This window comes from Schistocerca nitens, chromosome 5, assembly GCF_023898315.1.
Source record: "Schistocerca nitens isolate TAMUIC-IGC-003100 chromosome 5, iqSchNite1.1, whole genome shotgun sequence".
In the NCBI taxonomy this organism is placed as follows: domain Eukaryota; kingdom Metazoa; phylum Arthropoda; class Insecta; order Orthoptera; family Acrididae; genus Schistocerca; species Schistocerca nitens.
This window is the reverse complement of record NC_064618.1, coordinates 31,374,305-31,518,483: the sequence shown is the minus strand read 5'-3', so window position 1 is coordinate 31,518,483 and position 144,179 is coordinate 31,374,305.

Sequence of the window (144,179 nt, the reverse complement as noted above, 5' to 3'; positions counted from 1 at the left end):
TCATCCAATTCTGCGTAAGGTACTTCATCGGACATCAAGTTAACTGAGTCTTTGATGGAGAATCCAAAAGCTCTGAATGCATCCAGTCCAAACAGGTTGGCAGTGGAACCGCTGTGTACAATGAGAAAATTAGGGTGCGCATCACACCAAGGTAAGTAGTTTGCAGGTCGACTTGGCCTCGAAGTGGAATGTTCATCTTATTTATAAGCTACCAGCCACCTGGTGGGTTCCTGGAGAGGTGGGGAGCTGAGGCGAGCATACGTTTTTGATTCCAACAGACTAACGGCAGCCCCCGTATCCACTTTTAATTTTATCGGATGATTACTAATGCTGACATCTATGTACAGTTTGTTCACTGGGTCTTGGAATTCAATGGAAGCTACCATGTTTACGTCCATCAGTTGGTCTGCCATATATTGGTTTTGCCACTTATTTGCTGCCCGACAGACTGTGCTGAGATGGCCATTTAGTGAACAGTTTGTACAGGAGGCCCACCTGTCAGGGCAGTCTTCTCCCTCATGTCATAGTTTTATTTTATTTTTTTTATGGCTGTTGAGTATAGCCTCTACCCATAGTAATTCACAGGTCTTGGTCTTCAGATATGAAGGCTGAGGAAGTAGTGATGAGGCCGGAACAGGACAGATGTTTCTTGTGAGGCTCGTGAGTGTAAACATTTTTACATGGATAGGTTGCTGGGCTTTAGCCTGGTTCCCCAGAGTGGGGGATATGTGATTTGTCTTGCGGGTTTGCACCCCAAGAAAGGTTGGCTTCACCATGCTGACAAGACCGTCCTCCCCCATGAGAGGTAAGATTAGGGAATGAAAATGAGAGAGAACCTTTGGCCTTGCAATCTATTACCATGAGGGTCAAAAAAACAAGAGTTCATCAACAGAGACTAAGAGAAAAGGAAACAGAATAAATCTGACACAAGTAAGCAGAAGTAATGTCAGACTTTGCGTGTTTGCGGTGGCAGAAGGTCAAGTGGTTCCATAATTTACCCCAAAATTCTCGAAGCACTACAACATGTCTCATAGCAAACAGCTCACTAGCAATGTTTGAAAGATACGTGTGAGAGAGAGCCTATCTACTGTGCAACACATGTCTGTGGGTGCAGGATTGACATTTATCATGGGAAGACAGGAGCTGCGTCAGACAAGTGGCACCATCAAGTGTTTGCTGTATTAAAAGGACAAGGAGTGTGTGTGTAATAATCCATGGTTTTTGGTACTGTGATAATTGTAAAAGAGACAAATGAAAGAAGATGTCCATAGACTTTTACTTACTTCATGTATGGCACTTGCCAGAGGCGAGTCATGTCAATAACTTGTGGTGGTTATTGAAGCAACCATGATATAAATGTATATTAATAGAGTCCAATGTTTGATGACTCAGTTGACTTAACAGAGTTTAAATGTTTATACAATAAATGGTAAAGTGGTTTCCTGTTGAAGTGAAAATATACCATGATTGAACTGAAAGTATTCTACGAGTACCCAATTATTTCAAAGTAGAGTCTTTTAAATTCCTATAACCGGTGATAGTCTTCAGAGAAGCAGCTTTTGGGAGATTGGCGTAGCTGATTATCCAGAGAAGAGGATTGGCTAGCCCCATCATGTAAGTCAACTGATGAGAGGGAGGTGTGAATTGTGAGTGCAATCCAGTTTCGTACCGCTTCTCGTCTCATCAAAATGTCAGAATGTGGTTGTCTTAGTATTTGACTATCTATAAAAACAATTTGACTTGATACGAATATTGTCAAATTTAATAAGTAACCCCTATAGTCTAATCCAAAACACAACAATCCATCTAATAGCTGCTAATCAACACATGTAAATATGAAACCAATCAGCAGTGGTGCTACGATTTACATGTTTATGCTGAGCCAACACATTGACACAATACCGTGGTGACTTACATTAGAAGTACATTATTTGGCCATGGTGCAATTCAACAGTGGCTAAATATACCAAACCAGAACAATACAAAATAGAATAACTGCACAATACCGTATGTAGGAGCATAATGGAATATCAGTACATAAAGTGCTGTTACATTCAGTGAACAAAAAGAGATAAAGTAATCACTGAAACAATAATTTTTGCAACATAGTGACATTTCCTAGATGGTACATTCTATTAGTCTGTTTAGACATTGAAAGTTGTGCGTGTTTACATGACCAAAGCTACATGCACATTACACCTTAGCTAAAAATAACAACTACTTGAGTTTATCAGGATGTCGGACCTAATCGCAATACAAAAATTATATATTCCTCATAACCAAATTTAAATTGTTCCACTGGAATGTTCAATCATCTAAAATACTGACTTAGATATCCAAAATATCTCTTCTATAGTACTAACAGAAAAAGTATGATTTTTATACAGAAATAAAATTTAAAACATAATGAAACTACTATTTGTACAAAGTCATAGACAAATTCCTAACTGTAGCTACACCATCTTGGACAACAACCTTTATCTGTGATTCACAAAGTCTGAGCATCTTATCTGGAGCTTGTGGACATGCATATTAGCATTTTGTATGAGACATTATTTGTTGTAGGCTGCATTTAAAATTGTATTAACAATATACACTATGTACACTATGTCACATGGAATGTAACATACAAATCCAGCTACCAAACCTCACGTAAAGTCACACATGAACAACAGAATCTTCTTACTGAATAAAAAGGAAAGACCAGTAAAATGTACTAGATATGGATCTTTTGCGAAGATTCTGTTCTTTCACTGCAGGCCCAAACTGTATCATGTGAAAACCACAACTAATCTACTAGTAGCATCAACATACAGAATGAAATTCTAGTCAACTCCTCTAACTCCTGCCAGAGATACACTAAAAGACACTGCGCAAGACTTCCGACACCGCGCAAGACTTCCGACACTGCACGTGTTCTGATACTGTATGCTAGTGTATATTACAAAGTTTACTGGCATGCCAATTACTGTTACTTAAATAGTACATTCTAAAATACACTATATCTAACTTTTATCTCACTGTCAAAATGTACAAACCCAATTACAGAAAAGTGAACAATATTTATATATAATGAGATGACTTGATTCCCATTTCTTGTGCAAGTTGTAAAGCATGTAATATTTTAACATACACAATTGACATTCAGATTACTAGAGTGATGGCACAGAGACATTTTAGCAGCTACCACAACCACTTAACAACAACCTGTTACTTACCTATGAAGTACAATTACAAGGGTAACATCTTACTGAAAGTACGATAATATACATCCCAAAAAGTTACAGAGTATGTATTAGGTACATCTGGATAAGATAATTTCAGGCACAAGCGACGAGTAACAACATCTTAAAAATATTCCCAAATTATGGTACACACAATATAAACATGAATTGTATGATAAATTATGCACAAAAAACATTCCCTACATCAGTTGTCTACAATCTCTTTAATGAATCAAACTCCAATGTCAGATGTTTAACACAAACTCATTTACAAAACAGTCACAAATTTGAAGCTCTTTTAAACACTGGACTTAATTTTAAACCTTTTCTAAATCGTTAAAGTTTGTGGGAAGCCAAAGTGTGGTCTCATTACAAAACATGGGAGGAAACTGTCATGAGACAGCATAGCTTCACCAGACTAATACACAGTTTATGTCTATAATACTTGTATAAATTGTATCAGAGATTAACACAGTAAGACCTCTTAATGAGTAAACCTTATGACACCAATTTAAATTCACTTCATATTTATATGAAATATTGAAAATAAAAGGAAGCAATTACATATAGGATACATGCAACAGGTACTGAGTGTGATGAACCAAATTAATCATTTAATGATACAGATGAAATAGTGTTTGGGGGAAAATAATGAACAGCATTTGCAGACAAAAATACCATCTGTCCTCCTGGGACATTTTTTTCCATGCTTATTATGTGCCTGCATCTGTTTATAGTGTTGAGAGCAAATTTACAATGTTTGATGATGACACCAGCATAGTAACAGAACATCTGTAAAAAACACAGTCAACAATAACATTTTATCCAAAGTCTTTAACTTGTTGACTGTTAACTCCCTTCCTGCCAAACTAAGCAACATACATTTTATGCAGTTTAGAAAAAGTCACAAAAATCCAGAGGAATACTCAGTGTCCCTCAACAACCAGGAGTCAGGAGAGCCAACAGCACCAACACTCTGGGCACTCACTCAAGACTTCAAACTACACTGAGAACATAACATGCATCAAATGGAGAAGAGATTGTTCACAGTCCTTTTCATTCCTGGTGCAAAAGCTAATAAGCGCAGTGTTAAAAAAACTATTAGAATTCTATTTGCAAAATTAAATTATATGTAGGCATCAGTTATAACAAACAGCAATTATTGCAAACATTTTAATATGGAAGAGACAGATAAAAATGGTAGTGTTAAATTTAATGAGGAGGGACACAATATTATAGCTCAGTTAATGTAGGAAAAGATTTTGGACTTGAGGATATCACAATTAATGCAACAGACAACAATGGTCTTGGCAGTTTACAATAAACAACACACAGTTTGGCACCGCAGCTAGTCAGTCATCAAACAGGGTTGGTTATTGTCAGCAATTATTTACTGTTGCAGATATTGCAAAACAAACTGAAAAATCTTGTTGAGAAAAAGAAAAATCTTATCAAGAAAGTGTAAAAATTAATCAATAAATAGAAACTTCTGGAAGAAAATGAAGGCCAACTACAGCAAGTTATTGGAATACATAGGCAATTTGCAAATGAATCTTACTAATACATTTAATCAAAACATTATTACGAACTCCAAAATAAGTGCCAAACCAGACATGAGGAATTCTAAACTAAAATTCATGAATTTAACACACAGCTTAAAGAACAATGCCAACAAACAAAAATGTTAGGTAGAGAGGTTCATGATAAAATACAGGTGCAAAATGATGAAACATTGTTAAGATTGTAGGTATTCTTGATTTTCAAAGAGTCACTTTTTAAATTAATTTGTGGTGTACATATGCACTGCAAATGGTTGGCCATTCAAGCAGATGAAATCTGTTGGAAAGTCATAGACTGAATATGTAAAGACATTTTTCTGGATGAGATTACACCACAAAATGCTGCATTAAGAAAACAGCATTGTTAACACACCTCAAATAATTGTACATAATGGAATGTGTGCATGGAATTTTCAAGATCAAAACCTAAAAAAGGTTTCCATGCCATACCCTTGACACATTGAGACTCGAACTTGGGACCTTTGCCTTTCTTATCTGCCAGGAAGTTTGATGTTACTACACACTCCACTGAAGAGTGAAAATTTCATTCTGAAAACATCCCCCAGGCTAAGCCATGTCTTCACAGTATCCTTTCCTCCAGGAGTGCTAGTTCTGAAAGGTCTGCAGGAGAGCTTCTGTGAAATTTGGAAGGTAGGAGACAAGGTACTGGCAGAACTGAAGCTGTGAGGACAGGTCATGGTTTTTGCTTTGGTAGCTCAGTCAGTAGAGCACTTGCCTGAGAAAGGCAAAGGTTCTGAGCTTGAGTCTTGGTCTGGCACACAGTTTTAATATGCCAGGAACTTTAAACTGAAGTATTTATATTAAAACTTATTTACAAATGAATATGATGTCGTTTTACTCAGTATTAGAAAATGTTTCACTTGTAAAAAACACACACACACACACACACACACACACACACACACACACACACACACACACACACACACACACACACACACACACACACACACAGAGAGAGAGAGAGAGAGAGAGAGAGAGAGAGAGAGAGAGAGAGAGAGAGAGAGAGAGTTGCTATTCATGGGTAGTTTACTCCGACAACATATAATATGAATAATGCCAGATATAATTTGCAAACAGTCTTGAATATATAGTATACACGTTTGTGCTTATGCTCTGCTCTGTTACATACAGATACAGTGCTGATGGGTCAGTACTTAACTGCTCACCCCCAACTGTCTTTCCATTAACAGTCCTGGATGACTTGTACAGTTATTCTACAGCATACACTTCAACATTTGCATGTAGGTTTTCACCCCTGTAACTGACACAGTTAATGCTCTCCCGAATACTCTTCCCATCGACCTCGTCTGGTGTCGATCCTGACTGTTTGTACCTCTCCATTAGATGCCAAACTGTAACTCCTTGATTTGTGTAAAAATAACAAGAAAATGATGCATTAATCAATAACAGAAAACAAGAATATCATAAAGGAAAACAGACCAGAATTTTGGGACTAATTATTTCATGTGCCAAATCATTTTAATCTGTGTTGATATCGTAACTTTAGTTTCTTCAAAACTGCTCTGGTTTCTCATTGTCACGATTTATGATTTATTTTAAAAAAGTTTAAACTTTGAATAAATCTGTCCAAATGCAAAATATTTGAAAGTAAGGATATCACCCTGTTCAGAAAATTTCATGCTGCAACTTCATCAACAGAGATTTTAAAAACAAGACAATCTAAAATTGGTTACCTTGAAATTATATATTAAATTTTTGTGGTTCAAAAGTTTTCAATTATGAGAAATACTTTTTCTGAAACTAAAACAGCACAGGTCTATCAAACTGACAAGGATGTCAGTTCTTAGGCTTCAATTTCAACGAGTATATTTTTGGTTACTCCTGCATAAGAGAAGACAGCTAAAAACAGGAACAGAGGTACAGAAATAAAAATTAAATGGCCATCCCCATATTGCTATAAGGGATAAAAAGTTAAACACGGTTGACAGCCCACACGTCTTTCACTAAAATGGTCGATAACTCTGGCAGCAAACCCAAGTGGGAACATAAACACTTAAAAATTGGGCATAATGTGCACAATTTCCTGACGGAATGCCCATTTTTTAACTGTCTGCAAAGTGGTGGGGAATCACCACATAACAAATGGAGATGCTTAAAATGGCAGTGCCAAATACGCAACCCAGTTGAAATGACATCCCCCCGATAGGAGGACCGGCAGGATGAGGCTTAATAATCTGGGGCTTATTCCAATGAAGGGAGGTCCAATGGTGATGCCAAAGTGACACCACCTCCTGACAGACAGCAACACACAGATCATCGGAGGGAATATAGGAACTAGTGGGCTGAGGTACGAGGACTGCAGCCTCGGCAGCAGATTCATTTACTGCCACCAGTGTACACGACGGTACTATCACGAAGTCTTGTGTGAATGTTGTGAAACTGAAGGTGATAGATTAAGGCTGGAGTAGTGTCCTTAGGAAATAAATGAAGGTCACGGTGAACATGGACCACCACATGAGCCATGGTGGTGAAGGGTTTACAAAGACTGGGGAAGTTGCAGGTTGCTTGAAGTTAAACTGCCAGAGCAAGAGCCAAAAACAAAGTCGAGGAGGTAACAGAGAAAAGGGATCGAAGAAGGTGATCGAAGAAGGCACAGAATGCGTGGCCACATATGGCAGACAAATGGCAAACACATTTTCTAGTGCTTCAAGAATTTGTGCATAATTTCTAGAATCACTCAGCCCTCTACCATTTAGAACACACAATATTTTAAATATAAGTGTGAGAGAGCCCATTTACTGCACAACACCTGTCTGTGTGTGCAGGTTTGAAGTGTGAAGTATTAAGTATTAAGAAGACCATAGACAAAGCGGTCGAACGGTGCCGACGACTGTTTGCTGGTCGCACAGAGGAAGTTGTAATGAAAGAGCGTGACAGACTCGAGAAACTTCTGTATTATTCCGTGATATTTTATAACTTTGATTATTGTAGTAGGAAAAGAAGAACAGTTGAGATGTTAATTGTTGTTCGTTTTGGACACGGAAAGGATAAGACGAATATTCCGACTCGTATTGAGAGAGGACGAGGTTATCGAACCGACCTTACCTTACACGTAAATCTACTTTGTTTCTAACCTTTGGAGATGTGAAGAGATTTACTTGATAGTATTTGTTTATGTGGAGACTGAAATTTGTAAAAGTTTGATGTTCAAGTGCAAGTCGTCGAGTGAAGCAAAAGAAACTGCGTACGTCTGCTTGTTTTTATGAGCAGAAAGAGTTCTGAGAAATTCCTGTTCCTAGCAAATATACTTCAGAGAAGGAGAGAAAGGAGTTTTCAGCAGCCAGCTAACCAGCAAGGAAAGTTAGCTGACAATCTCGAGTAAGTGGTATTGTTAAAGAAGTGGGAGTTTACACAAATACTTCACCACTTTAAGTTGTCCAAAGCATTAGAATTTGCTGAGGGGAAAATCACAATGGAAGGACAGCAGTTGTGTAAAAATTAGTCAAAAAATACAAAAATTCTGGAAAAAATGAAAGCCAACTACTGTAAGTTATTGGAGGCCACAGGTAATTTGCAAGTGAATCTTACTAATACATTTTATCAAAAGCATTATAAACTCCAAAATAAGTGCCACACCAGACATAAGGAATTCAAAGTGAAATTCATGAATTTAACACACAGCTTAATGCAGAGTGAGAGCAAAAAGAATGTTAGCTAGAAAGATTAGTGATAAAATTTTGGTGCAAAATGATGAAGTCAAGAATACCTCGAGTGTTAAAGAGTCACTTTTTAAAATAATTGGTGGTGTACATACGCAGTGCAATGAGTTGGACACTCATTCCATCTATGACAGTCCAGAAGATTTCATCTGACTAAGTAAACAGCTTCTGCTGAACAAGATTACCCCACAAAATGCCGAATTTGATGATAACATTGTTAACACAACTCAAATGATTGTAGATAATGGAATGAGTGCACAGAATTTTCGAGATCTTGAACCTAAACAAGGTTTCCATGCCAGGCTCTTAATCAAACAGTCCCAACACATATTTCTGAGACACTAAACAGAACAGGATAAAATAAGATACTTGCATTAACTACATTAAATGTGAAGCATGTCTCAGATATTTGTGTATCCAAAAGATTTCCAAAAATGAAGAAGTTGAAGCCACATCCTCAAATTTTGGTCTGGGGAAAAACAATGGATACAAAATAAAATATTCTATCCAAAGCCAGAGATGGAGTGCAAAACCTATCCCCAGTATAGGTCAGAAGTCATGGCTGTAATCTGAGAAGTTTTGATTCGGTAATCTATATTAAGGTTTGGAAATGACGAGCTCTGAAACTAAAGCTGGAAGTGGGTGAGAAGTCACAATAAACATTATCAGTTGTAAACATTTTACTGATATGAAAGGAGATTTATATGGAGAGGAAGGAGAGAAAGCATAAAGAAATTTCGATGCCTTTTGTATACATGGAAATATGCAGTATTATTATGAGTGCATTAGTGAATTCAGTACTAAATCAGAAAAATCTACTTTCACTACTGAATAACCCAGTTGCATTTTCTGTATTTCCTGTTGGTGGTGTGCATCAAATCAAAGTAAACCCATTAGAGTTCAGGCACTATTAAATTTTAGAATTCAAGAAGGTGAATATAGGAAGAGTGTATTAATAGCTGGATTTCATAACATCAGTTTAGTTCTTTGATTGTGAAGAGCTTTGTCAATGCATCTTAGCTGAATAGTGGAGAGAAGAGGAAATAGTAAATATTTGTGTGAGAAGGTCATTGGGGTGCTACGTTTGTCAATATGAGGTTGATTTGTTTTCAATGAAAGGAGGAAATGCAATGTTAAATAGCTCTGAGGAAGATGCTGGGCTCCAGGAGAAAGAGCATCTTCATCATTATGAGACTAGAATTCAAAACAAGATTCAAGCATTAGTGGTCATGCCCAAAACTAAACCAGAATAACTGGTAGAAGTATTAAGATGTTACACCAATCTATTTTCAAAAACACCTCTTGTGATCATTGGATGCATTCGTAAAGATGAAGTGAAGAATCATCAGCCATTCTGTAGGAATACTTTTGGCCAAGAGGGAAGCAGTTAATAAAGCAAGTAAGAGGATACTGGAAAATCAGATAGCTGAACACTCAAATTATGAATGTCACAATTCAGTTCACAATGTAACAAAAAGGAATGGCAGCATGTGTTAAGTTATCATCACGTGCTGCAAAATTATGCAGGTCAATGCACAAAGTGACAAGCTGGAATATTAGGTGTCTTTAACAAAAGTTTAAAGGAGTGAAGTACTTTAGAAGTCTTGACCTGACAAGTAGTTACTGGCAGCTATTGTCAGATGAAGGGAGGATGAAGTACACACCCTTTCTACATAACAGAAGATATTACCAGGTTAATAACAGAAGATGCTACCAGTTTAAAAGAATGACTTTCTGGCTGTCACTATCATCAGTGGCCTTTATGAGAGAACTTGATGAAGTTTACAGAGAAGAAATACTGACCCACACAACACTTATAGATGATATTGTCATTAGCACTCCCTTGGGAGAGAAAATTTAGAAACTATATGCCAAACAATAGATGTGTTCAGGAGAGCTGTGTTCACAATCAACCTCAATAAATCAGAATTTGCCACATCACTTATTCCAGGGTCATGTAATTTCCTCATGTGGAATTGAATCCGATACAATGAAAATGGATGCAGTGAGAAATTATACAGCAACAAAGTGCTGTGAACAAGTGAAGTCTTTTCACAGTTTGACAAACTCCAGGACATAAAGAATGATAGAAATTGCACCATCTTCACTTGTGCTTCTGAAATTTTTAAATACGGGAACTGTCAGGAAATAGAACGAAGAACATCAAAAAGCATTTGAATGCATTAAAAACCAACTGTGTGAGGTGACAGCACTTCATCATCCTGACTTAAGCAAAAATTTCTACCTTGGTAATGATTCCAATAATTTATCCCTTGTGCAGATATGTATCAGCTAATGGAGGTTAGTGGACTCATCAATCACTGTACTGTTGCATTCATGAGTCAGTCCTTCATTCAGTAGGAGAGAAAGTACACAGTTACAGAAAAGGTTGCCCCTTCCATGTGAAGGTTTCACTTTTACTTACAGGGAAGACTTACTATCATTGTCACAGATCATAAGACACTTTCATTCTTACAAAATTATCAAATAAAACATGACAAACAAACCCATTGGGCATTAGTACTTCAAAAGTAAGATTTTGAAATTCAGTATGTACCACTACAGCAAAATATCATACAAGGAGTTTCTTTAAGATTATCAGAGGGAGAAAAAGCAACTGAAGTTGTGTATCTCAGGCCAAAGCACATGAAACTTCTCTTTGGATAATATCAGATGGGAACAGGGGGTGGTTGAAATTCTGAAGATAATTGAAGAAAAATGATTTCAATACTGAAGTATATGGTGCTTTAAATGGGGACACTGTCTTCCCATTGTACAAACAACCCAATTTGTTGAGACTGATAAAGAACATGAGTATGAGGAGCTTCCTTGAGATGGCTGAACATTCTATGTTAACTGCATTGATGATCATCTCCTCTCTTCCCCCCCCCCCCCCCCCCACCCCTTTTCCTACATAGCTTTACCACTTTACCACTCTCCTGGGAAGTGCGGTATCCTAATTAATGAACATGAAAGATATGAACTTTAGGTCTCCCTTTCCTTCTCATACTTTGAAACCTAGAAAAATTACCAGTGTTTTATTCCCACCTGAATGATATTGACTTGTTCCACTGGTTTGACCAGGTCATTGACAATACCTCAGTTATTTACCATACTGTTTTTATTTTTATGTTCATGTAATAAGAAATTCATGGATTAACATTTATAAGAAAAATAACTGAACAAAATAGATACCTGCAAGTGAAAGAAAAGATGGTCTGTTGTGTAGGGGGTCACCATATCAGTTCATGCAAAATATATATTTTTAAGATACTAACATAAAGCTACATTTTATAACTGAAAAGAAATTATGTTCGATTACTACTGTTCAAATATGTATATTCTACACATCTGGAACATTAGAATATAATTCTATTCATTTCTTTAAATCATGGTGAGGAATGCAGAATCTCTTGACTAAGGATGTCAGTCAGGTGAGATAGTTGAGTAGGGAAGAGGTAGAGCATGTATCATCATCTTCCTTGGTCAGGTAAGGTATTAACAAGCAGATGATGGGCCCCAGGGGTCTCTGCACTATAGTGGCCAGCAGCAGCAGATAGGAGAGGCTGCTAGTGGTTCATGACCTACAATTCTGGAAAGCTGGTGAAATACAGCTTACTTGTACCAACGGTATGAGAGGCCACAACAGGTTACATATGTAACATGGAAATATGTAGTGGGGAAGGGGAAAGGCTAGATGAAACCACTTTTATGTACTAGCACCACATTTAGATATATACAGTGTGGCATTTAAATGTGTTTGTCAGAATATTTGACAAAATACACATCGGATTAAAAAATAAGTGGTAATAAATGTTGTACACCTCGAAGAGGGACGTACATTAACATAACGCTCCACCCCCGTGCACCATCCCCAGGGGAGAATGGGGGGGGGGGGGGACTTTGAAATGAAAGATGGATGTCTCTATTAAGATTTCTGATTTGGCTTCTCCATAAAAAAATGTACCATTTGTATGACACATTTCTTTCATCTCATGATAGATGGTGCTGTTATAGGCAAATATGGAAATGAGGTGACAATTGTTGCAAAATGAAGCGATCTCAAACAAATAAACATCTGATTAAGACAATCGATGTACTTTTTTGATATTTTTGATAATGCTATTGTGTGACACCTCCCACAATCAAATGAAGCACAGACTGTGATCGTGCGCTGAGTCTACAATAAGGCTATGCATCTTAATTCAATGATTTGGACTGCACACATCTCGTTGAAATTGTTGCACCATGTTAATGATTGCAGAGAGGGTCGATATCATTGCCACACATTTTCAGACCCAGAGAAATGTTGTTGAGGCTTGTCAAAGGTATGCTACTCTGTCCCGTCATAGGAATGTTCCATCTGCAATGATGTCTCACAATATTGTGTATCTTTTACTGAAACACGAAGTGTTACACCTAGAGAAAGAGCCCCGTCATGGCCTGTGAGAAATGAAAATAACACAGTGAATGTTTCTCCTGCAGTTGCTGCATTAGTTCTCAGTAAATTGCTTGAGGTTCAGGAATTTTGCAACAAACTGTTCTACTCCTACTGCATGTGCACAAATGGCATCCATTTCATTTATCACTGCATTGAGAACTGCATGGTGATGAATTTCACAACCACCTGTATTTCTGCAACTGGGTACGGGAACAACTGGCAGTCAATGATAAGTATCTGCAAAATGAAATTTTCTCAGGTGAATCAAATTTTATGTATCATGGTCAAGTGAACAGACATAATACGCATTATTGGTCAGTGGAGAACCCCCATCGAGTGAAGCAAATCGAACATTGACGCCCCTGGAGTGTCAACATTTGGTGCGGTATTTTTGGTATGCAGGTAGTTGGTCCTTACTTCACAGAAGGTGATCTGACTGCCAAATGTACAGCAACATTATGGGTAAGGTTTTACCCATACTAATGGATGATGTTCCACACCAAACAACACTGGATACATAGTTTCAACATGGCGGATGTCCAGAGCATTATTTATGACTACCTAGACAAGTTTTGAATGGAAACTATTCAAGTCATTGTATTGGACGTTCACTCAATTTGACCTCTGCCAATCTTTTCCTCTGGGGATGCCTAAAAGACGGAGTTTACAAAGATGTGCTAATAATCCCCAAGGTATGTGGCAGCAAATTCACAATCAATGTCCAAACATTAGCCCAGAGACAATAATACATATCAGATTGTCATTCAAGACACAGAGTTGCAATGTGCATTAGAAACAATGGACAATATTTCTAACATTTTCTGCACTGAAACACTTGTGAGAGGCAAGGATAATCAAAGTAATCGAGCACCTGGGATAGCAGAGGCAAGGGGAATCACAGTAACCAAGCATCTTGAAGGGAACACATTACTACTACGTCCACATCGTCATATCTAGGTAACACCAAATGTAGTCTAAGAATGCATTGTGGGAGGGCAGACAGTGTCATATGATAACATTTTCTCAAATATCAAATAATATACTTTGATTTTCCTAAAGAGATGTGTATTTTTGCAAGATATGTAACTTTTACACATAACATTTCTTTCACTTTGATGGATGGCACTATAATTGTGTACATGAAAATGGCCTGACTATTGTTGCTAAATGATAATATCTTTTCACAGAAAATTCAAATCTGCCATACAAAATTGGGGTTCCTATTTGAGATTGCAAAGTCACCACCCTTCCCACGCCTGGGGGTTGTGCACGAGGGCCGATTTTTGTATTAACGGATGCTCCTCTTCGAGGTGAACAATGTTTATTACCAGTTGTTTTTAATCTGATGTGTATTTTACAAAGTATTCTGATAAACTGTTTTAAATGCCTCACTCTGTATATTGGGACAACTACTATAACAATGTCTGTCAGGAGAACTACAATTACAGTGTGACAATTAAGATAACCTGATTGCACCTAAGACTGGGTTCTGTGGGGCAGTGAGGACCTCCACGACTTCCATCTGAGTTTTCAACTGTGTTAAAATATCCCAAGAAAGGGAAAGTGTGTACTGCCAGAAGGGTGATGTGGTTTTACAGAGATGGAAGGGTAGCTGGGTGTTGCAAATTGTTCGTACTGTACATCCACCTATGATGAAGAGGGTAGAAAGCAAGAGAGGTGTTGTGAAAAAGCCTGACTACATCCTACAGTACAATACGTAAGTGAAGACTGTTGACAGAACAGACCAGTGTTTGTCGTACTAATCAGTCCTGAGAAAGACAGTTCTATACACTGAATAGGGCACATCAGCTCAACCAGAGGTTTACCTACTTGCTCCATATGACAAACAGTGTAAATTAAAAAGGTGCAAAGTTGATGAGATGTAAACTGGTTTATGGGTAGATGCAAAAACACAACAGCTAACTGAAAAAAATACTGTTAGACAGAGTGGTCCATTGATCGTGACTGGGCCAAATATCTCACAAAATAAGTGTCAAACAAAAAAACTACAAAGAACAAAACTTGTCTATCTTGAAGGGGGAAACCAGATGGCACTATCACAAAGCAAATACCACCTGCACTGGCGGAATGTTACGTGATACCACATACTTATACGTTTGTGACTATTACAGCCCCATCTATCACAAAGCCAAAAAAGTCCAATTAAAACGTTCGTGTAGTACATAAAGAAATATGAATATGTAATAAAAAATGGGTGTTCCTATTTTTAAAAAACGCAGTTGACACCCATTTGACCGATGACAGTGCCATCTAGCAGGCCAATCATAGCGCCATCTGGTTTCTCCCTTCAAGCAAGACGAGTTTCGTTCTTTCTAGTTTTTTCGTTTGATGCTTATTTCATGAGATATTTGGCCTGTTCACTAACAATGGACCACCCTGTATATAGACAAATAACTGTACCAAAAGGAGATTAGAGGAGCTGGAACACAGCTACATTGTGTGGGATACGTGCAAGTCAGGCAACACATGATTATTTCCTTCTGACCTGGATGTTTCAAATGTTTCAGAAAGCTGGTATGAGTACACACCCGTGCACTTGGGCAGGACAGTTCAATTACTCACTGGCTCCTCACACTCTATAGGTCACAAGCACAAGGCTGATGTGCTGGTCTTCACAAGGCATTTTTAGAAGGCATCTGGGCCTCTTGGTTACAAGTGTCGCACCTACTGCTGTATGTTCCTGTTCACAACTGATGCGAGCTCATCTAAAACACATAATGCTCAGAAATTTCAAATAAACTCATTATGGTAAGTCTTATCAATTTCTTTGATACACAGTTCAAAATGAAGCCTACTTTCTGAAACACCATGCCATCTGAAGAACTGATTAACAAAGTTCTGGCTTCAGCTATACAGAGTAAATAACTGAGTCTTACTCAGTTTTGAAATTTACCAGTCACACCCTTTGATTGCCAGAGACTGAGCTCCCCAAGCTCACAAATGCATAATAATAACAACAACAACAACAACAACAATAACAACAATAACAACAATAACAACAATAACAATAACAATAACCCCCGTGGAGGCCCGGGAAAAGAATAGGCCTCCGGTATGTTCTGCCAGTCGTAAAAGGCGACGAAAAGAACAAACCGCTAATAGAGCTAACCCCCCTTTTAGTGTGATTAGTTGGTTCAGGACAGAACTAAAGAAGCCTCGGACAAGCGCCGTCATGGTCGGGGACGACGCTTGAACCCTATGCCCGCCCACAATGGTAACGACACTGCTAGCCAACTGGAAGATGATTTAAATCCAAATAGCAGTGTTTTGCAGGATATGCTTCCTGCAACCACCCTAGAAGGAAAACAAAGACAGAGGATGAGATGGTCAGATGAAGTTAATCGACACCTCATGTTCTGTTATTACCAAGCAACAAACCTAGGAACCAACACAACTGGATACATATCAAGGGTATACACAACATTTATTACCAGATACCCAGAATTAAAATTTTTAACAGAACAACGACTAGCTGATCAGATCCATGTAATAATCAAAAATAACAGGATACCCCAGTCAGAATTAGAAAACATCAAACAACAAGTACAACAAATACCGGAACAAAATAATGTGCAATCAGAAGAAGAAGAAAATACAGTAATGGACTCAAACATACCAGAGAAAACAAACAAAGAACAACACGCATCAATTAAGATTTCGTTTTCCTCTGATTGTTTAAGACAGCCACCAGAACAAGCACAAATAGAACACGAAGTGACACACATGTTAGATATAGAAGAGAAATTTCAGCTGGCATATATAGAATACAAAGACACAAATACAGACATTAGACCATTCTTGCATAGACCACCAAATAACCCACAAGTCGAAACAACAATAACAACTATCAACACAATCATACACAACAAAATAAATGAAAATACAACTATGTAAGAGTTACAACTACTGGTTTATATAGGAGCACTCACTACACTAAATATACACCCTAGGCAGAGATCAGAACCAACCAACACACAGAAGAAACCCACAAAACCAGCATGGCAACACAGGTTACAGATCAGAATAGAAAAACTGAGAAAAGACATCGGACAGCTAACACAATTTATAAGAAATGAAATGTCAGAAAAAAAACTAAAAAGGTTAGGTAAAATCTCACAACAAGAAGCGATAGAGCAATTAGATGAAAAGAAGCAGAAATTACAAGCATTGGCCAAACGACTTAGAAGATACAAAAAAAGTGAAAATAGAAGGAAACAAAACCAAACATTCAACACAAACCAAAAGAAATTTTACCAGACAATAGATAACACACACATTAAAGTAGGCAATCCACCAAACATAATAGACATGGAACACTTCTGGAGCAACATATGGTCAAACCCAGTACAACATAACAGGCATGCACGGTGGGTACAAGCAGAAACAGACACATACAAGATGATACCACAAATGCCTGAAGTGATAATTTTGCAACATGAAGTCACCCAAGCAATTAATTCTACTCACAATTGGAAAGCCCCTGGAAAAGATAAAATAGCAAATTTCTGGCTAAAGAAGTTCACCTCAACACATTCACATCTAACTAAATTATTTAACAGATACATTGTAGACCCATACACATTCCCTGATACACTTACACATGGAATAACTTATCTGAAACCTAAAGATCAAGCAGACATAGCAAACCCAGCTAAATATCACCCCATAACATGCCTACCAACAATCTACAAAATATTAACTTCAGTCATTACACAGAAATTAATGACACATACAACACAGAACAAAATTATAAATGAAGAACAAAAAGGCTGTTGCAAAGGAGCACGAGGATGTAAAGAGCAACTGATAATAGATGCAGAGGTGATACATCAAGCTAAAACTAAACAAAGGTCGCTACACTATGCATACATTGATTACCACAAAACTTTTGATAGTGTACCCCACTCATGGTTACTACAAATATTGGAAATATACAAAGTAGATCCTAAATTGATACAGTTCCTAAACACAGTTATGAAAAACTGGAAAACCACACTTAATATCCAAACAAACTCTAATAATATCACATCACAGCCAATACAGATTAAGCGTGGAATATACCAAGGAGACTCAGTAAGTCCTTTCTGGTTCTGCCTTGATCTGAATCCACTATCGGACATGCTAAATAATACAAATTATGGATACAATATTACTGGAACATACCCACACAAAATCACACATTTGCTATACATGGATGATCTAAAACTACTGGCAGCAACCAATCAACAACTCAACCAATTACTAAAGATAACAGAAGTATTCAGCAATGATATAAGTATGGCTTTTGGAACAGACAAATGTAAGAAAAATAGCATAGTCAAGGGAAAACACACTAAACAAGAAGATTACATATTGGATAACAGCGACTGCATAGAAGCGATGGAAAAAACAGATGCCTATAAATATCTAGGATACAGGCAAAAAATAGGAATAGATAATACAAATATTAAAGAAGAACTAAAAGAAAAATATAGACAAAGACTAACAAAAATACTGAAAACAGAATTGACAGCAAGAAACAAGACAAAAGCTATAAATACTTATGCCATACCAATATTGACCTACTCATTTGGAGTAGTGAAATGGAGTAACACAGACCTAGAAGCACTCAATACACTTACACGATCACAATGCCACAAATATAGAATACATCACATACATTCAGCAACAGAAAGATTCACATTAAGCAGAAAGGAAGGAGGAAGGGGATTTATCGACATAAAAAACCTACATTATGGACAGGTAGACAATTTAAGAAAATTCTTTCTAGAACGAGCAGAAACTAGCAAAATACACAAGGCAATCACTCATATAAATACATCGGCTACACCACTGCAATTTCATAACCACTTCTACAACCCTTTAGATCACATAACATCAACAAATACGAAGATAGTAAATCGGAAGGGGAAGGCACTACATGGCAAGCACCCGTATCATCTAACACAGCCACACATCGATCAAGACGCATCCAACACATGGCTAAGAAAAGGCAATATATACAGTGAGACAGAAGGATTCATGATTGCAATACAGGATCAAACAATAAACACCAGGTATTTCAGCAAGCATATTATTAAAGATCCCAATACCACAACAGATAAATGCAGACTTTGTAAACAACAAATAGAAACAGTAGATCACATCACACGCGGATGTACAATACTAGCAAATACAGAATACCCCAGAAGACATGACAATGTCGCAAAAATAATACATCAACAGCTTGCCTTACAACATAAACTTATAAAGCAACACGTTCCTACATACAAATATGCACCACAAAATGTACTGGAGAATGATGAATACAAATTATACTGGAACAGAACCATTATAACAGATAAAACAACGCCACATAACAAACCTGACATCATACTCACCAATAAAAAGAAGAAATTAACACAACTAATCGAAATATCCATACCCAATACAACAAATATACAAAAGAAAACAGGAGAAAAAATTGAAAAATACATTCAACTGGCTGAGGAAGTCAAAGACATGTGGCATCAGGATAAAGTTGACATCATACTAATTATACTATCAACTACAGGAGTCATACCACACAATATCCACCAATACATCAATGCAATACAGCTACATCCAAACATATATATACAATTACAGAAATCCGTAATTATTGATACATGTTCAATTACCCGAAAGTTCCTAAATGCAATATAACATGTACCGTACAGCAAGAAGGAAGTGACGCTTGATAAAGGTCCGCGTCACTCCATTCTTAACCAGACTTAACGTCTGAGAAAGTAAAGATAATAATAATAATAATAATAATAATAATAATAATAATAATAATAACAACAACAACAGTAAGTTCAGAAGGAGCAGCCAAACCCAAGAGATATTTCTGCCACAGAGAAGTGTAAAGATCATGGATGTTAAACATTACATTCATGGAAGAAGGAAATAATCATATGAGTTACAGTCCCTCAGAGCAGTGTCAAAGCAAGTGTTGACTGCTGCAAGAGATAGGGTGTAGGAGAGCAGATTTTGTACATCTCAAAGATATAAGGGGATTGTTGTTAGAATGAAATGACAGACACCAAGCCTTTGTGGTTCACCATCTGATTACAACAAAAATAAAGTCATTCTGTAGTAAAAAAATCAAGTTTTTTTGTCTTGTGTTTCTTAATGATGGATGTTCCATTTCGCTCTTTAGTGAAACCACATGTAGTGGCCATGAGAGAGAGGGAACCTTGCCAATCCAACCACAAAAAATAATGAAAGTTAAGAAAACAATTGTGCAGAGGAGAAAAGTTTGAACGCAGATTAGGCTGGACTACATGTGGTAATGGCATTAGTTAGCAGCAAATTCTCTGATAGTTGTACTTCTTACCATACACATAATTTTAAGGGCATATAATTTAAGTGAACACCAAGAATCACCGAAATTCAATGCAAAAGTAGAGTTAGGAGTAAATGGTTTATCTGGGTTGTTTTTGTGGTCTTCAGTCAGAAAACTGGTTTGATGCAGCTCTCCTTAACAAGTTTTGAAAATTGTGTTTTGAGAGATGTCAGAACTGATTGGCTGAGATTTCTCTCCCCTTCTAGATTATGAAAGGAGCTAGGATCCTTTGACAGGAGTACAGGTGAGGTCTGTTTATGATCAGAACATGATATTCTATCTCCTAATGTTTTGTAAATAATAGATTTCAGCTACTGGTCATCCTTTGGAATATAGCTGAATGACTTGTAAATAATAGATTTCAGCTATCAATCAAAATAACAGTCACTCCGTGCAACAGCCTCTGAATGGAGGGTAACCATATGAATCTCTTAATGTCTTCGAAACAACTCGGCACAATATATGTAAAGTTAAGATGCAGCAAAACTATAACTGGTTGATATCTTGAAATATCAGCCTCATGGAGAAGGGAGCCAGAGAAACTAGTGTCACTAAAAAAATATGACATAGAATACTGCAAAGAGCATTTGTTTTGCTTCTCAAGGCTTTCATTAAAGAATGTGACAAAGCAGTTTTGGCACTGGCCATTCTACTTTGTCTTTTACACTCCTAGCTACAATCTGTACTAGTTTTCCGCCCTTGCTATTATTCTTCCCAACACTTTTGTTAATAGAATACATTAATTGAGCACACATTACATGAATTTACAAACTAATGTTAATTAATTTCTCCTGTGAAACCAATTTATTTAGATTATGCAATTCACCATTCTGAACGTTTTTTATTAATTAGTTTTGGTGGAAATGATGTATTTCAAAGTTTGCAGTCTAGAAGGCATCCATAAAAAATCTAGTGAGCCAATAAACAGATTCAGTAAAGTAGATTATCTCTAAACTGTAGACCAATTTTTGCTCATTTCCAAGACATGTTTATTTTAGCTCAAACCTAATTCATTCAGGAGATATAATTGATATAATATTTCAACTAGCCTGAATTTTCGGGTTTATTGTGACGAAATCACCACAAATTTCTAGAATATGTTAACATACTACTGATGGGCTAAATTTTCTGAACCCAAAGACACCCATAACAAATATATAATTGCCATAATTAGTAATTGTATAATTTTTAATATCCGGATTTTAATAAAATAAGTGTCAGGAATTCGCATTGTGTAAGCATAAATTGGTTCTGTATATTTTTATAGCTGCTGCTCATATAGGTAATTTTATAAGAAAAGTCTGTCATTATTACATCTATTTAAAAAGGAATAATCTGACCTCGGGAAATTTCAAATAATAATCAAATAACCAAAATCACATAATATTCTAGCATGTATCTATATAATGATGGAATGTGGGCAATTCCATAATTACACATTTCATTTTTTCTTGTAGTTAAGTCTCAGTCAGTATGTAACTAGCTCCAGCATTTCAGTACTCTCTACTATGTATGCTCTAGTGTTGTCACTTGCTCATATCGTCAAATAATCCCGAGATTATCACTAAGTCTAGTAGTCACTGAATTAGACTTGACAGGGTAACATTCATAAAATGTGATAAATAAATCTAATGTAAATGTGGCTACTTATAAGGATAATGTGTACTTCTGTGGCCTTACTCAAAATTCTCAATAGCTTTTTGCATTTACAAATGTTACACCAAAAGATGTAGAAGATATTATATTGTCTCTGAAAAATAAAAATTCTACAGGATTTGATGGTATGCCAACTAAAGTAATTAAAATGGTGTTTAAAATAATATCACATCCTCTGACAGAAATAATTATTCAATCGTTTGAGCGAGGATGATTTCCAGAGTAACTGAAGTATGCAGAAGTAAGACCAGTACACAAAAACAGGTCTGTTATTCCCCATTTCTTCTTTTGAGCCTTTCTTATCCTGTCAGTTTTGTCTAAGTTACTTGAAAAGCTTGTGGCAACGCAGTACTAAATTTTGTCTCAAAATTTAATATCATTGTTAAAAATCAAATTGGGTTCCAAAAAGGAAAATGTACCTTTGATGCAATAAACACATTTGTTGAAAGAATTAGCTCCTCATTGGATAACAGCATCAAAGTTGCACGTATCTTCTGTGACCTGGGCAAAGCATTTGATTCAGTGAACCACTCAATACTGCTCTATAGATTAGAGAGATATGGGATCAGTGGGAGTGCCTTGCAGTGGCTGACCTCATATTTGATGAACAGGAAGCAAAGAGTTATAATAACATCTAACTCTGCAATTCACTCATCAAAATGGGAAACTATTTCACTAGGTGTTCCCCAGGGCTCGTTATTGGGACCAATTCTCTTACTGTTTTATATAAATGATATACTTGAACATCAATGCAAAGTCAGCCCTATTTGCAGATGACACTTCAGTGCTGATTGAAAAACATACCTCTGCAGAAATCGCTAACTGTGTTGAAAACAATTTCATTCCTTGGAGGCCTAGTTTCTGCTCAACTAAATGGTCCAAAACTAAATGTTACAAAAACACAACTCGCACAGTTCAAAACAAAACAATCTAAACCAAGTGAGATCTGTGTTCTACATAAAAATGAGATGGTAGAACCAGCAAACACAGTGAGATTCTTAGGACTAAACTTAGAAAAAAACTTAAGCTGGTAGACACACTCAGAATATTTAGTTAACAAACTAAATAGCCTTTCTTTTGCAATGGGAATATTACATGATGCAATAGACATGTACAGCTGAAAAATAGTGTACTATAGTTGTGCCATATCTGATGACAGTTTTGAAGTAATTTTTTGGCGTAATTCAAGTCATATGTTACAGATATTAAACCTTCAAAAACGAATCATTTGGAAGATGTGTGCCACACATCCAAGAACCTCAAGTCATCTATTGTTTAAAAAACTAAATATATTATCAGTCCCATCACTATACATTTGTGAAATTCTTATATTCCTGTACAGTAAACAAAATTTTATGCTCCCTCCACACCGATTAAAGCTATTTTCCATGATTCCCCAATAAATTAGTATGAAATTATATAATAAATTAAAGGGCTGTGATATTCTCCACTAAGATTTCATGTAATTTTTTCTTTAGATGACCAATTTCCATGCTCATAATGTTGTTATGCAGTGGAGAAGTTTATGAATGATAGGTGATAATTTAAACAGGGCAACTAAAATCTCTGTAAATAAAACTCTTTTTGTACAAAAATGTAAAAGTTTTGTACTGCTAGAAAATTGTTTGTTAATATTTTTATGTCTGTAAACTAAATCCATAAAATTATATATTGGCATGTCTCCAGTACAACAGAACACATGATCTGAATAGTGTATGTAATGAGATGAAATACATCAAAACTATTATTATTATTATTCCAGTCTGCCCCCGGTAGCTGAGTGGTCAGCGTGACAGACTGTCAATCCAAAGGGCCCGGGTTTGATTCCCGGCAGGGTCGGAGATTTTCTCCGCTCAGGGACTGGGTGTTGTGTTGTCCTAATCATCATCATTCATCCCCATTGATGCGCAGGTCGCCGAAGTGGCGTCAAATCGAAAGACCGGCACCAGGCGAACGGTCTACCCGACGGGAGGTGGCAATTAATTCCCGACTCTCAACCTATTGGCAGAATATAAAAAAAAGTTATCTGTCAAATGTGAGTACAAGGACACCTACATAACCATGTTTGATCTGTAATGTGGCCTGGTCCATAGTGATAGGAATCAAACTTCATAAATAAACATGCAAAATGATGATGTGTGAACATTTTAAAAGAACTACTATACTTATCTTTTCATTTATTAAAGTGAAGGACCAGTGGTGCAGCTAGTGAGAGGCAATATTAATCTACAGGTAGGTCTCTCTTGTATCCTTACAGGGGGATGAATAGGTTAACCTACATGAGAGATAAAACCACATGTCATATCTGTGCTGCTATAAAACATTTTGACACAATGCTTCCTACACTTCTGAGTCACGTGTTAAGCAGAAACAGAGGCTAACATGGAATTCAGAAGGCACTGCCCACCCTTTAATTTCAAGAACCCTACTCCCAAAACTCCAACACTTAGTGGCAAAAGTGACAAATTCCTTTGCCATGTGGGGAAACACTTCACAAATGCATTAAGGAATTTACCTGAAGCCCTGGTAGCCTTGAAGATGTCCTATATTTATTGTTGGAGGGCACTGCAGTCAGTCCACATTTCAATGTTTAATTTCTCATGATATGAGGGTTCTATAATCAGCCAGTTTGTTACAATAACTATGCAGTTATGATTCGTAGCTTATCAAGGCTGTCCAAAACTCTGCAATGTGTGCTGTACCTGTCACATATGGTATGGATGTAGAAAAATTTACAAATAAAACATTTTCTGAATCAAACAGCTAACACTGCACTTTAGTGTAACCGGATAAGCAAGGCAGTGTGGATGGCATCATTCCCATTTTCATGACTAACAGTACAGCCCTTGAAGTACGTTCTACACAAGACACTACTGAAGTTGTTAATGACATGTCTGATGTATTGAACTTCACCTTCAAAAGATAAACATTCACCATTGGGTAGTGGATTTGGAATTAATCTTACAACTCACAAGAATACTATCAAAGAGATTCTTGAATACGTTCAAATGATGCTAGTTAAGGTTGACCAATTGTTGCATCTCTGAAAAAGACCAAAGAAAGATTTGTTGCCATAATTAAACCTTTTCAAAGCCTAATTACTGTGTCTGTCATCTAAGGATTAACTTATAGATAAAATCACGATTGATTACACATCATTATCAAATCTCAAAAATATTTTTTCTTAACTCTATGCAATTTGAAATACAGATTTCACCCATGAGTATAATGAGATGCAGCCTGTTCCTACTAGACACCTCACTATTGCCAACATATTTCCTTTTCATATTTTGCTCTGCTACATCAGTTGATCAGTTGTCATATGCAAACACTATCGATGGCAGGTACCAAAGTACCACAACTTTTCTATGCTTGAGCTTCTAGTGTATTCAAATATTTTGGTCAACACTGTTTACAAGAGGCCTGCAATTAATGCTGCCATTAACATCTCGGTATGGAAATACGACAAGCAAAAAAACGGAGGTCTAGTTTCTAGCTAGAATACACAAATTGATGCAATGCAATGTTGCGTGTTGCACACATTTCAGTCGTGGTTCAATCCAGAAACTTACACAAAACTTTTCACGGTAAGGTACATGGGCTTGATGGTTATGTACATAGTCAGCCCACTTGTAAAATCAAAATGTGATGACAATCTATCCAGGTCTGACCTTGATTCTGATGTAAAAATTACAAGGCTTAGTTTAGGTCAGGTAATGGCCTTGCTACTACAGATCACCATGCACTCTGTGTATTAATATTACATTGGCCCCATTTGCAGACAGGAGATGATGTGTTTCACGACACAAATAATGGGAATCAAAGTCTCCAATGCGGTACTGAGAGAGAACCTGTCAATGATAACCTCCTTCAGGATTATTAGAGTCTTGTTTTTAAAACATGTGAATCATCTTCATTATGAATGCTGGAGCAGGCTCAGGGTTAATGGCCTACCTCACTCCCTAACTGTGTACGCACAAAATGTTTCCATGTGTGACATGAGGGGAATGTAGTGGAGACCACACTTTTCTACATGTGAGAAACACCCAGTGGAAAATGTGAAGAGTTGGTGTTTAGTGGGTTGACAAATGATAACAAATTCTCTTCTAACAGAAAAATATTGAAGGCTCAAATGAAAAAGTATCAAACACACAAATGAGACTGAGCAATATATGCCCCCTCAATACATTTACACTGATGAGCCACAACAATATGACTACTGACCCACTATCAGTACAAACCCACCCAGGTGATAGCAATGTCACCTGGTAAGGAATGACTGCTAGTCGGACACATGCACAGTGCACGTAGTATTGGTGAGTGTGCTGTCCAGAATGGGGGAGGCTTTCTCTTAGTTTGACTGAGGGCAGTTTGTTATAGCCCAGAGGCTCAGCACGAGTATTTTGGAAACTGCATGTCTTGTCAGATGTTTGAGGAGTGCTGTGGTGAGTGTATTCAACATGTGGTGAAACCATGTCCAGACATCAGGAATCGTGGACTGGGAAGACTGGTAAAACAGGACAGGTGATGTACTTTTCCCAGCATTAACTTCTGATGTTCTGCCACAGTTTAAGGGTGTCTGAAAACACAGTGCACCAAACACTACTAACGATGGGCCTCTCCAGCCGATGACTCATTCGTGTGACAATGTTAACACCGTGGCATCGGCAACTGCAACTGCAACTGAAATGGGCACATGAACATTGGCACTGGATGTTGGTTCAGCAGCAGACCATCACACAGTCTGATGAATTGTGATACCTTCTTTATTGTGCCACTGGGAGGCTGACAATTTGTCAGCTCCCAGGGAACAGTTCCTCGACACCTGTACTGAGAGACAGAGACAAGCAGGCTGCGGCTCAATTATGGTCTGGGGATTATTCAGTAGGGCATAAACAGGTCCAGTGGAGTTCACGAAAGGCACCACGATGACCGAGGAGTATCATATGCTGATTGCAGACTATATACACCCGTTCGTGATGATCATCTTTCCCGACAGCAGGGGCATTTTGCAACGAGATAATGAGCCGTGCCAAAAGGCCAGGAGTAGGATGGAGGGGTTCGAGGAACACAGTGAATAGTTCCAGTTGACGCACTGGCCCACCAACTTGTCAGATCTTAACCCAATCGAACACATCTGGGATGTGATTTAACTTAGCACCAGAGGTCATTGGCCCGCCTCCCCAGAATTTACAGGAATTAGGTGACTTGTACGAGGTGCGGCTAGAAAAAAACCGGACTGATGCTGGAAAAACATTTATTTACAGTTATTTACAATTTCATGTTATCTCCTTCAATGTACTCTCCTCCTCGGTCTCTACACCGCTCCATACGAATTTTCCACTGTTCATAGCAATGCTGCAGATCATTTTCGGTAAGTCCATACATTACTTCCGTCGCTTTTTCTTTTACTGCTTCAACAGTCTCAAATCTAGTTCCTTTCAAAGCTGACTTGACTTTAGGGAAAAGAAAAAAGTCACAGGGGGCCAAATCAGGTGAGTAGGGTGGATGATTTAAGATGGGAATGTTTTGTTTTGCCAAAAACGTCTTCACTGACAACGCACTGTGAGCTGGGGCATTGTCTTGTTGAAGGATCCATGACTTTTTTCTCCACAAATCGTTCCGTTTTCTCCGTACTCGCTCACGTAGGGTAGCCAGGACGCTAATGTAGTAATGCTGATTCACTGTTTTTTTTTTTTTTTTTTTTTTTTTTTTTGACATCGAAGGGATTGTGCACATTGATTGGGTACCAGAGGGACAATCATCATTGCCTTGAATTTCGATTTTGACATTCGTGCTTTTTTTTGTCGTGGAGAACCAGGAGTTTTCCAATGCATCGATTGGCGTTTAGTTTCGGGATCATAAGTAAAAAACCATGATTCATCGCAAGTAATAACATTTTGTAGGAAGGTGGGATCACTTTCAATGTTTTCCAGGATGTCAGAACAGATCATTCTTCGGCGTTCCTTCTGTTCAATTGTGAGACACTTTGGAACCATTTTTGAACACACTTTGTTCATGTTGAAACTTCCATGAAGAATCTGCCTAACACTTTCCTTGTCAACTCCTGTTAACTCAGACACTGCTCTGATTGAAAAAATCGGTAAACTTGTTCGACAAGATCGCCGTTTAACAATGTTGACACTCGCACTGGCAGACCATTGTCAGCAAAAACTGATGCAATCACTGGTGTCTTCGCGGCCATCTTTAAATCGTTTAAACCACTCAAACACTTGTGTTCGCGATAAACAATCATCGCCGTACACTTGTTGTAACATTACAAACGTTTCACTTGCAGATTTTCCTAGTTTGAAACAAAATTTGATGTTAACACGCTGTTCTTACTGTACACTCAACATTTTCCGACGCACAGACAAAACGTCAACTACTTAAAACAGACGCCATGGGCAGACTGAGTGCAGGAGGCAGATGAAACTCGAGCAGTAAGCGGAGCGAGAGTCACGTGACAGGCCACGCGACTTTCAGCCTTATTGCATTCGTTTTATTGTTTCACCAGTACTAGTCCGGTTTTTTTCTAGCCACACCTCGTAAGTGCAGATGTCATAGGAACTCACTCCAGCAACCTTCCAAGGCATTACTGCTTCCACACAATGATGTGTCACTGCTGTTATCTGTGCCCAAGCTGGACATACCAGCTGTTAGGTGGGTGGTCATAATGCTCTGCCAGATCAGTGTAAGTCTTCTACTAGAATTTTTATAACACTCTGGTATGGAGTTTTGTGTCGTGAAACAATATACTGGTGCAGCTACACGAAAATTCAGATACCTTCCTTGGCACCTCAGGAGGCAGAGGAAAGGAGTCCAAGCCTCAAAAACTGAGTAAAGTGTCAACTTGTGGACACCGCTGTTATTGCAGATATTACGGCCACACAATCGACCTGATTGGTACACAACATTAAGAGCTGCATAGTCTCAGATGCCTAAGCAGGAGAAAGGAGCCACCATTCTGGGGACCACACATGTTTAAATAAGAAAGTGTAAGTCATATGCAAGAGAAAATATTCAGTGTCCTGACGCTGCCTTGCCAACTAGTGTGATTATTGGTCAACAGTCTCTCATAAGTGTTGCTCATTTCCAGTCAGATGGGAGCACATTGACCTGGAGGAGGGACTTATGTTAGTCTGATGATTACACATCTTGCTGTCTATGAGGTTCTACAGAACAGGAAGTCTCACTCTTGGGACTTTTATGAGGGTTGGCTGAAAATTAATACGTCCACCTCCGTAACTCTTCAACAGTTGGCATCAATGGTATGTGGCAGATACTGGCTTGTTCCATAGCCTCTTCTCAACAGCTCCAGTTGGCAGGAAGCCTTAGCATTGAATGGTTGTCTTGTTACAGTGTAAAGTATGGAACCCTGCACAGACAGTCAGTCAATGCAATTTAAGCAACATGCTGTCATTGAATTCTTGACAGCAGAAGGTGTCACCCCAAAGGACATTCATCAGGGAAATTGCAAGTACAATCAGCACTTCACAAGAACGAGTGGGTCACATTATTGCTTTGCTTGGATATTGTAAGATCTGTGCACTATGGGTACCTCCTGATGCTGACTCCTGAAATGAAAGCGCACAGACTTGAAATTTGCCACGAAATCCTGGCACATTGTGAGAATGAAGGTGACACCTTTCTCCATTCAACTGTGACAGGAGAAGAAACATGGGTACACCATTACATTCTGGAGACGAAATGTCAGTCTATGGAATATCGACACAAAGACTCACCCCAGAAAAAGAAATTCAACACGCAGCCCTCAGCTGGAAAAATCATGGCCACAGTATTCTGGGATGCAGATGGTGTTATCCATGTCAATTTCCTTGATTGTACAACAACAAAAAATTCAGAGCATTACATCACAATGCTGCAAACTCTGAATCGATAACTAACAAAAACCCGAAAGGAAAAGGGAAATGTTTTCCTGCAGCATGAAAATGCCGAACCACACACTTCATGTGCTACCACAGCAGAACTTAAGAGACTGAATCTCATCACCGTACAGCATTCTCCATACAGTCCAAATTTAGCACCGTCTGACTTCCATCTGTTCCTAATGATATGAACGTGATGAATGAAGATGATGGATGAATGAAGATGATGGATGAAGATGAACAAGTTTTCTGAAGCCGTCATGGAAGAAGTTGACACTCTGTTTCCGCAACCACAGTCTCACAGTTCTTTCATCATTGGCAGAAATGTATCCAATTGGCTGATGGTTGTGTGGAAAAGTGAAGATTGATTTATTAAAATATTCCCATCCAAACACAGAAATAATCCTTAGAATGTGATATCTAATTACCAAACTCAATTAACAAAGGTGGAGGCATTACTTTTCATTCAACCCTCATATACTTCTGGTGTTTCTGACCAGAGGACCAACTGAAGGGCTCTATTGTGACTATTGCCAATGGGAACCGGAGACCCTCACAGTGGAAGGTAGTGGCATACAGTTGCTGTTCCATCATTATGAGGGGGTGAGCCATCTTGGCTGACCACCTCCAGATCCTCAGTCATGTCCCGCTTTAATGGTGTTTATGGTATTTGTGTACAATATGCACCCCAATTTATTGAGCAACTAACTGCATTTAATTTTTGTACTAATGAAAGTTTGCCACACGGCCAAAGGTGAAGGAAAATATTTTGTGTATAATTAGTTCCTTGCTACTGCAACCTGCCCTCCTTATCTTCTTTTCCTACTGTATGAGTGTGGAAAAATAACCAGGTTTGCAGGTTCCTTTCAAACATGCTCCATTCCAGCCAGAGTGGTGTCAGCTTGGAGTACCAATTTAACTTCTCCCAGTCTTAAAGCAGACACGGAGAGGCCACCTGCAGTGAGCAATGTTCATTTACCCTCACATAAAAGGCATGTCGTGGCAATGCTCTTCCTTCCCCCTACACTGTAAGGTTTGTGGCCCACTAACGAACAGACTGGAAGTGACACTGCTGCCTGTAATTTGGTGGATGTCTAATGCTTTTGGCAAGCTCTGCAATCTTATTAGCAAAAAGCTACAATAATAAGGCACTAGATTTAATTTTTTCAAGGTACTAGATAGAACTGATTCACATGAAGTGTAACAAATGATATGAATTAATTTGACAGTCTATCAGAGCAAATTTTGTGAGGGAATGCTAGCAGTAAACTCTGCCTTGTGCTTACCGCTCTAGTTAGGATGCCAGCCCTTGGGATGCAATTTCATTAATATTGAAGATGTTAATGTCACTATATTTACTAGGAGATGGTAGCATTTAAATTATGTGTGTATTTAATACAGATTTTATTATGAAAAGGTTAGATTGCTACTCACAGTAATGTACTGAAGACATTGAGTTACAGACAGGCACAACAAAAAGTCTCTTATAAAAGTAAGCTTTCAGCTAGAAGGTCTTCTTCTACAGCAGAAACCACTCACACACATTCACACACACACGTGACCACTGTCTCTGGCTGCTGAGGACGATGAGAGAAGCACTCTTGGTGGTAGGGGTATGGTGGAGGCTGGGTTGGGGAGGGGGAGGGATGGCAGGGTAGAGGTGGGAGACAGTAAGGTGTTACTTGTGGAAGCATGCAGGTATGTGGTGAGAAGAAGATAGGAACAGTTGTGAAATTAGCACTACTGTGCTATATTAAGAAAAGTTATTAAAAAAATCCAGAAGTACATGTATCATGTCTGAAATCAGCAACTCTGATAATAAAATTAAAACAATTTGAAATATTATTAAAAGAGAAACAGGTCAACCGAGAGCACAGGAAGACAGTATTACCATCAAATTGTTATAAATATTTTTGACTTCTGACTTTTTGTTCGTAAAGTTTTCATTCAATCATTTTCTAAATGTTGTGGATATAGTAGGATGCAGGTGTTCATTAGAATAAGCTAGGCTGTTAATGGAAGAGGCCATACCTATGCAATTTGATACAATTGAAATCTCACCCACTTCTCCCTCTGAAATTAGGAAAATAATAAACTTGCTTAAAAGCAAAAGCTCACATGGAATTGATGTTCAACAGATAAGTATTTTGCTGGAAATGCCAAGCTTTTAGTAAGATTCTCAGCCACCTGCGTAATAGCTCTCTGGAACAGGGCATTTTCCCTGATAGACTGAAATATGCTATTGTTATACCTTTGCATAAAAAGGGGGATAGATCTGATGTCTACAATTACCGTCCAATCTCCCTTCTAACAGCTTTATCCAAAATTTTTGAGAAAGTAATGTATTCAAGAGTAGCTTCACATATCTGTAAAAATGAAGTACTAACAAAATGTCAGTTTGGTTTCCAGAAAGGTTTTTCAACAGAAAATGCCATATATGCTTTCACCAATCAAATTTTGAATGATCTGAATAACCGAACACCAACCATTGGGATTTTTTGTGATCTCTCAAGGGCTTTTGATTGTGTAAATCATGAAATTCTGCTAGACAAGCTCAAGTATTGTGGCATGAGTGGGAAAATGCACAAATGGTTTAATTCGTACCTAACTGAAAGAGTGCAGAAAGTTGAAATAAGCAGTTCTCATAATATGCAAAGATCAGCACATTCCTCAAACTGGGGAACTATCAAGAATGGGGTTCCACAAGGGTCGGTATTAGGTCCTTTGTTGTTCTAAATATATATTAATGACTTGCCATTCTATATTCATGAAGAGGCAAAGTTAATTCTTGTTTCTCATGTGTGATTACTATACTTGTATCATCAGCAAAGAGAACTAACTGATGAAATTGCCAATAATGTCTTTCAGAAAATTACTAAGTGGTTCCTTGTAAATGGACTCTCACTGAGTCTTGGTGAATGCGAGAACTGACCTATGAAGTGAAATGATGTGCGTCATGGAGCTGTGGGAATGCAATAACGAGATGAATGCATTATAGTGCTCCGTGTGTTCTAGTGTAGTGCATGTAAGAGAAATGGAAGGAGATTATACAGTTCTGGAGCACATGGATAATTTGGGCTCAGATGAAGTCTCTCTGCTGAACTCTTCTCTTACCCTATATATGGCTCTAATCTCCCCACTAAGCACTGAAAATAGTTTGATTGAGTCCACAAACCTCCTATTGAAAATAATGTAGCCAGCTCAAAATATTTACTACTGCTTCCCAACACTTGTATTGTGTTCATAGAGTTTGCATCCTCAGTAACAAAATTTAGCAATTTGCTTGTGCAGCACATACCAAAAGAATTACATGAACTGTCTCTGCTGAAGTGTCTTAGTTTTCCATGAACATGCAAATGTCAACATACCAGCATCTCTTAGTGTTCACAAACACACAACAATAGTTTGTCAAGAGCATTGCATTTGATGTGATTTCTGTTCTAATATCATCTATGCAAAGACCTGTACACTCATACTTTTGCATAGTGTGTGCTAAGAGATGCAGTATTGCACTTTGACATAGCTCCAAAGCTGAACTTTGAAAAATGCACAATACACACTGTACTGTCATGTTTTTGCTGTGGTGTTTAGTGTGAAAACTGGCATAGACATCTGCATCAAACCACTCTATCCTATGCAAGCCTCTTCATCTCCAAATAACTACTGCAATTTACATCCTTCTGAATCTGCTTACTGTATTCATCTCCCTCTATGATTTTTACTCCTCACAGTTCCCTATAATACTGAATTCATTATCCCTGGATGTGTCTGAACACATCCTGTCAACCAATCTCTTCTTCCAGTGTGGTTATGCCAAAAAATTCTACCCGGTACCTCTTCATTAGTAATTTGATCTATCCACCTGATCTTCAGCATTCTTCTGCAGCACCACATTTCAAAACCTTCTATTCTCTTCTTGTCTAAAATGTTTATGAATGATTCACTTCAGTGCATAAGTACACTCCAGTCAATTACTTTCTAAAAGGACTTTGTGTAATACTTAAATCTATATTCAGTGTTAATAATTTTCTCTTCTTCAGAAATTCTTTCCTTGCCATTGTCAATCTACATTTTATATCCACTCTCCTTCAGCCATCATTAGTTATTTTGCTGCTCAAACAGCAAGTTTCATCTATCACTGTAAGGGTCTCTTTTACGAATCAAATTAAATCAGGTGATGCTGAGGAGTTAGACTATATTCCATTATCCCTGTCTTGCTTTTGTTTATGTTCATCTTATATCCTCCTTTCAAGATGCAGTCAATTCTGCTCTTCCTGTAACAGATTTACAGTTTCACTGGCAAACCTCAATCAATGTTTTTATTTCTTCTCCTTAAACTTTAGAGTATGAATTAAAGTTTTTTTTGTTTTCTTTATTGCTTACACAGTGTACAGACTGAACAGGCAACAACCCTGTCTCACTACATTCTCAACCTCAGCTACCCTTTCCTCTTTCCTATGCATCAACTGGTTTCTGCACAGCCATTTGCTACCTGTATTTTACACCTGCTAACTTCAGCATTTCAAAGAGAATATTCCAGTCAACACAGAGCAAAGTTTTGACAAAATTTACAAATGCTATAAACATAGTTCTATCTTTCCTTAACTTATCCTGTAAAGCAAGCCATATAGCCAGTATCACTTTGGATTTCAGAGAAATGTATGAATACGCAAACTGATATTCCCTGAGGTTGGTTTCTATCAGTGTGCCCACTCTTCTGTAAATAATTCCAGTTAGTATTTTGCAAACATGATTTATAAAACTGATAGTTTGGTAATTTTCACAAGTGTCAGAATCTGCTCTCTTTTGAATCGCAATTATTACATCCTTCTTGAAGTCTGAAGGTTTATCGCCTATCTCATATGTCTTGCTCACCAGATGGAATAGTTTTGTCATTGCTGACCCTCCCGAGGCTATCAGTGGTTCTGTTGGAATGTCTTCTATCCCTGGGGCCTTGTTTTGACTAAGAGCCTTTAGTCCTCTGTCAAGTTCCTTTCAAAGTATTGTACCTACCATCCGATTTCCATTTACAGCCTCTTCCATTCCTATAACGATAATTTCCAGTTTATCTCCCTTGTATGGACCCTCTATATATTCCTTCCACCTTTCAGCTTTCCCTTCTTTGCTTAGGACTGGTTCCCCATCTGAGCTCTTTATATTCATGCAGCTACTTCTTTTTTCCCCAAAGACCTCTTTAATTTTTGTGTAGGTGGTATCTATCTTTCCCTCAGTGGAATATGCTTCTATATCCTCACTTTCTCTTGTAGCCCTTGCTGTTTAACCATCTTCCACTTCTTGTCAATCTCTTTTCTTAAACATTTGTATTCCCTTTCACCTTTTGCTGCATTTTTTAATTTCCTCCTTTCATCAGTTAAATTCAGTATCTCCTCTGTTATCCATGGATCTCTACTAGGTCTGGTCTTTTTACCTATTTGATCCTCTGGGTGGCTTTGAGATTTGGAATAGTCAAGGCACCATTCATCTTCTATGTTCCTTTCCCCTGTTCTAGTCAATTGTTGCTTCCCCTAAAACTTTCAGCCACCTCTGGTTCTTTCAATTTATCCACACCCCATCATCTTAATTTTCTGTATTTCTGCAGCTTCAATTTGCAGTACATAACCTATACGTTGTTGTCAGACATATCTGCCCCTGCAAACATCTTACAATTTAAAATCTGGTTCCAAAATCTCTATATTACCATTACATAACCAATCTAAGATTAACTTCAGACTTCCTGTCACATTCATAATGGATGTGAATCCTTCACCATCTTAGCTTCATGCAGTGGCCCATTTTCATTTTTGACTTCATTCACTTCCCAAGAACTCTTCTCTGGATTTGATCTGTTATTGGGAGTTTCTTGATCTTCACATGCAAATTTGTACATGAAAGTTCTATGTTTAAGATGGTTATAAGATGACCGTGGTGTTTGATGTGCCTTTGAATCTGAAAATCATCAGTGCCGAAGACAGCTTCCGAGAACACTGAATGCTTTTTACAGCAGAACTCTGTATGTTGCATGTACTGGATGGCCTGATAGAAGGTACACTTTTTAATTGTGTCATAGTCTGATTCTCTCAGTGTCCTTCAGAACCTGTGTGTACTGTACACAGTCCATCCCTTAGTGTAATGGGTCCAAGAAAGCTTTGACTTGCTTGCTGTTCAGGGAGCCACCATGATGTTCATGTGGGTTCATGGCCACATCAGTCTGACAGGAAATGAAACTGCTCCCTAGGCTGCAGTCCTCCCACCTCACCCTGTCAGCACTTCCATTCCTTCAGATACTCTCCGTGCTGCCATCTGTTGGCGGATGGTGTCACTTTTGACTTCACCACCCATCTTCTCTTCATCTTCTCTTCACAGGAATAAGCTCCAGGTAAGTAAAACTCTCTCAATGGCTTGGACAACTTCCTCTTGGCCATCTTCACAGGAGGAGATCATTTTAGGTTGTGTATTAGGCATTGTCACTATAGTCATTGCCCTTTGTGGTGACCCCCCCCCCCCCCCCACCATCCTTTTTAGCCATCACCATTTGTGGCAATCCTCACCACTTTACACACATTGTCAACCACCTTTGACAGTTTGCCATTTCCTGTCCCAGTGCCCTTTGTCAAACCACTTACATTCCAATGTATGTCACTGTTATCAGCCATTTTAGGAAACATTGCACAGGCAGTCAATTGCGTTTCACTTTTTATCCACTGAAGCAATTTAGTGAAGGACATATAATCTGTGATTAGGGACCTCTGCTGTGTATACAGCATATTTTGTGGACCCTCCTCCTTTCCTTCTTTTGATTGGGGTTAAAAAGAAAGCTCTCTCCCTTTGCACCCTTATTTCTTGCAATGGTACTATCCCCAAAACCCAGCATGGTAGCAATTCTATTGGGTGGTGGGGAGGAGGGGAGTTCTGGTCAATGATTTACTGGCCAGGTAACTGGCCACGGGTGCCACACAGCCACAGCAACAAAGTCCCCACTGTGAATGGGTGGTACCACGACAAAAGACTCCCACATGAAGTTACTCAAACATCCTTCTGCTAGTGGTCACATGGCCCCAGCAGTCTCTTCTGAAGCTAAGACAATATGATATAGAGAAGTATCACCCTGAAATTTTTCCTTCCCTGATTACAGCACAGAAGGAACTTATGGCTCAGAGACAACACAAGAAATAAAACTTGGTTTGTTCTATGACAGGCGATGATTAATTTTTGACTACAAATCCTTTGTTATTCATTGAACATCTTGACATGCTTGGGGAAGTGGCAGTGATTTCAAAAATTAAAAGTGGCTCCTTTCTGCTTAAAACTGCCTCTCCTCAGTCACAGGCCGTGTTTGCCTGTGATAAGCTATTAACTCCACATAAAAGTCTGAATATGGTGCAGGGATTCCACCTAGATCACATTTTAGATACTGATTTAAGAGCTGTTTGCTAATTAGGAGTGATGACATGTCTTTTGGTTCCCACTGGAGACCATAGAAAAATGCACAACACAGTGGATACCGGAGCCTTCAACTTTACCTTTCATGGTTACTCATTGACTAATAAGATCACGGTGGTGGTGTACCACTGTGATGTCAGGCCATATGTCCCTACTCCCATTTGGTGCTACAAATGCATCCAATTTAGACACGTCTTCATGCTGGAGTGCCAGTCTTGTCTGTAGGGATTGTGGTTGTTTGGTTGTACCCCTCCCCCCTCCCAACCCATCTGGTTCAACTGTAGGGATCATCATTCCTCCTGTTCATCAGACTGCACAAAACACGAACAGAAAATCAGGAATACAGACCCTCACATATCAAGAGACCAAGAAGAAACATCATCTCCTACATCCTAAGTGTACAGTAATTACAAACGCTACTGCTACAACTATGTCTTCTTCTTCAGTGGCTGTGCCATCACCTTCCATGTCTCCTTTGTCTGGTCTACTAGGCTGTCTGGAGGGGGATCCTCCTCCTACTGCTGCTTCCCCCACACCCACTTCGTTAATGTCGACTCCATATCCACCAGGGACATCTTTCCCCAACCTCTACCCAGAGAAGCAATATTGTCCTCCAGCACGTCTTACCAGGAAGGTGTCCCTCGGGAGACTCCCTTCCCGGGACTCTGCTGACTTGCAACCAGATGCCAGCCAGTGGTTGAAGAAGCTACAGTTTGCAGGTCACAGGATTTCACATTTTTCCTCTGCCTCAGAATCTTGAGCAGACAAACCCTAATCTAAATTACCTAAGGAAAACATGTCATCCAAAAGAGGCAGATTCTGATGACCACTATGCTGCCAGACTCCACATGTTCTCCCTCTGTGTCTGAGGTAGTGTTCATGATGGTTAGTATGAACCAACAGCCAAATGCTCAAACACTTATTAGTGTATGCACAACGTCATGTCCTTGCCATTTTCAACCGTATCTGATGCAAGGTTGAGTTCCTGTCTCAGTGGTGAGAAAGTAAGACTGTCTCTGTTCTGTATCTGTTCTGTATCTGGTAAAAAAAAAACCCTTGATAGGGACAGCTATTGTGGAATTAGCCCACTTATGATCTTTGCAGTTTGCTGGAACATGTGGACAGACAGCTGTGTTTGTACCTTGAGTCCTGGGGCCTTTTGGCTCTGTCCAAGGTTGGTTTCCACCAAGGTCGTTCTACTACTGAAAATTTGGTATGCCTGGAGTCTGCTACTCAGTCGGCTTTTCCTGACATTAACATCTTTCAGCTGTTGTCTGACTTTCATAGAGTCTAACACACCACACGACATCACTCGAGGAGGGTATCCAGGATGTGGTGGAGTCTCTGGGGCCAACTCCCAATTTTTGTCCAGAACTTCTTGTCTTGCTGTACTTTCTAGGTTAAAGTTGGTACTTCCAACACTACTCAAGGAAAGGTGCAGTCCTGGGCTCTCACCCATCGCTTCCAGGTTTACACCTGCAATACATGTCATGCAGCTCTGTCACTATCACACTATCATATTGTCTATCCCTAAGCAGAACTCTAATCCTAAGAGGTGATACAAACCACCACATTGAGTATTTGGTTCTCAAGGTAGTCTATGATGCCCAGCTGATGTGGCTATCCCATCTTTGCCAACTTAAGCAAACTTGCTGGTCACACCATGAGGCTGCATTCACACTGCACATGGCCTGGTTGATGTATACCAGACCAGCCACAACTAGCTGGTTCAGGCAGCTGTCCTGGGTGTTCACACAGTATGCTGGACTAGAAGAACAAAAGAGAATAACATCGACATCCTGATTTTGGTGTTGTATAAGCTCTTGGTGATTTATGGTAATTACAAGTTCATCAAATGATGGGCCATAGCTTTATACAAGATTTACTTTCCTTGTAAAAAAAAGCTTACTTTTCATTTCATTTGTCTTTTTTTAGTTCTATAATGTTTCTTGGTCGGTTTTGGAATCAGATTATTCTACACATGATAGTGTAGCAGCTTCACTTCTTACTAAACCATTTACTTTTTCATAATTCATAATGGTCATTATGAAAGGACACTGTCATCCACATGCAGTTGATCTACATACTGTGTAATGAGGGAGTTTGTTATTGCATACATTATTGCAACAGAAATATAGCTAGAAGTCAAATGATTTTTATTCCAGTCTTTGGAACAGGTCGTCATCAAAGAAATTGATATTGTAATCAGTCAGTAATGACCATCTTCAGATCTGTTCTATTGTCATTACCGACTGAAACCAGTCATCGTCAAAGGAGTTGTTAGTATGAACAGTGATCCAATACTGTCAAATGATTCTTATTCCAGTCTCTGATCACAATATCAGCTATGTCACAGCTTGTGATAGCTAGAAGTTCAAAAAAAATTCCAAATGGCACTGACACACACGTCTCCATTTACAAACAGTGCAGGACATAAGTGAATTGCTATTGATAAAGGGCTGACTATGCCATAAATTGTGTTATTTTAATGTACCATGCCTAGAAACATCCAAATATGTACAAATTTATTCTTCGGCAACATCTGATTATAGTGGACAGCCATCTGCTATGGTTTTACAGTGGGCCACACCTTACATTATAAAAGGCATACAGTTATTTGTTGTCTACATCTACAATTAGGAGAATATATATTTTGTATTTGGATGTGGAAGAGAAGAACAATTTAATTTAAGATGAGACTCTACTGTGGAGTGACTGCAATAAAAACTTGCAACATTCTGCTTAATTCCTGTCTAGTTGGAGATGAGAAACAGCAGATGCTGAAAAATTTAATTACTTTTATAGATGTTTCTATATCTAAGTCTGATTAATACACAGGACATTCACTTTTGACAGTTTTGTTTTGTAGTTCTGGGAAACAGTAGTTCTACGTGTTGTTAACAATTGCATGTTTTAGATTGTAAGAGCTATCTGCATTTGAAAGTAGAGATAAAGTCAATTAGTATTTATTTTGGGAAATTGATATCTTGAACTTATTGTACTTTATATTAGAGAAATTTAACCAACAAATGATAGCTACAAACCAAAATACAATCTCCTTCATGTGCTAATACTTGTAATTGTCATTTAAATAAAATAAAACAAAATATGAAGGGGGTTTATTGCCCAATGACACCTATTGATGAAAATGGTACAGTGGCAGAGGCTGATTAACATTTTGTGTGATATTTCTGATAAGAATAGACGTGAGACATGTTATACATTTACTACAGAATCTGAAGTGTAGCTTCAAAGGCTTGCACTGGTCACCACCTCATGCCAGCAATATTAAACATTCTGTATATCAACGGTATATCATGAGCCAGCTCTTGCCATTCCTACGTGGTCTGACTGCCAGTGTGAATACCACAATGGAAAACACTGAGGCAGTGAAGGGTATTAGAATGTGTTCACACTGTGCACTGGGCCTAGTTGTGCCTGGATTTCAAACTCATTAGAGTGGTCTGCACCTGAGCTGGTGCTAGACTTCTGCAGCTCTACAAAGCTCTGATCCTGTCACTTCTTTATTATGGAATCCAGGCATACGGTTCAACAAGCCTTCAGCATTGTAGATGCTGGATGGGATGCACCAGTGTGGGTTGCGACCTGAGACATGTGCCTTCCAGATCAGCCATGTGAAGAGTGTACTCATTTAAACTGGCATCCCTACCATACAGATCAATGCTAATAACTGCTGCTCAACTATGTAATACATATCCAAACTAATGTGTCCTTTATCCTGATAGTGATATCCACCACCTACAAAAGAGGCCAAGGTCTGGAGTCATGCTGAGTCTCTGTTCTGAACTCTATCTTTCCCTACTATCATCTCTTGTCAGGGAGTAATTCCAAGTACCCCAATGGTGTGCACCCCGCAGTCAGATCTGCCTCAATCCTATGGTTGTAGAGTAGATCCTATGGTTTTTCACCACCTGTTCCTAGACATTCTTGATGCATTTCCACACATGTTTTGTATACAGTAATGGCTTAATGGCAAACTGACAAACCAGGTTTGGCTGCACACATGGATGATACAGTAAACTATGTGCCCTGGCAGTCAGATGCAGTGTATTCACTGCAGGATTGGTGGCCATTGCTTGATCTCTCAGTCACTTTCATTCCCACAGTCGCAAGTCATTCTTAATTGGCAGTGACTCCTTGATTAATCTACAGGCTTGTCACCAGTGCTATCTCCAGCACCCATTAGTTGTGACTATACAGGATGTCAGGCACGAGTTCCACCATACTGGATGCTTGGTCATCTTTGTATGAATCCCTGGACACATTGGGATCACAGGAAATGAACATGCTGATCAGTTGGGCAAGTTTCCTGCAAGGATGCTGACTTTGGAGATTCGGGTACCCAAACCAGACCTCCGATCAAGTGTACATCGACAGTTGTTCCCTTAACACAACAGTCAGATGTGTTGCAGTGTAACTATTTAGTGAAATGACAAACTATCTTCTATATCTTATCTTCTACACTTTCCTGAAACCCCTCCAAATCCACTTCAAATTTAATAATTATTGTCTTTGCTACATCACATTTTTATAAATAACTTACTATATTACTCCTGATCATGCCCCCATGCCCCCATGCCCCCATGCCTTCCTTCCTTTCTTTCTTTCTTTCTTTCACAATTCTGCTTCATGACAGGTGGCATTGTTGAACTGATTCAAATGGTCATTGTCTCTGCAACTTTCCTCTGCTGTCCACAGTACACAGTACTGTCAAATGTATGCTTATCCTCTTGCATTTAGCATTTTTGAAAGTGCAATAAGGGGAGAACAAGTTAACGAGGAGGACTGGCATATTGTAAGACGTGCCTCCTGTGAATGTCATTGTTGGCACTAAGATAATGGCAGGTAAAGTAATGGCTGGATTCAGTTTGCAAAACCCTATCTTCAGATTGCCATGGAGTATAGAATAATTTGTCACTTCACTCCAAAACCCTAGCTTCCAGTTGTCCACCATCGAGTGGATATTGCTCATTACATGAACTTCAGCATTGCTTAATAGTAAGAACAGGAATGTGCAGTATCCAAAGCTGCTCAGCCATTGTAATCAGGGCTTCTGAGAGTGAGGACTGGTCATGGAGCATGATACATAGCTGGACTATAACTGTCAATAAAATTGGGTTGCTATATTTCTAATGTAACATACATGGTGTGGCTCTGGAAGATGGCATAAGATAAAAATTGATTTTCATGGTATTGTTACACTAACCCAATTTTATTGTTATTTTAAAGAAGGTTTGACACGAAACATGACAGTTTGAGGAATATTTGAGATAAACAAAATGCGCTCATTGGGATAAAATACAGAGTTATTAAGAAATTACAACTAAACACTAACTACATCTTTATAATTGCAAACGGTTTATGCACGACAGTGTGCAGTACCCACATGTTCGAAAAAGCTGTGTGTAAAAATGCAATTTTTTTTATGTCATATCAGATTTCGTTGATCAAAAAACTAAGGGTCCTGTGTTTTGGATAGACGTCACTAGTGACGATTTGTATACCTGTCGGAAGAATTGTGATAGTTGCACTATCCTACAGTACAGGGTAAAAATGTAAACGTTGTGCACTTTCTCAAAACCAGGAGATCAAATTGGTTGGTGAAGTCACAAGGACTTAAGACTGGGGAGTATGTAAGTCCTCTCTATAACTTGATTCTGAAGATGAAGGAACCACTTTGTGGCATTCGCTTCAGAAGTGTTACAGAGATTAGACAGGCAGTAGACAGCTCCATTCGCACTATGAACAGAATAAATAATTGCCACTATTTAACATTGTGGCCAGAATGAGATTTTCATTCTGCAGCGGAGTGTGCACTGATATGAAACTTCCTGGCAGGTTAAAACTGTGTGCCCGACCGAGACTCGAACTCAGGACCTTTGCCTTTCGTGGGCAAGTGCTCTACCATCTGAGCTACCGAAGCACCACTCACGCCCAGTCCTCACAGATTTACTTCTGCCAGTATCTCGACTCCTGCATTCCAAACTTTACAGAAGCTCTCCTGCGAACCTTCTGTAAAGTTTGGAAGGTAGGAGACGAGAGACTGGCAGAAGTAAAGCTGTGAGGACCGGGCGTGAGTCGTGCTTCGGTTGCTCAGATGGTAGAGCACTTGCCCGCGAAAGGCAAAGATCCCGAGTTCAAGTCTCAGTCGGGCACACAGTTTCAATCTGCCAGGAAGTTTCATTTAACATTGTGTTATTAAACAAAACGTTTAATTTCATGCCCTCTACCATTTGAGAAAACTAGTAAGAGCTATTATGATATGATTGTAATAACACATTAAACAAGACATAATTATTTGGAATGTAGTAAAACAAAAAAGTCTTAAACTATGTCTCCAGTTTCCCACATTGGTCTGGAAAGGACACACACACACACACACACACACACACACACACATTGTGGAGCGTGCGAAGGTTAAATATGGTGACAAAGAATACTAGCACCATGATGCCTTCATGTAGTACGTGTCAGAAAGAATAATAATAAATTGGTGTGAAAAGTAGTGGTGATAACAGATTTCAGGAAATGTTTCATCTTAAGTTTTCACTGTTACATATTGGGTTCAGGTAAGATTGCCAATAATGACATAAAATATCTTGAATAAATCGGTTTCTGGTTTCACCAAGAAATTATTTCCTTTCCTCAATGCACACCTAATGTAATTCAGGATTGATAATAACTGCACTCACAATAACTTTAGATCAGGGGGAATGGTGCCCCAGTTTCCACAAAGATATTGAAATTCACTTAATAAGATTTGAGTGTCTTACCTCAACACCAGTGGTAATGTTTCGAGCTTCCAGTAATTCACTTCTCCACTCAGTTGATGCCAACAACTTTAGTTAAATAGATGGCATGATCAAACACCTGAATGATCTCACACAGAACACCGCATACCACAAATGTTTCAGCTGACAAATTTAACTTACTGAGAGATTGACATGGAAATACCAATTGATGCTCACTTGGGTACACATACCATTGCTGTTTAAACTAAGCATTCCAGTGGGTATCAGATGTGGAATATAGTGTTTCAGAATTCCCTAATATTGTGAACTGCTACTCAACTGGTGAAATTTTCTCCAATGTGCTTTTCTTAACAAGAGGATATCACTGAAGAAAATGTCAGAGCAACTTCATACGATCCTCTAATATTACTTCCCTTGCAATAACCATGTCCTCCTCACCACCACCACCACCACCACCACCACCACCACCACCACCACCACCACCACCACCACCGGGCTCGCCACTCTTTGGCGGGTTTGTGATTGGCTACCACAGGGCCCCAGCATTAAGCAGTCTGTTTCTCCCTTCTGTTCCGCATGTCCATCATCTTGCTATTCTTTGTACCCTCCCTCGCGGAACATGTCTGTGGTGTTACTGGGAATGTTCCACATTGCATGTCGCTGACATTTCGTTTTCCTTTCTTCGGTTCCCTCCTCCTCTCATTCCCCTGCTTCTGCTTTTGAGGTTAATCTTTTTCTTCTTCCTCTCTTTGTGCTCCTGACGGCTAGCACATGCATCTGACGTGTAACAGGTGACTGGGTAATGCATAATTCCAAGGCTGACAAGCAGGGTTCACACATAAACCCTGGTACAGGCCTGGCCCAGGTAGGGGTGATTGCCTGAGCTGCAACCTTCCCAAATTGCTCATAGGTCACACCTCCCGAACACCTTACAGACGGACCAGAGGTGTGATCAATCACCTAAGGTGGGTTCGCTCCCCTGTGAAGGCGACCCCCAGTTCGAAGGAGCCTGCCATTGGAGACACTGGCAATCATTCAGGATTTTCTCACAATGAGCCCGTCATCTTCACTATCAGTGCCTACAAAACCTAGACGGAATTAGGCTAATGATTCAAAGACCTTTCCAGCTGCACCATGGTACCTCTTGCTCTCTCATACTGAAGACAGTCAGCCCTTTGCCATGGTAAATCTGTTCATTATACATAAGGGTGTTTATGCAATCGTGGGCCCTGTGAAACCTGCTCTCATTTATGGAATGGCACTTTGCTTTTAGAGACTAATTTTGATTTTGAAGCACAACAATTGCTTCTGCCTTGTTTCTCCACAGCTATCCTGTTCGTGTCGAGGCCCATAGCACCAAGGGAAGAATTCAGAGTTCTATTTACACTAGGCTGCTCAATGGTCTGATGGAGGCTGAAATCAAATCGTACCTCTCTGATCAAGGTATCATAGCTGTCCATTGGATGATGAAAACGGTAGATTCCTCCTTAGTAACCACCCACACTCTTTCTCACCTTTGACACAGTGGTGCTTCTATCTAATACCAAAGCAGGCAATGAAATTATTGCAGTCCAACAGTACATAAAAACTGAAATGATGACACTGGTAGCAGAGCATAAAAACACATTAGAATGTCTTGTTGACACCCAGCCAAATGTGTAACCTGTGGTAGGGATGTGCATGAGGGTGATTGTCTGCCTCCTCCTCCCCACTATATAAACTGCAATGGTGGCCCATCCCTCTGCCTCTTTATATTGTCTGATGTATCTTGATGAGTGGGCTGTCTGGGAGATCCGGGTAAAGGAAAAAGTCTCTTACGCAGTTGCTTGCAAGTTCTCGGCTAATCACAAACCCTGCATTCTCCCATCTGGCACCTGTAGTTTGTTATTGTTACCCCTCGATCCATGAAGGACATGGCCAGGCAGACATGAGACGCGAAATTCAGCTATCAGGTTGTGAAATCGCCCAGTTTCAAGGTAGCATCCCCATCCCCCATTCAGGTGTGCATCAAGAAACTGCTCATGATGGGAGAATTAGTCTTGGTGGTGGGCATGAGGAGGAGGCTTGGGCAGGTAGGGAGAGAGGGAGAGCAGAGTACAGATGGTGGATGGTAAATTGCTATTTGTAGGAGCATACAGAAATATGGTGATGAAGGGGTAGGGCAGTTAGGTGCAGTAGGGAGTTTAGATGGTGGGGGGTATGGGGTGCAGGGAAGGAGAGAAGGCCAAATACTTTGGGTGCTCTTGAGAAATAGAAGGCTGTGTGGTGCTAGAGTAGGAACAGGGAAGCAGTTAACATGTGAAGGACAATGACCAGTGAATGAAGGTTGATTGCTGGAGGGTTATGGGAACATAGGCTTTAGTAGAGGGAGAGTTCCCACATGTAAAATTCAAAAAACTGGTGTCGGATTGGTGTTTGTCCAAACTTTCAGACCAGGACACCAGACCGTCTTCCAGACGACAGCTGTGAGGCGGCATCCTCATAACGTGCGAGCTCTGCTGTCGCCATCACAGCGCTGTGTGCTTGCTACACCTGCTGCACCAGTCTGTCTGCACTGTCCACTGATCACTGCTGTTCAACCACCACTGTCGGGTCAGAATCTCGCCAGCCTTCTTCTTGATGGCGGTGTTGTGATTGGTCACTTATGGATGCGTCAGTGACATCTCAGCAGCCAGTCTTGCCATGTCAGTGTAACCACCAGGTCTGCCTTCTTGCACTTCCTGTTTTGTGTAGCACCAATGGGCAAGCTAACCTTATCATTCTACACACTGCACACATTGTGGCAAGGATGGACATCACTGAACTGTTCACCATTGGCCTTCAGGTCAGACTAACCATTCTCCTAACTTGCAACACAGGACAGTGCATGAGCTTTGCGCCACGGTTCCCTAGGGCAGTCCTTGCACCCCAAGTTTCTTATTGATCTCAAGATTGCCTTTCAGGACAAATTTAAAAGTCTACATGGGAGCAGCAGTTTCCCTGGTCAATCTCACAATGTACACTCATCTGGGTTACCAGGCTTTGGCCATATCCTTTTGCAAGTTCGTTGTGTATGGTGACAGTTGTATTCCCCTCAGATGGTCAATTCATCACTACAGCCACAAATAAGATGGTTACATGGCCACTAATGCTGTAAGTTGTCGAAGGTCATTCCGATGGCACCATTTTTAGCCTGGATGCTTTCTCGGTGAACAGGTTCTCCATCACAGATGAAGTACAGATCATCTTTGACACTGTTCCATTCCAGGAACTTTGTGACTTTTGTGCTTCTTTCGCACAAGTTTGAGCCTGGCTTTAGGTGCACCACACATTTCTTTACATCCAGAGGCAGTGCCCTCGTCCTGTCATGCCCATCCTCTTCATCTCCTTACGGACGGAAGTTAAGCTAGAGCTTCATTGCCCTATAGATGCTGGGGGTCATATAATTAGTCAAAACCAGTGCTTTGGCCACACATCTGGTTGTAGTCCAGAAACCAAATGGTTCCCTCTGGTTTCGTGGAGATTTTACATTGGCAATCAATGCCCAAGCTCTGGTTGAAACCTACCCCATCAACAGGACATCATCTCAAAGCTTGTTGGAGGTGAATGTTTCTCTAAAATATACCTCACTGATCCTTGCTTACATATTCATGTCGATGAGGAATTGCAGTACATTGTGATCAATAAGCCTTTTGGCATATACAGTTACAAGTGTTCACCTATTGGAATCTCTTCTACTTGAGTGGTCTTCCAGAGATAGCTGGTACAGTTAACTATGTCCATTTCAGCTTGTTCCAATTACCTGGATGACTTAACACCCATAACAGTTATGCACCAAGACCACCTCCATAGCCTCCATACCCTCTTTACTACACTGGTGAGAAAATGGCCCAGGTAGTCCTGGAAAAAAACTGGTACTTTAGCCCTGAATTACACAAAGACAGGATTCAGCCCACTGGTGGTAATGTTTCTGCTGCTGATTATCTCCTGCATTCAAAAACCCTCCAGCAGTTGCAGGCTTTTTTTGGGGAAAGTGAATAATAATTCAAAGTTCCTTTTACAAGCAGTTGTGGAAGAAAGGCATTCTGTTTCACTGTCAGCATCCTGTGAGCAGGCCTTCACACAGCAACAGCATACGTTAAGTTCCACAATCTGCCTTGGACTTCTTCCTCTGTCATGCCCCCTTGTTTTGGTGTTGGATGTTCCTCACCTTGGCATTGGTGCAGTGCCATAATGATGATGGTATGGAGCAATCCATCGCCTATGTATCCAAAACACTGATGCCTGCATAACACAGTAATTGCCACATTGCTTACTAAGGCCAACTGGAGTCTTCACACCTGGGAATCCCTGTTCGCCATAGGTCGCCAGGGAGAAGTGATGACCATAAGGACTTAAAAACATTAACCTTACTGCTGCAGAATGTCCCATTCCTCACACTTCCTCTTTATCTCATCATGTCCCAGTCCCTTGGTGAACTGAGGCATGCTGCAATGCAATTTGCCATTGTTGGATGACTGCACATGGAGACGTACACTCTGCACACATATGTTTACAATGAACAGTTTGTCAAAAAGGCAGACTGTTGTCATGTTCTTTCGGATAGCAAAATAAAATATCTAGTGAATTAAGCAGAAAGGGCTTGCCCATAAGAGTAAGGTGCTGCAACATCTGAATGTGGACAACTGTTAAACTTTATGAATTTAACACATACAATTGCATCTGGGCATAGGGCACATTTCCCGGATACTGGTGTGAAACCACTGTCATACCCATACCTAAGCACCATAAGGACAAACACTTCTCTTCTAGCTACCACCGCATCTCTCTTACCAGCTGCATTTTCAAGGTGATGGAACATATGATTCATGCATGGCTGGTATGCTGGCTCGAGTCTCACAATTTACTTACGATTGCCCAGTGTGGATTTTGAGCATGACATTCTGCCATTGACCATCTCATTACTTTGTCCACCCAGGTCATGAATGGTTTTCTGCAAAAATCGTAGACTGTGACCATGTATTTAGATTTTGAGAAGGCCTAAGACAGGGCATGTGGCCATGGAAGCCCAACCTGTAAATTGTGTGGAACTGTTTCCTTCAGGAATTTTTAAGAGACAATTTTCAAGGTGAGTGTGGGTCCTGCCTTGTCTGACACCTTTATCCAGGGCAGGGTTCCATTCTGTGTGTCGTCCACTTTGCTATTGCCATTAATCCTATAATTGTCTACCTCCCACCGGACACCTCCAGCTCACTTTTTGTTGATGATTTTGCCATCTGTTGCAGTTCTCCACAGACCTGTCTCACTGAGCAGTGTCTTCAGTGATGTCTTCATCATCTTAAATCCATTAGCAATACTCCAGGGGTAAATTTTTCACTGACAAAACTGTCTGCATGAATTTCTGGCAGCACAAATGGTTTCTCCCTCCATTTTTATATCTTGAGCATCTTGTCCTTCCATTCATTGAAACTATGAAATTCCTGTTGCTCATGCTTGATAGGAAACACTCTTGGTCCTCCCATGTGTCTTACCTGGCAGCCTGCTGTGTGTAGTTCCCCAATGTCCTACAAGTCCTCTATGGTACTTCCTGGGGGTTCTGATCGAACCACCCTCCTCCATTTGTTCTGGTCCCTTGTCCATTCTAAATTCGACTATGGGTGTTTTGTTTATGCATCTGCACATCCATCTGTCTTACACCTCCTCAGCACTATCCACCACCATGGCATCCATTTGGCCTGTTGTGCTTTTACACTAGTCCAATTGTGTCTGTATGCTGAAGCTGCTGAACTACCACCATTTTTTTCTCCTCAGCAGGTATGCATTGCGTTTGTCATGTGTGGCCACCCAGCTTATGCCGCCTCCTTTGATGATATCTTTGATCGCCAGAATTTGTTGGGTCCCTATCCTGGAGTCCACTTTCGGCACTTGCTTAGTCAGCTTAACTTCACATTACCTGCAACTTTCCCAGTTGGAGTGAACCCTTCACCACCACAGGTTCATGAAGTGGCCCATGTTAGAACAAGGCTGGAGTAGTGACCTTTGGAAGCAAATGAATGCCAAGGTTATAACCTTCAGTGTTATAACCTATGCATGGAATTTCACAATAGTTCATTTGTGTACACTGATGGCTCTGTCTGACCATGATGTTGGGTGTGCATTCAATATTGGCACCCACATCTTTAGATATCAGCTTCTGGCACACTTCTCAGTATTTATAGCCGAGCTCTTTGCACTGTATCAGGCGACGGAGTACATCCAGTGATATGGGCTTTTCAATTGTTCTCTGCTCGGACAATCTCAGTGCCCTTTTTCTTTTCTTGCCTTGTTTCCCAGGCTCTTCTACAGTTCTGCTGGCAAACCATCAATTCCATATGCCTTCCTATTCTTCATCTCCTTCAGTGCCTTTGAAAGGGATTCACAGTCTTGGAAGCAGAAGTAGCAATCTTCTGGCACGTATTGCTCCTCTTTAAACTTAATTTCATTCCCCTTATACAGACATTCAATATATTCTTTCCATCTGTTCAAAGCCTCTTGTGTTTCTTCTGCTAGAGTACCATCTGCTCTTTCTATTTCCATCTTACTACTCTTTCTCTTATGTTCAAAACCTCTCTCACTAGCCAGTCTATACATTATTATATACTTCCCTCTTTCTCCAATTTCTCTATTTTGTAGCATTTCTGTGTCATCCACTTTTTCCTTGCTTCTTGAGTTTCTCTTGTTAATTCATTATTCAGTTTCCTGTACCTACTTCAGTTCCTACATTTTTCCACTTTCTCTGTTCTTCCATCTTTTTTCAACATGTCTTCTGTGATCCATTCTTTCCTGGTACTCTGCCTAAGAAGTACTAGGATTAGAGCATCCCAGAGTCCATGAGCCCTTCCCTCATTTTTTATTCCTTTGTCATTAACACTTTCATCAACACTACCTCTTTCATATTTTTCCGTCAATCTGTTTTCTAAATCTGATGCCTTTCTTACCTCTTTGAATCTTTCTATGTTTATTTTTCCTTTTGCTTTACCTCTCTAGATGTTTATCAACTTCACTTGCATTTCTCCCACTACTAGGTTGTGGTCTGAATTTATATCCGCTCCTGGATAAGCTTTGGCATTCTTCAAACAGTTCCTAAACCTTTTTGTGTGAGGATGTAGTCCAACTGATATCTTTCCCTATTCAAATTTCATAGCCATGTGTAACATCTCCTTTTGTGGCATTCAAATAATGTGTTAGACCACTACTAATGAATTTTCTTTACAGAAAATAATTGGTCATTCACCTCTAATTCCTTATTGCTAATTCAAATTCTTCCTTTACCTACCACTGCATTCCAGTCCTCCATGATGATGAAGCAGGCATTTCTATTTTCTTTATCGATGAGTTCTTGTATTTCCTCATAATATTCTTCAACTTCATCTAATGATGGGTGAAGGGTAGTTCAAAAGATTTGGTGTTAATACAGATATATATATTCCAACCAGTCATATCATCATCAGTCTTCCATCAATATATTGTACCATCATTAAATTTTTTTTCTTCACCTTTTGTCCTATCAATATTCCTATTTCGTTTTCATCACTCTTGATTTTGCCTGAGTAAAAGAGCTTATAATCTCCACTTCCAATCTCCCCATTCTCTCCCCATCTCATGAACAGATTAGATGCCCTTGTTTTCTTTCATCTCCTGTTTTGCATTCTCTAGCTTTCCTACTTTTCATATTGGGCACTGCCCTTTTAGCCATCATCTGACAAGTGCTGCTCCCCCACCACTATGTACATATTGCTTCCATGTTTTAGCCATGTCCCAATTCCTGATGGAATTTCAATTTTTGAACGATTTATGTTCCTGTTTGGGTTTGTCGATAGCCTGCACCTCATTTGCTAAAATGACTCAGATGGCAGAGTTTTACTTTTTATCCATCAAATCAATATGGTTAAGGTCTTCTGTTTCTGTATGGTGTCTTCTGTCACCCTTTCTCCATGCCCATGCTTTTAGCTGTCTTGTTCTATGTCATTTGGGATTGATGTTCAGTAGTTCAACTCCTCTGTTTTTATGTTTCATAGTTTTGACGTGAGTGCTTATGACCTTGGGTGTTTAAGCATCCTAAAACAAATCAAAACAAAACCATCATGTCTGTTCCATTCATGAGTAGCAATTGAATATTCCACAAGTGTTGATTGTAATCAGAAAACAAGAATTGCTATTCCACACATATTTCAATCTACAAATTCCAAAACTCAGTCAAGTGTTTGACATTTATCACTCTCATCACAGTAAAGGTAATTCAGGGTGAATACTGTTTTTCAGTGGGATTTGAATCAGGAGTGGCAGCAACAGTAATTGAGAAATACATTTAATTTTCTCTCTGTTCCAATATGGCACCAGTGACATGACAACTAGAAATGTATTCATTGTGAGCATCACATATCAGGTAATGCACATGTAAACACGTTCCACACACTTGTTGGTATCTGACCTTGCTTATGTATTGGATTATTGTAGAAATAAGAGTACTAACATTCACAGGAGACTTTCTTTGTATCTGCAATTTCCTGAGCCGAACCTTTGCATGCCAAGCCTCTTCGACCAAGAAATAATAGCACATCAAGTAACATGAGAGCACCAATGCAAGTTTGCTATTCCACAGATGAACAGAAAGCATTACCTCTCCACTACCAAGCACTCTTTCATGTCATTTCATATCTTTGCTTTGCCGGCCAGTCTGGAACCGCGCGACCACTACGGTCGCAGGTTCGAATCCTGCCTCAGGCATGGATGTGTGTGATGTCCTAAGGTTAGTGTTGTGACAGTGCCACGACATTTAACAGTGCCACCTTGTCAGTACACTCAAATGGCGATAGAGGCGCTCCACAAATCGGCTGAGCGCGGGAGCCCCACCTAGTTACGAATGGCTCCGGCCGCATGTCACGGCACGGCAGTCGAATGACAAATACAGAGTTGGTAGCATGTAACCAGCTATTGTTTCTACGTTTGTATATCCACGCAATATATTGCTGATTAAAGGTTATAACACTTTTTGGCGACGAGGTCAGATTTTTTTTTACTGCGTTGTGGATTTGTGTGCTTGTGTCAGGGCAGACATGGAACAGCTTATGCAAGTGCTCATTGAACAACAAAGCTGACGGCTGCTATTCAGGAGTTGTCGACGTCGCTTACTCATCGTCTGTCTTTCTCTTCTCCGCCTCCATTCCCTCCTTACGACGAGGCTGCTGAAGACTGGGAGGATTATGAGAAGTGTTTGCGGCAACACTTCTTGGCTTTCGGCGTTGTCGACACTCCTGTGTGTAAGTCATTATTTCTATCTTCGATTTCCCCACGGATCTATCAGCTGCTATCTCAGTTAGCCCCTCTGCGGGAACCTGCCTCTCTGTCCTTCCAAGAAATATGTGACTTATTGTCTAACTATTACCAAACAGAACACCCATGTCGTTGCCACCAGTGTGGCATTCTACCGGTGTCATAAACAGCCCCATCAATCTTACCGGGCTTGGGTGGCGGAACTACACGGTCTGAGTAGGAAATGTCAGTTTGTCACAGACACTCATCATGAGTCTTATGCTGATTCCATGGTTAGGGATGCTATTCTACGGCTTGCTCCTGATAAAGAAGTTCGGCAACGTGCCTTACAACTGCCAAACTCGTCGTTGTCGGAAGTTCTAAGCATCGCTCAATCTTTTGAAGTGTCTCACGCTGCTGGTGCGCAAATAGACGCGTGGTGTGATGTAGGTGCTGTACAGACAACCTCCGACACAGACAATTTGCCTGTTTCACAGGGGAACGACGATGTGGCGGCGGTTCACTCACGTCAACGATGTCGCGTTGGGCCGCCAAACTCGCAGCGAAAACAGCAACCACAGAAGCAGGGTCGTTCCGCACTTCCTTCTTGTCCATGTTGTTTCGTACAGCATGACACATGTGGCCCAACGTTTTGGACACACGGCCCTAATTCATGTAGGAAAAAAAGCCACATTGCTTCTGTGTGTCAGTCCCCTAAAGTTCCTGTCGATGAGGACGAGGCATCGGACATGGACGTTAACTGTGTGCTTTCTCAAACAAATAAGTTGTTTGTTACTGTTCGTGTTCTGGATAAAGACATTCGCATGCAAGTGGACACTGAGAATTGATGAGAGTTACTGCAGAGCCACACATGTTTGGAGTTGGGCTCCCCTCCCTTGTCTCCAGTTACGCGAAATCTGAGAACTTATAATAAACAGAAAATTCCTATCGTTGGCCAGTTTGATGCTTCCACTGCCTACCAGTCTGTTGTTAGGCCCCTCACGTTTTATGTGGTGGATCATGCGGGCACTGAAAACCTGTTCGGTTATGATGCTTTTCAGTTGTTCGGGTTCTCCATTGATGATGATGTTGTGCACCTCATATCTGAGGATATTCCATATCAACAGCTGGATGGATTGTGTTCTGAATTCTCGTCAGTGTTCTCTGCTGGTCTGGGTCGTGCCAAGGATTTTGAAGCCCACATTACTCTTAAACCTACAGCTCGCCCTAAGTTTTTCCGGGCACGCCCTATTCCAGTGGTGTTGCGTGCACCTGTCAAGGCTGAGACAGACAGGTTAACAGCTTCAGGGATTCTCCTTCCTGTTACCTCCAGCGAATGGGCATCGCCAATCGTGGTGGTTTCTAAACCAAACGGGAGTCTGCGATTGTGTGGTGATTTTAAAGCCACCGTCAACGCTCAGAGCCTCATTGACACTTATCCTCTTCCCCATCCTGAGGAGTTATTTACCAAGCTCGCTGAGGGCCAGTTCTTTTCCAAACTTGACTTATCGGAACCGTACCACCAGTTGCCGTTGGATACGTCTTCCAAGGAATTTCTCGTCATCAACACACCTTGTGGGTTGTATCAGTACCAGTGGTTACCATTTGGCGTCGCTAGTACGCCGGCCATTTTTCAGCGGTTTTTGGAACAGCTCACGGCTTCCGTTCCCAGCTGCATCAACTATCTGGATGACATTGTTGTCATGGGGGCCTCCACTGAGGAGCACCTTCGCAATTTGCGTTCACTGTTTCGGGTTCTGCATTCGGCTGGTTTGAAGTGCAATCTGGACAAGTAACAGTTCTTCCAATCCTCCATTGTGTATCTTGGTTTCCACTTGTCCCGTGAGGGTATACGTCCTCTACGTCAGCACGTTGCGGCCATTAACGCTCTACCCAGGCCGTCTACGGTCAAAGAACTTCAGGCATTTCTAGGCAAGATTGTGATAATAAGCAAATTCATTCCATCCGCGGCGTGGTAGCTCATCCTCTGCATCAGCTGTTACGCAAAAACGTTCCTTTCTGTTGGTCCGACGAGTGTGAGCAGGCTTTTGTCTGCCTGAAGGCTCATTTGCAGTCGGCACCTTGTCTTGCCACATTCCGTCCGGGTCAGCACTTGGTTCTGGCGACTGACACGTCACAGTATGGCCTAGGGGCTGTTCTCGCCCATCGGTATGAGGATGGGTCTGAACGACCCATCGCCTATGCTTCTAAGACCCTCAACAATGTGCAACGGCGTTACTCTCAAATCAAAAAGGAGGTGCTCGCTATCATTTATCCTCTAAAAAAGTTAAGCGTTTTTTTGTATGGTTCTAAGTTTCACCTCATCACCGACCACAAGCCACTGGTCTCTCTGTTCAGCCCATCGGCGTATCTTCCGGATAAGGCAGCTCACCGCCTGCAACGTTGGGCCTTATACTTGTCTCGTTTTCACTATGAGATTCACTACCGCCCCATGGCCCAGCATGCCAACGCTGACGTGTTGTCGCGTTTGCCGATGGGCCCCGACCCGGTTTTCGATCGAGATGAACTACTCTGTTTCCACACTGATGAGGAAGAACGTCGTGCGGTCGAGGTTTTTCCACTTACAGGTTCGCAGGTCGCGTCGGCTACTGCGCGGGACCCGGTCCTGCGTCAGGTGATCAGTTTTGATCAATAGGGTTGCCCGGACAGGACCAAGGGCCGGGCATCGGATCCCCTTCGCAACTACCATGCCTTGCGCCTTCTTCTGTCCATTCGTGAGGGTGTTGGGTTTCTGGCCACGGATGGCGCATCTCCACGGGTCGTGGTGCCAGCCTCTCTTCGCAAAGATGTTCTCAAACTGTTGCATGAAGGCCATTGGGGGATTTCTCGGACTAAGTCCCTGGCCTGCAGGCACATTTATTGGCCCGGTATTGATTCAGACATCGCCCACATGGTTGCTGCATGTGGTTAGTGTGCTCAACAACTGGCTGCACCTCGTACAATGCCCTCTCTGTGGCCTGATCCGGCGCAGCCATGGGAACGGGTGCACGATGACTTTGCCGGGCCCTTCCTCGGCACTTATTGGCTACTGTTGATTGACGCCTTCTCGAAGTTTCTGTTTGTTGTTCGATGTCCGTCGTCCACCACTGCAGCGGCAACGACGCTGGCTTTGTCCAAAATCTTTGCGCTAGAAGGTCTTCCATCCACAATCGTCATGGACAATGGCCCTCAGTTCTCTTTGCAGGCCTTCCGTGATGTTTGTACTGGACACGGCATTCATCATGTTACAGCACCGCCCTTCCATCCGCAATCGAATGGGGAGGTCGAGCGCCTTGTCCGCACTTTCAAAAGCCAGATGAAAAAATTCCTTAGAAATTTCAGTAGAGCGTCATCTGTGGAAAAATCCCCGAGTTCTTATCGCTTCACGCCTCTGGGTGTTCGCAGCCCTGCTGAACTCTTGCATGGCCGCCAACCGCGCACTCTACTGCACCTGCTTCACCCTGTCAGGCCTTGTGCTGTGTCCCCTAGTGCAGGAAAATACTCTGTGGGCGCAGACGTGTGGGCACGAGGGTATGGATCTCGCCCAAAATGGATTCCAGGGGTGGTCAAGGCTCTTTGCGGCCGCCGGCTTTGTGAAATAAGTACGGACGACGGCATGGTTGTTCGCCATTACGACCAGATGCGCCCACAAGTGGTGGCCACGCCGATGCCACTGCACGTTCCTTCACCTCCACCAGCCCGAGAAGCCAGTCCTGTTGCTGCTGCGATCTCCCATGCGTGTGGCTGCAGCCGACGTCGCTACCACTTCCGAGTACGTCGGAACCGGCCCCAGTCGCAACGCCGCCTTCTCCGGGACCCATCTCGCTGGAGCACATCCCCAGATCCACGACACCTATGGATGCTGCTCCAGAGTTTTCACCCATCATCTTGTCCAGGAGGCACGTTCCACGCACGAGCTTCCATCCTGGACATTTTCGACCATACTCTCGTGTTTCTCCGCGGGATCTTCTCGGGGCCTCCCAAGAGGCCATGGATGTCTCCGCACTGTCCATGTCTCCAAGGAAGTGAGTGTTTTCCCCCCTTGAAAAAAAAAGTGTTGTGACAGTGCCACGACATTTAACAGTGCAGACACATAAGTTAGCACAAACGGCGATAGAGGCGCTCCGCAACTCGGCTGAGCGCGGGAGCGCCACCTAGCTACGAACGGAGCCGGCCGCATGTCACAGCACGGCAGTCGAATGACAAATACGGAGTTGGTTGCATGTAACCAGCTATTGTTTCTACGTTTGTATATCCACACAATTTATTGGTGATTAAAGGTTATAACAGTTAGTTGGGTTTAAGTAGTTCTAAGTTCTAGGGGGCTGATGACCTCAGATGTTAAGTCCCATAGTGCTCAGAGCCATTTGAACCATACCTTCACGGTCATGATTCTTCCATTAAAAATATTTACAAATGCAAGTATTCCATTTGACGTTTGCTCTTGAATGAAAAATGCTCGTTTTGAAATTCTGATCATCCCCAATGAATGAAAAACTGAGTATTTTTTTACAGCCTATTAGGGTAGAAACTGAAATGAAATATTGGGGAAGTGAATCTAGTTTATCACAAGCTGTAGCTGATAAATTCAGCACTACCCTATGAAATATTTGCTGCTAAGATTTTCAGAGGCTCCCTTAAACATTCTGGCAGGTCCCTTAAGTCCTATGGTTCACAGAAGGGTTGTTTCAGAGTCCCCACATCTGAAGGAATGTCCAATTTGTGTGTGGTATTGTGATCTGTTGTTGAGTTAATACTATTTGACCACAGAGGCTGACAGCTGGTGTTAAAACAGAACATACATTTCTATTTCTACATAACTGAGCATAGTATGTTTTGTGGAAGGAGCTTCTAATCTTTCACTTCTTTGTGGGGGGCAAAGTCAGTGAAGGAATTATACTTCATTATTTGCTACACCTAGTAGTGAACATATACATCCAACACACTGACTTATTCTAGAGGGAACTTATGTCTGTGCCTTGTAAGTAGACTGTTCAGAAAAATTAGAAACAGTTTTGGACATGTCTGGCATTGCAGTAATAGGCTATAAAAACCAACCTTGCAAATCAACCCGTGTGTCTATTAATGAAAACCATGTGAAAATCCTGACTGTAGTTTTGGATTAGCACTCACAAATGTACAAATACTGTATCCAAAGATAATGCACATACAACAACACATCTTGTCCTCTTGATTTATGTGGGATGCCATTTCCTTTGCTCATAAAATTTTTCCCATTAAGCCTTTCTCTACAGTCTGTTCCCAGACCAATGTGTTTGTCTTTCTGCCTCATCTTCTATAGGGAGTTCAACAAGGAACTCCCTTGCCCAACCTGCCACCCACACTCATGGTCCTATGTACCACAAATTGTGGATGATCCATGCACAAGAAGAAAATGTGCTCAGGTAGCCATGAACATCAGGACTTCATTGTAACACAAAAGGTACATGATGATAATCAGCAAGTGAAACAGCTTCCTAGCGGAAGCAATGTGTAAATAGTCCTAACAGGCTGTAATGTTGTCACTAAAGAGAATCATTCTTGAAGGTGCAAGTAGAGCACTGCAAGGTGCACTGGTGATGTCCTAGATTCCAATGTTGTGTGCTGTACTCAGGGGTAAAGTTGTCACTGTAACAGCAGCAAAAAATATGAAAACTGTTATTCCCATGGAGGAGGTGGCAGTGCCTTCTAGGAGGTGCAGACCTGGAAGAAAAATACAGGAATCTGGCCAGGATGTCTTGAAGGAGGGATTGTGTGGTGTAATGACACTGGCAGGAAGGTACCAGAATGAAGGGACGAAGTGGCACAAGACAGGCACAAGATAAAACAGGTAAGAATGAGGCAAAGAATCACATAACATGAGAAAACAAAAGTGTATAATCATCTGCAACCCAAAGGAAACAAAAGAAATGTTTTTTTAAACATGGAGCAGAACCATGCAAGCTTGGTGTGGAAGCACATGAACACAGATAGTAATATGCTACGCGATGGAACACAAGACAATGACAAATTTTCAGAGACAGAAAAGTAAGGAAAAGTGCACAAGAAGATAGATGTTCCTGAATAGCCAAGAAGAATAGAGCTTCATTGCAACACACATTGTACACGGTAACATGCAGCAAATGAAACAGCTTTCCAGTGAAGGCAAGGTAGACACTGCCCTGATCCACTAAAAGATTGGCACTAATATGAGAACAATTGTTGAAGCTTACATTCCTGCACTCTGTCTTGTAACAACTGACAAACACTGCTGTAGGCACCATCAGTATAGGCTCACTTGAAATACCAATATTGTGTGCTACACTCCTAGGAATATAGTCACAGCACTCGAAAGTAGATAATTGGTGTCATGTCTGGAACTTGGTGCTCCACTCTGCAGTGACCTATAAAGGCTGACCATTTGAGGAATGCTTGAAAGTTGTCCAGTGTCACATGGCTCACAGTTGGGAACTATGCCATGGCTGTCACAGGCAAGATCATAGGCATTGAGTTTGGATTTCAAGCTTCTTAACATGGCAGCAACAGACAGCCCTCTGTTGTGTGGTATAAGGATGAGTTTAAGGCAGCAGTCAGATGCTACATCACCCACTTGCACCTCAATCCTATTGTGTCTCCTATTCCGTTATGTTGTCATAACCATCCGCTTTTCTTCCTGCCCCACCTCTACAAAGAATCCAGCTGAGAAATACCCCACCCATTTGCCACTCATTCTCCTGGCTGCATGTACTCATCTGTAAGTAAAGAAAGGAGAGTTACATTGTATGTGTTTGGTATGGCACTTTTACTGCGTGAACAGCAAAAATGTTGTATGCGATAAACATTTTTCCTATAACTTTGTGTCAGGTATTCCTGAGAAAAATTCATGATAGGTTGAAATTATGGGTGAAGCCTTTTTCTACTTGCTATGTGCTCTCTTTGCAAGAGACTGGATTAATATAGTGAGGGTATATGCCTGCAGTGAGTGAGGCTGCATATACAGTCTTATTCACAGTTTGTAACTGTGGAACTTGCCACATTGAGTTAACTCTGTAACATAAGGTTGTGTGTTTTAATAGGCAGATGACTACACGATTTAAAATTTTAAAATTTGTTCAGTAATGTTTTGAAATGTTGATGGTAAATGTTTGTTTGCCTTGAAGGTCTTCAGATAGCCAGCCTCCAACTGGAGTAAAGTTCTGGCTTTCTGGAACTTTGTTAGTAATGTTGATTCTTGTGCATCATTGAGTAGATTAGATGCTGATCATTCACTTATCAGTAGGGATTTGAAAAGACTGAAATAAATGTTTCAACACAAAATGAAAGAGAATGGAATCAATCTTATTTTATTTGGTTGTTTTACGTTTGCAGGTAAAATGTTCGTTGCATTAACACAAAATTTCTTTTTCTGTCAATCAGGACCTCTTCAAGAGGAGCTGGCCACAACAGTGGAGGAGAGGGGACGGTCAGGCAGCACCGCTTTCCCATCTTCTCTGATGGGCTCCTGCTGTCATCCTGACTACCTTACATACTCACATCTTGGACCTCCTCCATCGTGGACACTGGGGTATGTCCCAGATGAAAGCCTGTGCCAGGTGACATGACCACTGTCCTAGTCTGACAAAGGATGTGGAGGCTATGGTGAGCTACTGTTCTGTCTGTGCTAAGCATAGGCTGCTCCACTACAGTCTTTAGCCTCTGGCTGACTCCCAGTGGCCCTTGGGATTGCATTAATTTCAATTTTGCTGGCCTCTTCCTTGGCGAGATGTGACTTATTGTTGTAGATGCTTATTGAAACTACCCTACACAGTCAGCACGGTGGCCACCACCACTGCGGCCACACTCAATGCCATTCCACAGATTCTCACCATTGAAGGGCTTCCCTGCACCATCGTCGTAGACAATGGGCCCCAGTTTACATCTACAGCATGGGAACAGTTCTGCACTGCTAATCACATCAAACATCTGTGTAGCCCTCCATTTCACCCCTTCTTGAATGGCAAAGCAGAGTGGCTTATGCAACAAATGTTGAAGGCCATTGGTGCATATAACAAGGCAGCAGCTCTCACAATGTTCCCAAGCCACCTACAGGTCCACTCCTATCCATGACCACAGCGCAGCAGAACTCCTTCACAGTTGACAGATGTGTACACTCCTCCATCTCGTAGCGCTCCAAATCAAGGAACCCCAGACCTGACATACTGGATGACATCCTCCTGGTTCAGCTGCTAAGGCATGTTCGTATGGGACAAATACCTCATGGATGCCAGCTACTGTGGTGGTGACTCACGTGCAGCACCATGAAATGATTGATATCCCGAGAGGTGTGGTGTGTCGGCACATGGACCATCTTCGACCTGCCTCGAGCCTACACCTTTAACAGAGGATAATTTTGAATTGTTGTCCCTGCCCTCACACGTCCCTCCTCCTCATGAGTACTATTTGCACTCCAGGACAGTGTTAGCAGCTCCCGTAGGCATGAGTATGGAGGTTGAAACATCACCACTGCATCACTCTGCACCTCGGTCATCCACCACACTGCAATACCCCAGCCCAGTGCTTAATGTCTAGTGTTCCTTCTCCCAGCTGGTGGCTTCCACTGATGGGAGACCAACTGTTCACCTCCAAAAGCATTCACTGGGGCCACCTTTATAACCAGTGAGTGCTTCTGTCACCGCCACAATGCTGTGTGCGAGCCACGGCTTTCATGCTGGCCTATTGGTACTCGCAGCGGCCCTGTAATGCTGGCAATGCAGTGGCTCTATGTCAGTTGAGTTCTGACTGAGCTCTTGTCTTGTATACCTTACACACTGTTTGTTCTCGAACCTCACCATATTTCGGTTCTCGATCTGGTTTACTCTATAGACTTGTCTACTGCCATGTGCATTCATGGTGGTTGTTATCATTTGCCATTTCTGTCTGTGGTTGCTGTCATTGTCCTTGTCATCCATATCTGTCTTCATATGGGTTTGTGGCCCTCACGGTCTGCACCCTCGGCCAGTCAGCCTGTGGCTTCTGATCTGATCGCCATTCCTAGAGTTGGTAGAAAGCACATGTCAAATGCTATGATGCAGTCCTTAAAATAAATAACACAGTGTTGGGCAGCATGCTCAACAACTGTGTGATCCAGTTGTTTTTTCGGCACAGTTGGTTGGTGGCAACTCTGGCATGACAACCAACAAGCTGTCTGTCTAAGTAGAACACAGCACATTTCTTGCAGTTCAGCTTGTATATCACAGTGCTTGGTTCACAGGTAGCCTTGCCTGTGATGCTTCTGACAGGACTGGAGTAGGTGGTGGTGGTGGTGGGAAGATGTATGGCACACGTCTAGCACCCAGTTACATTATAGGTATATGGGCCATCAGACAAGGGTTTGGGAGCAGGGGTTGCATAGGGATGGATGGAGGTATTTTGTAGGTTTGGTGGGTGGCAGAATACTGCTGATAGAGGGCTGGGAAGAATAGTGGGTAGGACATAGCTCATTTCAAGCCATGGTGAGAGATCATGTTGGAGAATGTGACTCAGTTGTTTTGGTACTGTGTGGTACTGAGTAACAAGGGGAATGCTCCTGAGACTCAAAGAGGTGGTGGGTGACTGAAGAGATGTAGTAAAGAAGATGTCTCCAGTCACTTACCAGTTCCCAAAGTCCCACTGTACAGCCACAGAGGAGCATTCCCCTCATGTCTCAGTACGACCAAGAACTGTAATGCCCCCTGCAGGTTCAGGGTTAGAATAGGCCCACAGTATTCCTGCCTGTCGTAAGAGGTGACTAAAAGGAGTCTCAAATGTTTTGGCCTATATGTGATGGTCTGCTCTCGGGTTTGACCCCCATTTTTCCAAATACTTCCAAAGAGCGAGCCAATTGGGGAAGGGCACCTTTCATGACGCATTGTGTCCATCGTGCATTGAGACCTTTGAGCGGGACTACAAAGCTGGCTATTCACCATATCTTGGGCAAAGATGCATTCCTGGATGCAGTTTTCACCGTGCACTGCGCAGTGTTGCTTGTTGCAGAGATGACAATCATGGACTTCCTTGCACCTAATATCCAGCATGGTAGCCAGTCAGTTGTTGTGTGACCACAATGTGCCCTGTTGGTTGTAGCCCACTGACAACACAGGGATTACTCTGCTGATGCTTGTGCTTGTGCTGTTAACTTCCGACATATGCCAAGGAGAAGATGCCTATCTCCCTGGGGCATCCGGACACTCGGCAATGGCCATCCTGCCAGGTGGCCCTTGCTCAGGCTGGGTGGCACCCGTGGGGAGGACCCATCGTCAGACTGGGTGGCACCACAGCGGATGAACTGCAATGAAGGGTGGTACATCATCTCTTGCTGGTGACCAGCTACCAGAAGTCTCGAAGCATTCTTGGGCTCAATTCAATGCTCAGAAATATGATCCAAAATCGTTCCCCTCCCTGGCCACACCATGGGAGGAGCGTAAGGCTCAGGATTGCAGTGACACTTATTCGCCCAGGCTCCTAGTTTGTACAAGAGCTGATGGGGAGTCTTTCATGTCAACAAAGCTTAAATTCTTCACAGAGCATTTAGAGGACAAGTTTGGGGAGGTGGAGGGCTTCTCCAAAATGTGCTCTGGATCAGTATTGATGAAAACAGCATTCTCTGCCCAGTCGTGAAGGTTACTTGGTAACTGAAACATCCCCAACTTGTCACAACCATCACAACCCATAAGAGTTTGGAAAATAATACCCTGCACCATGTTCAAAGGGACTTTCTTTTGCAGTCTGATGACGAGATGTGAGACAATTTAGAGCATCAGGGTGTTCATTTAGTCTGACGCATTCCTTTGGGTCCGAAGGATAATCAGATTGCTAACAGTGCCTTCAGCTTGGCATTCAAGGGTGATACAGTACCAGAGTAGGTCAAGGTGATAGTCTGCCACTGTGATGTCAAGCCCTATATCCCTCCCCTGATGCAGTGCTGTAAGTGCTTGAACTTCTGCCATATGTCTTCCTGCTGTACTTCCAGCCTCACATGTCGAGATTGCGGATGCCCATCACATCCCAATACTCCATGTGCCCTGCCTCCCATCTGTGGTGAGCAAGGTGAATGAGACTCTCTGCGGTTGACAGACTGCAGGATCTTACAGAAAGAGCGGAAAATCATGGAATATAAGATCCTGGACTGAGTGACCAATACTAGGGAAGGAAGGGACCCAAGCGTCCCCCTCTTTGCCTAAGTGCCTCAAGTGGGTAGGATGATGCCCGGCAGTGGCATAAGAGCCCACAAACAGCTGGTCGTAGGGCTTCACGATCCTCCTCCGTCTCAGAGGCTGAATCGGTGAAGTCCTCCAAGCCAGTGAAACCCAAGGAGCAGTGAGAAAAGACCAAGAAGACCACCTCTAAGAAGGGAATTTTCAGTGGAACCCACTCCACTGCAACCTAAACGCTCTGCGTATGAGTATGAGGTAGAGATTCTGGCGTCTGCTGTGGACCTAGAACTCACTGGAATCTCAGACGCAATGGCTGTCACTCGCACAAGTACGCAATCAGTGGCAGCAGGTGACCCAGCAGCATAATTTGTCCATGGCTGAGAAAGGCATGAAGGACCAAGGATGCAATGTCATCCTCCAGTGGAACTGCAGCGATTTTTTTCCGCCATCTTGCTGAGCTTTGACTACTTCTCAGCCTTCACCCTTTCCTCAGCATTGCCCTTCAGGAAACTTGGTTTCTGGTGACGTGAACCCCTGCCCTCCGTGGCTATCAGGGTTACTATAGGAACTGGGCAACTTACGATAGGGTATCTGGTGGTGTCTGCATCTACTACCCTCACTCCCTTCACAGCGAGTCTGTCCCTCTACAAGCACCTTTAGAGGCTGTCGCTGTTTGGGTGTGGATGCCTCATGCCATTACTGTCTGCAGTCTCTATCTTCCACCAGATGGTGATGTCCCACAACTTGTCCTAGATGCACTGATAGGCCAATTGCTGCCACCTTTTCTGTTACTGGGCAACTTCAACCCCCATAACCCTCTGTGGGGTGGATCAGTGGCAACAGGCCAAGGCAGCGTTGTTCAGCAAGTATTGGAACAGCTTGACCCTTCTCTCTTAAATAATGGTGCCTTCACACATTGCAGTGTGGTGCATGGCACGCCCTCAGCCATCGAACTTCCGATCTGCAGCCCTAGCCTATAACTGTCTGTTCTATGTGGTGTGCATGACGACTTGTGTGGTAGTGACCACTTTCCGATCCTTCTGTCACTGCCACAGTGTCACTCTTCTGGGTTCCCCTGCAGATGGACTCTTAATAAGGCTGACTGGGACTTGTTCACATCTATTGCCACTAATGAGCCTGTTTCCAATGACGCCATTAATGGGGTGGTTCACTCGGTCACCACCAGCATTGTTACTGCTGGAGAATGTGCCATTCCTTGTTCTTCTGGGTCCTCTCAGCAGAGGACTGTGCCCGAGATCACTGAGGTGATCAAAGATCGCAGGTGGCCTTTCAACATCACAAGTGGCATCCCTTATTGGAGCACCTCATCGCCTTTGAGGCGGCGGGCTCGCGCATGGAGCCATTTATTCACCAATGCAAGCAGAAGCGCTGAGAAAGGTATGTCTTCACCATTGGTTTCCGTACGTCTCCATTGCAGGTTTGGGCCAAGATTAGTCGGCTCTATGGGTATCAAACCCCCCATCAGTGTACCTGTGATTTCACTGAATGGAACAGTTTTTACTGACTCGACACAATTGCAAACTGCTTAGCAGAGCATTTTGCTTGTCCACTGTCAGATGCTCTAACACATCTCAGTGGACTGCCAGCGATGCTACCTAGAACTTTTCAACTGTATTGGGGTTGAGGGTGAGTTCTCGTCGCAATGGCGGGCTAGCGTCGTAATCCCCGTTTTGAAACCTAGCAAGAACCCACTGGAGGTGGACAGCTACCGCCCCATTAACCCCACCAACGTTCTTAACCTCTGGCTCACCGTGGGTTTGAGCAACTTGTAGAGTTGACAACTTGAGTCTTAAGGCCTTCTGGCTCCGTCTCAGGGTGGGTTCTGTGCGGGCTGCTCTGCCGCCAATAATTTGATGTGCCTGATGTCCACCATCCATACTGCCTTTGAACACCGTCAGCATCTGGTCACCATCTTTTCTGACATGCGGAAGGCATACGATACGACATGGCGGTATCACATCCTCTCTATGCTTCATGGTTGTGGTCTTCGGGGTCCACTCCAGATATTCATACAAAATTTTTTGTCGCTTCGTTCCTTCCATGTGCAAGTTGCAGCCTCCCATAGTTCCTCCTGAGTTCAGGAGAGGTGGTACTGTAATGATCTGTCTTAAGAGAGTGCTTCTTTTTGATTGCAATTAATGGGCTCGCTGTGGTGGTGGGAATGTCTGCCTCATCTTCCTTGTATGCTGACGACTTCTGCCTATACTATAGCTCCACTGGCATTGCAGCTTCTGAACGGCAGCTGCAGGGTGCTATCTAAAAGATCTTGGGCTGTAATGCATGGCTTCCAGTTTTTGGCTACCAAGACCTGCGTTAGGCATTTCTGCCAGTGACTCACTGTTCACCCAGGGCCGTGGCTTTACCACAGCAAGAGATTCACTGTGAAGATAGAGACGCTTCGGTTTTTGGGATTAGTTTTCGATACCCGGTCGACTTGGTTGCCTCATATTCGGCAGCTTAAACAAATGTGGTGGTGGCATCTTAACACTCTTCGTTGGTTGAGTCACACCAGCTGGGGTGCTGATGGGTCTACCCTTCTACGGCTGTACCAGTTGTTAATTCAGTCCCATCTTGATTATAGAAGGTTTGGCATTCCCTTCTGCATTGCAGTTGCTGGACCCCATCCTTCACAGTGGAATCTGACTCGCCACTGGAGCTTTCCAGACAAACCCTGTCAACAGCATACTTGTGGATGCAGGTGTCCCTCCATTGCTGTTCTGGCGCCAACAATTACTGGCCGCTTATGCTACACACATTTGTAGCTTGCCCGGGCATCCCACTTACTGTCTCCTCTTCCCTCAGTTGGTCGTCCATCTTCCGGATTGGTGGCCCAGGTCAGGGTGTACGATCGCGCTTCACATCAGAGCTCTTCTCTGGGCTTGCAGTTTTCCATCTTCAACCTCTTTTCTCGGCCCCTCAGCATGCCCTGCCCATGCCTTCGGCCCGATTTGGCACAGGGCCCAAAGGTCTCAGTCCCTCCTGGTGCCCTCCGCTGCTGCTTTCTTTCAACCCTTGCTGCATGTCAAGGCTCTGACGTTGTCTGTACTGATGGTTTGATGGTTACTGGTCGGGTTTGTTATGCTCTTACTCTAGGGGATCATTATAAACAACACTCATTGGTGGCTGGCTGCAGTGTTTTCACTGCCGAGCTGGTCCCCATCTCTTGCGCTCTAGACCATATCCGCTTCTGCTCAGGTGATTCCTTCGTTATCTGTAGTGACTCCTGAAGCGGTTACGAGCTATCGACTAGTGTTTCCCTTGCTCTTGTCTGGTGATAGCTATCAAGGAGTCCCTCCATACTCTTGCGCGTTCTGGCCATTCTGTGGTCTTTGTGTGGACCCTGGGTCATGTAGGCATCCCAGGAAATGAATGTGTTGACACACTGGCGAAACATGCTGTCGGTCTACCAGCCTTGGAGATTGACCTTTCGGAGAGTGACTTTAGGTCAGTTTAGTGGTAGAAGGTACTTCGCAACTGGAGTAAAGAATGGTGCACCCTTCCTTCACCCAACAAATTCGGGCCATCAAGGAAGCTACCATTGCGTGGCACTCCTCCTTGCGGGTCTCTCCCAGGGACTCTCTTGTCCCCTGGCAGCTGTGCATTGGTCACACCTGGATAACGCACAGCTATTTATTGCACTGCAAGGACCCACCTTTGTCACTGTGGATCAGCTTTGACTGTGATCCACATCTTGTTGGACTGGCTGCTTTTAACTCTGCTCAGGTAGATATTTGCACTACCTGGTACTCTTCCTGCAGTTTTATCAGATGACGTTGCAATGGCAGATCTAGTTTTGAGTTTTATTCATGCAGGGGATTTTTATCGCTTGATTTAAGTGTGTCCTTCTGTGTTGAGTCTGGCCTTTGGTCTACAATTTTAGACTGGGGTTTTTAATGCATTCTTTGGTGCTTGGCTGTTCCTTTTTTTGTTTCTATGGTTGGCCAACCACTGTCACACTCATTGTGATTTTAATTCCTTTTGTCTGGTCTCTGTCTGTCTGTCTGTCTTTCTTGTCCTGTGTCATCCCTTGTCATATCTGCTTGTTTTTATTTCTTGTGGGGGTTTCAAGTCATGGAAAGAGAGACCAATGGACCTAGTAGTCTGGTCCCTTCAATCACACAAACCAACCAACCAACCAGGGCTGGAACAAGGGAATCGCATTCTCAACTAGGATTTCAACTACGTCTAACTGTGGCCTGAAATGAGGAATGTGCTACCCACCATCCTTCACACTCTTCAAACAGTGGTATTCTGCCATCCACCAAACCCATGGAATATCTTCGTCCATCCCTCCACAACCATTTCTCCCAACCCCTTCTGAGTTGGCTCATATCCCTGATGCAAGACGTGTCCAATACATCTTAACACAACCATCACCACCTTCTACAGTCCAGTCAGAAGCATCACCTCTCCAATCAAAAGGCAGTGCTATCATTCGAACAAGTCATGTGATGTACAAACCAAGCTGCAACCACTGTGCTGCATTTTACATGTGCCTGACAACGAACAAGCTATCTGTCCACACAAATGGCCACCGACAAACTGTTGTTGAGAGACAGCTGTACCACCTGTTTGTCAAGCACACTGCCCAACACAGCATTCTTCACTTAAATGAGTGCTTCACAGTGTGCAACATCTCTCCTCTTCCTACAGGACACCAGTTTTTCTGAACTGCGCAAGTGTGAACTCTGCCTACAATATACCCTATATTCCTGTAACACTCCTGGCCATGAACTTTGTTCATTATTCATTTTCCTTCTCTTGCCTAATCCCTCCCCAGTTCCCACTCCAGCAATACACAGCCTTCTGTTACACAAGTGCATCCACAGTATATGGTATTCTGACCTAAAGCTAATTTGTATTTTTGTTCTACCTGTCTGCAACACAATGCCTCTGCTGTATGGTATTTTATTGTCCCCACATTGCATTCCTGCTCATTCTCCAGCTCTTGGGCGAGGACACTTTCCTAGGTGTGTTTTCCACCATGCACTATGTTGTGTTGCTTTCTGCGTCAACAATGACCATGGACTTCTTAGGCTACTGTGTTGGATATGAGGTACTGTCTGTTGTGGTGGTGCCACTGTATACCCTGTTGATTGTAGCCCCCTGACAACACAGGGATCGCTCTGCTGATGCCTGTGCCATTAACACCCCACATATCCCAAGGAGTAGATGCCTGTCTCCCCAGGGCATTGGGACTCTTGGCAAAGGCCATCCTGCCACGTGGCCCTTGATGAGGCTTGGTGGCGCCTGTGGGGAGGGCCCCTTGTCAGAGTGGGTGGCATCACGGCAGATGACAATCCATGAAGCATAGTACATCATCTCTTGCTGTTGGTCCACCACCAGCAGTCTCTAATCAGGCAAAGTCTAACTTCATTGGTAAGAAATAGCTAACAAATACAACCCCAAATCATTTCTCCCCCTGACCACACAATGGGACGAACGCCAGGCTAAGGATGACAGTGAAGTTTATTTGTCCCAGTACCTCATATGTATGAGAGTTGATAGGGAATCTCTCATGGCCATGAAACCTCAGTTTTTTGTGGAATATTTGGAGGACAAGTTTGGGGAGGTGGAGGACTTGTGCAAAATGTGCGCTGGGTCAGTCTAGATAAAAACAACAAATTCTGCTCAGTCACGGACATTACTCACTCATAGCAAGTTGGGCGATATTTCTGTTACCCCATAAGAGCTTAAATATGGTCCAGGGTATTATATTCCACAGGGACCTTCTTTTGCAGTCAGACGATGAGCTGCGTGCCAACTTCCTGGAAGTTCAGACATATGTCTTCCCGCTGTACGTCCAACATCATATGTTGAGATGCCGAGATTGTGGACTTCAGTTGCATCCCAATACTCCATGCCCGCCCTCCCCAACACAACCATTGGGGATACCTGTCCCTATTTCTGAGCCGGAGAAGCATGAGTATTCTTTAGCTACTCTTACTAGGAAGTGGTCCCTTGGGTCACGATGACATCTGCCAGTGGCTGAATAGCCCAAAAGCAGCTGTTTGAAGGTCTTCACGTTTATCCTCAGTCCTGGGGACTGAATCAGTCAAATACTTCCAGCCAGAGAAACCCAAGGAGCAGCGATAGAAATCAGAAATGAAGGTCCCAGAGACCAGGACAATAGTAGTGGCATTTGACAGTCATAAACTGCCTCATTGAATGTTCCATGCCTTCCCAGTCTTAAAATGACGTCATCGTCCAGTGGAATTGCAGTTTCTTCCACTGTCTGGCTGAGCTATAGCAACTTAAGCTTTACTCCTGCTTTCTGCATTGCCCTCCTGAAACTTTGTTCCTCGCAATGCGAACTCCTTCCTGCCACGGCTATAAGGGATACTGGAACCATAGCGACTATAATTGGGGGTCAGGTGGAGTTTGGTTTTCACCTGCTCCGTAGATTTTCGGCTTGCCTGATTTTGGAATGGGGGACTGATGACCTTCGCTGTTTAGTCCCCCTTAAACAACAACCACCACCACCACCACCACCACCACCACCACCACCACCACCACCACCACCACCACCACCACAGGGGGAGGAGACGTCCCCCCAGGCGCTAAAAGAACACAAATGCAGCAACAAACACTACAGACAAGAACAGGACAGAGGAACACCAGACAGAAAGAAACAGAAGAAAGGAAGATGGCCGGAGACTGGTTGACTGACCACGAGAACAAAAAAGGGAAAGAGTCAACCATCTGACGGCACACCAGAACAGCAACAGACACAAGGACAAAAGACACAGAAAGGGAAAGGCGCAGGACCTCCCTAAATCGAACCATAAAAAGGATTACCACGGATAAAATGTAAAACATTGTCAGCCATGGAGGCATCGTCGGATAAAACCAAAGCCAAAGTGCCCGGGAGATTAAAAGATTGCCGGAGTGTGCGCAGTCGAGGACACTCCAGCAAAATGTGGCCGAACGTCAGCCGGGACCCACACCGACACAAGGGGGGATCCTCCTGACGCAACAGATGGCCGTGCGTCAGGTATGTATGGCCGATGCGCAGCCGACACAGGACTACCGAGTCCCTGCAAGAAGCCCGCAGGGAGGAACGCCACACATCGGTCGTCCCCTTGACAGCCCGCAGTTTATTCAGGGCTGTCATGCCACGCCACTCAGCAGCCCACATCCCAATCAGCTTACGGCGCAACACCAGCTGCTGATCGCGAGCCGTGAGGCCGATCTCCAAAGCTGGGGCGTCTATCGCCCCTTCGGCCAGCCTGTCTACACGTTCGTTCCCCGGGATGCCAACATGACCTGGCGTCCAAACCAAGACCACCGAACGACCAGAACGGGCAATGGCGGAAACAGACTCCTGAATAGAGGACACCAGAGGAGAGGAGGGATAGCAGCGGTCGATGGCCTGAAGGCTGCTCAGGGAGTCACTGCAGATCACGATGGACCTACCTGAGCAGAAACGCATTTGCTCAAGAGCGCGCAATATGGCCACCAGCTCTGCAGTAAAAATACTGCAGCCAGCCGGCAAGGAGCGCTGCTCAACATGGGCAGCGTGAGCAAAAGCGTAGGCAGTGCGACCATCAACCAGGGAACCATCAGTGTAGACAGTCTCACAGTCCGAAAATGAGGCGAGGAGCGCAAGAAAACGGCGACGGAGGGCCACAGGCGGAACCGAGTTCTTGGGTCCCTGTGCCAAGTCCAGACGGACGGACGGCCGGGACAAACACCAGGGAGGCGTAGGTGCACGGACCCGGAAGGGAGGTGGAAGAGGGAATGAACCCAATTCCGACAGCAGGGACTGAACGCAGACAGCGACGGAAAGCCCAGACCTAGGTCGCCGTTCAGGCAGATGGAGGACCATGGCAGGGAAAAGCAGGCGACGATTGAGATGGCCTGGCGAGCAATGCACGTGGACAGCATAGTCGGCGAGCAGTCGATGGCGGCGAATCCGCAGCGGGGGAACCCCGGCCTCCACCAGTAGACTATCCACGGGGCTCGTACGAAAATCGCCAGTTGCAAGCCGGACCCCACAGTGGTGTATGGGGTCTAACAACTTCAACACTGAGGGTGATGCAGACCCATAGGCCAGGCTCCTATAATCAAGCCGAGACTGCACAAGGGCTCTGTACAATCGCAGCAGCGTGCAGCGATCCGCACCCCAAGACGTGTGGCTAAGGCAGCGGAGGGCGTTGAGGTGCCGCCAGCATTTTTGCTTCAGCTGAGTAATATGAGAAACCCATGTGAGCCAGGCATCAAACACGAGTCCCAAGAAGCGGCAAGTGTCTACCTCGACGGCCACCTGCTTGAAGTGGTGAAGTTCAGGATGAGGGTGGACTGTCCGACGCCTGCAGAAGTGCATAACTCGAGTCTTGGCTGCAGAGAACTGAAAACCGTGAGTCAGAGCCCATGATGCTGCCTTCCGAACGGCTACCTGCAGCCTGCGTTCGGTGACTCCCTTAGTCGTGGAGCTAAATGAGACGCAGAAGTCGTCGGCATACAAAGAAGGAGACACCGACGACCTCACGGCTGCAGCCAGACCATTAATGGCCACTAGAAATAAGGACACGCTCAACACCGAGCCCTGCGGGACCCCATTTTCCTGTGTATAAGAAGAACTAGAGGCGGCACCGACTTGCACCCGGAAAGAGCGGTGCAATAGAAAGGTTTGAAGAAAAGCCGGGAGCCGACCACGAAGACCCCACGCATGCAGCATGGCAAGAATGTGATGCCTCCATGTGGTGTCAAACGCCTTCCCTAGATCAAAAAATACAGCAACGAGATGCTGACGTCGGGCAAAGGCCGTACGGATAGCAGATTCCAGCCGCACCAAATTGTCCGCTGCAGACCGGCCCCGACGGAAGCCACCCTGGGATGCAGCGAGGAGACCGCGCGATTCAAGGACCCAACACAAACGCCGCCCCACCATACGTTCGAGCAATTTGCACAAAACGTTGGTGAGGGTAATGGGACGATAGCTGTCCACCGCCATTGGGTCCGCACCGGGCTTCAAGATGGGGACAATAACACCCTCTCGCCATTGCGACGGGAACACGCCTTCGCTCCAAATGCGGTTAAATACCGCGAGAATGTGTCTCTGGCAGTCCCTGGAGAGATGCTTCAGCATCTGCGCGTGGATGCAGTCCGGTCCTGGTGCTGTATCAGGGAACTCGGCGAGGGCAGCGAGGAATTCCTTCTCGCTGAAAGGAGCATTGTATTTTTCAGAAAGATGTGTGTGGAATGATAACGGCGTCCGCTCGGCTCGCTCCTTTAGAGAGCGAAAGGCGGGGGGATAAGATGCAGTTGCAGAGCTCTTAGCAAAGTGCACGGCAAGCTGTTCAGCAATGGCGGCAGCGTCCGTGCAGACAGGGCCGTCCAAGGAGAGCCCAGGTACACCCATAGGGGTCTGGTATCCATAAATCCGCCGGATCCGGGACCACACGAGTGAGGGGGAGACACGGGAGCCCAAGGATGAGACATACCTCTCCCAGCACTCCTGCTTACGCTGTGCAATAAGACGACGGGCAAAGGCACGGAGCCTCTTAAAGGCGGTGAGGGTCTCCAGAGACGGGTGCCGCCTATGACGCTGGAGAGCCCGCCCACGGTCACGAATAGCCTCAGCAATCTGCGGCGACCACCAGGGTACAGCCTTCCTCTGAGGGAGTCCAGAAGAGCGGGGGATGGCAGCCTCGGCCGCCGAAATGATGGATGTGGTTAGGACACGGACCACCCCGTCAATGTCACCCTGTGGGGGAGACTCAATGGTTGCAGCAGAAGTAAAAGCCGGCCAGTCAGCCCTGCGGAGAGCCCAGCGGGGCAGGCGCCTAGAAGAATGACACTGGGGCAGTGACAAATAGATGGAAAAATGGTCACTACCACACAGGTCAGGATGCACTCTCCAGTGGAGGGATGGGACAAGTCCGGGGCTGCAAAGAGAGAGATCGATGGCCGAGAAAGAGCCATGGGCCACACTAAAATGCGTGGGAGCACCGGTATTCAAGAGGCTAAGGTCGAGCTGAGCCAACACATGCTCCACGGCCCGACCGCGGTCATCGGAGACAGTCCCACCCCATAGAGGGTTGTGGGCATTGCAATCGCCCAGAAGCAGCAAAGGTGGCGGGAGTTGAGCCAGCAGTGCAGCCAAGACATGCCGGGGGAGCTCCCCATCCGGAGGAATGTAAACAGAGCAAACTGTAATAGCCGGCGAGAGCTCAACCCTGGCAGCAACTGCCTCTAAAGGCGTCTGAAGGGGTACTGGCGAGCTACAGACAGAGTGGTGAACAAAGAGGCAAACTCCACGTGATGCTCGGTGACAGGCAACACGGTTCTTATAGTATCCCCGATAACCGCGAAGGACAGGGGTCCGCATTGCAGGAAACCAAGTTTCCTGCAGAGCAATGCAGAGAACAGGGGAATCACTCAGAAGCATCCGGAGCTCAGGCAGGTGGCGGAAATAACCGCCACAGTTCCACTGGAGAATGGAAGCAGGAAGGGACTGGGAGGGCGTGAAGGCGACTAAGAGGCAGACGGCGCCTCAGAGCCAACTGCCGCCACCGGGGGAGAGTCAGCCGAGTCCATAGGAAAGGCCCCCAAGGGTTCCGTGAGGGAGAGATCCGCGGCAGAGGCGAGGATCTCCACCTCATCCCCGGAGCCAGGACTGTACAGCAGGCGGTGCTGAAACCGCCGGAACGTCTTTTTTCTTGGGCACATGCCATTCCTTCTTCTCACGTCGGCCCTTAGGGTGAGAGGGCTGGGAGAGCTTCTCTGAAGGAGCGTCGGAGGCTGACGACGATGCAGAAGCCCTACGACCAGCAGGTGGCGGAACCTTCAGCCACTGGCTGACATCCGGCTGGGTAGGAGAAGAAACGGAGGAAGGGAGAGCCCCGAGGGACCCCTTCTGCGAGAGAGGAACCGGCGGAGGCAACGCCGGCGGAGAAGGAGGGATCGAGCCTCCCGGTTGTGGAGCAGATGTCACTCCCGAAGCAAGCGTGGGGGGAGCGACAGAAGAGGGTTTGCCCCCAACTGCTAAGGGGGCAACAGAGGAAGGCTTGCCCCCAGGCACGAGGGGGGCAGACAGAGATGCACGGCCCCGAGGGCCCACTGAAGGCGGCACAGATGAGGCGACAACCGTCGCTCGCGTGGGCGACGATAACGTGGCTGCAGCATAAGATGTTTGAATGGAAACAGGATACAACCTTTCATATTTCTGTTTAGCCTCTCGATAAGTAAGCCGGTCCAGGGTCTTAAATTCCATTATCTTCCGCTCCTTATGAAGAACGGGGCAATCCAGCGAGCATGGAGAGTGGTGCTCCCCACAGTTGACACATACAGGCGGAGGCGCACATGGAGAATCAGGATGAGAGGGGCGTCCGCAATCTCGACATGTAGCGCTGGATGGGCAACGGGAGGACATATGCCCAAACTTCCAGCACTGGAAGCACCGCATCGTGGGAGGCACGTATGGCTTGACGTCGCAACGGTAAACAATCACCTTGACCTTCTCGGGCAAGACATCACCCTCAAAGGCCAAGATAAAGGCACCGGTGGCCACCCTGTTTGTCTTGGGTCCTCTATGTACACGACGGACAAAATGCACACCACGTCGTTCCAAGTCGGCTCTCAGCTCGTCATCGGATTGCAACAAGAGGTCACGATGGTAAATAATCCCCTGGACCATATTTAAGCTACTGTGGGGAGTGACAGTAACAGGGACGTCACCCAGCTTATCACACAAGAGCAACGCTTGCGACTGGGCTGGGCTGGGGAGGACGTCTTGAGGAGGATGGACCCATTCCTCATTTTTGACACCCCCGCCACTTCCCCGAACTTATCCTCCAGGTGTTCCACAAAAAACATAGGCTTCGTCGGAAGAAAGGAGTCACCATCAGTCCTGCTACAGACAAGGTATTGCGGTACGTAAGGCTCCCGCTTGGCACTAGATCGGCGTCCCTCCCATGGCGCAGCCAACGAGGTGAACGTCTGAGGGTCATATTTCGCAGCATCAAAGTCGACTCTACCTCGCTTAGAGACGCTGGTGGCTGTGCGACCACCAGCTTGGTGGGATTTATTGCGCTTCATTGCGCCACATCCGCCCAGATGCCACCTACTCCGAACGAGGGCTCTCCCCAAGGGCGCCACCCAGCCAAAGCAACGGGTACCTGGCCGATATCCCATTGCCCGGAGTCCCCGTGCCCCAGACAAGATGGGCACATACTCCTTGGCATGCATGGGGAGGAAACAGCTCTGGCATCTGTAGTGCGATCCCTGCGTGGTCAGGGGGCTACCACCAAGAGGGTACATGACGACCCCACCACAACGGACTGGCTACCGTGCTGGATTTTAGGTGTTGAAAGGGTCCACAGTTGTCGTGGGTGCTAAGAATCATATTGTGCACAAGGCGAGAAGGAGGCAACCCAGGAGACGTTGGGCGTAAATCCCGCCACATGACAAGAGGTAACATGCAAGATGGTGGAGCATGATGGACCAATAGAAAAACACCACGTAAGGTGTCCTTCCCCAAATGGCACGCACTAACAACGGAAATTTGGAAAAAAAAAAGGAGGTCAAACCCAAGAGGGGACCATCACAGAAGGCCGAAACGTTTGAGACTCATTTTAGTCGCCTCTTACGACAGGCAGGAATACCGCGGGCCTATTCTTACCCCCGAACCCGCAGGGGGGGGGGGGGGGGGGGGTGGAGTTTGTGTTTGTCCTAAACTCAGTAGTGAAACTGTGCCCCTTCAAACTCCCCTTGAAGCTGTGGCTGTCAGAATAAGTACAATGCAGGAAATAACTGTCCACAATGTAAATCTTCCTCCAGATGGTGCAGTACCCCTGAATTTATCAGCCTCAATGATTAGAGAGTTCATCAAACGTTTCCTATTTCTGGGAGATTTTAATGCCCATAACCCCTTGAGCGGTGGTACCATGCTTACTGGCAGATGCACAGATGTCGAAACTTTACTGTTGCAATTCGACCTCTGCCTCATAAATACTGGTGCGGCCACACATTTCAGTGTGTCTCGTGGTAGTTAATCGGCCATTGATATATAAATTTGCAGCTCAGGACTCCTCCCATCTATCCACTGGAGAGCACATGATGACCTGTGTGGTAGTGACCACTTCCCCATCTTCCTGTCACTTCCCAGTGTCAGGCCCATGTACGGCTGCCCAGATAGGCTTGAAACAAGGTGGACTGGGAAGCTTTCATCACTGCTGTCACCGCTGAATGTCCCCCACATGGGAACATCAATGTGACGGTTCAGCAGGTAACTACAAAAATCGTTTCTGTGGCAGAAAACACGATCCCTTGCTGTTCAGGGTACCCTGGCCCAAAGGCAGTTCGCTAGTGGTCACCAGAAGTCGCTGAGGCAATTAAGGAGTGTTGGTGAGCTTCAAGTGGCATAAGTGGTACCCTTCCCTAGAGCGCCTCATAGCCTTTAAACAGCTCTGTGCCCGTGTTCACCAACTTATTAAATGGTGCAAGCAGGAGTGTTGGAAGGGACACGTCTCAATCTTGGGTACCATATGTCACCTTCCCAAGTCTCGGAAAAGATCAAACATGTTTTCGAGTACCAGACCCCTACAGATGTTTCCAGTGTTAACATAAATTGCATGTTACCTACCAATGCAAACACGATTGCTGAGCACTTTGACACACAGGCTTGAGCATAGTGCTCAGCAGAGAATAACGCCCCAGTCTTATGCCCTCTCAAACGGCAGCTGGATTGCATAGTCGTCTCGTTCACTACATGCCAGAGTGAATCCTATAACATCCACATTTACGAAGTGGGAGCTCCTCAGTGCCATTGCACATTGCCCTGACACTGCTCCTGGGCCAGATCGGATCCATAGTCAGGTGGTTAAACAGCTCCCATGTGACTACAGCTCGCCGTCATCTTCAACCAGATCTGTTGCAATGGCATCTTTTGATCGCAGTGACGGGAGAGCACCATCATTATGGTGCTCAAACCTAAGTAAAAACCCACTTGATGTGGACAACTATTGACCCATCAGCCTCAACAATGTTCTTTGTAAGCTGCTAGAGTGTACAGTGTGTCGGCGGTTGAGTTGGGTCCTGGAGTCACGTGGCCTACTGGCTCCATGTCAGGGCGGCTTCTGCCAGGGTAGCTCTACCACTTATAATCTTGTACCCTAGAGTCTGCCATCCAAACAACCTTTTCCAGACACTAACACCTGGTTGCAATCTTTTCTGATTAACAAAAAGCGTACAACACCATTTGGTGACATCATATCCTTGTCACATTATACAAGTGGGGTCTCAGAGGCCCGCTCCCAATTTTTATCCAAAATTTCCTGTTGCTTCGTACTTTCCATGTCAAAGTTGGTGTCTCCCATAGTTCCTCCCATATCCTGGAGAATAGGGTCCCACAGGCTCTGTATTGTCTTCCTATTTGTAGTGGCCATTAATGGTCTAGCAGCTGCTGTAGGGCCATCTGTCTCACCTTCTGTGTATGCAGACGAACTCTGCATTTTGTACTGCTCCACCAGTACTGGTGTTGCTGAACAGTGCCTATAGGGAGCCATCCACAAGGTGCAGTCTTGGGCTCAAGCCCATGGGTTCCAGTTTTCAACAGCTAAGTCTTGTGTTGCACACTTCTGTTGGTGTCGTACCGTTCATCCAGAACCAGAACCTTACGTTAATGACGATCCACTCACTCTAGTGGAGACATACCGATTCTTAGGACTGGTTTTTGATGCCCAATTGACTTGGCTTCCTCACCTTCATCAGCTTAACAGGAGTGCTGGCAGCACCTTAATGTGCCTCACTGCCTCAGCAACTCCACCTGGGGTGAGGATCAGAGCCGTTGTTCAATCCTGCCTAGACTATGGGAATTTGAGGGTCCTGACGAACCATAAACCAGTGTTGGGTTTACTCAACCCAATGGACCACTGTGACATTCGCCTAGTGACTGGAGCTTTTAGGATGAGCCCGGTGACTAGCGTCCTTGTGGAGGCCAGAGTCCCTCCATTGCACATTAGGCATGCACAACTGCTGGCGAGTTACATTGCACACATTTGTAGTTCTACTGCACATTCAAATCACTATCTCCTTTTCCCACCCACAGCAGTTCATTTCCCGCATCAGTGGCCCAGGTCAGGGCTTCCAATTGCAGTTTGTGTCCTATCCCTTCTTTCTGAATTGGAGTTCTGGCCGTTACCATCTATACTTCAGGTCCATTCACATATACGTCCATGGTGTACACCTAGGCCGAGGCTTCGCCTGGACCTTTCACATGGTCCTAAGGACTCAGTTAACCCCGCAGATCTCCACTGTCAGTTCCTCTCGATCCTTGACATCTACCGAGACCACAAAGTGGTTTACACTGATGTCTTAATGGCTTTTGATCTTATGGGCTTTGCGTATGTCCATGGAGGTCATATTGAACAGTATTCCTTGCCCAATGGCTGACTTTTTTAACTGCTGAGCTGGTGGCTATATCTCGTGCTCTTAAGCACATACGTTCATGCCCTGGGGAGTCGTTTCTTCTGTGTACTGACTCCTTGAGCAGTCTACGAGCTATTGACGAGTGCTACCCTCATCATCCTTTGGTAGCGACCATCCAGGATTTTATCAATGCACTGTAATGGTCAGATCATTCACAGTGGTTTTCACCTGCTGCCACCACCACCACCACCACCACCACCACCACCACCACCACCACCACCACCACCACCACCACCACCACCACCACCACCAAAACATGTCGGAATCCGTCGCAATGAACTTGCAGACAGGCTGGCCAAACAGCTACATGGAAACCACTTATGGAGATCTACTTCTCTGCAACTGACCTGCATGCTGCAAGGTTTTGCGGCTTTGGGAGATGAAATGTCATAACTTCAGCATGCACAACAAACTCAGTGCCATTAAGGAGACAACGAATGCATGGCAGTCCTCCATGTGGGCCTCTTGCAGTGTCTCTGTGGTTGTCTGCACTGGCCAAGCTTGGGTGACACATGGCTACCTCCTGCACTGTGATGACCGACCTCAGTGTTGGTGTGGTGCCCAGCTGACAGTGCCCTTTATCTTGGTGAATTGCCATTCTTTGGCTGTCCTGTGCCAGATTCTTCAGTTACCAGACTCATTGCCATTAATTTTAGCTGACAATGCCTCATCAGCTAATATAGACAATGATAAAACCCACCCTCACATATGAGATGTAAAACCATAAGTTTTAGAACACGTCCTTTCACTCTGTGTTCTTCACTCTAATGCCTTTAGGCTGGATGTTTTAATGTGTCACAGAGTGGCTGGCTTTTTCTGTTTGTTTTCGTGGTCAGCCAGCCATGGTCTTCTGCTGTCTTGTTTTTACCCCTTCTACCTCTCTATTGCTTCTATGTGTTTTTCTGTTTTGTCCATGGTAGTGTTGGTTGTCCTTTTGTCATTCTTCTGGTTTTTTCTTTCTCCTGTTATTGTGCTGTAAGTCACCATTCTTTTCTTCTTTCCGTTGTGCAATTATTTTCCCAGTAACAAGGGACCGATTATCTCACAGTTTGATCTGTTCCCTCTCCCCCCCCCCCCCCCACCCCCACCCCTTTCTACCAACCTGCCAACCTACCTACCTACCTACTTCTTGATCTGTCACCAGGGTAGCTCAGTATGGTGGCCACTCAGCAGGAGAAAGGGCTGAGGGAGCTGAACACTGTTTTGAGCTCTTTGAGAACATGTTATATAGGTTACCTCTTGACTGAACTCGAACTCTACCTCATCTGTCTTAACACTTGAGCACACACATTCCTTTCAGGAATTACACACACCTGTTCCCATTTTGACCTCTTGTTCTTCACTGCCCAGCTTGCCCATCATCTCCAGTAGCCATTTCTCTCTGACATGTACTTGAGCAACCATTTCCCGTGTGCTATGCATTTGCTGACCCCTGTACCATCTGTGTCTAAACACAATTAGCAGCTTTCCAAGGCCAATGGATGTGTTATTCATTGAAAGTAGTCAGGGGAGTATCATCTACCAAATGGGTGATAACCAGGTAGAGTACCTTATCAACAATATCTTAACCACTGCAGAATGTTGTGTACCTTGCATTACTTCTTTCCTTCACCATGTCCTGGTCCCCTTGTGCACTGAGGCATGTCGTGATGTGATTCACTTCTGGAGATGTGGTCTCCCTTTATTGTCATCCTATGATGGCAGACTGTATTCATTACAGACAGTTGCATGTGCAATGTCATTGCATTCTCTGGAGGTAGGAAAAAATTTAGATCGATTTCCTTTACTACTTCTTTTAACAGTTTCACTCCCTCTTGTGTCGTGTGACAACCTCCATCATCTTTCTGCAACTGAGGTCAATTCACAGATGACTGGTGTGACTGTAGCAGATGGTGTTATTATGGACTCGATACGTATCTCCAATCGCTCTGGTCACTATTTTTAGGAGATTTTGAGCTGCACCCACTATCATCCCACTTTCCTCCATTGGAAATGAGTGGATGCGACTCACGTGATAGCGTTCTCTTCTCAGAATCATTAATGGTACAATGCCCCTTTTACTATGAGGGAGCTAGAAAGTGCTCTCACTTCATCCTAATCCTCTGCCCCAGGGCTGCACAGTATTCACATTCAGGTGTTCCCCAGGGGTCCACAACTATTTTGTGGATACGCCCGTGGTGAGCAGGGACCCCAAGCTCGTGCAGCTCTTTCCTTTCTGGGTTGCATACCTTTCCTTTCCACATCCCTCCCTTCCTGGTCCTCCCTCAGCCCACCATCAGCCCCCCACCCCCCCCCCCCACCCCCCCTTCCATGTCTGTCCATACTTTGTCCTTCCCTTTCCTTGATTTTTCTCATTACCTTCTTCTCCGGTGCATCGTTTGAGAATTATTCTCAGTTTTCCTTTTCTTTGTTCCTCCCTCCTTTCTTTCCTCCCTGTGCATGTCTGAAGGCCGACCCACACTTTAGCACGTGTAGCTGGTGATGGGGTAACGCATATTCCCTGCCCAGGGTAGACAAGCATGACACGTACATACCCTCTGGTAAAGGCCAGGCCCAGGTAGGGGTGATCGCCCAAGCTGGTACCTTTCCGAACATGCCAATTGGTCCCTCCATCCATATCTTGAAAAACTGGTAGAAGCCAACTTGGGGAATACCAGTTTGGATTCCATAGCAATATTGGAACACCCAAGGCAATACTGACCCAATGGCTTATCTACTGACCCTACATTTCTAGCATTTGTAGACTTAGAGAAAGCTTTTGACAATGTTGAGTGGAATAATCTCTTTCAAGTGACAGGGGTAAAAGGTTATTTACAATTTGTACAGAAACCATATGGCAGTTATAAGAGTCGAGGGGCATGAGAAGGAAGCAGTGGTTGAGAAGGGAGTGAGACAGGGTTGTTGCCTCTCCCCAATGTTATTCAATCTGTATATTGAGCAAGCAGTAAAGGAAACAAAAGAAAAATTCGGAGTAGGTATTAAAATCCATGGATAAGAAATAATAACTTTGAGGTTCGCCGATGACATTGTAATTCTGTCAGAGACAGCAAAGGACTTGGACAGCGTCTTGAAAGGAGGATATAAGATGAACATCAACAAAAGCAAAACGAGGATAGTGGAATGTAGTCGAATTAAGTCGGGTGATGCTGAGGGAATTAGATTAGGAAATAATACACTTAAAGTAGTAAAGGAGTTTTGCTATTTGGGGAGCAAAATAACTCATGGTGGTCGAATTAGATAGGATATAAAATGTAGACTGGCAATGGGAAGGAAAGCGTTTCTGAAGAAGAGAAATCTATACTCAATGTTAACAAATTTAAGTGCCAGGAAGTCGTTTCTGAAAGTATTTGTATGGAGTGTAGCGATGTATGGAAGTGAAACATGGACGATAAATAGTTTGGACAAGAAGAGACTAGAAGCTTTCGAAATGTGGTGCTACAGAAGAATGCTGAAGATTAGATGGGTAGATCACATAACTAATGAGGAGGTATTGAATAGAATTAGGGAGAAGAGGAGTTTGTGGCACAACTGACAAGAAGAAGAGACCGGTTGGTAGGGCATGTTCTGAGGCATCAAGGGATCACAAATTTAGCATTGGAGGGCAGTGTGGAGGGTAAAAATCATAGAGGGAGACCAAGAGATGAATACACTAAGCAGATTCAGAAGGATGTGGGTTGCAGTAAGTACTGGGGAGATGAAGAAGCTTGCACAAGATAGGGTAGCATGGAGAGCTGCATCAAACCCGTCTCAGGACGGAAGACCACAACAACAAGAGGTATGTTGAAATCCTGTCATGAACTGATTGACTATTTACGTAGCTTATCTCAGATAGTAGCTCATTACAGATAACTGTGTCATCTGGAAAAAGCCTGATTTTACTATTAATACTGTCTGCAAGGTCTTTAATATACAACATGAATGGCAGGAATCCCAAAACACTTCTCTGGGGGCACACCTGAAGTTGCTTCTTCGTCTGATGACTTTCTATCCAGGGCAACATTCTGTGTCCTCACTACCAAGAAGTTCTCAGTCCACTCACAAATGTCACTTGATACCACATAGGATTGTTCATGTGTGGTACTGAGACAAATGCTTCTTTGAAATCAAGAAACACTGCATCTACCTGGTTGCCTTGACCCAAAGCTTTCAGTACATGTGCAAAAAGTGCAAATTGGGTTTCACCTGATCAATATTTTCAAAACCCATGCTGGTTTTTGCTGGGGAGGTCATTGTGTTAAAGATACCTCATTATGTTTGAGCCCATAGTATGTTCAAATATTCAAAAATAAATCAGTGTGAAGTATATTGGACAGTAGTAAAAGTCATCCACAAAGAAGCTACTCTTCTTGTAGATGGGTGTGACCTGTGCCTTTTTCTAAGAACTGGGCACTATTTTTTGTTCAAAGGATCTATGATAGACTATAGTGATAAAGAGGTCCTAACTCAATTACAAAGTCAGTATAGGATCTCGCAGGAATTCCATTGGAGCTTGGAGCTTTGTTCAGATTTAATGATGTCAGCTGTTCAACACCACTGACATGAATAATTATTTCATTCTTGTTTTCAGTGGTTTGATAATTTAATTGGACAGTTCTCATTGGTTTTCCTTTGTAAAGAAACAGTTGAAAATTTAGTTCAGCGTTTCAGCTTCTGCTTCTGCTTTGCTATCCCGAATTTCAGTTCTTGTCTCATTTGCTAGATACTGGACACTAGCTTTGATATTAGTAACAGCCTTTACTTACGACCAGAATTATTTTGGGGTTTTGTGACTTCAATGACTTCCATACAAGAATATTGTCAAATGATGACATCTTGCAGTGCTCTCTTGACTGCCAAATGTCCATCATCTCTCTACCTATAGTCCAATGCTTTGTTTTACTTCTATTATGTGGCCACCTCTGTTTCTTTAGAAGTTTCTTTGCAGTGGACTGTATACCATGGAAGCTCCTTCCCATTATGAACTGTTCTACTAGGTACATACCCATCTAGCATGTGGTGAACTATTCCTTTAAACTTGAGCAATAGTTTATCTACATCCTCCTGACCTGTGCTGAAAGTTAGAAGTTCCTCACTGAGCTGAAACATTACTGATTTTTTAAATCTAGTTTACTTAACATATGTATCTTTCTTCTAGTTAGAGGTGACCTTTGTACTTTGAGCATGAAGCAGTTGTGACAACAATTATTACCACTGATATCAGTTCTGATGTGGCCATTCTCAAAGAGGAACCATCTCATAGATCAAATGTGTGTGAGATTACAACTCCCAGCAACCTCTGGAACATAAACTATTAACTGCCTGAAATATGCTTTACACACAAACTGATAGCCTCTATTTGCTTGCCAAAACTGAATGCTTTTGGAGAAAAACTATTTATGCATGGTGACATAGCTTTATGGTCCAACACTATGGGTCTATGGGGCCCAAGGAGGCAACGCATACCCCAAATGGGGATAAATATGCCACAGTATTTTACACATGACAGAGACAATCAAGATGCTTTTACTTGATACCATATTTTTGTGTTAATTAATTAACACAAAAGAAATGCAAATTTTTTATTAAATTCCATGATAATTAAGGTAAGACCACATGCTGGAGCTCAAACCTGGAACGTTTAGGCTCAAGAGCTTAGAAATAGTTTGTGGTATTATATGCCCTTGAGCACTTACAGTATAACATGGCATAACATTTCATACGACAGTGTGGGCCAGTTGCATGGATATGAAAGTAGGTCAGGCCAGAAGTGGTGACAAATTGCCCAGATGTGTAAGCAGTTCAGGGCGGAATGTCCTGTCAAACTCCTGGTGATATGTGCACACACATCATGAATCAGAGTAAACTGGATAGTGGACCAATGAGATTCATCTGATAAACATATACTGTCTAAGTTGTGTATGCTTTTTCAGCCATACATAATGAATAGCAGTCACCATAGAACAGTCATAAGCTATTAATTCATAAATTCCAGAAGGTTTCGTAGCTGTGCAAAATTGCATGAGAATTTCAAATGAAATAAAGATGCACTTGAAAAGTCAAGTAATTTGGTAAACATTGTGATAAACCAAATGAAGAGTAGATAACTCATAAATTAGTGTGTAATAATTTCACAAGATGCTAATCAAATGTTTCTTGCATTTTGTTTTGTATGTTAAATGACTTGCCTTTAAGAGGAAAAACAAACTGAAATGCTACTTTTGATGACCGATTGCAGTTTAGAGTAAGGGCAAACATTTCCAGAATTTTCTAAGCCATTTTGCTGCTATTCAATTCACTGTGCATATTTCAGTCTTCTTTTGAAATTACAAAAATTACTCCACAGAAATTTACAAAATCTGCACTCATGTCGGAAAGCAACAAAACAAGTCAAAAATGGCTGGATCAGCTTATGGCATATTCTACTGCACATTCATTTGTGTGATTTTAAAATCACTTTCAAGACAGAAACACTGACCAGACCAGAAAACAGTTTTATCTGCAGTATATTATACCTAGTAACTAATGTCTTCAGCAGTTGGGTGATGAAATCTTGTGGAACCATTTTAAAGCAGCTCTAAATATGCCAAATGTATTTCTAAATGAACCCAAATAGATTAACCTTCTGAAACCAAGTATAGAGTTTTGTTATGCATAAACCTACTGGCTGAGCATGAGCAAGAAGAGAATTTGATTTCCATGTAAATCAACATGCAAATTGATGTTGAAAGTTGTGGGTAGTGGTTGAAGTGCCAAAATTGTAATGGTAGGAAAGAGAGAACAGGGGTTATTATGGGACCAATAGAAAATAATGTAGATGCTTGGAAAATCTGGGAATCTAAAAACAATTTGAAAGTATGACATTAGTGCAAATTGTTTATATTTATGATCTTAACCAGGCACTAAAAGAGCTTTGTAGGAACCCATGGAGAAAAGGATCTATGTCCTAAAATTTCGAAGTCATATCTATGGAGAAAATATTTTGTGGCTACTGAGGTGAAATTGCACCTCCAATATTCAATGCCACAATTGTGGGAGAGCATTTGTACTGGAGAAACAACAAGAGCTCTGGAGCCAGTGGAAAGTATTCTGTTGTGTGTTTCTGGGTGCCATGCACTACAGATAAAGTGCTGAATTTGTAGATAAATTTTTTATAGTGAACCCATACCCAAGGTGCCGTTTGGACATAAAATGAGTTCCTACACTGAACCACTATCAAACCTCTGACTACATGGTACACACAAACTGAGAGGAGCATGTCTGTCAGTCCCTGTCATAAATATGACACCACATACCATTTTCATATGCCAACAACAATTGCTGCGAGAATGTGGCATATTTACAGCTAGGAGGGTAATTAGTGTTCTTTGGACATTCTTCACTTCTGAGTTTGAAGAGTACCTCCATTACTCAGAAGGGAACCCAGTGAAAAATTCCCAAAACATTGTCCACATGTTGTGCTCCTGTTCGGCCCACAGAGCAGAGGTACTCATTTCTGCTATTTATGTACACTGAAGCCGGAGATTTGAAAGTGCTGCAGTTCTCAACCCAAGTTTCATGATTATTAAGTTTCAGTGAAGTATTTTGTACTTACATCACTGTAAATGTACATGCAAGAAAAGAAAATAGGAAAATTTAATGTACACATCTAATGAACATCACGAAGAGAATTAGATACGTTGGGCGAAATAAAACGAAATACCTGACTGCAGCTGTCACATCAATAGTGGGTCAGAGCTACAGTCAGGTCAGGCTCAGTGGTGGCAACACCTGCCAGCTGATCAATGAACTTCACTATGTTCGTAATTGTAAGTCTTCCAATATTTACATATATCATCAAGCAACTGTATTTTTTAGAAATGTTTGTATTTGGATCTTGCTGTCTTTCTGCTGTTCAACTTTTTATTCATTAATTTTTCTTAACCCTACTATTAATTTACTCATTTGTGTAATGATGTCTGGGAATGAAAAAAGTTTACAGATGGGAAATTAGGAAATGCTGAATTTGTAGGAAGATAAACAGGTATTTGTGTTTTCTTTAGCATCCTGCAAGCAGATCAGGATCAGAGCTGACTAATGTTACTTTGCATTTGTGTAGTTGGCTCTTCCAACTCATAGCATTGGTGTCTAAAATTATAAGCTGGAAGGTTCCCAGCTAGGAAACTTGCTGCAAAGTGACAAGGAAATTTTGAACAAAATATCTGATTCCAGACAGCGGTATATGATAAAGTGTGATTAATCCAATGAGGTAGTAACACAATGACTTTGATCACACCTTGTACAAACATTGGGAATTTCTTAATTTTGTAGGCTTTATACATCGTATTTTCATCTTTTATCTTGTTCATACACACAGTTCCTGATGTATGTTTGAATTTTCAACTGTTTTGAATATTTAGTTTCTTGTTTACAGTTGAAAGAGTGATACATATTTTCTAGTAATTGACGAAAGATGGATAGATGAATTTGCATTAAAATTAGTTTTAAAACAGAATGAAGTACAACAACACCATAGTCAAAATGTTGGCTGTGGGTTTTGGCAAATCTATGAAAGAGGAGAGAATTTTAAAAGTGATTTTAAAAGTGATTTAAATGTTTCAAAGAGGGTTGAAGGATTGAAGACAATGACCACCCTGGATGCCCAACCACACCAGTAACTGCTTCTTTCACACTGTCATCAAACAAAATGGTTCTGGAAAATCTGAAAGTTTGCTGCTGATCTTGGAATATCCTTTGGCCCATTCCAAGCAATTTTTTGAATGTTTTAGGCATGAAACCTGTAGCAGCTAAGTTTTTCTATGAAGTTGTTGAATTCTGACCAAAAAGACATTGCTCAGTAATTGTTGAATCGGGTCAGCAATGATCTAGAACTTCCAAAAAAAGGTATAATGGATGATGAAACTGGGGAACTGAGGCAAGAGCCAAGACAAAAAAATTCCAAAATTTTGATCTCACGTGAAGGTTTCCCCCACTCCTTTCTTAGATTAAAATGGGATATTGCATCATGAGTTCCTGCTTCATGGTTGTACAGTCAGTAAGTAATACTACCCACAAGTTAAGCCCCATTTCTGTGAAGCAATACACAGAAAACTACCAGAACTGTGGCAAAACTACCCACGGAAATTGCATCATGATAATTTTCCCACTTGCACCTCGATGCCTGTTCACAATTTTGTGGCACATACCCTGCAATGTTTTTCTATTTGTGGGTGAGGAGAACTGTGTAAGGATGTTGTTTTGCCACTATGAGGTAAAAACAGAATTGCTGAAGGAGCTGAACAACATAACAGAAAGTGAATTCCGTAAGAAGTTTGAAGATTGAAAGTAATTGCCCTCAGCTATAATACACTTGTACCAGCACTTTATGGAAAGGGACAAATTTGAAATTGATGAATAAATAAATATTCTGTAATAAAATCGAGAATTCCTGTTACTTAAACATCTTCAATATTATACGCACAGGGTAAAAACAGGATTGTGCAAGTACTGTGAGAAAGCAAGCCCCACTCCAGAATCGGAGCATAGCAGTTCCTGTTTCTGAGGCAAGCAGTCATTGGAATACCTCACAATGTCTGTTGCAATGTTTATATTGGCTCCCAAATGTGACACCCATGGATTGCGTGCTGCCTGTATCACCTGGGCTTGTTCCATCCCGGCTTCACTATGACAGTTTCACTTCTGCATATACACATTATGCCATATTATTCTTTGAAACTACTCTAGGTACCTAATGTAAATCATTTGTAATACTTGCCCCTTGAGAGAAAGTCTTAGTCTGTCATTGGACTCCAAAAATATTTCTGTCAGTTTTATGTAGGACGCACATATTTATCTTCATTACATAATTAATTTTTAATTACTCTATAAATCCTTTAATATAGGGATTAACCTCTCTATAAATTTAGTTCAGCTCTCAAGTAACCCTAAATCTTTCACCATATAAATTTACCAGTATGCATAATGAATTCATCTTTTTCAGTTAATCATAGTCATTCAATACATGAAAGATTGCATTTTATAATATATTCATCTTGAACATAAAAATAATTGTTTAATCTGGTTTGCATGTAATCATATTCAATACATAAATCTACAAACATTTATCATTCTCTTATCAAGAATAACACAGTACCCATATACAGCAAATGATTATTGTGATTACAATATGAATATACTCAAGTCTTTTAAAACCACTTTACCACTTATTTTAATTTCTTGCCTGTTCTTGACATAATCAGTGGTTCACTTCTCTGTATGTCCAAAAAATATTGCGTCGACACATGGTTTATTTCAGATGTTACATCACTACTACTTACTTCATATCTAATGGGTATTCTTCCAAACACTTCTTCCTATTCTCTCTTAAATGTCTTCAGCAGGTTTCTATATCATCATTTCTCTTTTAGGACAGTGATTCACTATTGTACCTCCCCACATTTGTAGCCTGCAGTTCTAAACAGAAATGAAGAACCCCTCAGGGGGCTTGCCACTCCTTGACGGGTTCGTAGGGCCCCAGCCTTTGCAGCACTTTTTACCTTCCATGCATTATGTCTATCCTCTTCCTGTTTTTTTCCCCTCCATTGGGGAACATGTCAGGGGTATTACCGGGAACATTCTGCATTCGGTCGCAAACCTGTGAACACTCTTTAGGCTCCCTTTTCCTTTCTTTGTTCCCCTCCCTCTCTCGTTCCTCCGCTTCAGCATTTGAGGATCCTTTTTTTCTTCTTCCTCCCTGTGCACTTCTGATGGCCGGCCCAAGTGTGCGACACACAAAAGGTGACTGGGTAATGCGTAATTACCAGCCCCGGGTCAACAGGTAGGGTTCGCACGTACCCCTTGGTACAGGCGAGGCCCAGGGAGGGGCTGCCTGAGCTGTAACCTTCCTGACTTGCCAATGGGTCCCACCATCAGGTGTTAACAATCACCTAAGGCAGGTGAGACCCCTATGTGAATGGGTCCCCCAGTTGGAAGGAGCATGCCATTGGAGACACTGGAAATCTGGGATTTCCTCATGATGATTCAATCATCCTCTCCATCGACATCACGTAAACTTATTGAGGCTACTGATCCACAGACCCTTCCCACTGCACTGTGGTTCCTAGTTTTATCACATAATGAAGACAGTTGGTCCTTCGCCATGGTCAATCCGTTTATTATTCAAAAAGGTGTTAATGCCATTGCTGGCCCTGTGAAATCCTGCTCTCATTTACGGAATAGCACTTTGCTTTTCGAGACTGCTCCTGATTCTCAAGCATAACAACCGTTTGCTGCCTCAGTTCTCCATGGCTACCCTATTCGTGTCAAGACACATAGCACTTCGAATTCTTCCCCTGGTGTCATTTACACCAGGCTGCTTGACGGTCTAACCGAGGCTGAAATACACACTTCTCTGATCAGGGTGGCATTGCCATCCATAGTGTGGGTGGGCAGCCACCTTTGATAGGGTGGTGCTGCCATCCAAGATTAAACAATGTACGGCCGGACTGTGTTTTTGCAGGCTATGAAATTATCAATGACACTGGTAGTAGTGCATTGGATTCACATCTTGTCAACACCAAGCCAAATGCATAATCTGTTGCAGGGATGCACACAAGGGCGAATGTCCTCCTCCTCCTCCTCCTCCTCCTCCTCCTCCTCCCCGCTGTGTCGGCTGCAAAGGTGGCCATGCCGCCTCCTCCCGCGACTGTCCCATTTATGTACATGGGTCGGCTGTTCAGGAGATATGGGTAAAGGAAAAAGTACCTTACCCAGTAGCTCGCAAATTACTGGCTAGTCTCAAACCCTGTGTTCTCCTGTCTAGCACCTATAGTTCCATTCTTGTTACCCCCTCACTCTGTGAAGGGCATGGTCACACAGACATGCAACCTCAAATTTGGGTCTGATATTAAGAAGCCACTCAGTGTCAAGGTAGCATCGTCTCTTGCTGGTGGTCAAACACCAGCAGTCTCCAAGCAATCATAAGCTCAATTCAGTGCACAGAAGTACAACCCCAAATCGTTCCACTTCATGGGAGAAACGTCAGACTAAGGATGGCAATGGATCTTATTTGCCCGGTACCTTGTATGTTCGAGAGCTGATGGGGGATCTTTCATGACAACAGAGCTTCAGTTTTTGGATGAGCATTTAGAGGACAAGTTCGGTGAGGTGGACAGCTTGTCCAAAATGAGATCTGGATCAGTCTTCATCAAAACAGCATCCTCTGCCCAGTCATGGCAGTTACTCGCCTGTGACAAGCTGGGGGATGTTTCTGTAACCATCACGCCCCATAAGATCTTAAATATCGTCCAGGGTATCATATTTCATAGTCTCTTGTAGTCCGACGATGAGCTGCGCGCCAATTTAGAGTGGTGAGGTGTACATTTCGTCCAGCATGTCCACTGGGGTCCGAAGGGTAGTCAGATTGCCACCGGTGCCTTCAACTTTGCGTTTGAGGGTGATACATTGCCTGAGAAGGTCAAGGTGATGGTGTACTGGTGTGATGTAAAGCCCTATATCCCTCCCCCAATGCGGTGCTGTAAGTGCTGGAAGTTAGGCCAGATGTCTTCCCGCTGTACTTCCAGCATCACATGCCAAGACTGCGGACACCCATCACATCCCAATACTCCATGTGCCCCGCTTCCCATCTGTGTCAACTGTGGAGAGCACCATTCGACTTGCTTGCCTCACTGCAGGATTCTCCAGAAAGAAAGGAAAATCATGGAGTGCAAGACCCTGGACAAACTAACGTACACTGAGGCTAAAACAAAATTTGAACATCTGCCTCCTGTGCATATGACATCGTCTTACGCCCACACTACAACAGTTCTGGCACCACCAGCTCTGGCAAACCATGTTACCTCTCAGGGGGGAAGGTTTAATTTCCTTCCCTGTTGCTCCCGAAGTAGGTGATGCAGGAGCAACCACTTCCCCCTTTGGATTCACCTCCTGGCTGAGGCTATGGTATTACCAGTGCCGCCCCGGTGGCACCTCTGCAGAGCTGATTGGACACTTTTCAGCCAACTGGCTGTTTTGGAACACCGTGCCAGCGTCCACGAATGTGTAGACCATGTTACAGCCGTGATCTCCCATGCTGCTGAATTGTCAATCCCATGGTCATCCGGTCATCCCAAGAGGCGTCCTGTCCTTTGGTGGACCACTGAGTGCCACTCAGCCATCCGAGCCCGCCGTGCAGCTCTGCGCCGCTTCAAGTGCCGTCCCTCAGCTGACAATCTTGCGGCCTTTCGGGTGGCAAGGGCCAAAGCGCGGCGAGTGATTCAAGGGAGCAAACGACGGTCATGGCAATCGTTCTTGAACTCCATCTCCCGTTCCACTACTTCTACGAAAGTATGGGAAGCCATCAGAAGGATTTACGGGAAACTCGGCCAGCTACCTGTCACGGCATTGCTGCATCAGGGAAGTCTCCTCACGGCACCGAGAGACATTGCCCAGACACTCGCCATGCATTTTGCGGAATCTACCGCTACTATTAACTGTGATCCAGATTTCTGCCGCTACCGCACTGCCATCGAGAGGGGTCACTTGGACTTTCGGTCTCCGATTTCTGAACTCTACAACTGCCCCTTCACAATGTGGGAACTGGATTCGGCACTGTTTGAGGCTCATGATACTGCGCCTGGCCATGATCAAATCCGGTACAGCATGCTGCAGCACTTGTTACTGCCTTCCAAGGAAGTTCTCCTGAATTTTTTTTAATATGATATGGTTATCTGGCACGTACCCTGACTCGTGGAGGGAGGCGATTTTGATCCCCCCCCTCAAACCGGGAAAGGACCGAACGCATCCCAGTAGTTATCGAAGTATTGCTTTGACGAGCTGTGTCGGGAAGACATTATAACGCATGGTCAACCGTCGCCTGGTTTGGCTGCTCGAAACCAGGCAGCTCCTTAGCCCCTCGCAGTGTGGCTTTCGATGTCGTTCAACTATAGACAACTTGACCCTGCTTGAGGCTGCCATCCAGCAGGCCTTCCTACGTAACCAGCATTGTCTCGGTGTCTTCTTTGACATTCATAAGGCGTATGACACTACTTGGCGCTGCCATATCCTCAATCAACTCCATGAGTGGAGTTTTAGTGGCCGTCTCCCCATCTTCATTCGGTCCTTTCTTTCCCACCGCCTCTTTCGATATAGGGTTGGTAATGTGCTGTCTGATTTGTATGCGCAGGAGAATGGTGTTCCTCAGGGAAGCGTTTTAAGTGTAACCCTCTTTGCCGTCGCCATTAACAGTATCACGTCCACTATCCGGAGTCCTGCCCAATGCTCCTTGTTTGTGGACGATTTTGCTGTTTTCTGTTCTTCCTCCAGTCTTGTCACTGCTAGTCGGCAGTTGCAGCTTACAATACAGCGATTAGAGGCATGGACTGCGAAGACGGGTTTTACCTTTTCTGCAGACAAATGTTTGTGTGTTCATTTTAATCGTTCGACATCTTTTTACCTCTCCTGAACTGCGTCTGAGGGACACCATTCTTCCTTTTAGCGACACTGTGCGGTTCCTGGGCCTCACTTTTGATTCCAAGTTGTGGTTGCCTCACCTTAAAGACCTCAAAGTGCGGGCCCTGAAGGCACTGAATATTTTGAAGTGTCTGAGCCATCGGTCCTGGGGTGCAGATCGGGCGCGTCTGCTGCAGTTTTATAGGGCTTTCGTCCGATCGCGTCTTGACTATGGTTGCACCGTGTATGGGTCAGCGAGGCCTTCGTATCTGAAGATTCTTGACGCAGTACACCATGAGGGTATCAGGCTGGCCACTGGTGCCTTCCGTACCAGTCCCATCCCCAGCCTGTGTGCTGAGGCAGGAGAACCGCCGCTCGCCATCCGGCGGAATCTCCTCATGGTGCGACGGGTGTGTCAATTCCTTGCCTGTCCTACCTCCCCTGCGTACCCTGCCGTTGCCCGACCGCCTATGGAACGTCTCCTTTCCAGTCGTCCCAGGGTAACGAGACCATTTGGGATTCGTGCCAAGCATTTGTTTGCGTCCCTTGGTGTCGAGTGTGTGGCCCCCCCCAACGACAAGGTTTTACTCGCCTGCCTCCCTGGTTGCTCCAGAGGCCCAGCGTCCTTTCAGACTTTTCGGAGTACCGGAGGAGCTGCACTCCTGCGTTTGTTTTTACCTCCTTATTTTATGATATTTTAAACCAGCATCCCGACCATGTACCAGTATTTACGGATGGCTCCCAACAGGGGGACTGTTGGTTGTGCTGTTGTTTTCCCTGATCGAGTCGTCAAGTTACGGCTTCCTGCGGCGTTTACCATCTTCGATGCCGAATTGTTCGCGATCTTGCGGGCATTGGAGCAGATGAGATGTGTTCCCAGTCTTAAGTTTCTCATCTGTTCTGACTCCCTGAGTGCCCTTCAGACCATGCAACACTTGTAACCAGCGGATACGGTCGTCCAGAACATCCATGATGCCCTACTCTACCTGTAACGGCAGAGGAAGGAGGTTTCCTTCTGCTGGGTGCCGGGGCACGCGGGTATTAGGGGAAACGAACTGGCGGATGTGGCTGCCAAAGATGCGTGTTCCCTCCCTCACGTTGTTGCATGTGCCGTCCCCCTCCATGCTGTTACCTCCCTCCTGCGTTTTCGCGTTCTGCGTCACTGGGAAGAGGAGTGGCTGGCAGTCGGTGAAAATAAGCTGCGTCTGGTCAAGGCCACCACGCGGCCATGGCGTACGTCCTACCAGTTATGCAGGCGGGATGAGGTTCTCATCACTCGCCTCCGCATCGGGCACAGTCCCTGAACGCATGCTTTTTTACTCTGGCGGGGGGACCCCCCAATCTGCAGTGCTTGTGGCGTCCAGATTACTGTCCGCCACATTTTACTTGACTGTCTTATTCTCTGACCAGAGGGCGGTGGTTTCTTTGCCACCGGATTTGCCCTCTATTTTACAAGGTGACGCAATGACTGTAGTTAAGGTCTTACAGTTTTGTGTCCTGTCCAATTTGTTGCCCCGGATTTTAGGGAGAGGGTTTTAATGTGCTGCTGGGTGACTGGCTGACCTCTTACCTAAAACCTGGGTGAGCCAGTCACGATTACCTCCTTGCTTCCCTTCAGTTTCTGTTCTTTTCCTTGTTTCCCTTCCTTTTTAGCGTGTTCCTTCTCTTGTTTTGCCTCTGTATGTGGGGATTTCAAACTGCGTCAGGTCTGTGTCTTTTAGCCGTTCTCCTTGTTCGCTGTCCGTCTTAGTCCCTTCACTGCATGTGTTCCTGTTTTTATGCGTTTGGGCGCTGATGACCCCGCTGTTTAGCGCCCGTAAACCTCAAACACACACACACACACACACACACACACACACACACACACACACACACACACACAAGGCGGACTGGGGAACTTTCACCTCTGCTGTCACCACTGAAACTCCCCCACACGGCAACATCGATGTGATGGTTGAGCAAGTGACTAGCACAATTGTTTCTGTGGCAGAAAACAATCTCTCGCTCTTTATGGTGCTTGCAGTGTAAGGCAGTCCCTTGGTGGTCGCTGGTAGTCGCTGAAGCGATTAAGGAGCGTCAGTGAGCTCTACAGTGGCATAAGCGGCACCCTTCCCTGGAGCACCTCACAGCCTTTAAACGTCTTCATGCCAAAGTTCGCCAACTTACCAGATGACAGAAGCAGGAGTGTTGGGAGAGATGTCTCCACCATTGGGTGCCACAAGGCACCTTCCCAAGTCTGGGCAAAGATCAAATGTCTTTCCGGGTACCAGGCCCCATAAATGGCGAGTTATGTACCGACGCAAACGCAATTGCTGAGCACTTTGCTCGAACCTCTGCGTCATCATAGAAATACCCCCAGCCTTTCGCACACTAACGGCGGCTGGAAGGGAACATCCTGTCATTCACTACACCCTGCATTGAATCCTATAACGCCCCATTTACAGAGTGGGAGCTCCTTAGTTCCCTTTCACGTTGCCCCAACACAGCTCCTGGGCCTGATAGCATCCACAGGCAGATGATTAAAACATCTCTCATCTGGCTACAAGCGACATATTATCTTCAGCTTCAACTGGATCTGGTGTGATGGCGTCATTCCACTGCAATGCAGGAGAGCACCATCATTCTTGTGCTCAAACCCAATATAAACAAGCTTTATGTGGATATCTATCGGCCCATCAGCCTCACCAATATTCTTTGTAAGCTTCTGGAATGTATTGTATGTCGGCAGTTGGGTTGGGTCCTGTAGTCACGTGGCTTGCTGGCTCCATGTCAGGGCGGCTTCCACCAGGGTCGCTCTACCACTGATAATCTTGTGTCCATCGAGTCTGCCATCTGAACAGCCTTTTCCAGACAGCAACATTTACGTAAAGCATAAGACACGACTTGGCGACTTCATATCCTTTCACCATTGTATGAGTGGGGTCTCCGGGGACCACTCCCGATTTTTATCCAAAACTTCCTGTAACTCCATACTTTCCATATCCAAGTTGGTGAGTCCCAGAGTTCCATCCATAACCAGGAGAATGGAGTCCCACGGGGATCTGTATTGTGTGTATTTTTAGTGGCCATTAATGGTCCAGCAGCAGCTGTCAGGCCCTCCATCTCACCTTCTTTGTATACAGACGACTCCTGCACTCCGTACTGCTGTTCCAGTACTATTGCTGCTGAGCAGTGCTTCCAGGGAGCCATCCAGAAGGCACAGTCATAGGCTCTAGTCCACGGCTTCCAGTTTTCTGCCACAAAGTCTTGTGCCGTGCATTTCTGTCAGTGTCTTACCATTCATCTGGAACCCACACTTTACCATAATGATATGTCTCCACTACAGTGAGTGGATCATCAGTTCTTAGGGACAGTTTTTGACGCTCGATTGACTCGGCTCTTCATCTTCGGCAGCTTAAGCAGAAGTGCTGGGAGCACCTGAATGCCCTCATTGCCTGATCACCACCAATTGGCGTGCAGATTGCTGTATGCTGCTACAGCTCTACAGAACCCTTGTCCAATCCCGAATTGACTATGAGGGTGTGGTTTATGGTTCAGCAGTGCTTCAGCATTGCATTTATTAGACACTGTGCACCACTGTGGGGTTGGATTAGCGACAGGAGCTTTTAGGACGAGTCTGGTGACCAGCGCACTGGTGGAGGCTGCTCGCCAGTTATGCAGCACACATTCGTAGTTCCCCTGAGCATCTGAATTACTGTCTCCCGCCCACGGCAGTCCATCTCCCACACTGGCGGCCCAGATTAGGGCTAATGATTGCGGATTGCGGTTTGCGTGCAGTCCCTTATCTACGTACTGCAGTCCTTAAATTTACCACCTCTACTTGCAGTCCATTCACGTACACCTCCACGGTGTACGCCATGGCCGCAGCATCACCTGGACCTTTTACATGGCCCTAAGGGCTCCATTAGCCCTGTGGCGCTCTGCCATTACTTCCTCTCGTTTCTTGACATGTTCCGGGGCTCTTAAGTGGTGTACACCGACAGCTCAATGGCCGACGGTCACGTAGGCTTCGTGTATGTTCATGGAGGACATATTGAGCAGCACTCCTTGCCAGCTGGCTGCAGTGTTTTCACTGCAGAGCTGGAGGCCATATCGCGTGCTCTTGAGTACATCCGCTCATGCCCTGGCAAGTCATTTCTCCTGTGTGGTGACTGAGCAGCCTACAAGCTGTTGACCAGTGCCACCCTCGCCACCCTCTGGTAGTGTCCATTCCGGAGTCTGTCTGTGCTGTGGAACTGTCCTGCCATTCTGTGGTGTTTGTGTGGACCCCAGGACACGTCAGAATCCCCGACAATGAACTTGCCGACAGGCTGGCCGAACAGGTGATGCAGAAATCGCTTCTGGAGATCGGCATCTCTGAAGCTGACCTGCGTTCTGTCTTAGACCTCAGGGTTTTCTGGCTTTTGGAGACGGAATGTCATAACAGTACACATCGGGTGACAATGCCTCCACAGCAGCTTTAGTTCTACATTCTATCTGTGAGAGAGGGTTTTATACTACGTAGGTTTTAGTGCGTGTCCTGTGTCCTGTGTCCTGTGTCCTGTGTCCTGTGTCCTGTGTCCTGTGTCCTGTGTCCTGTGTCCTGTGTCCTGTGTCCTGTGTCCTGTGTCCTGTGTCCTGTGTCCTGTGTCCTGTGTCCTGTGTCCTGTGTCCTGTGTCCTGTGTCCTGTGTCCTGTGTCCTGTGTCCTGTGTCCTGTGTCCTGTGTCCTGTGTCCTGTGTCCTGTGTCCTGTGTCCTGTGTCCTGTGTCCTGTGTCCTGTGTCCTGTGTCCTGTGTCCTGTGTCCTGTGTCCTGTGTCCTGTGTCCTGTGTCCTGTGTCCTGTGTCCTGTGTCCTGTGTCCTGTGTCCTGTGTCCTGTGTCCTGTGTCCTGTGTCCTGTGTCCTGTGTCCTGTGTCCTGTGTCCTGTGTCCTGTGTCCTGTGTCCTGTGTCCTGTGTCCTGTGTCCTGTGTCCTGTGTCCTGTGTCCTGTGTCCTGTGTCCTGTGTCCTGTGTCCTGTGTCCTGTGTCCTGTGTCCTGTGTCCTGTGTCCTGTGTCCTGTGTCCTGTGTCCTGTGTCCTGTGTCCTGTGTCCTGTGTCCTGTGTCCTGTGTCCTGTGTCCTGTGTCCTGTGTCCTGTGTCCTGTGTCCTGTGTCCTGTGTCCTGTGTCCTGTGTCCTGTGTCCTGTGTCCTGTGTCCTGTGTCCTGTGTCCTGTGTCCTGTGTCCTGTGTCCTGTGCCCTGTGCCCTGTGTCCTGTGCCCTGTGTCCTGTGCCCTGTGTCCTGTGTCCTGTGTCCTGTGCCCTGTGCCCTGTGCCCTGTGCCCTGTGCCCTGTGCCCTGTGCCCTGTGCCCTGTGCCCTGTGCCCTGTGCCCTGTGCCCTGTGCCCTGTGCCCTGTGCCCTGTGCCCTGTGCCCTGTGCCCTGTGCCCTGTGCCCTGTGCCCTGTGCCCTGTGCCCTGTGCCCTGTGCCCTGTGCCCTGTGCCCTGTGCCCTGTGCCCTGTGCCCTGTGCCCTGTGCCCTGTGCCCTGTGCCCTGTGCCCTGTGCCCTGTGCCCTGTGCCCTGTGCCCTGTGCCCTGTGCCCTGTGCCCTGTGCCCTGTGCCCTGTGCCCTGTGCCCTGTGCCCTGTGCCCTGTGCCCTGTGCCCTGTGCCCTGTGCCCTGTGCCCTGTGCCCTGTGCCCTGTGCCCTGTGCCCTGTGCCCTGTGCCCTGTGCCCTGTGCCCTGTGCCCTGTGCCCTGTGCCCTGTGCCCTGTGCCCTGTGCCCTGTGCCCTGTGCCCTGTGCCCTGTGCCCTGTGCCCTGTGCCCTGTGCCCTGTGCCCTGTGCCCTGTGCCCTGTGCCCTGTGCCCTGTGCCCTGTGCCCTGTGCCCTGTGCCCTGTGCCCTGTGCCCTGTGCCCTGTGCCCTGTGCCCTGTGCCCTGTGCCCTGTGCCCTGTGCCCTGTGCCCTGTGCCCTGTGCCCTGTGCCCTGTGCCCTGTGCCCTGTGCCCTGTGCCCTGTGCCCTGTGCCCTGTGCCCTGTGCCCTGTGCCCTGTGCCCTGTGCCCTGTGCCCTGTGCCCTGTGCCCTGTGCCCTGTGCCCTGTGCCCTGTGCCCTGTGCCCTGTGCCCTGTGCCCTGTGCCCTGTGCCCTGTGCCCTGTGCCCTGTGCCCTGTGCCCTGTGCCCTGTGCCCTGTGCCCTGTGCCCTGTGCCCTGTGCCCTGTGCCCTGTGCCCTGTGCCCTGTGCCCTGTGCCCTGTGCCCTGTGCCCTGTGCCCTGTGCCCTGTGCCCTGTGCCCTGTGCCCTGTGCCCTGTGCCCTGTGCCCTGTGCCCTGTGCCCTGTGCCCTGTGCCCTGTGCCCTGTGCCCTGTGCCCTGTGCCCTGTGCCCTGTGCCCTGTGCCCTGTGCCCTGTGCCCTGTGCCCTGTGCCCTGTGCCCTGTGCCCTGTGCCCTGTGCCCTGTGCCCTGTGCCCTGTGCCCTGTGCCCTGTGCCCTGTGCCCTGTGCCCTGTGCCCTGTGCCCTGTGCCCTGTGCCCTGTGCCCTGTGCCCTGTGCCCTGTGCCCTGTGCCCTGTGCCCTGTGCCCTGTGCCCTGTGCCCTGTGCCCTGTGCCCTGTGCCCTGTGCCCTGTGCCCTGTGCCCTGTGCCCTGTGCCCTGTGCCCTGTGCCCTGTGCCCTGTGCCCTGTGCCCTGTGCCCTGTGCCCTGTGCCCTGTGCCCTGTGCCCTGTGCCCTGTGCCCTGTGCCCTGTGCCCTGTGCCCTGTGCCCTGTGCCCTGTGCCCTGTGCCCTGTGCCCTGTGCCCTGTGCCCTGTGCCCTGTGCCCTGTGCCCTGTGCCCTGTGCCCTGTGCCCTGTGCCCTGTGCCCTGTGCCCTGTGCCCTGTGCCCTGTGCCCTGTGCCCTGTGCCCTGTGCCCTGTGCCCTGTGCCCTGTGCCCTGTGCCCTGTGCCCTGTGCCCTGTGCCCTGTGCCCTGTGCCCTGTGCCCTGTGCCCTGTGCCCTGTGCCCTGTGCCCTGTGCCCTGTGCCCTGTGCCCTGTGCCCTGTGCCCTGTGCCCTGTGCCCTGTGCCCTGTGCCCTGTGCCCTGTGCCCTGTGCCCTGTGCCCTGTGCCCTGTGCCCTGTGCCCTGTGCCCTGTGCCCTGTGCCCTGTGCCCTGTGCCCTGTGCCCTGTGCCCTGTGCCCTGTGCCCTGTGCCCTGTGCCCTGTGCCCTGTGCCCTGTGCCCTGTGCCCTGTGCCCTGTGCCCTGTGCCCTGTGCCCTGTGCCCTGTGCCCTGTGCCCTGTGCCCTGTGCCCTGTGCCCTGTGCCCTGTGCCCTGTGCCCTGTGCCCTGTGCCCTGTGCCCTGTGCCCTGTGCCCTGTGCCCTGTGCCCTGTGCCCTGTGCCCTGTGCCCTGTGTCTTCCACCATACTGCTTTTAGGGTGGAGGTTTTAATGTATTGCAGAGTGGCTGGCTTTCCCTTTTTATTCTTGTGGTTGGCCAGCCACTGTAATCTGCTTTCATCTTTTACTCTCTTCTGTTTATAGCACCACTCTTTGTGTGTCCTGTTTTGTTCCTTTTACTATTTGTTGCCTTCCCTTTATTCTTGTGGCTTTTCCTTTCTTTTAGTTTTGTGTTATATGTTTCATCCATTTTACTCACACCTGTGGCATTGATTTATTAGGACCAAGGGACCAATGACCTCATTTGGTCTCTTCTACCAACCAACCAACCACCTCAGCCTGCGAGTAGCTGTATTCTCTTCGGTGATCTCTGACTTGCCAAATGCGCACCACCTCATGACAGACGGCATCACCAATGGTCCTCCTTCACGGGAATAACCTTAGGCTTATTAAGCCTCTCCCGCCACCCTGGATGACCTCTCGGCCCTCTCACCATGAGGAGATTGTTTTAACTCTGCTGCATATTGGGCACTGCCTTTCTAGTCATTGTCATTTGCTCAGTGGTGCTGCCCCATCACTTTGTACATGTTGTGCCCAAATTTTAACTGTCCACCACTTCCTGCGGGAATGTGTTTTTACCAATTGACATTCCAGCTCTGGTTTGCTGTCTGATTTACAGCCGTTTTAGCAAATGCCTTGTGGGTGGTCGAATGCATTTTATTTTTTGTCTACCGAAGCAATATGGCGAAGGCCGTATAATTTTTAGTTTTTGGTCTCCATTTTTGTATGCTGTTTTTTAGTCTTATCACATGCCTTTTTAGCCGTCTCCTTTTGTCCATTGGGACTGACACAGTTGCTTCCTTCGTTGAAGTCAGGAAAGCAGCCGACTTATCTGATATTCCGTTCCTCATTTGTTGCGTTGATGTGCCATTGAACAAAAGATTTATATCATCAGCAAATAGCACAGCAGAAGTTTTAGGGAGGTTCAATGGAGCCCATTAATAAAAAGCAGAAAAAAAGTGGATCCAGAACAGAACCTGGTGGCACATCACAAGGAAATGAGGGCATTGTTGGAGCAAGTCCTTTTTCTGCTAGTGGAAGAGACTTCAACCACCTGCATCCTGTTTGATAGTATGATTCAAAGCATTGGTTACACACTCCTTAGTTTCAATATGTGCCTAATTTCTGAAACAATATCTGGTTATTAACCAAATCAAATGCTTTGGTTACATCAATGAACAACCCAGAGGAGAATTCTCTGTGATTGAAAGAAAAGAAAATTTTGTCACTTCCAGAATGTGCCTCTGCCATCCTGTGACTATAAGAAATCTTTTTAGGTCATTTGTTTGCCCCATAAGATATTTATTCTCTCATATTTCAATTACTACATTCTATCATTTAATGCGTTTCTCAGTATGAGGACCTTACAATGACTGATTTCCTTGACCTATGTCATACAGTTTCATCAAATAAAAGAACGTTTCCCCATTTTGGATCCTGTGTATCGTAGCAAATTGTGTTTCTACCTGCAACTCATTTGTGGCTGTTCTGAGATACCAACTGTAACCTAAGACCTGACTTTTTGGACGACACGACTACAGAACTCTTTCAGATGCAGGGGGAACTGTATTAGGACAGGAGAAGAGGCTCCCAGTGAGACTGGCTAAGGGCTTATGGAGGTTATGCGTAAATGACACAAAGATCACAGAACTAATGGCAAAGATAAAAGCTTTGTCATTTAAGCTCAGATTGAGGCAGAAAAAAATTAGTTCTGTTGGAGGGGATAAACAATCAAGGAAGAGGGGAAGGCAGCAGTTTGGATAATTCCATTATTGTTGTGCAAACGAATGAATACAGCCTGTTACCCGGTTCAGGTCAGGAACATCATTCAGCTCTAGAAGAAAGTAGGGTGCAGCATTCTATTAAATTTTTGTTATGATCAGAAATGAGGCGAGGAGGACAAGCTAGATCTCACTGCTAGGTAGTAATCATGGGAGGGGTACATTTGTGTGCGCTCGGAGAGAGAGAGAGAGAGAGAGAGAGAGAGAGAGAGAGAGAGAGAGAGAGAGAATAAAAAATGTCTTGTGAACAGAGATATATTGCAATTGCACCTTTGGTTAAAATCGCTGTATGCAAGGTAACGTAGCTTAAACAATGTTCATACATCTGATCTGACATTACATGAACTCAGTTTTACAGTTGAATGACAGTTCTAAAATTGACTGGCCTGCCACACATCTTCAAGACAGGATGCTGTAGCACAGAATAATGTAATGCTCTGCAGGCACTGTGCTGTGAGTTGTGCAGAGGCTGCAAGTACTATTCTGTCTTGAACAAGTGTGGTGTCCATCCCTATCAGTTTACATTCATGAAAAATAACAAAACTTCTGACCAGTCTACACCCCTAATTCCATTAATAGGTATATGTTGTGCAACACATAACTTCAGCAAAGTTGTCTTAAGGCAGTGTATTTGAATGATATATTTAGATAATTCCAGATAAATGAATCATCATACACAAAGGAAACTTATTTGAGTAAGCTGTGATGCATCAGATTGTTACAGGCCCCAATAGTCAGTCCAGCACAAGCCCCCTGTGGGTAAGGGGTAAGAATAGGCCCAAGGTATTCCTGCCTGTCGTAGAACGCAACTAAAAGGAGTCCCTCCCCCTCAAGGGGGTAGTTTGTGCCTGCATCTGGAGATGGACGGTTCAACTACTTACATTTGTGGTCATTTTGTTCTTTCACTTATTCTGGTTTCTTCCTTCCTTTGTCCTTCTCCCTCTCACACTGTCTTCCTTACTTTTTACCTTGCCTCCTTCTTCTTCTTCTTCTTCTTCTTCTTCTTCTTCTTCTTCTTCTTCTTCTTGACCTCCCTATAGTCTCCGCCTCGGTGTTTGAGACAGTCTGTCCTTTCTCTCCCTTTTTTCCTATTCTTCTTCCCTCCCTGTGCGTGCCTGAAGACCGACCCACGTGTTTCCACGCGTATCTGGTGACGGGGTAAAGCGTAATTCTCTGCCCTTGGTAGACAAGTAGGGCTCATGCATAACCCCTGGTAAAGGCCAGGCCCAGGGCGGGGTGATTGCCCGAGCCGACACCTTCCGACCATGCCGATTGGTCTCTTCGTTTCTCGGGAGGTGTGACCTGCGGTGTAAACATTCACCTAAGGCGGGAGCATCCTCAGAGGGTCCCCACAAGGAAGGAGTGCGCCATCAGAGAAGCAGTGACAAAAGTACTACTGCCTGCCCAAAGTTCCTCGTAGCTTCTAGATCTGAGGACGGAAAGGATTTTTCACCTGTCAACCCTTTCATTATTCAGAAGGGCGTAGATGCCATAGCCGGACCTGTCAAGTCTTGTACCAGGATGCATAAAGGTGCCTTGTTGTTGGAAATTGAGAGCAACTTTCAGGCACAAAAACTCCTTGGGGCCACACTCCTGTACACGTTCCCTGTCCGGGTGGAGGCTCACCGCTCTTAGACAAACCTGTGTAAGGACATTTGTTTGTGCCATTTTCTTTTAATCTCTTGCCTGTTAATGTGCCTTTTATAATGTCATTTTTAGTAGCTGTTTTCACATTGTGCCTCGCAGTGCATTCATAATTTCGTCTGGGCGCTAATGACCACTGTGGTTGTGCACCCTAAACCCACAAAAAATGAAAGAAAGTCCAGCACAAGTAAAGTTCTTGTAGTTTGGAATGCTTTGGACAGTTTTAAAAAAAATCAGAATGATAGCCTTCAACAGAGCAATAGCAACACGAAGGCTTCTCTGTAAAGGTGTTCACATGTTTGACTTGTTGGATCTCGTGAGGTAGGTGAGAGGCAGCAGCACCCAGTGCACAGCATTTGTCCACATTCATCTTATGCTGCTGTGATTAATGAGATTATGTCTAAGGTAGTTGCACAAACATAACCTTCCCTTATTGGTTACAATGTACCATTACAAAAATCACTCATTCCTTACAGCTATGCGCACTATTGTACTGCCAAGCAAAGGCAACTACATTCACAAAGCACTGGTGGTTGACAGTAGCTCCAGCAAAACTGAGGCATTGTCACTGACCGAAGGACAAATATGTGTCAATTGCGACACCCCCCCCCCCCACCTACACCCACCAAATGTAAACTTAAGTGAGTCTCAGTGTTACAAAGTGGAGGTGGAGGAGGATGATGATATGACAATAATATTAATATAAAAGCTGTGTTTGTTAATGTCCTGTTAGTGTCAGTGGTATCTAGGATTGATATGCATTCCCCAGTTGGTGTACGTGACAATTGTTTTGTTGCTTCAGGTGACGAGTAATCACAGAGGGTAACTTTTTAAATGAAAGGTTTTATACCAGATCACTGACTACTCGTTCATTTATTTAATACAGATCACTTGCACTTTTACTGCTATGAACAAATTTTCGTAACTGGTGAATGGGCTGACTAGTATGAAATTCTGGTTGAATTAATTTGTACATATCTTATCTGCTACAACTCTGTTTTGCTAGTGGGGGAACTCTGTATTTGTAGTGTTTGTCACCTGTTTCTTTTTGTGTCTGTCTGGCACAAAGCATAATTAAGCTCTGAGTATTGTTGATAATTATTGATATGTCTATTTACATTTTTAGGTTTGCCTAATGAAATTAAAAATAAATTCAAATACGGAATTCCAAGATTCTGGAAGTTGTATACAGATAATTGGAGAAAGAATGAAGGTAATTAAAATGATTTTTTGTTTTTGCTATTTTGAAGGTCATTTATTTACAGTTTGTAATGAACTCAGTATTGGCAAAACATTCTGGATTACTCTCTCATTTTGATCTGCCAAGGGGAAGGACACTGTGATAAAATGATAGAATAACCAATTCACTGTAAGGCTTACATTAATAGATTTTGAATCACATGATACATACACAAAGATTACTAAACTACTTCATATGATTTCAACACAGCTCTCAAATATAATACTGTACTACACTAACAGCACTAGCTATAGGTGAATATTTAGGTCTGTTATACAATTCACTGATCATCAGTGTCAGACCCACAGCCCTTCCCTGCCTGTCACAAAAGGCGGCTACTACAAGTTTCTTCATTTTGTTTTAAGCTTTTTACCTTTGGCATGTGACTTCTTCAGACTTTTGAATGTTTCACTTTCACTTTTATCAGTTTTCCCCCTCACATTCTTTGGTTGGTCACCTTTTTGGGTTTGACATCCACTTTCCAAATTTTACCGATGTCCAGGCCATTTGGGGAAGGATGCCTTACTGTGGTGCATTACCTCTCCACTGTGCATTGTTGTCTTTTGCACTTACCAATCAAGTGGATCTACCTCTGCACCCAAAATCCAGCATGGTAGCCACTCCATCGTTGTTGGGTTGTCATGTACCCCCTCAATGGTAGCTCCCTGATAACAGAGATTGCACTGCAGATGTCTGAGCTGTGAACTCCACATGTCAGCCTAGGAGTAGGTGCCTGTCCACTTCAGACAACTGGGACTCTGGGCAACAGCTACTGTGCCAGGTGGCCTTTGCCTCAGCGGGCTGCCACTCATGGGGAGAGCCTCTGACTGCATTGAGCAGTATTGGGGCAGATGATCTGCAATGAATGAATCTAACTTAATGGTGTCTGTGCAAATGTGACTCTCTCGCCAATCACTAACAGTGATTTTAATACATAATTTTACAATCGTACAGGATGTCCATCATTGACCATGCCTCAAGACAAGAGCAAGGTAAGGAGAAATGGATGTGGACATCATGCTGAGTTCTCAGTTCGTTCCCAAACTGATGGCAGCTCTATCCCTGTGATGAGGCCAATCTTTTTCATTGAAAATATTGATTATTGGTTTGGAGAGGCTGCAGCAATAGAGAAGATGAGAAATGGACCTTTGCTGATCAAAACATCACCTGCCAAACAGTCAAGGGGCTGTGTCAAGTTAAGAGAGATACCAGTCACAATTTCTCCTCGTGATAACCTTAATAGAATTCTGTATGTTGACTTCCATTGGGACCTAATGCTATAAATTGATGAGCTGCATACTAATCTGGCATGGCACGGAGCCCATTTTGTTCGCCACATCCAGAAGGGACCGGAGGATAATAATAGACGCTGGAGCTTTTATCCTTTCCTTCAGTGGGAACATTTTACCTGAGAAGGCTATGGTCACAGTTTGTAGGCGTGATGTCAAGCCTTGTATTCAACCTCCAATACAATGTTTTAAGTGCCAAAAGTTTGGTAGGGTATGTGGATGTGTGTCCCATGAGGGCAACCATTGTGACAAACCCTCAGTGTCTGAACTGTCCAGAACTGCACCCTCCTCATTCACCATAATGGTCAGTGTTCGAGAGGGAGAGGAAAATTTGAGAGCATAAAACATTGATCACTTGTCTTACCAAGATGCAAGGAAAAGTTTCAAAGACTTTACCTGACTAATACGGCTTCAAATTTTGTGACTGTGATAAGGCCTTGGATGACACCTTGTCATGGTCATATTCCAGTGACTGTACCACATTTTGGGGGAGGGAATGTCAGTTACATTATCTATCCCTATGCCACTCTCATCAGAGGCTCTCCCCACGAGTGCCACTCTGCCGTGTCAGAGGCCACCTGGCACAGTAGCTGTTGCCCAGAGTCCCAGTACCCCATAGTGGACAGGCACCTACTGCTTGACTGACACCTCTGAAGGTGGCACCCTCACAAGACAAGAAACAGCAGCCACAGGCCGATGGCCAAAGGAAAGTATGCTCTTCTTCTGGGAGGTAAAATGGGGAAATCTTCGCTGAAATCAGTCTCAGAAGGATAAGCAGAAAGATAAGCTACTTTCTGAGGCTTCAAATTTTCTGCTTCCCAGCCCTGCAGCAATCAAGCCTATGCACATTGACAATGTATTGTGCATTCAGGTGGACCACTACCTGGTAATCACACCCATCTCTTCTGTTCACCACTTTCTCAGACCTGACACTAACACTCATTCCATGGAACTGTAATGGGTACTATTGCCATTTGAGTGAACTCTGTCACTTAATGGCTTCTTTGTAAACAAGCTCCAGGATGCCTGCTCTGTAAAACTACTAACCCCACTGTAAAAATTGTGTTACTCTTAAGAGAGCATCCGGTGGGGCCTGTATCCTCACACATTCTGATATTTTCAGCAAGTGAGTGCCACTTACTACTACACTAGAGGCCACAGCCATTAGTATCTGTCAGTTTGGATGACAGTATGTAATGTCTCTCTACCCCCAGATGAACCTTTTCATTATCACGAGCCATTTGAGTTAGTGTCACAACTCCCTGGCCCCTCCCTGTTATTGGGGAATTTAATGCCCATAATCCTCTCTGGGGCAATGACATTGTCTCACAGAAACTGAGCACTAGAACACCTCTTCACTTTTTTTTGCTGTCCTCTCAAATTGACCAAGCAGACCCAATGTCACTTTGTGTCTTTCAACTGGGTTCAATAGCCCATGTCTCACACCAGCTGACCTACAAGCCATGTTTAGCATTCAGTGACAACATGATGATCACTAAACTTTAAATTACTATGAGTGCCTGTTACATCTAGTGGGTGTTTCGACTGCGTACAGCATTGAAGAACCACAGTTGGAAAAAAATTCTTTACAGTGCATGGTACTGTTGCATAAGTCTCTTCCCTCTACCCTCTGCCTTACCTTATCAGTTTAATATGCCTCGTTAACAAACTTATTGATGGGTAGACTACTCAATGTTTTTTTATCTTCTTGTGAGACTGAGCTGCTAACATGAAAAACATTTGAATCTCATGCTCATAATCTCCTTGAGCAACTGAGGAGAGATGACAGTTCAAAATTCTGCAAGCATGGCTGTTGTGACTGATAGTTGCAGGTTCTTGACACCCCTCCCCCTTTCACTGCTCCCGCTGCTCTTTCATCTCGTGCCAGAATAGATTTTCCTACTAACAACTGAGACATGCAACTAAAAATTAAAACAGTCCATATTAACATATTGCTTAACTCAATATTTTCTTTATCTCCACTGGACTTACAAGATAAGAATTTCAGTTCCATTTGAATCACATTTCAGTTAAATATTTTTTTAACCCATCAACAGTATTACAGATGCACTACTTAAATTTTTGAGAATTGTTTATTCTACATCTGAAATAATTTAGGTTTTATTTTTGTAACAAAATTACAACTAAGTAATATTATTCTAGTAAAAAGTAGCATTACATAAAATGTGTCTTTGTCTTACAGAAATTGGGAGGAGCCTCACCTCTCCAAGTAAGCATGGTCATTCACTGTCTAGGTAATGACAATTCTCATTTGTTGACTGTAAACAGTTTTATGATAGATATTCAGAGATATGTGATGGTTTTTACAAAAATTATTTCTCAGACTGAAATTTTTTGTGGGTTGGTCCTTAGTGTTAAATACCTGTGGCTACAGAAGCTGTGTTAAATGTCCCCATAATGGATATTTCAGTCTTCAGACAAGTGTGATCCAATATTAAACTTGCTGGCAGATTAAAACTATGTGGTGGTGCACTGGGACAGTTACAGTAAATATCTTTCAGAAACACTTCCATCTGTTTCTGATCACATTTTAACTATCTTACATATGTTTTTTCTTATACAGAAACATCTTTGTGCAGGTGAGGGTGCTGCCACATACACCAAAAGAATGTAGCAAGGGCAGCACCTGGATAAGAGGAGGATTTTCTGTGGAGGTATGACATTATTAAAATATCATTAAAATAATGCAAGGTAATTTGACCACATTGTTGTTTCAAGCAGAAAGATATCGTTAATCTATCAAACTCTGAAAGCACTTTCTTTGGGTTTGCTTTCAGAGTGGTAGTGTGATAACAGTATCTGTTTGATAACATAAGCCTAAAGGTAATGTTTCCATTTTACACTAGTAAAGTTATGTGCACTATCAGAAATAATTGCTTTTTGCTTGCCAACAAGAGAAATGTAATTTTCAATAATCTATCAGATTGGCAGTGCACTAGAGGCACTTTTCAAGATATGTAATTCAATATGTATTTGGAAAATAGGCCACGTATTGTAACAACATGTTTAACATCTTCATGACACCAGGGAATGGGGTCACAATGTTAATGGCAAGGGTTTGCACGGGTTTCTTGGTAATGATTGGGTGTAGCTCACCTTTGGAGCCACACTTTGAAGATGTCACATTTTGACAGAGTTGTCATCTCTAGATAATAAGGTAAGGAAAATAGCAATAATCAATGATTTTCCAAGCACATTTAGCCACCTTAGGGTCCCCAACACACTGTGGGCATACAAGATTAAGTTCTCCAGTCTGTCCTCTGGAATGCAATCACACCAGTTATCATACCACTCACACCATGTGAAATGGCAATAAAATAATACATTATTGTGAAGCATATAATATCTAACTAGTGCCTCAAGTCAGTTAAGTGTAAATTGTGTTCTGATTTCTCTCCACCTGGATTCTCCATCTTGGAATTACACATGTCACTGTAGATGTACAATGCAGATGATAAATGTCTTAAGTCAGTAAGACATATGTCTTACTTTGTTCCTTAGATCCCAAGTTACTGGACATTCCTTCATGCACACACAATAATACCTACTTCACTGTTCTCCCCCCTTTATGTGAACTATTTCAAAATTATATTCTTGAATTGAAATGATCATGCATGAAGTAATTTCCAATCAAGGAAAAACTTAAAGGTTGTTACTATACTATTGTGCGATTACCAACAAAACAGTGATGGAAGTTCCTAAAAGTGCACACAATTGTGAGAACTTCCAGTTCAGTGGCTGTGTAGGCCCATTAGCAGATAGTGTTGTACAGAGTGTTCATCTGCCATGAATACCTCTGATTTGGAAGAAACAAGCTCCCAATCTGGTAAATGAAGCATCAGTTGTCAAGCAAAACTCCTGAGACATATGTAGATGGCACAACTATTGTGTATTCTCTAGTACATCTTTGTATAATAAGTATGCCAATCTACTTTCAGAAAGATCAAACAGATACTATACATTTCATCATAAGTTTAGTAAAGGTTCTGCATTTAATAATTAATCTGGAATGAAATGATTACAGAAGTTGCCTAAATCTGAAGATACTTTTAATTGTCGTCTCTTTCTCTGGGATACAGGGAAGCTATGAATGGGTTGTATTTTTGTTTCATCAGTTAGGACATCCTGGGGCATAATTATGTGCCCAAGAAATTTATTCCCTCTTTACCATATTAGATTTTTTTTTCAAATTTCCCATAACATCTTACTACTGAAATTAATTTCTCTGCCATCTCCATGTGCTCTTCCAAAGTGTGTGTGGCAGCCAACAAATTGTCCACAAATTAAATAATTCTTTCCAGTAATTCTCCGCCCAATACATAGTCTAGCGCTGGTATACCACCACTCATGTCAAGAGTAAATGGTGTCATTCTAAACTAGTAGCTATGACCTACAAAAATTAAAAACAGGTTGCTTTAGAGGGTCCATCTAGTAGTATCTGCCAGTATGACTCACTCAAATTGATGTAAATTAAGTACATGATCCCTTGGATCCACTGTATTTGTTGATCTAAATTTTCTGGTTGGATTCTGACAGGATTGTTATTTTATTAATTTCCCTCACTACAATACCAATCTAACACTTGTTCCAGGTTTAGTTACAGCTAACAGGGGGCTACAATATTGCATTTTCAATGGCTGAATCATTTCCCAGTCTATCGTAACGATCATCTGTATCTCTTTTGCTACATTTGCCTATTTCAAATAAGAAATGGGCAGAAAGATAGAATGGTTCATAAGATAGAATGCTTTTTCTTCAAATACTTTAGTTCATTTCACTAAAAAATTAACTAGAGCTGTTCTCTGAATTTTAGTCAGATACTGAGATTCTCATTACTTAAGTTCAATTTGATGTTCAGTATCCAATTCAGTTATTTTGGAATGCTGGTGTAATAATTTGGTAGTATCTGTATTAATTAACTCTGATTTGATCCCTGGAAATATCTTTCATGGGCTAGATTGGTCTCAGCGATGCCAGATTCTGCTTTACATTTGTTAACATAATTTATCATTTCCCCTTGAACAGATCTACTATTGCCTTCTCACATAAGAAATGAATACCTATGAGAAATTCCATGATTAATGCCTTCACTATGTGCAACATGTCCATCATTACTACATTTACTACCACTAATAAAACACAGGTCTGTCAATTATCTGAGATTGTGCACTGCATCTATCATTACTATGAAAAATCATGTCAAAAATCATGTCATGCCCAATTTGCTGATCGATTGTTGTAGGATCAAACAGGCCTTAGGAAATAACACTTGCTGCATCACCTATGTCTTGTTAAGGTAGTAGGTATGTCTCCCACTACAGCATGTATACCTGCCTGAAACACAATTTGTGATAAACTTACAGTTTATGTTGTCATTGGATGGATAAACTACTTAAGAGGTGACAGGAGAAAACACATAAAAAAGTTTTACTTACGTACGACTTTGGAGATAGTGGCTCCTTTTTCTTGGAGAAGGGTTGAAGAAGGAAGAGGGGGTGAAGGGAAAGGAACTGGAGAAGTTTATGAAAAGATGAGTACAGGCATGAAGGGCCACAGAATGGGCAGCTGAAGCAGTTTTGATCATCAACGAACTACCACATCTTGCTCAGGGAGTCCACTTTGCCAAACTTTTCTTCAATGTGTTCCATAAAGAATAAAGGTTTGGTGTTGGTGAAAGTATCCTCATCAGTCCTGGTGCAAACCAGATAACGGGGGTAAGGTTTCGCCCATAGTCAACGGGCCTGACCCTCCTCCCAGGGGGGTAGCCATGGGAGGAAAGGCCGAAGGGGCAGGAGAAGCAGCACTAGAAGAATCAGTTCCACACAAAGAGGCGGCTGCAGAAGAATGGCCAGAGTTCTGGACACGTATGTGTTGCATTTGCATAGTGTTGGCCCTGATACCACCCATTCCAATCAGGGGCTCTCCCCACGAGTGACACCCAGCCACAGCAAGGGCCGTCTGGCACAGCGGCCATTGCCAGGAGTTCCGATGCTCCAGGATGACGAGCAACCACTCCTAGGCTTACATGAGGTAGTCACAGCTCAGGTATCAGAGGTATGATCCTGTGTGTTCAGGGGGCTCAATCAAAAAGGTACATAGTGACCCCACCACACGGGCTGGCTACCATGCTGGCTGGCTATGCACCCTAGCATCAGACAATAATGTGAAAGAAAAGGTGGAATGAACCAGGAGGGCACATGTTGGAGACACTAGGTAAGGTGTCTTACCCAAATAGCTCACACTATGGAATAGAAATTTAGTAATGGAGATCAAATTCCAGAGTGGGACCAGGGAATGCCTTAATGATGAGGTGATTATGCAACAAAACCAAATTGCAAAGCCAACAGAACCAGGAGGATAGCAGGGCCAACTTAAACAAGAACACCATGAGAGGGAGAGGAGAGGGGGAAGGGGAAAGAGCAAGGTGAGGAAAGGAGGGGAAGGGCAAAGAAATGCAGCCCTGGACAGAAGGAAGGCTGCAATAGCTTGGGGCCCCGTGCTTGCCACGCACGTACTCACGAAAGGGCTGTGAGGCCCCTGGGGGCTGTGTCAACTGTGGTGGAAAGGTGTTATTCCTGTCCTGAAACCAGGAAAGGACCCACATACATTCAAGGAAAGACTATTGGCCAATCTCCCCGGTAATTGGACTGTGTAATCTATTTGAACAAATGGTCAATCACTGTCTTTGTTGGTGCCTTGAAGCCAGAGGGCATATATTGTGATTCCAAAGTGGCTTTTTGGGCTTTCCAGTCTACTTAAGATCATCTGGTTCATTTGAAATCCATAGTGTGTAATGCTTTTGTGCACCACCAGCATCAGATTGGTGTGTTCCTTGACCCACAGAAGGCATAAGATACCATGTGGTGACATTACATCCTATTTACACTGCCCGAGTGCAGATTCCAGGGCAGTTTACTCATTTCTATCCAGAATTTCTTATATTTCCAATTTTTTCAGATCTGGATAGGTTAGACCCTCAGCAACTGACACGTGCAGGAAACTGGAGTTCCTCAGGGATCAGTTCATACTGTAATATTGTTTGCTATTGCATCAAAGGTATCGCAAATGCAGTAGGCCCCACAGTCTCTGCATCAATGTATGTGGACAATCTTGGCCTGTACTTTGTCCGTTCATCACTGTGCTCCACTGAGAGCCAACTTCAGTGGGCTGTCTCTAGAGGCCATGATTGGGCCCTGAATCACAGCTATCAATTTTCTGCTGCAAAATCACAAGTTATTCATTTTTTCTACTCCGGACTGTGCACTTGCACCCATAAATTTATCTTTGTGACCTGTTACTTAATTGAAGCTTTCCAATTGTTAGGTATTTTATTCCACCACAAACTAACTTCGCTGCCACATGTCCACTGACTTGAGGCAACTTGTATGAAGAAGCTGAATGCTCTGTTTTCTTATTCTCTTTGTGGGGCACAGACTGCACAGTTCTTAATAGATTTTACAAAGTGCTGATTTTATCCCACTTGAACTAGAGATGTACTGCCTATGGATCAGCAGCACCATCTGTACTGAGCCCACTGGACCCTGTTCTGCACACAGGTGTGCAGTTGGCTTTAGGGATCTTCAGTACGAACCGTGTTGACAGCAGAAGCTCATGTCCCACCACTGTGGGTTAGACGACAGCATCTTCTGGCATATTATGCGGTAACAATTTGTCAAATGCCTCCCTCTCACCACCCCTTCTGCCACCTGCCCCCTCTCCAGTTCACTCAACTGTTCCACAACTAGCAGTCCACACCGTTTTCTGCATGCATCAGCCAAAACTGGGAAGGTCAGCTGTGTTTTGGCTTGATATTCTAATGAAGGACCTCCAACTGCATCCGTTAGTCTGTGCCCCTAGATTTCCCCCTCAACACACCTGTGGCCCATAATTGTGTCCTGTGATATGGATGGACCTCTTGTGGGCCCAAGTAGGATGCTGATCCTACCCTTCTGACAGCTTTTTCGTTCAGTTTTTCATGATTATTGTAATTAAGTATGTATCTACACAGATGGCCCAAAATTACATGATAGAATCAGTTACAGTTTTGAACATGTGAGGGGACATGAGAATCACTGGGGATGTGTGTTGTCCACATCATTCACGAAAGTGATGAGATTGGACTGTGAAATGACTGGGAAATTGTACGGGTCCTGTTAACTTTGCAGTTGAGCACCCCACGAACGCTGCACCACCACCACCACCACCACCACCACCACCACCACCACCACCACCACCACCACCACCACCACCACCACCACGTGCCTGCAGAGGTGGTTGCCATTTCTCAGGCTTTGCACTACATCAAATCCCAGGCCACAACAAAGTTTCTTATCTGTAGTGACACCATGAGTTGCTTAAAATTAATAACCCGTGCTATCCCAAAAATCCTTTTGTCGCCAAATCCAGGCACTGCTTGCTGACCTCTGCAGCTCTGGAAGGACAATGACCATCTGGACATGGAGCCACATGGGCATTCCAGGAAATTAGACAGCTGACAAGTTAAAGATGGAACTACAGGAGATCAACTTGATATCAAGATACCTGGCACAGACCTGATGATTACATCTTCAACATAATATTGTGAGGCTCTGCGCGTTGGAATGCCAGGCTGCTATGACCCGAAACAAGTTGAGAGCGATTAAAGGGTCCGCTGAGGAGTTTTGTACATCTTTCCAGGGTTCCCAGAAAAATTCCATTGTATTGTGCCGACTATGCACTAGCCACAAGAGACTCGGCCACAAGTTCCTTCTGGACCAGGAGGATCCTCCTCACTGCAGCTGTGGTAGCCTACTGATGAGTTTGCATTCTTGTTGAGTGCGCCCCACTGGCTGATGTGCGGCACTTGCTCAGGTAGCCTATTTCACTACCTTAGGCGCTTGAGGATGATGTGACAGGCACTACCAAAGGTTCTCAGCTCCTGAGGGATAGTGGATTTTACTCTAATACTCATCCACATCCAGTGTTAGGTGTAGTTGTGGAGGTGAGTAACTCACAGTATTGGGTACCCATTGACAACTGTGTTACTTTTTCCCCTCTAACCTTGTTGTGCCTTTAGGCCCTCTTGTAAAAAGGTGCCTGGGTAACCTCTATTTTCTTTTATCTATCATATTAGAACCACTGTCCCACACTTCTGAACACTCTTGCTTGCTTATATAGTTTGAGCAGCTAAGCCCCCATTTTTTCCACTTTTTTACCTTATTTCTTTTTCTCTCGTGTTAAGGAGGGACTGATGATACCGCCGCAGTTTAGTGTCCTTAAACACATCATCGTCAATAAGTGTGCACATCTTCCATGCCTTATTAAAATGTCTTTAAATCCATTAATTTCCAAAGACTTGTGAAGTCTAAGGGTTTTGTTATGGATGCAGGGCAGTTTCAGGTGTGGGTGAGAACAGGTTTGTTGCAAACAGCATTTCCATTCACCAGCAGCATTGAATTCATTTTCAGTAAGAAACCTGGCCATGATAAGAATGGGATGTATTGATTCTGATTCACAAGGAATACACCATTCAGTATTGGAAAGTTATTGTCATCAACAAATGTCTGGAAGCTATGTAGTAATGCACTTTCATATCTGATGTAAGGTGGTGGAATGTGAAGCAAGGTAGGTGGAAATACTGTACACACCTACTAACTGTGGCTTGGAGTTCTTGAGTTGTTTCACATGTGCACTATTAAGCTAGATGGACACACTGTGACCTACTCTACTGATTGAAGAGTGTTTGCTGATGATGACCAACCAGTTCAAATAGCTTATACAGAATATCACTTGTGCTTCTGAGTGAAGCAGAGGTTGCTGTCAAGCGCTCCTGAGGTATTTTGGATGCACGCTACGACAGAGTGTCCCTAAAAATAGACAACATTGTCTCTGTGTGCCAGTCCATTGGACAGATGAAAGCATGCAACTTACATTGTACTTGTTAGGTTGTAACCTACCTTTATGGAGGTAATGGCTGAAGATTTCTAGATTTAAAGTAGTTTTCAAACTTCTGCATGGCACAGCTGTTGCCCAGTCATATGCGTAGCCAAATTCTATCAGCTGAAATACCAGATACATTCAAATTACACAAGAGAGAAGTGAGGAGTGATCCATGTAATAAGCCATTATACTTCTATTCAGATACTGTTTTTCCTTGTAGTAACAGCAAATGTGTTTCCAACTAATATGCGGTCAAATAGTTTCATTGCCCATTTCCATGGGCAAGTTTCTAGAGTCATGTAGCGTAAGCAGTCATAATTTCAAAGACCCCTAGGTAAAATGAATTTGTCAGAAGAATTGAATGCCACTGAAATTCTATAATTCTGCAAGTCAAAGCGTGGAATGTAAGGAGTCTGAATGTGGTAAGGAAGCTAGAAAATCTGAGAAGGAAATTTGACTGCTCAATCTGGATGTAGTTGGGGCCAGTGAAGTGAAATAGAAAGAAAATAAGCAATTTTGGTTAGATTTATTGTAGGGCAGAGAAGGAGCCACTGTGAATGATCGAGTTCCACAAGAGAACACCATATAATGATGCACACAACAAACTTTGTTATAGTAAGTTGTTTTAGACTTAACAAGTAAATGAGCCACATAAGTCTGATATAATATATAGCAAGGTAAAAGTGACTTAGAGGTTGGCCCAGCCAGCTCAAACTCATAGCTGTTAGCTGGTCAGGAGAGTGCATAGATGAGAACTGTGTGTGTGCATCCATAAGTGGCAGCCTCTGATGGCCAGAAATCTTCCAGCTGCGTCTGCCAACTTGTGTGGTACACATTGTTCCTACACACCCAGATCTCTGGTGTGCATCTATGCAGGTCACTACAGTTGACAGTTTAGCAATAGGTTTATTCTCATCAGAATCAGCAGAAAAAAGCCAACAATAATCGTTCAGATATCTGCCAACATCACAAGCAGAAGATGAAGAGACTGTGGAAGTATGAGGATATGTTTATGTAAAAGGGATAGAAATCCAATAACCATGAGTGACTGTAATGTTGCAGGACAAGTAACAGAATAGAGTTGTAAAAGAATATGAGGTTGGCAAGAGGTGTGACAAAGGAAAGAGTCATTTAGTTCTATAAATTTTAGTTACACTGTTCAAATGTCACAACATGTGGAGGTATAGTTAGAAAAGGCCTAGAGATCTGAGAAGATTCTAACTGGATTACATCATTTTGTGACAGATTGCAAAACTTGATATTGGACTGCAAGGTGTACCCAGGAGCAGATAGAGCAATCTCAGTTCTGCAATCACAGTTCTGTAATGATTAATAGACTGAAGTTTAAGAGAACTGTCCAGAACTATAGGTGATGAAGTTGGGTACTGAGAAGAACATTGTGTGTTTGAATTTCTCTGAGGCACTAAAGAGTGTGGTAATGAATACTGCAATGAGCAGGTCAGTTGAAAAGGAACAGACTTATGGTAGTTGGACATACAAATTTAAGTATACACAAGGTAACTGAAGAAATATGATGTTAAAGAAGATATGCTGGAATTGATTCATGAAGTAAGCAAGTACAGTGGCATGACCCATTTGTGCACATAGAGCAGCAAATGCCTGGTGATAGACAAGAGAAGGGAAGCTGAAAAAGGTCACGGAGCAGGCAGGTCCGGGGGCAAAGCCAAGGTGGTGCTGTACCCGCAGTGTATCTGCACTAAAAGACAAATATGCTGTCAGATTTATTTATATAGGCATAATTTTTGTTGTTGTTGGAAATATGACCAAATGAACATACTGTATCTGAACATTATCTAGGGTTCAACTGCATCTTCTGCACTGACCATGATTGGTATGGGCAGCTATTCAGGTTAGGCTGTGGGCACCTAATATTTTGTGCTTTCTTGCACAGGACTCCAACCTCTGTCCCACTGGTGTCAACCACAGTTTCCATTTTCATGTCATTTGGCTCCTAAAACTCCAGTCCAGTGTGTTGTGTAACTATTTAGTCAAATGTAGTATCTTCCACACTTCTTGAAATTTGTTATATCTATAAAATTCGGAATTTGTATCATGCCACACCACCTTTTTATGAATGAACTTTTCATTCCATTTTGACTAATTGTTTATTCCCCCATCATTACCTCTATTAACCATAGTACAATACCACCTCCATTCATTTCATTCATTCAGTACAGAAAAATTTCATAGGCTTCTCTTCTGTCTCTCAACATGCATTAGTTATTGAAATAATTGTCCTTTGGAAGCCTGTAGATCTGCAGGATAGTGTGGTACCCCATGGAATACTTATTTCCACAGCCCAGCCCATGCTTTCACACCCAAACCTGCCATTTTAAGGGGGGGGGGGGGGCGGGGGGGGGGGGGCTATATGTGACTTAAAAAAGATCAACTTAATTTTTCCTTTAAAAATTCTTTTTAGTGAGAGTGAGAAGAGGTTTACATCCAACAAAATGGACAACAGACTGTATCAAAATTAGAAGAATTTTGAAATGACTGCAAGCACCATGATGTCCCATGGCACAGGGTCAGTTCTGTTTAGGGCCTAAAAAGTCATTAGAACGAAACAAAAGTTGGCTAATCTGCAGGAGCTTTACAGTTGCATAGCTTTTGTTGGTACAGAGAGTTTAGTCATTGTGTTGTTTTGGTGCAAATATGTTTTACAGTGAAGTAGTTGTGTGCTGAAGATTCTTATCCAACTGTAAAGCAATGGAAAGAGAGTAGTAGTTCAGTGTTAAACAATGTTACTTTTATAATAATCAGTTCACCAAATGGATTAGCTCTGCTAATACTGGAATATGTGATTCAACACTTTGATCAGCTTCAGCTACTCCAAATACACTCCTGGAAATGGAAAAAAGAACACATTGACACCGGTGTGTCAGACCCACCATACTTGCTCCGGACACTGCGAGAGGGCTGTAGAAGCAATGATCACACGCACGGCACAGCGGACAAACCAGGAACTGCGGTGTTGGCCATCGAATGGAGCTAGCTGCGCAGCATTTGTGCACCGCCGCCGTCAGTGTCGGCCAGTTTGCCGTGGCATACGGAGCTCCATCGTAGTCTTTAACACTGGTAGCATGCTGCGACAGCGTGAACGTGAACCGTATGTGCAGTTGACGGACTTTGAGCGAGGGCATATAGTGGGCATGCGGGAGGCCGGGTGGACGTACCGCCGAATTGCTAAACACGTGGGGCGTGAGGTCTCCACAGTACATCGATGTTGTCGCCAGTGGTCGGCGGAAGGTGCACGTGCCCGTCTACCTGGGACCGGACCGCAGCGACGCACGGATGCACGCCAAGACCGTAGGATCCTACGCAGTGCCGTAGGGGACCGCACCGCCACTTCCCAGCAAATTAGGGACACTGTTGCTCCTGGGGTATCGGCGAGGACCATTCGCAACCATCTCCATGAAGCTGGGCTACGGCCCCGCACACCGTTAGGCCGTCTTCCGCTCACACCCCAACATCGTGCAGCCCGCCTCCAGTGGTGTCGCGACAGGCGTGAATGGAGGGACGAATGGAGACGTGTCGTCTTCAGCGATGAGAGTCGCTTCTGCCTTGGTGCCAATGATGGTCGTATGCGTGTTTGGTGCCGTGCAGGTGAGTGCCACAATCAGGACTGCATACGACCGAGGCACACAGGGCCAACACCTGGCATCATGGTGTGGGGAGCGATCTCCTACACTGGCCGTACACCACTGGTGATCGTCGAGGGGACACTGAATAGTGCACGGTACATCCAAACCATCATCGAACCCATCGTTCTACCATTCCTAGACCGGCAAGGGAACTTGCTGTTCCAACAGGACAATGCACGTCCGCATGTATCATGTGCCACCCAACGTGCTCTAGAAGGTATAAGTCAACTGCCCTGGCCAGCAACATCTCCGGATCTGTCCCCCATTGAGCATGTTTGGGACTGGATGAAGCGTCTCACGCGGTCTGCACGTCCAGCACGAACGCTGGTCCAACTGAGGCGCCAGGTGGAAATGGCATGGCAAGCCGTTCCACAGGACTACATCCAGCATCTCTACGATCGTCTCCATGGGAGAATAGCAGCCTGCATTGCTGCGAAAGGTGGATATACACTGTACTAGTGCCGACATTGTGCATGCTCTGTTGCCTGTGTCTATGTGCCTGTGGTTCTGTCAGTGTGATCATGTGATGTATCTGACCCCAGGAATGTGTCAATAAAGTTTCCCCTTCCTGGGACAATGAATTCACGGTGTTCTTATTTCAATTTCCAGGAGTGTAGTTTGAAGCTATAACAAATATAACTTTGCAGGGTAAGGAGCATGGCAATTGTGGTGTGAAGGTAGTTAAGGAGATACAAGCTGGAAGAGGTTTACTTCAAAATTTAGATTTTTTTGCAATTTTTGCGATTCAAGCGAATGTCGTTATGCCTGTGGTGTAGCTAAACAGGGAATGTATAACATATATTTAACTTGCTTATGCTGTGCGGTGTATAGGAGAAGGGTATGGAAGTGCACCAATTTTCTGTGGTCCTAAGGAAGTGTGTGAACTTGGTATGACTGAGGGCAAATTGTGAACGTGCATAGGTTGGCATGAGCATTTCAGAAACTGCAGTACTTTTTCATTGTGCAAAGAGTATAGCCCGTGTTTTCAACCTGTGGAGAAACGAAAGTGAAACCATACGCAGGTATTATGGGGTTGGGCAACCAGCCCCCATTACATACACTATTGATCGAAAGTCTCCTGACACCCCCCCAAAACATACGTTTTCTTCATATTAGGTGCGTTGTGCTGCCACCTGTTGCCAGGTACTCCATATCAGCGACCTCAGTAGCCTTTAGACATCGTGAGAGTAGAATGGAGCACTCCGTGGAACTCACTGACTCCGAACATGGTCAGGTGATTCACTTGCATCACATGTCTGTACATGAAATTTCCACATTCCTCAACATCCCTACATCCACTGTTTGCAATGTAATAGTGAAGTGGAAACAAAGGAACACATGCAGCACAAAAGCGTACAGGCTGATATCTGTTGACAGACTGCCAACAGTTGATGAGGGTCGTAATTTGTAATAGGCAAACATCTACCCAGACCATCACACAGGAATTCCAAACTGCATTAGGATCGACTGCAAGTACTATGACAGGTGGGAGATGAGGAAACTGGCTTACGAGCAGCCACTCAACTGTGAAATCAAACATCATGCCGGTAAATGCCAAATGATGCCTCGCTTCATGTAAGGAGCATAAACATTGTACAATCGGACAGTGGAAAAAACTTTCTGTGGAGTGACAAATCACTGTACACAACGTGGCAATCTGATGGCATGGTGTGGGTATGGCGAATGGCTGGTGAACATCTGCCAGTGTTATGTAGTGCCATCAGAAAACTTCTGAGGTGGTGGTGTTATGGTGGTGTCATGTTTTTCATGGAGGGGGCTTCCACATCTTGTTTTGCATGGCACTATCACAGCATATGCCTCCATTGGTGTTTTAAGCACCTTCTTGCTTCCCACTGCTTAAGAATAATTTGGCAATGGTGAATGCAACAAGATCGAGCACCTGTTCATAATGCACAGTGTGTGGTTACAAAAGAATAATATCCCCATAATTGACTGGCCTGCACAGAGTCCTGACCTGAATCCTATAGAACACCTTTGGGATGTTTTGGAATACCAACTTCCTGCCAGGCCTCACTGACATGGATACCTCTCAGTGTAGCACTCCATGGAGAATGGGCTGCCATTCCACAAGAAACCTTCCAGCACCTGGTTGAACATATGCCTGCAAGAGGAAGCTGTCATCAAGGCTAAGGGTGGGCCAACACCATACTGAATTACAGCATTACCGATAGAGGAAGCCACAGACAATCATTTGCAGCCAGGTGTCCGGATACTTTTGATCACATAGTGTGTGTATCTTCATAGGCTGGGCAGACTGGTGAAACAGAACAGGTGGTGAATTGTGGCAGAACTACCATTGGACTATTGCGCTGGGAAGGAAGAGTAGAAGTGAGAGAGAGCACACTGTGCACCAAACGATCCTAATGATTGGGGCCTCCACAACCGACGAACATTTGCCAGTGTTACCACAGCATCAGCAACTATGACAAATTGTCATGTGACCATCGGCACTGGAGGTTGGCACAGTATCAGAACATTGGATGGTCTGATGAATCCAGACACCACCTGTATCATGCCAATGGAAGCCTGGGAACCCATCATGTTCCATGGAAACATGTCCTTGACACCTGTGAACCTTTACATGGGCACCCATGAATGCTATAGAGCTCGTGTAAGCCACCATGATGGCCAAGTAGTATTGTATACTACTTGCAGACCATGCATACACCTTCATAAACATAATATTTTCCCACAGCACTAATTTTTCAACGAGATAATGTGCCCTGTCACCAGGCCATGAGTGTGATGAAGTTGTTCAAGGAACACAGTGTCAAGTTCCAGTTTATGTGCTGCGGCCCTCCCCTGATCTATACACTGGTGCTACAGTTAGGCATTGTTTGAAGTTGCGCCAAGCATTTCATAGCTACACAAAAGGGACAGCTCACTAAATGTTGCCTATGGCTAGGTGGGGAAGTCAAAGGAGACTAGTTATAAAAGAAGTAAAACGTCATAGTAAGGGTTGGCAACGATGGAAGAAATGGGACAGGTAGTGGAAGAGGAGTCAAACGATGTTGTGGTTTGTCACATGTAGCACTCGGCATTTGATTAGAAAAGGTAAAAGCAGTTTGACAAGCAGATAATCGAAGAGGTTCACTGAACTTCAGTTTACTGCAGGGAGGAATTTAAAAATGTTAAGTACGGCAGGAGGGTAAACAGGAATCAGCAGATGGGATGATTCAGTCACATTGATGGCTAATTGTAGCACCAGTGTATAGGTAAATGGGGCACAGAAGTGTGTGTGTGTGGGGGGGGGGGGGGGGGGGAGGGGGGGAGGGGGGGAGGGGGGGGGTGGAACTCTCAAATAATGAACAAGTAACAGTGTAATCCACAGCTTTCAGTGCTGCTGGGCTGATTTGTAAGTTGTTACAACATTTGTCTTACGAGAATGTAAATGGTGATCTGAAGCTAATAATTGAACAATAACAGGAGTGAGCAGGAATTTAATTTCTTTTTGTAACAAGCAACCCTTCCTGGGTTCACTCAGTGCTATGTATCTACAGCCTGACAACTCTGTTGAGCGGCAACTTGCCTTATAGACTGCTGTTTAGATTTATGATTAATATACAGAGAACGGGAATTCATCGGGAGACAAGAATGTACTCTGTCGTTTCTTTACCTGGTGATGGTAGTGACATCTCATGCCAACAGCTGGAGTTCAGAGCTGCTACACGATCCAGTGTGCAGTCCAATGAGAGCTGGAATGTGTGCAACATTTTCCTGCATTCCTCTGGACACCACCTAAACATTAATTGTGTACAACCATATCTGTTCTTGTAACCATAATATCCTCATGTGCCACATCACGAAGTTATGTAGGAAGTCAGCAGCAGCTCATCTCCCATTAGCGGAAGCTCGTGGCAACCTGGCAATGCAGTTGGGCAACCTCATGCCTGTCTCCTGTTCACTCGTGAACCTATTCATTACTGAAAATGGTATCAAAACCCTTCAGTAAATTTTTGTGATTAGCTGTCACATACAGACAAAAACCACAGTTAGCTGCTTTGAATGTTTGAACACACTATAACTTAGTGCCCAGACTGACTGGTGATACAGGAGACAAACCAGTATATTTCATGAAGCAATCATGTGTCACTTTAACAGCCTGTTCACGTGTAGCTAGGTCAGTCTATTAGCTTCTTGGGTACTGCATCCATATCTATTAATCATTTTCACTGGGAAAACTGATTCGGAAACTAGAAAATTTGTACAACCCATGTAATGGGAATGAAAACTAGTTTCGCAATCTGTACAATTTTTGTTTTAAACACAATCGTGAAAGTACATGTTCATTACATAAGAACCATAAGCTGCTTTCAGAGAGCATGAAGGAATGTTGAGTGATGTGCAGAGCTCAGTGACCAACACAGCTAAAGTAACCATGAAGATCTCCAGTTGGCCAGATGATGTTTGGAAAGGAACTTGCCAATCCTCCTCCTCAGAGACAAAAGGCCATGAGAAAGTGGTTGCTGGAAGATCTTATACAGGATTAAGCACTATTTGAAGAGATTTGAAGAGCTATACAAGCAACTTTGAGAAGAATAAAGAGAAAGTATGTCACCGACTTCAGTTTTGAGGTGGAAGCAGAATGTAGAGCAAACAAGAGCACAGCAGCATTTTATTAAAGGTTGACAGACTACAAATAAATCTGTGGAAGATTCCAAGAGTACTTCAACCAGCTGCAACTGTGACGAACCCGAAGTATGGTTGTATTTCCAGTCTCTAACCACAGCTGACCTACAGTGCCGCCCCCCCCCCCCCTCCCTCCTTCATAATGGATGACATCAGAACATATCAAATAGCTTAAGAAGGAAAGCCCAGGTGGAGACAATACAAGAGAAGATGATCCAGACAGGAGGTGAAGACCTCGCAGGGGACTACACCAGCTGATACCAATTATCAGGACCAAAGAAGAAATACTAACAGTATGGTAAACACTGCTTATCTATCCAGCCAATAAAAGAAAGTGGGGGGAGGGGGAGTGATGAGACAGGAATTTGTGTATTATCGTTGAGTGGCCCTGCATAACCTAAGACACCCAATCCTGTCCAACTGCCTCACGTAAAGAACTCGACTCTTGACGATTTTTAGTATCGGGGACTTTTCCAACCAATGCAGTCAACAATAGGTGACATGTTCATTTTATGATAGTTCACTGAAAACAGAGGACACAGAACTATACATTTTGTTTCTCTATTGCAAATCAGTATTGTGGCTGCATCCATTATGGAACCGTGTTCAGTTGTCAGAGTTCGGGATACCACTGAAAAACACCCCAGCAGATCTTCACCAGGCTGATGAAACACATGGTTTTCAACCTCTCATCTTCACACCACTGAGTTAGTTTGAAACTGTTTAGTTTTGCCCTTGAGAAGACCCTGTTACAATTTTAAAGACAACTTTGATGGGATCCCAGTAGAGGGGTAGAACATGGAGCATCTGTAATAAGTTATTTAGCAGCTCTGAAGAATTGTAACAGAAGACCAGGGCAACAGAGAGCACTGCCTGCAAATTTGGGTTTTATGTTGTTACCACTCATCAACAAGGTCAAGATCTGGGTGAAGCAGTCATTACAGGTGGAAGACTGGCCCTGCACATATGTTTTCAAATTTAAACATCTAGGAGTTTTCCTCATGGAGCACCCGACATTAAGTAGAGATCAACACATTCCATGCAGGAAACCAATCTTCCTCCTACAGCCTAATGTAACTTCTTTGATTCAGGTGCCTCAAGACAATTCAAGAGCCACCTATACAAAACATTGATCCCACCCATGGTACTGTATTGCTGAGACATCTAGTATCAATTTGGGACAATGGACAAGGGACAAGGGAACTTTTAGCCACGTATAGTCCATTGGGTCCAACTGCATGGAAGTTCATTAAGGAGGAATGAATTCGCCTTTTTTTGCTGAAAGAGTAGTGTGTGTATATGTAGTGAAAAGGGGGGGGGGGGGGGGTAATTGTGAGTTTTTCCACACCTTCTATAGCCAGATTCATGTTTGTTTCCCATTCTAGGGGAATATGAATACTTAACTGTAAAGAGATGGGGTAAAAGGCTGTAGAATGTTCGCTGTGTGAACAGCATGAGTATGCTCACATACCAAAATTTTGGTGAAGAAAGGTAAATGAGAATTGAGCAGCTGGTTCCTCACTTTTCTATTATTGTTTTACAGGGAAACACATTCACCTTTTTGCACTCTGACAAACACACATACAGTGTTTGTGTAATCCTTTACATCTATGTTGAGCGCACCCTTTTATATGAATACATGAATCTGAAGGGGGAAATCTGTAACCAGTAATTCGTGTACTAAAAACATGGAAGAAACGCACTGACATTAGTAGCTCAAGACTCAGTATGTTGAAGTCACTATGCAGTCAGAATACTGTAATTCTAACTTTGCATTCTTCTTATGTAAGTACTTTGGCTACAATGATCACTATAATAACTGTTCCATTAACTGGTATTCAGTTCTATCCTCCATGTCCCTGCATGTGACTAATTTTGGGTAACTAAGTAACCCACCCAGGGCCTGATACCAGTCACAGATTGCTGATGTCACAACTTCCAAGGACAACGAAAGTTTTGTAATCATCATTTCGCCTAATTATTGACCAAATTTAGAATGCCATTACTTACTCTTTAAGATGTAATATGACAGAAGTTCAAACGAGTAAGACAAATAATACAGCTAGGAACTGGAGGAGGTGGGTGCTTGTCAACTTAGCATGGATTGCATGTGTATACCTTGACTTTATCCACCCAGTGTTGATGAGTGAGAGCAACTTCCAACAAACTTGATGCAGAACTTCAAACCTTTCCTAAACATTTTCTCAGTTACATGCACCAAGTCAATTATTGAACACATTAACTAATTTACAGAGTAATTAGTCTTCAGCTCTTATGCACACTTTAGACAATCATGATTTACCAATATATTTGTAAACCCGTGAAAGGCACAATTTTCAGATACGGTACACAGCCATGGTTGTATCATTGCAGTAATATGATTGCATTCAAAATAACTTGATTAAGCACACTTCACAACAACTTCCAACAAACTTTTCGTTCCTCATGGGAGTCTTTGCAAATCAATATGTACATAATACATTACTTCATTCACAAACATTATCCAAGTGCTAATACTGATATGAAAAAAGGCAAATGTTTAAATATTGCAGACTTGTGTAGCATTTCTTCAATGAAACCTGAACAGACAATTCTATGAGCATCACAGAATAACTTATTTCTATTACAGCATAGTGATGTTAATTAAGGAAGACTGAAGGAAGGCTTGTGATTACACATGTTTTCACTGCCAAATAATTTCCTCCCCAAACTTGGTCAATTACATCAGCATATATGTTAGTTTTTCAACAAACAATGAACTCTCATAGAACCCAATTGACAACATAGGATGAAACAAAGGAATTAGATGTTAATGTTATGCATAATTGTAAGTGTAGTAATTGCACATAATTTCACTAGCTACATAGTAGCAGATGTTTCAGAACAAGATATGGAAGAGACTATTACTGAGGCACAATAATCTATGCAACCCATTGGCTGGCAATTAACAAAAACAGTGTATTTCACAATTCCTATCACAGGCTTTGTAGACGAAGTTTTAATAAGGAGGCAATGTCAAATGTACAAAGTCTCCCTTACAGACCATAAAAGCCTGGTATAGGAATTTTGGTACACCGTGCACACTGGGGACTACAGTGAGAGCAAACAACCTATTATGCTTGGGATGGTGAGGAGAAGATTCATTCACATTACCTTCAGTGCATCTGAACAGTGAACAGAAGACATCCTTAATAAGCAGATGCCACTGAAAAATTGGCTTTCCTGACATTTTTTTCAGGGGAGTTCTCAGTATACTTTAATGTAACTTATGTAAGAGCACACTATTACAACTACTCATCAGTTGTTGTAGAATTAAGCAGTCTTATAGCTCTAACAGTAGAGCCACAACCAACAAGCACATTACATAAAATTGTCATAGAATTTGAACGTTTCCTACTGTAATTAAAAACAGTGGAAAACTGGACTTTACAATTTTTATACAAGTCTTAATTTTCATGTTGTAAGGAGATATTACATAGACTCTCTACATTCATATGGTAATGTTTCACAAATTATTATATTAAAGAAACAAAATTATTCCACTAGCTCTATCATCTGTTGAGGCAATCACTTGAACCACAGATATGACAATGGAAAACATAGCATCAGAACGTGTGTGTGTGTGTGTGTGTGTGTGTGTGTGTGTGTGCCATAAAACTCATTTTGGTGTGAAAACCACACCAAGCTAGCTGCGAAGTAATAAAACATTTAACAGCATGGTGTGGTTTTTTTACTGGAAAATAAACCTCTAATACATGTATTTATCAGCACTGAACATAATCTGAGCAATTAACTGGTACAGCGTTTTTGACTAAATAAATAAATGGCCATTATAGTGACACCGATTTCTTTTGGTACATTTGAGGGTCATGATAATCATATCTGTAAAATACATGTAGGTTTTTGTTACTGTATATTATAGTTGCCAATTAACCTCATTTACCTGTTACATTCATTTAAATATGCATATTACATACAACAGAAGTTATGTTAATATATACATTAGATTAATTGCAGGCGATAGTGTTAACATTTCATCGCTTGTGTCAGGTGGGGCTTCCACAGTTTCTGTGCTGCAGTAATGGTGCAGAACAGAGGCAGAGAATAATTCTCAAGTAACATTTATGCACCCAATATTCTATGGTTAAGTACAATGTATGAGGAAAAAATAAAAAAAGAACAGCAAAGCTGCAGGAAAGGAATATAAATAGCTTATTAGGAATATCTCAAGCGAAATTAAACCCAGATTTATTTTTTCCCCAGTGGTACTGCCTGTGCTTGAGAGATGTTTTTGTCCTCCTCCTGGACACAACTGGTGTCATAGCACATATATCACACTGGTGGTAACTGTGGCTGATACTACATTGAAGACAGATTAATGGCAGTGATCAGGATGCAATTTACTTCTCACAATAACAGCAGGTTACTTTGTATCCTGTACCGAGCGAGGTGGCGCAGTGGTTAGCACACTGGACTCGCATTCGGGAGGATGACAGTTCAATCCCGTCTCCAGCCATCCTGATTTAGGTTTTCCGTGATTTCCCTAAATCGTTTCAGGCAAATGCCAGGATGGTTCCTTTGAAAGGGCACGGCCGATTTCCTTCCCCATCCTTCCCTAACCCGAGCTTGCGCTCCGTCTCTCATGACCTCGTTGTCGACGAGACGTTTGTATCCTGTTACCTCATATCATGAAGTCTGGATTGCCTTTTGTGACTAGTTCACTGCAAAGTCTACACAGATCTTAGGAGAAAGGTGGTCATTTCTTGTGCCACACGATATGTTGCATTCTTCTGGTTATCCTGTTGCCCTCAAGACATATTCTGATATAAATCTGCAATCAGGCCAATTTAGGAATGGGCACCCATAGAGCTATCACTGTTCTTTGAATTGTTTGTAGGACACCCACAGCTCTACCACATCTCACTGATTGGCCAGTGAAATGTCAGGATGGGACTTCCACTAAGACTGGTATCTCTCACTGTTTTCATTCTAAGCTGTCTGGTTCCTCAGACGAAATTAGTGGTACAGTGGTATTTAGGACTGCATTCAGCTGAATATTCTTTGAGATATGATGATGTGTTGTAAGTGACTGATGTGCTTCTACATCAGAGAATCCATAGCATGCAGATGCAGGCAGTCTTCTGCTCTTCATACCTTGGTCTCTTGGCTCTTATGCTGGACATTTTAGCCAAGGTGAAGGAAGTGGACAACAGATAGAGCTTCTTTGTCACAGTTTAAACACTTTTGTGGAACTATATTCGCCTACAGGTAGCTTATGTACTACTCTGATATAGAAGACTACAGGTGAAAGTACTTCAGGCCTCTTGTCAAGCTGGCTGGACATCATTTCTTCCTGTTAGAGGTCTGGTAGGATCTTTTTCAGCAACCGTCTTATTTCTCCTAGTGTGGTCACCAAAATACAAATGAAGACCATTAGTGCAGACATCCATGAGGTATGGGATGACTGGCAACTGTGGAATCTTGAATCGTCTGAGAGGCTGTGTACTGAAGTATGTTTTGGGATGAAGTACATTGGTTCCGTGTCATTTCAGCAACAGTCCCCCCACAATGTTTTGTCAGTTTCACTTCAGTCTTCTCTTCACATTAGGCACAACACTTACTTTCTGTCCCTCAGGAATATCCAACCGGTTCATAACATCACATGAAATTTTGAACACCAGCCTCCTCTGTCATTTGTTCACTTGCCTCAGTGCAATGTTGAAATGCTGTGCTTCTCCAGTATTGTCCTTGTAGTAATGGAACTAACATGGGGTTACAAGTTTATATTATTACTCATTACTTCTTTTGATGATAATTCTTCCAAGAGCTGGAACAGATGCATTTTATGTGGTTTACCCATCTCACCTACTTCATTTTTGATGCAGAGAAATGTCCACAACTACAAGTCATATTGTTCCCAAATGAGTCATCATGGGTGAATGATGGTAGGAACACTGCAGTCTACACAGCCATTATGGTTTATTCTGATCTCACAATCTCTTTGTTCTTTGTCAGCCTTCATACCCAGGGCTTATTCTGAAGCTTTTGAGCACTAAGATTCTTGCACAGATAGACTACCAGCCCTGTCAAATATCCGTCAGTTTGGAGGACCACATTTTGTCTTAAAGGGTTTGCACCCCTGGGAGGGCTGGCTTCATTGTGTCTATGGAGGCCCTCCTCCCCCATGGAATGTAAGATTAGAGAAAGAAGATGAAAGACTCCCTCGGGCCTCGCAACCTAATACCGTTGGGGTCGAAAAAATCAAGAGTTGGCCAAGAGAGGCCGACAGGAAAGAAAACAGATGCCTGTAAGCAAGCAGAAGCAGTGTCAGAGCCATCAGACATATTATCTTTTGAAATATCATCAAGACTATGACTCAAAGAGAAGAAAGATTCTTGCTTTAATAGTTAAGCTCCAAGTATCACTTAGATTTTTCTTATGTGGATTGTTGAGTAAAGTTTTTCCTATCAGTGCATAAAAAAAAAAAGATTAAAGTTAAGAGTAACAGTGCTGTTATTCAATAGCAGTAATTTTCCAACATGCAGACACTTTACAGAGACTTTACATGTTACATACAATTAATACTGTACGCTCTATGTTTACCTGCCACAAGCAGGTTACTCCTTAGCTAAAAATAGAAACCACTTGACATGAATGTGTTTTCCTCATTTTAATAATAGTTGAAATGGCTACACTATGTTTGATGTAGTCATAATAAAAAAGCTAATATTCCTCATAACCAAATTGAAATCATTCCATAGAAATCTTACAATCTTACAATCTTACAATCTTTGTCTAAAATATTAAATTACATATTCAATGTGTGTGTATAGAAAATAATCCTACAGCAGTAACACGATATGTTTAGCACAAAGCTTGAAGACTTCACAGCTGACGTTTCACCACCAATTTAAATATTTTGTAGCAAAATTTTTTGTCTTGATTGTAGCTCATGCGTGTTTGGATAATGACTGACTTCAACCAAGGCAAAATATTGATTTTTTACGTACATAGGTTACAGAACACAGCAAAAAAATGTTTTTCAACTGTTCCTCTCATGTTTCCATAATACTTACAGAGAAAGTGAAGGTTACACTAAATAAAGTGTGAATAATGACATTTACAATCTCTAACACAGTCTACACCATCTTCACTTACAAATTTTCCATCTACCACTTACTAAGTTCGAGTACCATTTGCTCTGTGTGAGTACACCGTCTTCAAATATACCACAAAATAAATGTACAGCTGTAACGCCGGAAATGCATATCCTCCTCCACATTGCCTGAGGATTTTCGTGTAACGTAAACAAACTCAGACAGCCTACAACATTTCCTTATTTATTTACCATATTGTTGGCCAGTTTAGGCTACCACACTTGTCAACTACCTATGAATACACATACTACCACAGTGCAATATGTAACACTCGTACTGTCTAGGGAAGTAAGAAATGCAATAATGACAATCCAAATTTCGATTTGCATTATCGGCCATTACTTAGAACTGTATGAACAGTTTACAGTATGTCCCACAAAATGTGGCACACAAATTATCAGTTCACATATAAAGCCATATATGCATAATGGTATTCTTTTTATGAAATACATGCCTACTGAAGGGCATGAAGTAGGTGAAGATCTGTAGGCATCATAACTTGGGAAGATTCTGTCCTTACACTTCAGAACCACATTGTAACATGTGCAAATCACAACAAATCTGCTAGTAATATGAACTTACTAAGTCAAGTTCTAGTTAGCTGTTTTAACTTCTGCCAAAGATACACCAAAGAAAATATACAGGTCTATCAAAAATATATGAATCTCTGACTGTATAATATACATCCTTAAAGCTAATAAAGGGTGTCTTACATCTAGATGGGTGAGAATTTCAGACAAGTGACAAAGAGCATTTTAAATATTTTCAAATTATTGAACACAAAATGTAAACACTAGCTGTATATTTCATGAAGGGTAGACTACATCAGTCCTTTACAATTGTGTAGTGCGTAAACCTCCAAATATTGTATTTTGTACTTCCAATATAGAAATTACAACACTGCATCATCTAACTGAAATTCATCAAGCTCTGATTATTACAAACATTTGTAAAAGACAAATTACACTGCTTGCAAGAATTGACAGTAATGTAGGAGCATCAGTAATGGCAACGTGAAATACTTATGCTCCCTTTCAAAGGGACCAAATTCAAATGACTAATAGTATTGAATGTGAATTTACGATAAATTTGTGGAACACAAATATTTTTAAGAGTGCCTCTGGATAATGACTCTCAAAGCATAGAAATTCCAATTTCAGTAACTACTTTGTCAAATTCAAGTTTATACTACTAATTCACGTTATCAGTCTGAACTAACATGAAATCTATAATTTTACACAAACTGTTGAATTCATATACTAAGATTGTAACAGTATGTGAATGAGTCATATCCAGACAGTGAACATGACAACAGAAATATTTGACTGAGGAAACTGTGGCTTCTTGAGCTGATAATTCTTTTCCCAGACAAGCGAGAGTAGTGAGGATACTTTGTATTACAAAATGTTTAGGTCATTTACTATCCTTACAGTACCAGTGCTGTGTAAAAGACAAAACTGAAGAAAATGGAATGTAACATTGAAACAGAACAGGAGATCCAATAAGGCTACCCAGTCGACTTTATTGTCGAATAAATTACTATTACATCGAAATCCATACATTTATCATATACAAAGAAAGACTATCACAATCAGTGTATGAAACAGTGAATGTAATTTTCAAATTCTAAGGCAAAACAGTAGCTGTGAGGTACACAGGTACGATCTGTGAAGTGTGGAAGGTAACAGGTCAACAGTCATACAATTCAAGAACAAATGTGCATAATACATATTAGGAAGCACATCTTAATTTCATACAAGTATGACAGTAATAGCCGTTTTCAACAAAGGCATTTTTACATTACAAAAAAATCACCACAATGATCAATATACACTCCTGGAAATGGAAAAAAGAACACATTGACACCGGTGTGTCAGACCCACCATACTTGCTCCGGACACTGCAAGAGGGCTGTACAAGCAATGATCACACGCACGGCACAGCGGACACACCAGGAACCGCCGTGTTGGCCGTCGAATGGCGCTAGCTGCGCAGCATTTGTGCACCGCCGCCGTCAGTGTCAGCCAGTTTGCCGTGGCATACGGAGCTCCATCGCAGTCTTTAACACTGGTAGCATGCCGCGACAGCGTGGACGTGAACCATATGTGCAGTTGACGGACTTTGAGCAAGGGCGTATAGTGGGCATGTGGGAGGCCGGGTGGACGTACCGCCGAATTGCTCAACACGTGGGGCGTGAGGTCTCCACAGTACATCGATGTTGTCGCCAGTGGTCGGCGGAAGGTGCACGTGCCCGTCGACCTGGGACCGGACCGCAGCGACGCACGGATGCACGCCAAGACCGTAGGATCCTACGCAGTGCCGTAGGGGACCGCACTGCCACTTCCCAGCAAATTAGGGACACTGTTGCTCCTGGGGTATCGGCGAGGACCATTCGCAACCGTCTCCATGAAGCTGGGCTACGGTCCCGCACACCGTTAGGCCGTCTTCCGCTCACGCCCCAACATCGTGCAGCCCGCCTCCAGTGGTGTCGCGACAGGCGTGAATGGAGGGACGAATGGAGACGTGTCGTCTTCAGCGATGAGAGTCGCTTCTGCCTTGGTGCCAATGATGGTCGTATGCGTGTTTGGTGCCGTGCAGGTGAGCGCCACAATCAGGACTGCATACGACCGAGGCACACAGGGCCAACACCCGGCATCATGGTGTGAACACTGGCCGTACACCACTGGTGATCGTCGAGGGGACACTGAATAGTGCACGGTACATCCAAACCGTCATCGAACCCATCGTTCTACCATTCCTAGACCGGCAAGGGAACTTGCTGTTCCAACAGGACAATGCACGTCCGCATGTATCCCGTGCCACCCAACGTGCTCTAGAAGGTGTAAGTCAACTACCCTGGCTAGCAAGATCTCCGGATCTGTCCCCCATTGAGCATGTTTGGGACTGGATGAAGCGTCGTCTCACACGGTCTGCACGTCCAGCACGAACGCTGGTCCAACTGAGGCGCCAGGTGGAAATGGCATGGCAAGCCGTTCCACAGGACTACATCCAGCATCTCTACGATTGTCTCCATGGGAGAATAGCAGCCTGCATTGCTGCGAAAGGTGGATATACACTGTACTAGTGCTGACATTGTGCATGCTCTGTTGCCTGTGTCTATGTGCCTGTGGTTCTGTCAGTGTGATCATGTGATGTATCTGACCCCAGGAATGTGTCAATAAAGTTTCCCCTTCCTGGGACAACGAATTCACAGTGTTCTTATTTCAATTTCCAGGAGTGTATGTATCGGGTGCACATAGGGTTTGTACATTGCTTTTCTTATTATGGCAAATGCACATAAAAAAATAACTTATGTAGAACACACAAAATTACCGTGTCATAAGAAGCTCAATAGCTAAACCTAGTGAAGTCCAATGTAAGTACATCCTGTCAAGGAACATACATGTATTACTATGTCTATTTCGTATGAAGTCTAATATTATGAAGAGATGGCTATCTCTGTGTCAACCATATCAAACAACTAGTCACCCATAAGCTTATACATAGTCACATTAAATTACCAGGCAACACGCCAAAGTAAGTGCTTTGTAATATAAGAATACGCTAATTGTATTAGTAGTCTACTTAAGACAAGAGGTGGTAGGTGAACATTAACAAGCAACCAATATTAGAGATCATACTAAGAGTGCTTCTGATATTTCTGTAAGCACTATTGTTCACTGCAAAGGAAACAATTTACAACTGAATCATCATAGTGTGCACAAATATACGTTTACAAGAAAATATAAAATACAAAGCCCACAAATTAGTGGTAAGTTCTCCTAAAGAGACTGAAAAGCACAAGAATGATAATACATTCTTTTGTAGCTGCACATGAAGATTAGAGCATAGTTTTCTATTAATAATGCCAATGGTCACAAACTACCATGTCATCTACTTAACTATAACCTATTGACTTATGACAGGAACAAGAGTCAAATCACATTACGATTCTTTCTATGTTCTTAAAGCTTCAACAGCATGCAATAAGAACAACGGATAATGAAAAGGCTAAAGGACTCAAAGCAGTAATGTAATACATTTGTTACTTTAAGCCTTCTGAATTCAAATGTATGTGATACAATTAAAAGGAAACCTAAGTGTGCTAAAACTTCATATTGACAGTTTTCATAGGCCTGGATTCACTAGAGCTCAAGCAAACCTTGAAAATGTTATGGAAAGCCAAATACAAATTCGGGGAAAACTTTTGCTACTGGGTTTCTAATTGTTATTACTGCTACTGATGATGAAACTTCTAATTATTTAGAGCTGTTTTACATACTACAGTTTCTTTAAACTTCTGGTACTCTGCAAATAACGTTTTAAATGGCATTAAGAATTTAGAAAAGGCTTGAATTTATAATGTGTGTTTGTTGGAAGCAGCTAGGTGCTCTCATTATGAAACACTGGATGAATATAGCCTTTGTTCTTTGTGCATCTCTATCTGCACTCACTGAGGACATGCACACAGTTTATTAATAGTACTTTTCTTCCTGTGTTGAACCTCTGATGCAAGATCATACCTCTTGCTGAGTAAATTATGACAGTTTGATTTTCAATATTTCTTGTCCTTACTGACTGCATTTTAAAAAGTAATATTTCTGTTGACCGAGGAAGCTGTCACATAAGCAAGATGAAACTGGTACTGCAGGCCATGAAGTTGGTTAGTCTTTTAGTAATATCAATGGATTAGTGTTTGGGGGAAAATACCTTTTGTCCTGTGTTTGTCCTCTGATTTATGATGATCTGCCTGCTGCTGTGAATGGTGCAGAGCACCAGTTTACCAAGTTTGCAGGTGGCAGCAGTATTATAACACAATATTCATTCTTAGGAGGAGTGGCACATCTGCAAATTATATCCTCATTGAGCTGCACTGCTGGGACCATGGGATTCAAAGAAGAGCAATGTGGAATCAAAGGATTGAGGCCAGTGCAGCATGACAATTATGTCTGCAATATATGAGCAGTGCAGGCTTGTTTTAAATGAATGACACTATTTTGCTGATATACCAGTGCTTACCTGGACTGATGTTCTTACTTGCATGTTAATACTTCTTACAAATGGGATTGAGGCCAAGATTGCTTAAGATTATTGGACTTCCTTCTAGAGCAATACATTGACATTTGTGGCTGGCAAGGGCTAATTCTGTACATCAGCTGGTACATTCCTATACATTTCTTTAAGTTAAGGGGAAGAGGATGTTGGTCAAGCCACTAACAGAGGTTTAATTCCCCAGAGATTGTTCCCATGAAGGGAAGAACAGTATTAACACCAAAGCGACACCACTTGTTGACAGACAGCAACACAAATATCGGAGGAAATGGAAAAACTAGCGGTCCAGGATACGACAACAGCAGGCTCAGCAGCAGTTTTTTTTGTTATGGATTTAGGGCACAAAACTGCTACAGTCCGTGCCCAGTCTGTGGCTTAGGGAAATGTAAAAAAAACAAAAAATAGATTGGAAATCAGCAGCAATGGGAGCAAAACTCAAAAGTGGGGAAACTAAAAAACAGAACGAAAGCTTAAAAAACCACTATAGAAGGGGGTTGGTCGTTCCCAAAAAGAGCTTCAATGACTGACATCTCACTGGCACTAAAAATACTGTATCTGCTTATGGTGATCGATGTATTGGACAGCCTGGAGAACAGCGTAAAGCTCTGCAGTAAAAACCGAACACTGGTCAGGAAGCCGAAATCGATTAGGGGTGTCGCCAACAACATAGGCACTCTGAACACCAAATGATGTTTCAGCCGTCAGTGTAATGTGGCATCCTTCATTTGTGCTCATGTTGTTGTTGTTGTTGTTGTTGTTGTTTTCAGTCCAGAGACTGAACAGGATAGAGTAGCAAGGAGAGCTGCATCATCCAAACTCCATCTCCCAGTACCTACTGCAGACTACATCCTTCTGAATCCGTTTAGTGCATTCATCTCTTGGTCTCCTATGATTTTTACCTTCCACACTGCCCTCCAATACCAAGTTGGTGATCCCTTGATGCCTCAGAATATGCCCTACCAACCGATCCCTTCTTCTAGTAAAGTCATGCCACAAATTTCATACCTCCGGTATCATTTAACCCATACGAGCAGCAAATGCCTAATGATAAACGAGAGAAGGGGGTACTATCCTTGGAAACCTAACAAAGGTCACAGAGCAGGCAGGTCCGGGGGCAGAGCCAAGGCAATGCCATACCCCCAGTTGTCAAGAAAGTTTAAGGAAAGTAGAAGGAAAGAGAACTTAGCAGTTGACGGAAGCGGACTCCCGGTGGTAGTAGAGAGGAAGGTTGGCCTGCATACCCTAAATCCAAGGAGACATCAAAAAAAAAGGTAATGGGCTGGATTAGCAGGCATCGAAGACAGATGGCTAGCATAACTCAGGACAGCTAGCCAATTGGACAGCGGAGGGTCAGCAGTCTCAGCATAAAGGCTTTCCACAGGGCTGGTGTAAAAAGCTCCAGATGCTAACCGCAATCCACGGTGGACAGGGTCGAGACGCTGAAGAATAGACGGCCAGGCAGATGAGTAAACTATGCTTCCATAGTCCAATTTTTAGAGCACTAAAGCGTGATAGTGGTGGAGGAGGACTACTAGGTCCACTTCCCAGGAGGTACCACTGAGAACACTGAGGGTGTTGATCGCAGACAGTGAGCCGAAAGATAGGAAATGTGGGACGACCAGCACAGTTTTCTGTCAAACATAGGACACAAAAATTTAGCGACATTTGCAAACGGAAGGTCGACAGGGCATAGATGTAGGGAAGGCGGAAGAAACTTTATACGACACCAAAAATTGACAAACGGTCTTACTGGGAGAAATGCGGAAGCCGGTTTCGATGCTCTAAGAGTGGAGGTGACAGACATCCTTTAGACGTCGTTCAAGAAGGCTGGTTTGTTGAGAGCTGTAGTAGATCACAAAATTGTCCACAAGGAGGGAGCCCAAGACAGCGGGAAGGAGACAATCCACAACTGGATTTACGGTGATGGCAAACAGTACAACACTCAGCACGGAGCCCTGGAGTACCCCGTTTTCTTGGGGAAAAGTACGGGGGAGAGTAGTGTTCACCCGCACTATAAATGTGCACTCTGCAATAAATTCACTAATAGAAAGGGGGCAGCAGACCTCTAAAGCCCCAAGAGAACAGTGTGCGGAGGATGCCTGTCCTCATACAGGTATCGTATGCTCTCACCAGATTGAAAAGTATTGCTACCCTTCGGCATTTCCTGAGAAGAAAATTGTTCATGATATAAGTGGAGAGAGCAGCAATATGATCAACTGCAGAATGATGGTTTCAGAAACCACATTGGGTAGGTGTTAAAAGACTGTGGGACTCCAGCCACCAGGCTAAACGGCAATTCACCATATGCTCCAGTACCTTACGTACACTACTCTTGAGAGAAATGGGGAGATAGCTGAAGGGAAACTGCTTGTCCTTTCCAGGTTTCAGAACAGAAATGATGGTAGATTCCCGCCATTATCTGGTAAAGGTACTGTCAGTTCAAATTCGATTATAAAGGCGAAGGAGGTAACACACACTATCGTATGATAAATGCACCAACATTTGGATGTGGATACCATACGGTCCTTTGGCGGAAGAGCAAGAAGAGAGTGCATGAGAGTTCCCGCATGGAGAAAACAGTGTAATAGCTTTCGCTATTTTGAAAGGAGAAAGCAAGAGGTCGCACTTCCACTGCACTCTTTTTCAGGATAAAGGCTGGCGGGTAATTTGAAGAGCTCGAAATCTCAGCAACGTGTTGACCCAGTGAGTTAGAAATTGCGACGGGGTCCACTAATGTGTCATACGCGACAGTGAGCCCAGAGACCGGGTTGAAACTAAGCGCACCAGATAACCATCGAATCCAACTCCAAACTTCCGAGGAGGGAGTGAAGGTGTTAAATAAGCTAGTAAAGAAGTCCCAGCTTGCCTTCTTGCTATCGCGGATGATGCGACGGCATCACGCACTGAACTGCTTATAGCAGATACAGTTGGCCAAAGTAGGATGGTGTCTGAAAGCGAAGAGCACATCGCTGCTCACGTATTGCGTCACAGCATGCCTCGCTCGTTCCACAAAGGAAACGGGGGGAGGGGGGTTGGCGCCAGGGCAATTCGGAGGTGCATGGTATTGAACGTTCCGCAGCTGTAAGAATAACGTCTGTAATATCAGTGACCTCATTGTCGACGCTAGGAAAGTGACGGTCTTCGAATGTCGCTAGAGAAGAAAGAAGTTTCCAATCAGCTTGGGCAAACTTCCAGCGTCGCGGGCGCATATATGGCAGTTGAGGCTGCAGTCTAAGGACACATGGAAAGTGGTCACTCGAGTGTGTATCATCAAGGGCGAACCATTCCAAGTGCCGAGCTAGCGGAACAGTACCGACCGCAAGGTCCAAATGAGATAAATTTATCGTGGAGGAAGACAAAAATGTAGGGACCCCAGTGTTGAGGCAAACTAGATCCGCTTGGTGGAAGACGTCTAGCAATAGTGAGCCACATGGACAAGGATGTGGAGATCCCCAAAGCGGGTGGTGGTCATTGATGTCCCCAACCAGCAAATAGGGGGGTGGAAGCTGACCAAGAAGATGAAGGAGATCAGCTCGTGCCATTGGAGTGGACGATGGAATGTCTACAGTACGAAGAGAGAAGGTGTATCCAGAAAGGGAAAGATGGACAGCGACTGCTTGGAAGGAAGTGTTTAAGGGGATTGGGTGATAATTAAGAGTTTCATGGAGAAGAATCGTAAGTCCTCCACATGCTGGAGTGCCTTCAACAGAGGGGGGATCAAATTGGACTGACTGAAAATGGGAGAGAACAAAGCAGTCGTGGGGATGCAGCTTTGTTTCCTGAAGACAGAAGATGACCGGTGAGTAGGATCATAAGAGGATTGACAGTTCATCCTGATTGGCTCTAATGCCATGGATATTCCAATGGATACTTGACAGAGCAGACACAGAAGGGAAGAATCTTACCACAGTCACTCTGAACGACTGCTGAGAGCTAGCCGCTGACAGCATGGAACGGCATTCAGCCAAAGGCAGAAGATCCTGATCCATAGGTTGTTCGGGGCTGCTCCTGCCACCAGCGATTGGCCAGTTGATCTGCTGTCAGCAGTGCACCTTGGCGACATGGAAGACGGCCGAGGGTGGTTACCACCAGGTGGCGCTGTAGATGAGAATACAGTGGCGGAGAAGTAGAGGAACTTCTTTTCTTATGAGCTGTCTTGGAAACAGGACATTGAGATGAGGAAGGAATCGATGGTAGTGAAGTCAGGGCATGTAAAAAAAAATCTTTAAGTAGGCTCTTTTTTTTGAAGTCTGGAAGTCTGATTTTGGGGCTTTGATTTAGCAGAAGCCGATGAAGAGTGAGCCATAGAGAGAGCAGGTGATAGAGGAGAGGTTGAACAGGCGATCTTTGCGCTGGCCGATCTTATCACCGTGCCACTAAAGGTGAGATCGGAAGTCTGCATGGTTGCCTCCTTAGTAGGATGAGGAGATGCAAGGACAGTGCTATATTTACCTGCTGGAGGCACAGTGGGCATACAACTGGCGAATAACTTACGAGTAGCAAATGTAGACACATTTTCCTTCACTCTGATTTCCTGAATAAGCCATTCATCTTTGAAGATGGGGCAATCTGTAGTGGAAGCAACGTGGTCACCCATATAATTGATGCAATGAGGGGATGAAGGTGGACAAGCACCCTCATGGGCATCCTTTCCACACGTAACGCATATGGCTGGATTGGAACCCGACTGGCTGGTATGATTAAACCATTGACTCCGATAGCAACGCATAGAGTTGGCGATGTAAGGGCGAACTGAAATTCTCATAGCCCACTTTAATGTTCGACAGAAGTTGAACTCTGTCAAATGTCAAGAAGATAGTACAGGTTGGAACCAAGTCCTCGTCAACCCTTTTCACGACCATGTACAGCTGTTATGCCCTGCTCAAACAGGTAGTTTAGAATTTCCTCATTGGACAACGCATCCAGTGAGCATGTATAAAACATCCTGTGTGATGAATTTAAAGTGCAGTGCACTTCCACCCAGACAGGGAAGGTGTGTACCAGTTAAGTTCTCAGCAATTTTTGTGCCTGGAGGGCACTGACTGTTTCTAACAACAAGGTACCATTTCGTAATCTGGAACAAGACTTTACAGGACCTGCAATTGCGTCGACGCCTTTCTGAATAATGAAAGGGTTCACTGGAAAATTTTTGACCTTCATCCGACTGAGAAGCAACAAGGAACTGTAGCACTGATGGAAGAATTGTCCATGGCTCTCTCTTGTAGATGAGGAAACCATTGTGGAAGTATCCCCCATGATTACCGGCGTATCCGATGGCGCGCTCCTTCCTTGTGGGGGCCCTCTGAGGGCACTTCCGCCTTGGGTGATTGTTCACACCTCAGGTCACACCTCCCAAGAAACGGACGGAGGGACCAATCGGCACTTTCGGAAGGTATCAGCTTGAGTAATCGCTCCTCCCTGGGCCTGGCCGTTACCAGGGGGTACGTACGTGTCCTACCTGTCTACCTGGGGTGGGGAATTACGCGTTACCCCGTCGCCGGCTACATGTGGGAACGTGTGGGTCAGCCTTCAGACATGCACAGGGACAAAATAAAGAGGGAGGAAGGAAGGAACAAAGAAAAGGAAAGAAGAGAGGTCTCAAATGCCACAGCGGGGAAGAGGGTAAAGAGAAGAGGCAAGGAGAAGAGAAGGACAAAGGGAAGACAGACTTTCCACCATAGAAAGCAAAGAAGGCATACTGTCTTAAACATCTGCCTCCAGACATAGGCACAAAACACACTCCCATAGGGGGAGAAGTGGAAGGCAAGAGGCGGTGGTGAGGGGGGGAAGGGAGGATGTGGAAGTATGTGGAAATGGAAGGTATGCAGCCCAGAAAGGAAAGAGCTGCACTAGCTCAGGTTTCCGTGCTCACCATGCATATATCCACAAAAGAGTTTTGGACCCCCTGGGGGGCTCAGCAGCGGTGTCAGCAGCCTAGTTTCATGTCAGATTGTCGTGACTACAGACCCCACCAGTTTAGGGATGAGGCCTGATAGTTCACAAAATTTCACCACTCTTAA